The sequence below is a fragment of the Oncorhynchus kisutch genome, linkage group LG13 (assembly GCF_002021735.2).
Source record: "Oncorhynchus kisutch isolate 150728-3 linkage group LG13, Okis_V2, whole genome shotgun sequence".
In the NCBI taxonomy this organism is placed as follows: Eukaryota; Metazoa; Chordata; class Actinopteri; order Salmoniformes; family Salmonidae; genus Oncorhynchus; species Oncorhynchus kisutch.
Window position 1 is genome coordinate 315,427 of NC_034186.2, and position 144,179 is coordinate 459,605.

Sequence of the window (144,179 nt, forward strand, 5' to 3'; positions counted from 1 at the left end):
ATATTATGACAGACCAGCTAGATCTACTGTCTCTATTATATTATGACAGACCAGCTAGATCTACTGTCTCTATTATATTATGACAGACCAGCTAGATCTACTGTCTCTATTATATTATGACAGACCAGCTAGATCTACTGTCTCTATTATATTATGACAGACCAGCTAGATCTACTGTCTCTATTATATTATGACAGACCAGCTAGATCTACTGTCTCTATTATATTATGACAGACCAGCTAGATCTACTGTCTCTATTATATTATGACAGACCAGCTAGATCTACTGTCTCTATTATATTATGACAGACCAGCTAGATCTACTGTCTCTATTATATTATGACAGACCAGCTAGATCTACTGTCTCTATTATATTATGACAGACCAGCTAGATCTACTGTCTCTATTATATTATGACAGACCAGCTAGATCTACTGTCTCTATTATATTATGACAGACCAGCTAGATCTACTGTCTCTATTATATTATGACAGACCAGCTAGATCTACTGTCTCTATTATATTATGACAGACCAGCTAGATCTACTGTCTCTATTATATTATGACAGACCAGCTAGATCTACTGTCTCTATTATATTATGACAGACCAGCTAGATCTACTGTCTCTATTATATTATGACAGACCAGCTAGATCTACTGTCTCTATTATATTATGACAGACCAGCTAGATCTACTGTCTCTATTATATTATGACAGACCAGCTAGATCTACTGTCTCTATTATATTATGACAGACCAGCTAGATCTACTGTCTCTATTATATTATGACAGACCAGCTAGATCTACTGTCTCTATTATATTATGACAGACCAGCTAGATCTACTGTCTCTATTATATTATGACAGACCAGCTAGATCTACTGTCTCTATTATATTATGACAGACCAGCTAGATCTACTGTCTCTATTATATTATGACAGACCAGCTAGATCTACTGTCTCTATTATATTATGACAGACCAGCTAGATCTACTGTCTCTATTATATTATGACAGACCAGCTAGATCTACTGTCTCTATTATATTATGACAGACCAGCTAGATCTACTGTCTCTATTATATTATGACAGACCAGCTAGATCTACTGTCTCTATTATATTATGACAGACCAGCTAGATCTACTGTCTCTATTATATTATGACAGACCAGCTAGATCTACTGTCTCTATTATATTATGACAGACCAGCTAGATCTACTGTCTCTATTATATTATGACAGACCAGCTAGATCTACTGTCTCTATTATATTATGACAGACCAGCTAGATCTACTGTCTCTATTATATTATGACAGACCAGCTAGATCTACTGTCTCTATTATATTATGACAGACCAGCTAGATCTACTGTCTCTATTATATTATGACAGACCAGCTAGATCTACTGTCTCTATTATATTATGACAGACCAGCTAGATCTACTGTCTCTATTATATTATGACAGACCAGCTAGATCTACTGTCTCTATTATATTATGACAGACCAGCTAGATCTACTGTCTCTATTATATTATGACAGACCAGCTAGATCTACTGTCTCTATTATATTATGACAGACCAGCTAGATCTACTGTCTCTATTATATTATGACAGACCAGCTAGATCTACTGTCTCTATTATATTATGACAGACCAGCTAGATCTACTGTCTCTATTATATTATGACAGACCAGCTAGATCTACTGTCTCTATTATATTATGACAGACCAGCTAGATCTACTGTCTCTATTATATTATGACAGACCAGCTAGATCTACTGTCTCTATTATATTATGACAGACCAGCTAGATCTACTGTCTCTATTATATTATGACAGACCAGCTAGATCTACTGTCTCTATTATATTATGACAGACCAGCTAGATCTACTGTCTCTATTATATTATGACAGACCAGCTAGATCTACTGTCTCTATTATATTATGACAGACCAGCTAGATCTACTGTCTCTATTATATTATGACAGACCAGCTAGATCTACTGTCTCTATTATATTATGACAGACCAGCTAGATCTACTGTCTCTATTATATTATGACAGACCAGCTAGATCTACTGTCTCTATTATATTATGACAGACCAGCTAGATCTACTGTCTCTATTATATTATGACAGACCAGCTAGATCTACTGTCTCTATTATATTATGACAGACCAGCTAGATCTACTGTCTCTATTATATTATGACAGACCAGCTAGATCTACTGTCTCTATTATATTATGACAGACCAGCTAGATCTACTGTCTCTATTATATTATGACAGACCAGCTAGATCTACTGTCTCTATTATATTATGACAGACCAGCTAGATCTACTGTCTCTATTATATTATGACAGACCAGCTAGATCTACTGTCTCTATTATATTATGACAGACCAGCTAGATCTACTGTCTCTATTATATTATGACAGACCAGCTAGATCTACTGTCTCTATTATATTATGACAGACCAGCTAGATCTACTGTCTCTATTATATTATGACAGACCAGCTAGATCTACTGTCTCTATTATATTATGACAGACCAGCTAGATCTACTGTCTCTATTATATTATGACAGACCAGCTAGATCTACTGTCTCTATTATATTATGACAGACCAGCTAGATCTACTGTCTCTATTATATTATGACAGACCAGCTAGATCTACTGTCTCTATTATATTATGACAGACCAGCTAGATCTACTGTCTCTATTATATTATGACAGACCAGCTAGATCTACTGTCTCTATTATATTATGACAGACCAGCTAGATCTACTGTCTCTATTATATTATGACAGACCAGCTAGATCTACTGTCTCTATTATATTATGACAGACCAGCTAGATCTACTGTCTCTATTATATTATGACAGACCAGCTAGATCTACTGTCTCTATTATATTATGACAGACCAGCTAGATCTACTGTCTCTATTATATTATGACAGACCAGCTAGATCTACTGTCTCTATTATATTATGACAGACCAGCTAGATCTACTGTCTCTATTATATTATGACAGACCAGCTAGATCTACTGTCTCTATTATATTATGACAGACCAGCTAGATCTACTGTCTCTATTATATTATGACAGACCAGCTAGATCTACTGTCTCTATTATATTATGACAGACCAGCTAGATCTACTGTCTCTATTATATTATGACAGACCAGCTAGATCTACTGTCTCTATTATATTATGACAGACCAGCTAGATCTACTGTCTCTATTATATTATGACAGACCAGCTAGATCTACTGTCTCTATTATATTATGACAGACCAGCTAGATCTACTGTCTCTATTATATTATGACAGACCAGCTAGATCTACTGTCTCTATTATATTATGACAGACCAGCTAGATCTACTGTCTCTATTATATTATGACAGACCAGCTAGATCTACTGTCTCTATTATATTATGACAGACCAGCTAGATCTACTGTCTCTATTATATTATGACAGACCAGCTAGATCTACTGTCTCTATTATATTATGACAGACCAGCTAGATCTACTGTCTCTATTATATTATGACAGACCAGCTAGATCTACTGTCTCTATTATATTATGACAGACCAGCTAGATCTACTGTCTCTATTATATTATGACAGACCAGCTAGATCTACTGTCTCTATTATATTATGACAGACCAGCTAGATCTACTGTCTCTATTATATTATGACAGACCAGCTAGATCTACTGTCTCTATTATATTATGACAGACCAGCTAGATCTACTGTCTCTATTATATTATGACAGACCAGCTAGATCTACTGTCTCTATTATATTATGACAGACCAGCTAGATCTACTGTCTCTATTATATTATGACAGACCAGCTAGATCTACTGTCTCTATTATATTATGACAGACCAGCTAGATCTACTGTCTCTATTATATTATGACAGACCAGCTAGATCTACTGTCTCTATTATATTATGACAGACCAGCTAGATCTACTGTCTCTATTATATTATGACAGACCAGCTAGATCTACTGTCTCTATTATATTATGACAGACCAGCTAGATCTACTGTCTCTATTATATTATGACAGACCAGCTAGATCTACTGTCTCTATTATATTATGACAGACCAGCTAGATCTACTGTCTCTATTATATTATGACAGACCAGCTAGATCTACTGTCTCTATTATATTATGACAGACCAGCTAGATCTACTGTCTCTATTATATTATGACAGACCAGCTAGATCTACTGTCTCTATTATATTATGACAGACCAGCTAGATCTACTGTCTCTATTATATTATGACAGACCAGCTAGATCTACTGTCTCTATTATATTATGACAGACCAGCTAGATCTACTGTCTCTATTATATTATGACAGACCAGCTAGATCTACTGTCTCTATTATATTATGACAGACCAGCTAGATCTACTGTCTCTATTATATTATGACAGACCAGCTAGATCTACTGTCTCTATTATATTATGACAGACCAGCTAGATCTACTGTCTCTATTATATTATGACAGACCAGCTAGATCTACTGTCTCTATTATATTATGACAGACCAGCTAGATCTACTGTCTCTATTATATTATGACAGACCAGCTAGATCTACTGTCTCTATTATATTATGACAGACCAGCTAGATCTACTGTCTCTATTATATTATGACAGACCAGCTAGATCTACTGTCTCTATTATATTATGACAGACCAGCTAGATCTACTGTCTCTATTATATTATGACAGACCAGCTAGATCTACTGTCTCTATTATATTATGACAGACCAGCTAGATCTACTGTCTCTATTATATTATGACAGACCAGCTAGATCTACTGTCTCTATTATATTATGACAGACCAGCTAGATCTACTGTCTCTATTATATTATGACAGACCAGCTAGATCTACTGTCTCTATTATATTATGACAGACCAGCTAGATCTACTGTCTCTATTATATTATGACAGACCAGCTAGATCTACTGTCTCTATTATATTATGACAGACCAGCTAGATCTACTGTCTCTATTATATTATGACAGACCAGCTAGATCTACTGTCTCTATTATATTATGACAGACCAGCTAGATCTACTGTCTCTATTATATTATGACAGACCAGCTAGATCTACTGTCTCTATTATATTATGACAGACCAGCTAGATCTACTGTCTCTATTATATTATGACAGACCAGCTAGATCTACTGTCTCTATTATATTATGACAGACCAGCTAGATCTACTGTCTCTATTATATTATGACAGACCAGCTAGATCTACTGTCTCTATTATATTATGACAGACCAGCTAGATCTACTGTCTCTATTATATTATGACAGACCAGCTAGATCTACTGTCTCTATTATATTATGACAGACCAGCTAGATCTACTGTCTCTATTATATTATGACAGACCAGCTAGATCTACTGTCTCTATTATATTATGACAGACCAGCTAGATCTACTGTCTCTATTATATTATGACAGACCAGCTAGATCTACTGTCTCTATTATATTATGACAGACCAGCTAGATCTACTGTCTCTATTATATTATGACAGACCAGCTAGATCTACTGTCTCTATTATATTATGACAGACCAGCTAGATCTACTGTCTCTATTATATTATGACAGACCAGCTAGATCTACTGTCTCTATTATATTATGACAGACCAGCTAGATCTACTGTCTCTATTATATTATGACAGACCAGCTAGATCTACTGTCTCTATTATATTATGACAGACCAGCTAGATCTACTGTCTCTATTATATTATGACAGACCAGCTAGATCTACTGTCTCTATTATATTATGACAGACCAGCTAGATCTACTGTCTCTATTATATTATGACAGACCAGCTAGATCTACTGTCTCTATTATATTATGACAGACCAGCTAGATCTACTGTCTCTATTATATTATGACAGACCAGCTAGATCTACTGTCTCTATTATATTATGACAGACCAGCTAGATCTACTGTCTCTATTATATTATGACAGACCAGCTAGATCTACTGTCTCTATTATATTATGACAGACCAGCTAGATCTACTGTCTCTATTATATTATGACAGACCAGCTAGATCTACTGTCTCTATTATATTATGACAGACCAGCTAGATCTACTGTCTCTATTATATTATGACAGACCAGCTAGATCTACTGTCTCTATTATATTATGACAGACCAGCTAGATCTACTGTCTCTATTATATTATGACAGACCAGCTAGATCTACTGTCTCTATTATATTATGACAGACCAGCTAGATCTACTGTCTCTATTATATTATGACAGACCAGCTAGATCTACTGTCTCTATTATATTATGACAGACCAGCTAGATCTACTGTCTCTATTATATTATGACAGACCAGCTAGATCTACTGTCTCTATTATATTATGACAGACCAGCTAGATCTACTGTCTCTATTATATTATGACAGACCAGCTAGATCTACTGTCTCTATTATATTATGACAGACCAGCTAGATCTACTGTCTCTATTATATTATGACAGACCAGCTAGATCTACTGTCTCTATTATATTATGACAGACCAGCTAGATCTACTGTCTCTATTATATTATGACAGACCAGCTAGATCTACTGTCTCTATTATATTATGACAGACCAGCTAGATCTACTGTCTCTATTATATTATGACAGACCAGCTAGATCTACTGTCTCTATTATATTATGACAGACCAGCTAGATCTACTGTCTCTATTATATTATGACAGACCAGCTAGATCTACTGTCTCTATTATATTATGACAGACCAGCTAGATCTACTGTCTCTATTATATTATGACAGACCAGCTAGATCTACTGTCTCTATTATATTATGACAGACCAGCTAGATCTACTGTCTCTATTATATTATGACAGACCAGCTAGATCTACTGTCTCTATTATATTATGACAGACCAGCTAGATCTACTGTCTCTATTATATTATGACAGACCAGCTAGATCTACTGTCTCTATTATATTATGACAGACCAGCTAGATCTACTGTCTCTATTATAATATGACAGACCAGCTAGATCTACTGTCTCTATTATATTATGACAGACCAGCTAGATCTACTGTCTCTATTATATTATGACAGACCAGCTAGATCTACTGTCTCTATTATATTATGACAGACCAGCTAGATCTACTGTCTCTATTATATTATGACAGACCAGCTGATCTACTGTCTCTATTATAATATGACAGACCAGCTAGATCTACTGTCTCTATAATCATTTATGACAGACCAGCTAGATCTACTGTCTCTATTATATTATAACAGATCAGCTAGATCTACTGTTTATATTATAATATGACCAGACCAGCTAGATCTACGTACTGTCTCTATATAATATGACAGACCAGCTAGATCTACTGTCTCTATTATATTACTAACAGATCAGCTAGATCTACTGTTCCTATTACTATATGACAGACCAGCTAGATCTACTGTCTCTATATTTATAACAGATCAGCTATATCTACTGTCTCTATTATAATATGACAGACCAGCTAGATCTACTGTCTCTCTATTGTATTATGAAGACCAGCTAGATCTACTGTTTCTATTATATTATGACAGACCAGCTAGATCTACTGTCTCTATTATAGTCTGACAGACCAGACTAGATTCTACTGTCTCTATAATTAATATGACACAGACCAGCTTACTGATCTCGCTGTCTCTATATATTATGACAGACCAGCCTATATCTACTGTCCTTCTATTTAATATTTGACAGACCAGCTAGATTCTACTGTCTCTATTATATTATGACAGACCAGGCTGTATCTTACTGTCTCTATTATATTATGACCAACCAGCTCGATCTACTGTCTCTATAATAATTATGACAGACCAGGCTAGATCTACTGTCTCTATTATATTATGACAGACCAGCTAGATCTACTGTCTCTATTATAATATGACAGACCAGCTAGATCTACTGTCTCTATTATATTATGACAGACCAGCTAGATCTACTGTCTCTATTATATTATGACAGACCAGCTAGATCTACTGTCTCTATTATATTATGACAGACCAGCTAGATCTACTGTCTCTATTATAATATGACAGACCAGCTAGATCTACTGTCTCTATTATATTATGACAGACCAGCTAGATCTACTGTCTCTATTATATTATGACAGACCAGCTAGATCTACTGTCTCTATTATATTATGACAGACCAGCTAGATCTACTGTCTCTATTATATTATGACAGACCAGCTAGATCTACTGTCTCTATTATATTATGACAGACCAGCTAGATCTACTGTCTCTATTATATTATGACAGACCAGCTAGATCTACTGTCTCTATTATAATATGACAGACCAGCTAGATCTACTGTCTCTATTATATTATGACAGACCAGCTAGATCTACTGTCTCTATTATATTATGACAGACCAGCTAGATCTACTGTCTCTATTATATTATGACAGACCAGCTAGATCTACTGTCTCTATTATATTATGACAGACCAGCTAGATCTACTGTCTCTATTATATTATGACAGACCAGCTAGATCTACTGTCTCTATTATAATATGACAGACCAGCTAGATCTACTGTCTCTATTATATTATGACAGACCAGCTAGATCTACTGTCTCTATTATATTATGACAGACCAGCTACATCTACTGTCTCTATTGTATTATGACAGACAGCCCAGCTAGATCTTACCACTAGATCTACTGTCTATTGTATTATGACAGACCAGCTAGATCTACTGTCTCTATTGTATTATGACAGACCAGCTAGATCTACTGTCTCTATTATATTATGAGAGACCAGCTAGATCTACTGTCTCTATTGTATTATGACAGACCAGCTAGATCTACTGTCTCTATTATATTATGACAGACTAGCTCGATCTACTATCTCTATTGTATTATGACAGACCAGCTAGATCTACTGTCTCTATTATATTATGACAGACCTGCTAGATCTACTGTCTCTATTGTAATTTGACAGACCATCTAGATCTAGATCTGTCTCATCGGAGAGTGAACTTGGTATAAACGGTCTAGTTTAATAAAATGCTGAAAAAACTCAGGACCAAAATTATAGACAAATAATAAATAAGGGTACAAAACCCGTCGCTCACCAAACACAACTTGCACTAACATACAACAAATAATCACCGACAAAGACATGAAGGGAAACAGAGGGTTAAATACACAACATGGGATTGAAACCAGGTGTGTCAGTGTTAGTTACTCACCTGGTCTGATCAGCTACTTATTTAGTTCTGGTTGTGCCTTTATGAGTTATTGTTCGTTTTGACTCCACTAAGCCTTTTCCCAGCTCGTTTGTGAGAACCAGTTCTTGCCTTCAGTCCTAGTTCTGATTCACCTGCCTGCTTGCCTACCTGTGTATGACCATTGCCTCCCTGTGACCACGATTCCTGCCTGTGAAATAAACACATGCCACGCTCTGCATGTGAATCTACACATTTTTCTCCCTGAGTTTTCATTAATATTACTTATAGCTAGGATGTGGGGATTGAGCTCAGGCCGATTCCGGTGTGAGTTATTTGGCCCAAATGTATTACTTGGAGCTCTGACCGATTGGGGCTAATCTCTGGCCAATTGGGGCTAATCTCTGGCCGATTGGGCCTAATCTCTGGCCGATTGGGGCTAATCTCTGGCCGATTGGGGTTAATCTATGGCCGATTGGGGCTAATCTCTGGCAGATGATTACATGGACTGCTGATGATTACATGAATTTATTTTTCCATATTTTCTCATTGTTTCTGATAAAAAAATACAATTAACATTTAAATGAAATCCTGTTTAAGTAGTATTTTTATATTTTGATACTTTGTGCGACTGATTAAAAACTTTGTGGATGGAGCCTCCCGAGTGGCGCAGCAGTCTAAGACACTGCACCACAGCTACAGATGCTAGATCGATACCCGTGCCAGCAACGACTGGGAGACCCATGAGGAGACGCACAATTGGCCCAGCGTCGTCTGAGTTAAGGGAGGGTTTGGCCGGTCGGGATGTCCTTGTCCCATCGCGCTGTAGCGACTCCTGTGGCGGGCCAGGCAAATGCACGCTGACACAGTCACCAGGTGTACGGTGTTTCCTTCGATATAACACTTATTTTTTGGTGGACGGGTATAATTTGTATGCATAAAATGTATAATAGTAAAATGACTAAATCTGGTAATTTTGTATACATTTATTTAAATTTGCATCTGCCGCTTCTGGGGAGATTCTGGTAAGATGCCGGCAAAGTCGGTTGAATTCCGGTAGATGGAAACGGCCCGATGATTTGGGCTGATTTTGGGCAGTCATTCATTTCGATTCCAGGCCGAGTCCGATTCTGGGCCGATTGAATCAGTCCCGGCCCCCCAGAAGAGGACCGCTTCTGAGCCGATTCCTCATTACTAGCTGGAAGGTTAGTCAAGTTAGTTTGTACATGTAGGTTGGGGTAGAGTGACAATGCATAGATAATAAACAGAGAGTAGTAGTGTAAAAACAAAGGGGGGTCAATGTAAATAGACCAGATGGGCATTTGATTAATTTTTCAGCAGTCTTATAGCTTGGGGGTAGAAGCTGTTAAGGCTTTTGGACCTAGACTTGGCGATCCAGTACTGCTTTCCATGCGGTAGCAGAGAGAACAGTCTATGACTTGGGTGACTGGAGTCGTTGACCATTTTTTGGACCTTCCTCTGACACCGCCTAGAGTATATAGTACCAGTCATAAGTTTGGGCACACTTACTCATTCAAGGGTTGTTCTTTATTTTTAGTATTTACTACATTGTAGAATAATAGTGAAGACTTAAACTATGTAATAACACATATGGAATCATGTAGTAACAAAACAAAGTGTTAAACAAATCAAAATATATTTTATATTCTTCAAAGTAGCCACCCGTTGACAGCTTTGCACACTCTTGGAATTCTCTCAACCAGCTTCATGAGGATTGCTTTTCCAACAGTCTTGAAGGAGTTTCCACATATTCTGAGCACTTGTTGGCTGCTTTTCCTTCACTCTGCGGTCCAACTCATCCCAAACCATCTCATTGGGTTGAGGTCGGGTGATTGTGGAGGCCAGGTCATCTGCTGCAGCACTCCATCACTCTCCTTAGTCAAATAGCTCTTACACAGCCTGGAGGTGTGTTTTGGGTCATTGTCCTGTTGAAAAACAAATGATAGTTCCACTAAGCGCAAACCAGATGGGATGGCATATCGCTGCAGAATGCTGTGGTAGCCTGCTGGTTAAGTGTGCCTTGAATTCTAAATAAATCACAGACAATGTTACCAGCAAAACACCCCCACATCATCGCACCTCCCCCTCCATGCTTCATGGTGGGATCCACACATGCAGAGATCATCCGTTCACCTACTCTGCGTCTCACAAAGACACGACAGTTGGAACAAAGAATTTCAAATTTGGACTCCAGACCAAAGGACAGATTTCCACCGGTTTGATGTCCATTGCTCATGTTTCTTGGCCCAAGCAAGTCTCTTCTTATTATTGGTGTCCTTTAGTGGTTTCTTTGCAACCATGAAAACTGATTCACGCAGTCTCCTCTGAACAGTTGATGTTGAGATGTGTCTGTTACTTGAACTCTGTGAAGCATTTTTTGGGGCTGCAATCTGAGGTGCGGTTAACTCTAATAAACTTATCCTCTACCGCTGGGTCTTTCTTTCCTGTGGCTGTAGTCATGAGAGCCAGTTTCATCACGGCACTTGACGGTTTTTGCAACTGCACTTTCACTTTCACTTTCAAATTCTCCGAATTGACTGATCTTCATGTGTTAAAGTAATGATGGACTGTCATTTCTCTTTGCTTATTTGAGCTGTTCTTGCCATAATATGGACTTTTACCAAACAGGGTTATCTTCTATATACCACCCCTACCTTGTCACAACACAACTGATTGGCTCAAACGCATTAAGAAGGAAAGAAATTCCACAACTTAACTTTTAAGAAGGCACACTGTTCATTGAAATTAATTCCAGGTGACTACCTCTTGGTCACTACATGATTCCATATGTATTATTTCATAGTTTTGATGTCTTCACTGGGATTCTACAATGTAGAAATTTGAAAAAATAAAGAAAAACCCTTGAATACCTAGGTGTGTCCAAACTTTTGACTGGTACTGTAGGTCCTGGATGGCAGGAAGCTTGGCCCCAGTGATGTACTGGGTCGTCCCCATACCCTCTGTAGCGCCTTTAGGTCGGATGCCGAGCAGCTGCCATACCAGGCGGTGATGCAACAGGTCAGGATCCTCTCGATTGTGCTGCTGTAGATTTTTTTGAGGATCTGGGGACCCATGGCCAATCTTTTCAGTCTCCTAGGGGAGAAAAGATATTGTCGTGCCCTCTTCACGACTGTCTTGGTGTGTTTGGACCATGATAGTTCGTTGGTGATGTGGACACCAAGGAACTTGAAACTCTCGACCCACTCCACTACAGCCCTGTCGATGTTAATGGGGGCCTGTTTGGCCCTCCTTTTCCCTGTAGTTCCACGATCAACTCCTTTGTTTTGCCCATGTTGAGGGAGAGGTTGTTGTCCTGGCACCACACTACCAGGTTTCTGACCTCCTCCCTATAGGCTGTCTCGTCGTTGTCGGTGATTAGGCCTCCCACTGTTGCGTCAAAATGTAGTGATGGTGTTGGAGTCATGCCTGGCCAGTTAGACGTGGGTGAACAGGGAGTACAGGAGAGGACTAAGCACGCAGCCCTGAGGGGCCCCGGTGTTGAGGATCAGCGTGGCAGATGTGTTGTTTCCTACCCTTACCACCTGGGGGCGGCTCATCAAGAAGTCCAGGATCCAGTTGCAGAGGGAGGTGTTTAATCCCAGGGTCCTTAGCTTAGTGAATGGATTTGTGGGCACTATGGTGTTGAACGCTGAGCTGTAGTCAATGAACAGCATTCTCACATAGGTGTTCCTTTTGTCCAGGTGGGAAAGGGCAGTGTGGAGTGCGATTGAGATTGCGTCATCTGTGGATCTGTTGGGGCAGTATGTGAATTGGACTGGGTCCAGGGTTTCCGGGATGATGGTGTTGATGTGAGCCATGACCAGCCTTTCTGCTACGGGGTGGTAGTAATTTAGGCAGGTTACCTTCACATTCTTGGTACAGGTACTATGGTGGTCTGCTTGAAACATGTGGGTATTACAGACTCGGTCATGGAGATGTTGAAAATATCAGTGAAGACACTTGCCAGTTGGTCCGCGCATGCGCAGTGTACACGTCCTGGTAATATGTCTGGTCCCACGGCCTTATGAATGTGGACCTGTTTAAAGGTCTTGCTCACATCGGCCACGGAGAACGTGATCATACAGTTGTCCGGAACAGCTGGTGCTCTCATGCATGCTTCAGTGTTGCTTGCCTCGAAGCGAGCACAAAAGGCATTTAGCTCTTCTGGTAGGCTCACGTCACTAGGCAACACGTGGCTGGGTTTCCCTTTCTAGTCCATAATAGTTTGCAAGCCCTGCCACATCCAGCGAGCGTCGGAGCCGGTGTCGATCTATTAGATCAAAGATTAGCTCAGATTATAATAAATGCTCAACATTTTTACCTCACTCCCTCGGCCAGTCTCCTCTCCTTGGGTCTTGATGACAAGACCATCATCCTGATAACAGGGCCTGGCTTCACACCCTAGGAATACCAAGGGGCACTTAGATCATCAAATTCACATCTCTCATTTATATGACTCATATTAGCCTTCAATAGCCATCCGCACAGCCTTACCATTGTTCTTGACTTGTGCCACCTCTTTTCACTCTCAGTGCAGCTATGGATGAGGGAACCGCACCAATCCCAAGTTGAGAGGTGCTGTCTGGTAGAGCAGTGTTTTAAAAATTAGATTGAAAAACAGATAAAAATACACCTTATGGAACAGCGGGGACTGTGAAGCAACACAAACACAGGCACAGACACATGCATACACACACACGCGATAACATACGCACTATACACACACATACACATGGATTTAGTACTGTGGATATGTGGTAGTGGTGGAGTAGGGGCCTGAGGGCACACAGTGTGTTGTGAAATCTGTGAATGTATTGTAATGTTTTAAAAATTGTATAAACTACCTTAATTTTGCTGGGCAGCAGCTGTTGGACATCCATAATAAATACAAATACAAACTATGGATGGGGGAGCCGCACCAATCCCAAGTTGAGAGGTGCTGTCTGGTAGAGCAGTGCAACTGTGTGGTTGTGGCACAATGTAGTCCCAGCAACACAGGAGCAGCAGCAGAGGGCCAGGATGACAGGGAGTGAGTTCTTTAACACAATGTGTGTAGATAATGAAAGGATAAATCAACAATTCTCAGCAATAACAGTGATGTTCAAATGTAGGTAAGTCAACAAACCAAACTCAGAGAAAAAAATCCTCACACTACTTTATGGGGAGCCTATCCTAAATTCACACCTTAAGTGGATTATTTAGTACAGTTTAACAGTGTATATGCTGACTACACTATCTATCTAGCAAATCAATTTCCAAGTAGCCACGCCAATTCATTATTTTTAATTTTTTTAATGTATTTTACCTTTATTTATACAGGGTTTTTCTCATTGAGATAACATCTCTTTTCCAAGAGAGACCTGGTCCAATAGCAGCAGGGGGAACAACGTTTCAGACACTAACACAACATTAAACAAAACTATAAACACACATACAGTACAACAATTACATATTACATTAAAAACACAAACATCTTGACTAGAAACAGCTGGCCTAAAAACAATTACACTCTTCTATGATATATACATCGATCAAGTGTTCAAAGTCCACCAATGAAACTAGATCATCACATTTTAAAATGTTCAGGAGAGAATTCCAGGACCACGGAGCTAAGTAACTAAAACTATTTCTACCATGACCTGTTCTAATTTTTGGTACTGTTAGAATGGGACCGTAATTTATATTTATTTACTGACCTGACTAAAATAATAACAGAGATAAAATGGCATTTTACCCAATATGGCCTTATAAATCAGTGTATACCAGTGTTTAAGCCAACGCAAGGTCAATGACGACCAGCCAACATCGCTGTAGAGATCACAATGATGTGTTAGACGTTTCTGATTTGAAATGAACCTGAGGGCTGCATGATACACTGAATCAAGTGCTCTCAGGGTAGTGCCTGAGGCCTGCATATATATAACATCACTAAAATCTAAAACCGACAGTAATGTACATCGTACCAGCTCCTTCCTGGCCTCAAAAGAAAAACAAGCCTTATGCCGGTAATAAAATCCTATTCTCAGCTTGAGCTTCCTTATCAAGTTCTCTACATGCACAGTGAAGCTCAGCTTATCATCAACCCACACACCCAAATATTTGTACACTTTAACTTGCTCTATAGTATGTCCAGCCAATGTAGCAATGACATGATTTGCAATATGCCTGGCATTTGTTTTACCTGAATTTAGAATCAGCTTTAAATCAATCATACAGATTCTGTTGTGTGATGTTAAATGCTCTTTGGGCATTTTCAAAAGCTAAAGATAAACTACTACCACTTGAGTAAAGAACAGTATCATCTGCATAAAAATGAACATCCGCTGTTTCAATAAGATCCCCAATGTTGTTGATGTACAAAATGAACAACAGTGTGCCTAAAATAGAACCTTGCGGAACACCTGAGCACACCTCTATGGACTCAGATTTACAACCATCCACCATTACACATTGTGTACGATTTGATAGGTAATTTATTAACCAATCTAGAGCATGACCAGTAATTCCACAACATTTTAACCTTTGCACTAACACAGCATGGTCCACGGTGTCTAAAGCCTTCGACAAATCAATAAAAACAGACACACAGTGTAACTTCTTATCAAGAGCACAGTGGATGTCATTTAAAACCTTCAATGTTGCTGAAACAGTGCTGTGGCCAGACCTAAAACCTGATTGCATTCCATTTAAGATGTTGTTTTCTTGGAAGTAGGTCTTTAGCTGCCTACTAACTAAGGACTCCAGTACCTTTGACAGTACAGACAATGTTGATATGGGTCGATAGTTGTCAAGTAGCGAAGGATCTCCACCTTTCAGGAGAGGCTGTACAAAAGCAGATTTCCATAACTTGGGGATTTCCTTAACATCAAGCGTAAGGTTAAAAATACATGTTCAGGGGGAGCAATGATGTCCATGTGGAATGTGTTGCAGGGGAGGCTCAGGCTGGGATGTGTTGCAGGGGAGGCTCAGGCTGGAATGTGTTGCAAGGGAGGCTCAGGCTGGGATGTGTTGCAGGGGAGGCTCAGGCTGGGATGTGTTACAGGGGAGGCTCAGGCTGGAATGTGTTGCAGGGAGAGCTGCTTTGGGTTTTTATATTCCACATATGTGGAATGTACTGCAGGGGAGGCTCAGGTTTGAATGTGTTGCAGGGGAGGCTCAGGCTGGAATGTGTTGCAGGGGAGGCTCAGGCTGGAATGTGTTGCAGGGGAGGCTCAGGCTGGAATGTGTTGCAGGGGAGGCTCAGGCTGGAATGTGTTGCAGGGGAGGCTCAGGCTGGGATGTGTTGCAGGGGAGGCTCAGGCTGGAATGTGTTGCAGGGGAGGCTCAGGCTGGGATGTGTTGCAGGGGAGGCTCAGGCTGGAATGTGTTGCAGGGGAGGCTTGAATGCCTGTTCCGTTTAGGGAATTTAGTATTTTATATTGATGTATGTGTTTGTATTGTGCAGGGCTCATTTGAAAAAGAGACTTGAGCTGTGTTTGAATGGAGCGGATACAAATTCATTGCTTTAACTAATTATGATAAATGTTGAGAAAATGTTGAGCAATGTAATAAAGTAATGACTTTTCAAATAAATTACCTTGCACGTTATGTTGGCTGACAATTTGTTAGCTAAGCTTTCCTTATGAACCACATAGCGTATCATTACAGCAATATGTACTGGTATGTTAGCTAGCTAACGTTAGTTGGCTACTTATACATCAAACTTGCCAGTATATTAACTATAGGCTAACTAACTACCCAAGGTTTATTGACTTGATTATTCCTGTCATTCTTAGCTTAGGTAAATGGTATAGGCGTTGTGCGTACTCAATGGACAATCAAGTGCTTTCGTAAATTTGCTCTAGCTATCTACTCCGAGTTACCAGAGCACAGAATAACTGATGAATTTACAAGCGCTCAACACCAGTTGAATATGGCTGGTGTCAGCAAACATTGCAAAAAAGCGTATTTAAATTGTGCCAACAGCACAGTTACAGTCACCACCGCTCTTGATAACATTAAAACTGCCTAACCAGCTCTGCTAGGGCGAGTAAAATGGTCAGAGTGGTCTCATTTGTGTCTGGAAGTAGCTAGCAAGTTAGCCAACATTATCTTGGGTCCTTGACTGCCGTTGTAAGGTCAGAACGCTCAAATCAACCCTACTCCTGTCCAGTGTCTGAATTTACTAATGGACAATCTGACAACACTTTGAACGAGCGCATTCTGGCACTCCAGATTGAATTTAAGAACACACCTGAAGTTGTAAAATGTATAACTACTGATTTGTTTTGCTAACTACCTAGCAAGAGGATGCATAACAACAGTATCAACTTCCGGTAGACAGGCGAAGAGCTATATGCTCAAATGGAACAATACCATTTGTTTCCAGTATGCTAAAATGAACTAGTAGTATATAGTATGTAGTATACAGTATGTTAGTATGGGTATTGGAACACAGCTCTAGACCTATAGGCTAATAGTATACAGTGTGTTAGTATGGGTATTGGAACACAGCTCTAGTCTCTAGACCTATAGACTAATAGTATATAGTATACAGTATGTAGTATACAGTGTGTTAGTATGGGTATTGGAACACAGTTCTAGACCTATAGACTAATAGTATATAGTATATAGTATGTAGTATACAGTATACAGTATGTAGTATACAGTATGTTAGTATGGGTATTAGAACACAGCTCTAGACCTATAGACAAATAGTATATAGTATGTAGTATACAGTGTGTTAGTATGGGTATTGGAACACAGCTCTAGACCTATAGACTAATAGTATATAGTATATAGTATGTAGTATACAGTATACAGTATGTAGTATACAGTATGTTAGTATGGGTATTAGAACACAGCTCTAGACCTATAGACAAATAGTATATAGTATGTAGTATACAGTATACAGTATGTAGTATACAGTGTGTTAGTATGGGTATTGGAACACAGCTCTAGACCTATAGACTAATAGTATATAGTATGTAGTATGCAGTATGCAGTATGTTAGTATGGGTATTAGAACACAGCTCTAGTCTCTAGACCTATAGACTAATAGTATATAGTATACAGTATGTTAGTATGGGTATTGGAACACAGCTCTAGACCTATAGACTAATAGTATATAGTATGTAGTATGTAGTATACAGTATACAGTATGTAGTATACAGTGTGTTAGTATGGGTATTGGAACACAGCTCTAGACCTATAGACAAATAGTATATAGTATGTAGTATACAGTGTGTTAGTATGGGTATTGGAACACAGCTCTAGACCTATAGACTAATAGTATATAGTATATAGTATGTAGTATACAGTATACAGTATGTAGTATACAGTATGTTAGTATGGGTATTAGAACACAGCTCTAGACCTATAGACAAATAGTATATAGTATGTAGTATACAGTGTGTTAGTATGGGTATTGGAACACAGCTCTAGACCTATAGACTAATAGTATATAGTATATAGTATGTAGTATACAGTATACAGTATGTAGTATACAGTATGTTAGTATGGGTATTAGAACACAGCTCTAGACCTATAGACAAATAGTATATAGTATGTAGTATACAGTGTGTTAGTATGGGTATTGGAACACAGCTCTAGACCTATAGACTAATAGTATATAGTATATAGTATGTAGTATACAGTATACAGTATGTAGTATACAGTATGTTAGTATGGGTATTAGAACACAGCTCTAGACCTATAGACAAATAGTATATAGTATGTAGTATACAGTATACAGTATGTAGTATACAGTGTGTTAGTATGGGTATTGGAACACAGCTCTAGACCTATAGACTAATAGTATATAGTATGTAGTATGCAGTATGCAGTATGTTAGTATGGGTATTAGAACACAGCTCTAGTCTCTAGACCTATAGACTAATAGTATATAGTATACAGTATGTTAGTATGGGTATTGGAACACAGCTCTAGACCTATAGACTAATAGTATATAGTATGTAGTATGTAGTATACAGTATACAGTATGTAGTATACAGTGTGTTAGTATGGGTATTGGAACACAGCTCTAGACCTATAGACTAATAGTATATAGTATACAGTATGTTAGTATGGGTATTGGAACACAGCTCTAGACCTATAGACTAATAGTATATGGTATATAGTATGTAGTATATAGTATACAGTATGTTAGTATGGGTATTGGAACACAGCTCTAGTCTCTAGACCTATAGACTAATAGTATATAGTATACAGTATGTTAGTATGGGTATTGGAACACAGCTCTAGACCTATAGACTAATAGTATATAGTATATAGTATACAGTATGTAGTATACAGTATGTTAGTATGGGTATTGGAACACAGCTCTAGTCTCTAGACCTATAGACTAATAGTATATAGTATATAGTATGTAGTATACAGTATGTTAGTATGGGTATTGGAACACAGCTCTAGACCTATAGACTAATAGTATATAGTATACAGTATGTTAGTATGGGTATTGGAACACAGCTCTAGTCTCTAGACCTATAGACTAATAGTATATAGTATACAGTATGTTAGTATGGGTATTGGAACACAGCTCTAGTCTCTAGACCTATAGACTAATAGTATATAGTATACAGTATGTTAGTATGGGTATTGGAACACAGCTCTAGTCTCTAGACCTATAGACTAATAGTATATAGTATATAGTATGTAGTATACAGTATGTTAGTATGGGTATTCGAACGCAGCTTTGGTCTCAATATGACACCTTGTTAAAATAAAGGTTAATAACATTAACAGTTTATGTGAGTGTTAAATAATGACCATCTTTATCAGTGGTAAAGCACAGGTGGTAAAGCACAGCCAATACAGACATACTGTATCTCTCATAGTCAAGGTGGGTCTGTTGATATGAATTTGTTGCAGCCTCCATTACATACAACGTACACTAGATGGGGCCCTTGCACTGCATGTCATTTTGCAGTGGTGTTTTTGTTGTTATTGTCCTGTGTAGTCCGGAAGTACAGAGTACCCCGCCCCGGTTGCAGTTGCAAGGCGCCCGCCAGTATCCCAAGATTCCGCTGTTTCTGCAATGACCTCGCCGATAACGGAGTCGGTAGTGTAAGCAGTGTTGTGTGCTCTCCTTGCATGGTGGATGATGGCCGCTTCAAAGCCCGTTGAGCCGCAATCCGGGAGCAGTCTCCCTCGCTGGCAGCTGGCCCTCCTGATCGGAACCCCCATAGTGCTGGGTGTAGGAGCTGTTTACCTGTGGAACCGCAGCAAGACGAAGGACTCACCAGGGAAACGGAATGGGGAACGGACAACTCCAGAAGGCAGCGCGAGCCCCGTCCAGGGCCAAGACGGCGCAGCTAACCGAACCAGTCGCGAGCTGCAGGACATGGTATGAATCTCAGGCTCTCCTAGATATAACTCTGCTTTACTTCAGTTTTCCTGCCCAGCCTGGTACTAGCTATAACACTAAATCCGTGTTCCTTGAGCAGAATTTGTTCAGTACCGAAATACATTCAAGGACAGACTGTCAATGAATCCCACCTACATGTAGCAGATGGCCGCTAACTAGCTAGGTAGCTAGTTAGAATGGTAAAAAAGCACGTTAACTAACGTTAACTAGGCGCCTAAATAACCATTTCAATGAAGGAAACTAATGTAGTTACACTAAGTCATATTTAGCGTGGTATGAGCAAAACATGTTGCTAACTAACTAGCTAGTTGAACTGAGAGCCAAGCACATGTTTTACTAATTCTATAGAGCCATCAAGAAGGATTCATACCCCTTGACTTTTTAAATTTAACCTTAACCGGGAGGCAAGTCGGTTATGAACAAATTCGTATTTACAATGACGGCCTAGGAACAGTGGGTTAACTGTCTGTTCAGGGGCAGAACGACAGATTTTTACCTTGTCAGCTCGGGGATTTGATCTAGCAACCTCCCGGTCCAACTCTAACCACTAGGCTACCTGCCTCCCGGTCCAACTCTAACCACTAGGCTACCTGCCTCCCGGTCCAACTCTCTAACCACTGGGCTACCTGCCACCCGGTCCAACTCTCTAACCACTGGGCTACCTGCCACCCGGTCCAACTCTCTGACCACTAGCCTACCTGCCTCCCGGTCCAACTCTAACCACTAGGCTACCTGCCTCCCGGTCCAACTCTCTAACCACTGGGCTACCTGCCTCCCGGTCCAACTCTAACCACTAGGCTACCTGCCTCCCGGTCCAACTCTCTAACCACTGGGCTACCTGCCTCCCGGTCCAACTCTCTGACCACTAGCCTACCTGCCTCCAGGTCCAACTCTCTAAACACTAGGCTACCTGCCTCCCGGGCCAACTCTAACCACTAGGCTACCTGCCTCCCAGTCCAACTCTCTAACCACTGGGCTACCTGCCTCCCGGTCCAACTCTAACCACTAGGCTACCTGCCTCCCGGTCCAACTCTCTAACCACTGGGCTACCTGCCTCCCGGTCCAACTCTCTAACCACTGGGCTACCTGCCTCCCGGTCCAACTCTAACCACTAGGCTACCTGCCTCCCGGTCCAACTCTCTAACCACTGGGCTACCTGCCTCCCGGTCCAACTCTCTGACCACTAGCCTACCTGCCTCCCGGTCCAACTCTCTAAACACTGGGCTACCTGCCTCCCGGTCCAACTCTCTGACCACTAGGCTACCTGTCTCCCGGTCCAACTCTCTAAACACTAGGCTACCTGCCTCCCGGTCCAACTCTAACCACTAGTCTACCTGCCTCCCGGTCCAACTCTCTAACCACTGGGCTACCTGCCTCCCGGTCCAACTCTCTAACCACTAGGCTACTTGCCTCCCGGTCCAACTCTCTAACCACTGGGCTACCTGCCTCCCGGTCCAACTCTCTGACCACTAGCCTACCTGCCTCCCGGTCCAACTCTCTAAACACTAGGCTACCTGCCTCCCGGTCCAACTCTAACCACTAGGCTACCTGCCTCCCGGTCCAACTCTCTAACCACTGGGCTACCTGCCTCCCGGTCCAACTCTCTGACCACTAGGCTACCTGCCTCCCGGTCCAACTCTCTAAACACTAGGCTACCTGCCTCCCGGTCCTACTCTAACCACTAGGCTACCTGCCTCCCGGTCCAACTCTCTAACCACTAGGCTACCTGCCTCCCGGTCCAACTCTCTAACCACTAGGCTACCTGCCTCCCGGTCCTACTCTCTAACCACTAGGCTACCTGCCTCCCGGTCCAACTCTCTAAACACTGGGCTACCTGCCTCCCGGTCCAACTCTCTAAACACTGGGCTACCTGCCTCCCGGTCCAACTCTCTGACCACTAGGCTACCTGCCTCCCGGTCCAACTCTCTGACCACTAGGCTACCTGCCTCCCGGTCCAACTCTCTAACCACTAGGCTACCTGCCTCCCGGTCCAACTCTCTAACCACTAGGCTACCTGCCTCCCGGTCCAACTCTCTAACCACAAGGCTACCTGCCTCCCGGTCCAACTCTCTAACCACAAGGCTACCTGCCTCCCGGTCCAACTCTCTAACCACTAGGCTACCTGCCTCCCGGTCCAACACTCTAACCACTAGGCTACCTGCCGCCCCAAAATAGATCTTGTCCAGTACGGGTATCAAACCCGCAACCTTTGCGATGCTCTGATCAACTGAAGCTAACCAGACTTAAAAAAAAAAAAAAATATTTAACCAGGTAGGCCAGTTGAGAACACCTTTATTTAACCAGGTAGGCCAGTTGAGAACACCTTTATTTAACCAGGTAGGCCAGTTGAGAACAAGTTCTCATTTACAACTTCAAAAAGTGTATTACTTTGCCAAGTCTTTTACAGTATTACTTTAGTGCCTTGTTGCAAACAAGGTTTTAGAGTATTAGTATTCTGTACATGCTTTGTTCTTTTCACTCTGTCAATTAGTTTAGTATTGTGGAATAACTACAATGTTGTTGATCCATCCTCAGTTCTCTCCTATCACAGCCATTAAACTCTGTAACTGTTTTAAAGTCACCATTGGCCTCATGGTGAAATCCCTGAGCAGTTTCCTTCTTCTCCGGCAACTGAGTTAGGAAGGACGCCTGTATCTTTGTAGTGACTGGGTGTATTGATACACCATCCAAAGTGTAATTAATAACTTCACCATGATCAAAGGGATATTCAAGGTGTGCTTTTTTAAACATTTTACCCATCGAGGCTTTGGAAAACATCCCTGGTCTTTGGTTGAATCTGTTTTGAAATTCAGTGCTGGACTGAGGGACCTTACAGATGTAGTCATTCAAAATCATGTTAAACAACTTATTTAGCGGTTGAATACTTATTGACTCAAGTCATATACATCTTTCATTTATTTATTCATTTGTAACAATTTCAATAAACATAATTCCACTTTGCCATTATGGCCAGTGACCAAAACAATCTCAATTGTATCCCTTTTATAAATTCAGGCTGTGTAACAACAAAATGTGGAAAAAGGGGTGTGAATATTTTCTGACGGTATTGAGTCACCTTGCTTTTCCTTTCATTTACTCGTTAGCTAACAAGTCACCAAACACTACGGATGGTCAGAACTCCTGCTCATTGGTTGGTCTCTGTGATTGCCCTTGTTACCATAGTTGGTAAGGGGGGACAGATCTGAATTGGTTCAGACAGGGAAGGGCTTGCCAGTCGAACAAAAAGTCTGATCCTGAATCTGCATTTAAAGGTAGCTACATAGTTCTGACATCTTGTTGTGTTACTTGCTTGTACACATTCACACAACCCAATCAATGTGACAAGTCCACAGTCAGTGTTGTATAGAAACGTTCCACTGCACTGCCTCATTCCATTCTGAGTTCATTTGTAACCTGCTAGCTACACCCAACATGAGTCCACAGTTCAAAGTCTCTCCTCTGAATGAATTCACCCACAGAAATGACCTGTCTGTGATGAGCCTAACGCTATGCAGGTGAGCTGCCAATGAGTAAGGCACACAATCAGATTAATATAGCAGTTTGAATAAAGCATTTCCAATAATCCTGTTTACATGGACTGAAATCAGGCTACCTGTTTACATGGACTGAAATCAGGCTACCTGTTTACATGGACTGAAATCAGGCTACCTGTTTACATGGACTGAAATCAGGCTACCTGTTTACATGGACTGAAATCAGGCTACCTGTTTACATGGACTGAAATCAGGCTACCTGTTTACATGGACTGAAATCAGGCTACCTGTTTACATGGACTGAAATCAGGCTACCTGTTTACATGGACTGAAATCAGGCTACCTGTTTACATGGACTGAAATCAGGCTACCTGTTTACATGGACTGAAATCAGGCTACCTGTTTACATGGACTGAAATCAGGCTACCTGTTTACATGGACTGAAATCAGGCTACCTGTTTACATGGACTGAAATCAGGCTACCTGTTTACATGGACTGAAATCAGGCTACCTGTTTACATGGACTGAAATCAGGCTACCTGTTTACATGGACTGAAATCAGGCTACCTGTTTATATGGACTGAAATCAGGCTACCTGTTTACATGGACTGAAATCAGGCTACCTGTTTACATGGACTGAAATCAGGCTACCTGTTTACATGGACTGAAATCAGGCTACCTGTTTACATGGACTGAAATCAGGCTACCTGTTTACATGGACTGAAATCAGGCTACCTGTTTACATGGACTGAAATCAGGCTACCTGTTTACATGGACTGAAATCAGGCTACCTGTTTACATGGACTGAAATCAGGCTACCTGTTTACATGGACTGAAATCAGGCTACCTGTTTATATGGACTGAAATCAGGCTACCTGTTTACATGGACTGAAATCAGGCTACCTGTTTACATGGACTGAAATCAGGCTACCTGTTTACATGGACTGAAATCAGGCTACCTGTTTACATGGACTGAAATCAGGCTACCTGTTTACATGGACTGAAATCAGGCTACCTGTTTACATGGACTGAAATCAGGCTACCTGTTTACATGGACTGAAATCAGGCTACCTGTTTACATGGACTGAAATCAGGCTACCTGTTTACATGGACTGAAATCAGGCTACCTGTTGGGACTTCAATCAAAATAAACGTTCTGATACAGCGACCATGTTCTTTTTGGGAAGCGTATTTGATTTGATAAAATGTGTATGTTTACTAAAATGCATACTCCCCTCACTCGCCCTAAAGAGGGAGGCCCACTCGCCCTAAAGAGGGAGGCCCACTCGCCCTAAAGAGGGAGGCCCACTTGCCCTAAAGAGGGAGGCCCACTTGCCCTAAAGAGGGAGGCCCACTCGCCCTAAAGAGGGAGGCCCACTCGCCCTAAAGAGGGAGGCCCACTCGCCCTAAAGAGGGAGGCCCACTCGCACTAAAGAGGGAGGCCCACTCGCCCTAAAGAGGGAGGCCCACTCGCCCTAAAGAGGGAGGCCCACTCGCCCTAAAGAGGGAGGCCCACTCGCCCTAAAGAGGGAGGCCCACTCGCCCTAAAGAGGGAGGCCCACTCGCCCTAAAGAGGGAGGCCCACTCGCCCTAAAGAGGGAGGCCCACTCGCCCTAAAGAGGGAGGCCCACTCGCCCTAAAGAGGGAGGCCCACTCGCCCTAAAGAGGGAGGCCCACTCGGCTGGTGTTGGCACGTGCGCGGATCAAACACACCACTGGAACGCCCATTAAGGTGTTTACTTGTCCGAATCATTCAAAACATTGCTCAGAAAACCAGGTGTTTTAATCAGCGTATGTTTACTTGTATTATTAACTTATGCTGATTTTAAGACAAGGTGTTTAAATTACTACTGCCATAATGTTTCATATTCAATTATTAGTGTGCATGTAAACTTACTCAATGTCAGGGCTGCAGGTTTGCAGGGGCCTCCGTTTACACAAGTCAGCACCATGAATCCCACTCCTCCCTAGTGTCTTTAGGCTTATTTTCAAGCCAACAAGAACCACTCAGCCTGTCTGTCTAGCCCCTCCCTTTCTTGGACATGGTCGATTACACCATCTGAGTGGGATCCCTTCTCACTCCCTGGAGTAGGGGGACAGTGTGGCTGGATGGATGGAGTAGGGGGACAGTCAGGCTGGATGGATGGTTAGGGATGGAGTAGGGGGACAGTTTGGATGGATGGTTAGGATGGAGTAGGGGGACAGTCAGGCTGGATGGATGGTTAGGATGGAGTAGGGGGACAGTCAGGCTGGATGGATGGTTAGGATGGAGTAGGGGGACAGTCAGGCTGGATGGATGGTTAGGATGGAGTAGGGGGACAGTCAGGCTGGATGGAGTAGGGGGACAGTCTGGCTGGATGGATGGTTAGGATGGAGTAGGGGGACAGTCTGGCTGGATGGATGGTTAGGATGGAGTAGGGGGACAGTCTGGCTGGATGGATGTGTCATGATGTTGGCCTGGGGGGTAGGTTTATGACAGTCATAAATACCTCTTTCCCCCTTTTTCCTTTCTCTACCCAACTGGGGTTACATTTGCAAAACCCTTGGTTAACATAGAGATTCTGGGAACATGGTGGGACTGTGTCCCTCAGTCTTCCCGCTCTTTCACTCAAACCCAGCCCTTTTCCTTTGTGTAACAAGCTGTCATATCTGTTCCGCCCGCTAGGGAAGTTTTCCTTTATGACATCATTTGTAATCAAGTTATGATTTAATTATGTGTATGTGTAATTCTGTGTGATTAGTTAGGTATTTAGTAAATAAATAATTAAACCCAATTTTGTATTGCTGATTCAAATTGTTAGCCAGGGTTCGTGCAGATAACCAAGAATTTACAACTTTCAGATGAGACTGAATTAAGATGACGATTGATATTGACTGCTATTGATGTAAAATATTACTAGGTCTTTAAGAGTTTATTCGGGAGATAACAGCTCTATAAATATTCCTTCGTGGTGCCCGACTCTCTAGTTAATTACATTTACATGATTAGCTCAATCAGGTGATATTAATTACGGATAAATAATTTTATAGAATAGCATGTCATATCACTTAATCCGGCATAGCCAAAGACACAACATAATTGGAGCCCCCTGATAGGAATCTAAAATAGAATGACGCTTTCATTTTGATTCAGCCTGTATAAAATTGAATGGCAGATTACATAATATACCACGTTTATCGTACAAATGTTTTGGAGTGGTAGACGAGCATTATTGTGTGTGCTGAAGATTCCCCTCCGTGTTGTTCTCTGACATAGTCAGTGGGTAATGTAAGCAAATACATTTCTGTAGTAGGGCCGAGAAAGATAATTATAGAAATCTGAGAAATAGAGCGTTTGGCCAAACGTGTTTCAGACGCGGGTAGGCTCGGTAATTATTAATTTCTCGAGCGAGGACAAAGAGCCAGCCGATCGGGAGATGTAAGCTTGACCAGCGATATATATCTCTGTCTCTCTCGTGAGTAGACCAAGGCGCATTTCGTTGTTGCCGCGTTTTCCGGTTAAAACATTGTCAAAAAAACGCCAAAAAGGGTTTGAACATAATACGTTCTAAGTAAAACCTTTCCGTTGCCATGGGAATCCTATGTGCTGCATTTTCAGGCACAAAGGAGGGTTTAGCTTGCATGCTAAAGCTAACAAGGGAATCCTATGTGCTGCATTTACAGGCACAAAGGAGGGTTTAGCTTGCATGCTAAAGCTAACAAGGGAATCCTATGTGCTGCATTTTCAGGCACAAAGGAGGGTTTAGCTTGCATGCTAAAGCTAACAAGGGAATCCTATGTGCTGCATTTACAGGCACAAAGGAGGGTTTAGCTTGCATGCTTAAGCTAACAAGGGAATCCTATGTGCTGCATTTTCAGGCACAAAGGAGGGTTTAGCTTGCATGCTAAAGCTAACAAGGGAATCCTATGTGCTGCATTTTCAGGCACAAAGGAGGGTTTAGCTTGCATGCTAAAGCTAACAAGGGAATCCTATGTGCTGCATTTTCAGGCACAAAGGAGGGTTTAGCTTGCATGCTAAAGCTAACAAGGAATCCAATGTGCTGCATTTCCAGGCACAAAGGAGGGTTTAGCTTGCATGCTAAAGCTAACAAGGGAATCCTATGTGCTGCATTTTCAGGCACAAAGGAGGGTTTAGCTTGCATGCTAAAGCTAACAAGGGAATCCTATGTGCTGCATTTTCAGGCACAAAGGAGGGTTTAGCTTGCATGCTAAAGCTAACAAGGAATCCTATGTGCTGCATTTTCAGGCACAAAGGAGGGTTTAGCTTGCATGCTAAAGCTAACAAGGGAATCCTATGTGCTGCATTTTCAGGCACAAAGGAGGGTTTAGCTTGCATGCTAAAGCTAACAAGGAATCCTATGTGCTGCATTTCCAGGCACAAAGGAGGGTTTAGCTTGCATGCTAAAGCTAACAAGGGAAAATACCATTTGGCATTCTTGTGCTACTTTGAAACTCCTCCGCCTTGCGGAACGGAAGTTCCGCCCCAGGTCGTTCCTTTTGATTTCAGCGTGTGAAATCATTGACCGCTGACTGGTGCCTACTATATTCGTTCATGAAGAATTATTCAGGTCACACTCAAGTCATTACTTATGATATCCAGACGGATATCAATGTCTTATCCAATTGAACGAATAAGTGTAAATCTGGCAATTTACATTCTGAAATAGATATTTTAAATAATATCCAAATTGATGAGTTTTCTAAATAAGACATTGTAAACTTTTTCCAAACTAACCTAGATGAAGCAACTTCTCAGGTTAATTCAAGTTTCATTCCCAAATAGCCTATACAGGTCTGATTTATCATTAAATTGATCAATCAGTAAAATGTGTTTTTTTGCAAAACCATTCAGTACTGACAGAAGCCCCGCCCCAGCGGGAATCCCATGTGGCTTCGGCCTTAGGGAGAAGTGCACCACAGTGTTGAATGTTCCCAACATTTGATCTACTGTTTACACTTATGATATCCAATCAATGGAGATTGTATGGATTATCGTCTCAGTCAATTTAATAAGTTAAATTGCTGAACATAACTTAATGTTCTTCCAATCAAATGAGACACTTTTAAACTTCTCATATTAACCTGGATGAAGAAACTTCTCATATTAACCTGGATGAAGCAACTTCTCATATTAACCTGGATGAAGAAACTTCTCATATTAACCTGGATGAAGAAACTTCTCATATTAACCTGGATGAAGAAACTTCTCATATTAACCTGGATGAAGAAACTTCTCATATTAACCTGGATGAAGAAACTTCTCATATTAACCTAGATGAAGAAACTTCTCATATTAACCTGGATGAAGAAACTTCTCATATTAACCTAGATGAAGAAACTTCTCATATTAACCTGGATGAAGAAACTTCTCATATTAACCTAGATGAAGAAACTTCTCATATTAACCTAGATGAAGAAACTTCTCATATTAACCTGGATGAAGAAACTTCTCATATTAACCTGGATGAAGAAACTTCTCATATTAACCTGGATGAAGAAACTTCTCATATTAACCTGGATGAAGAAACTTCTCATATTAACCTGGATGAAGAAACTTCTCATATTAACCTGGATGAAGAAACTTCTCATATTAACCTGGATGAAGAAACTTCTCATATTAACCTGGATGAAGAAACTTCTCATATTAACCTAGATGAAGAAACTTCTCATATTAACCTGGATGAAGAAACTTCTCATATTAACCTGGATGAAGAAACTTCTCATATTAACCTGGATGAAGAAACTTCTCATATTAACCTGGATGAAGAAACTTCTCATATTAACCTGGATGAAGAAACTTCTCATATTAACCTGGATGAAGAAACTTCTCATATTAACCTGGATGAAGAAACTTCTCATATTAACCTGGATGAAGAAACTTCTCATATTAACCTGGATGAAGAAACTTCTCATATTAACCTGGATGAAGAAACTTCTCATATTAACCTGGATGAAGAAACTTCTCATATTAACCTGGATGAAGAAACTTCTCATATTAACCTGGATGAAGAAACTTCTCATATTAACCTGGATGAAGAAACTTCTCATATTAACCTAGATGAAGAAACTTCTCATATTAACCTAGATGAAGAAACTTCTCATATTAACCTGGATGAAGAAACTTCTCATATTAACCTGGATGAAGAAACTTCTCATATTAACCTAGATGAAGAAACTTCTCATATTAACCTGGATGAAGAAACTTCTCATATTAACCTGGATGAAGAAACTTCTCATATTAACCTAGATGAAGAAACTTCTCATATTAACCTGGATGAAGAAACTTCTCATATTAACCTGGATGAAGAAACTTCTCATATTAACCTGGATGAAGAAACTTCTCATATTAACCTGGATGAAGAAACTTCTCATATTAACCTAGATGAAGAAACTTCTCATATTAACCTGGATGAAGAAACTTCTCATATTAACCTGGATGAAGAAACTTCTCATATTAACCTGGATGAAGAAACTTCTCATATTAACCTGGATGAAGAAACTTCTCATATTAACCTAGATGAAGAAACTTCTCATATTAACCTAGATGAAGAAACTTCTCATATTAACCTGGATGAAGAAACTTCTCATATTAACCTGGATGAAGAAACCTCTCATATTAACCTGGATGAAGAAACTTCTCATATTAACCTGGATGAAGAAACTTCTCATATTAACCTGGATGAAGAAACCTCTCATATTAACCTAGATGAAGAAACTTCTCATATTAACCTGGATGAAGAAACTTCTCATATTAACCTAGATGAAGAAACTTCTCATATTAACCTAGATGAAGAAACTTCTCATATTAACCTGGATGAAGAAACCTCTCATATTAACCTGGATGAAGAAACTTCTCATATTAACCTAGATGAAGAAACTTCTCATATTAACCTGGATGAAGAAACTTCTCATATTAACCTAGATGAAGAAACTTCTCATATTAACCTAGATGAAGAAACTTCTCATATTAACCTGGATGAAGAAACCTCTCATATTAACCTGGATGAAGAAACTTCTCATATTAACCTAGATGAAGAAACTTCTCATATTAACCTGGATGAAGAAACTTCTCATATTAACCTGGATGAAGAAACTTCTCATATTAACCTGGATGAAGAAACTTCTCATATTAACCTGGATGAAGAAACTTCTCATATTAACCTAGATGAAGAAACTTCTCATATTAACCTAGATGAAGAAACTTCTCATATTAACCTAGATGAAGAAACTTCTCATATTAACCTAGATGAAGAAACTTCTCATATTAACCTAGATGAAGAAACTTCTCATATTAACCTAGATGAAGAAACTTCTCATATTAACCTAGATGAAGAAACTTCTCATATTAACCTGGATGAAGAAACTTCTCATATTAACCTGGATGAAGAAACTTCTCATATTAACCTGGATGAAGAAACTTCTCATATTAACCTGGATGAAGAAACTTCTCATATTAACCTAGATGAAGAAACTTCTCATATTAACCTAGATGAAGAAACTTCTCATATTAACCTAGATGAAGAAACTTCTCATATTAACCTAGATGAAGAAACTTCTCATATTAACCTGGATGAAGAAACTTCTCATATTAACCTAGATGAAGAAACTTCTCATATTAACCTAGATGAAGAAACTTCTCATATTAACCTGGATGAAGAAACTTCTCATATTAACCTAGATGAAGAAACTTCTCATATTAACCTAGATGAAGAAACTTCTCATATTAACCTAGATGAAGAAACTTCTCATATTAACCTAGATGAAGAAACTTCTCATATTAACCTGGATGAAGAAACTTCTCATATTAACCTAGATGAAGAAACTTCTCATATTAACCTAGATGAAGAAACTTCTCATATTAACCTAGATGAAGAAACTTCTCATATTAACCTGGATGAAGAAACTTCTCATATTAACCTGAGATGAAGAAACTTCTCATATTAACCTGGATGAAGAAACTTCTCATATTAACCTAGATGAAGAAACTTCTCATATTAACCTAGATGAGAAACTTCTCATATTAACCTGGATGAAGAAACTTCTCATATTAACCTGGATGAAGAAACTTCTCATATTAACCTGGATGAAGAAACTTCTCATATTAACCTGGATGAAGAAACTTCTCATATTAACCTGGATGAAGAAACTTCTCATATTAACCTGGATGAAGAAACTTCTCATATTAACCTGGATGAAGAAACTTCTCATATTAACCTGGATGAAGAAACTTCTCATATTAACCTAGATGAAGAAACTTCTCATATTAACCTGGATGAAGAAACTTCTCATATTAACCTAGATGAAGAAACTTCTCATATTAACCTGGATGAAGAAACTTCTCATATTAACCTAGATGAAGAAACTTCTCATATTAACCTAGATGAAGAAACTTCTCATATTAACCTGGATGAAGAAACTTCTCATATTAACCTGGATGAAGAAACTTCTCATATTAACCTGGATGAAGAAACTTCTCATATTAACCTGGATGAAGAAACTTCTCATATTAACCTGGATGAAGAAACTTCTCATATTAACCTGGATGAAGAAACTTCTCATATTAACCTGGATGAAGAAACTTCTCATATTAACCTGGATGAAGAAACTTCTCATATTAACCTAGATGAAGAAACTTCTCATATTAACCTGGATGAAGAAACTTCTCATATTAACCTGGATGAAGAAACTTCTCATATTAACCTGGATGAAGAAACTTCTCATATTAACCTGGATGAAGAAACTTCTCATATTAACCTGGATGAAGAAACTTCTCATATTAACCTGGATGAAGAAACTTCTCATATTAACCTGGATGAAGAAACTTCTCATATTAACCTGGATGAAGAAACTTCTCATATTAACCTGGATGAAGAAACTTCTCATATTAACCTGGATGAAGAAACTTCTCATATTAACCTGGATGAAGAAACTTCTCATATTAACCTGGATGAAGAAACTTCTCATATTAACCTGGATGAAGAAACTTCTCATATTAACCTGGATGAAGAAACTTCTCATATTAACCTAGATGAAGAAACTTCTCATATTAACCTAGATGAAGAAACTTCTCATATTAACCTGGATGAAGAAACTTCTCATATTAACCTGGATGAAGAAACTTCTCATATTAACCTAGATGAAGAAACTTCTCATATTAACCTGGATGAAGAAACTTCTCATATTAACCTGGATGAAGAACTTCTCATATTAACCTAGATGAAGAAACTTCTCATATTAACCTGGATGAAGAAACTTCTCATATTAACCTGGATGAAGAAACTTCTCATATTAACCTGGATGAAGAAACTTCTCATATTAACCTGGATGAAGAAACTTCTCATATTAACCTAGATGAAGAAACTTCTCATATTAACCTGGATGAAGAAACTTCTCATATTAACCTGGATGAAGAAACTTCTCATATTAACCTGGATGAAGAAACTTCTCATATTAACCTGGATGAAGAAACTTCTCATATTAACCTAGATGAAGAAACTTCTCATATTAACCTAGATGAAGAAACTTCTCATATTAACCTGGATGAAGAAACTTCTCATATTAACCTGGATGAAGAAACCTCTCATATTAACCTGGATGAAGAAACTTCTCATATTAACCTGGATGAAGAAACTTCTCATATTAACCTGGATGAAGAAACCTCTCATATTAACCTAGATGAAGAAACTTCTCATATTAACCTGGATGAAGAAACTTCTCATATTAACCTAGATGAAGAAACTTCTCATATTAACCTAGATGAAGAAACTTCTCATATTAACCTGGATGAAGAAACCTCTCATATTAACCTGGATGAAGAAACTTCTCATATTAACCTAGATGAAGAAACTTCTCATATTAACCTGGATGAAGAAACTTCTCATATTAACCTAGATGAAGAAACTTCTCATATTAACCTAGATGAAGAAACTTCTCATATTAACCTGGATGAAGAAACCTCTCATATTAACCTGGATGAAGAAACTTCTCATATTAACCTAGATGAAGAAACTTCTCATATTAACCTGGATGAAGAAACTTCTCATATTAACCTGGATGAAGAAACTTCTCATATTAACCTGGATGAAGAAACTTCTCATATTAACCTGGATGAAGAAACTTCTCATATTAACCTAGATGAAGAAACTTCTCATATTAACCTAGATGAAGAAACTTCTCATATTAACCTAGATGAAGAAACTTCTCATATTAACCTAGATGAAGAAACTTCTCATATTAACCTAGATGAAGAAACTTCTCATATTAACCTAGATGAAGAAACTTCTCATATTAACCTAGATGAAGAAACTTCTCATATTAACCTGGATGAAGAAACTTCTCATATTAACCTGGATGAAGAAACTTCTCATATTAACCTGGATGAAGAAACTTCTCATATTAACCTGGATGAAGAAACTTCTCATATTAACCTAGATGAAGAAACTTCTCATATTAACCTAGATGAAGAAACTTCTCATATTAACCTAGATGAAGAAACTTCTCATATTAACCTAGATGAAGAAACTTCTCATATTAACCTGGATGAAGAAACTTCTCATATTAACCTAGATGAAGAAACTTCTCATATTAACCTAGATGAAGAAACTTCTCATATTAACCTGGATGAAGAAACTTCTCATATTAACCTAGATGAAGAAACTTCTCATATTAACCTAGATGAAGAAACTTCTCATATTAACCTAGATGAAGAAACTTCTCATATTAACCTAGATGAAGAAACTTCTCATATTAACCTGGATGAAGAAACTTCTCATATTAACCTAGATGAAGAAACTTCTCATATTAACCTAGATGAAGAAACTTCTCATATTAACCTAGATGAAGAAACTTCTCATATTAACCTAGATGAAGAAACTTCTCATATTAACCTAGATGAAGAAACCTCTCATATTAACCTGGATGAAGAAACTTCTCATATTAACCTGGATGAAGAAACTTCTCATATTAACCTAGATGAAGAAACTTCTCATATTAACCTAGATGAAGAAACTTCTCATATTAACCTAGATGAAGAAACTTCTCATATTAACCTAGATGAAGCAACTTCTCATATTAACCTGGATGAAGAAACTTCTCATATTAACCTGGATGAAGAAACTTCTCATATTAACCTGGATGAAGAAACTTCTCATATTAACCTAGATGAAGAAACTTCTCATATTAACCTAGATGAAGCAACTTCTCATATTAACCTAGATGAAGAAACTTCTCATATTAACCTAGATGAAGAAACTTCTCATATTAACCTAGATGAAGCAACTTCTCATATTAACCTGGATGAAGAAACTTCTCATATTAACCTGGATGAAGAAACTTCTCATATTAACCTAGATGAAGAAACTTCTCATATTAACCTAGATGAAGAAACTTCTCATATTAACCTGGATGAAGAAACTTCTCATATTAACCTGGATGAAGAAACTTCTCATATTAACCTAGATGAAGAAACTTCTCATATTAACCTAGATGAAGAAACTTCTCGTATTAACCTGGATGAAGAAACTTCTCATATTAACCTAGATGAAGAAACTTCTCATATTAACCTAGATGAAGAAACTTCTCATATTAACCTAGATGAAGAAACTTCTCATATTAACCTAGATGAAGAAACTTCTCATATTAACCTAGATGAAGAAACTTCTCATATTAACCTAGATGAAGAAACTTCTCATATTAACCTGGATGAAGAAACTTCTCAGGTTAATTCAAGTTTAATACCCAGATAGCCTACCCAGGTAGGATTAATCATTGGAATTGATTAATGAATTAAATGTGCTTTTGCAAATTCATTCACGTCCAACTTCCACATTACTGGTACAGTACTAATAGTTCGTCAACATCTATAAATAGATTAAACGTGTCTTTGCAGCTTCCAATGAATTCCAAACCCAAACTTTGAAACAAAATAGGAACATTTTTCCTCTAAATGTTTCTAATAATGTGCAAGCTATCAAAGGTGGTCACCACTCCTCCGCTAATTAGTGAACCTCCACCCATAAAAGGGTTGATCTCTGACCACAGCAGTGATACCAACCCTAATTATGCCATTAGCGAAAAAACAGCCGAAATTGCGAACGCTCTCCAAAATCAACCATCAAACACAGGCTTTGTGACGGTTCTCCCCACTTTTGCACTGATGTATCGCCATAAAAATGTGGCATCGGCTACTTCTCTACAATTCTCACCACAGTTGATCACTACCCAACTGACAGTTCCATTCCCCCCAAGATAAAGGATTGGTTCAAACAGGTTAAGGACCCTCTTTGTTTTCGTTAGGCACACACATGCATTCCTCTCTTTCCCCCTCCAACCTAGTTGGAGCTGTGTTTATTATTTTTAATTACTTCTTGTTCACCCTTGACCCAGGGTGCCACTAACTCTGTCTCCTTCCCTTCCATCCTGTAGAGTCCTCTGGACTGGGCCCAGGGTGCTACTAACTCTCCCTTCCATCCTGTAGAGTCCTCTGGACCGGGCCCAGGGTTCCACGAACTCTCCCTTCCATCCTGTAGAGTCCTCTGGACCGGGCCCAGGGTTCCACGAACTCTCCCTTCCATCCTGTAGAGTCCTCTGGACCGGGCCCAGGGTGCCACTAACTCTCCCTTCCATCCTGCAGAGTCCTCTGGACCGGGCCCAGGGTTCCACTAACTCTCCCTTCCATCCTGTAGAGTCCTCTGGACCGGGCCCAGGGTGCCACTAACTCTGTCTCCCTCCCTTCCATCCTGTAGAGTCCTCTGGACCGGGCCCAGGGTGCCACTAACTCTTTCTCCCTCCCTTCCATCCTGTAGAGTCCTCTGGACCGGGCCCAGGGTGCCACTAACTCTTTCTCCCTCCCTTCCATCCTGTAGAGTCCTCTGGACCGGGCCCAGGGTGCTAAGAACAAGGGTAACAAGTACTTCAAAGCTGGGAAGTATGAGCAGGCCATCCAGTGTTACACAGAGGCCATCGGTCTGTGTCCTAGAGACAACCAGACAGACCTGTCCACCTTCTACCAGAACAGAGCTGCTGCCTACGAACAGCAGGTTAGTGACAACTATCACCATGGAAACCATTCATTATGTTGCTCTGTATGTGTTCATGTGGGTTTATAGCAGTGGAGGCTGGTGAGGGGAGGACAGCTCATAATACTAGCTGGAATGGAATGCTGTTTCATCAATTCCATACCAGCCATTACAATGAGCCCATCTTCTGATTGAAGGTGTCATCAGACATCACTGGTTTACACTGGACAACTAGTGTGTCCTCGTGTTAACATTAACAACATTGGTTGTCACCTCTAGGTGAAGTGGACAGAGGTGGTGCAGGACTGTACCCAGGGTTTGGGTTTTATGCGGTGCTGTATCCAGGGTTTGGGTTTCATGCGGTGCTGTACCCAGGGTTTGGGTTTCATGCGGTGCTGTATCCAGGGTTTGGGTTTCATGCGGTGCTGTATCCAGGGTTTGGGTTTCATGCGGTGCTGTACCCAGGGTTTGGGTTTCATGCGGTGCTGTACCCAGGGTTTGGGTTTCATGCGGTGCTGTACCCAGGGTTTGGGTTTTATGCGGTGCTGTATCCAGGGTTTGGGTTTCATGCGGTGCTGTATCCAGGGTTTGGGTTTCATGCGGTGCTGTATCCAGGGTTTGGGTTTCATGCGGTGCTGTACCCAGGGTTTGGGTTTCATGCGGTGCTGTATCCAGGGTTTGGGTTTCATGCGGTGCTGTATCCAGGGTTTGGGTTTCATGCGGTGCTGTATCCAGGGTTTGGGTTTCATGCGGTGCTGTACCCAGGGTTTGGGTTTCATGCGGTGCTGTACCCAGGGTTTGGGTTTTATGCGGTGCTGTATCCAGGGTTTGGGTTTCATGCGGTGCTGTACCCAGGGTTTGGGTTTTATGCGGTGCTGTACCCAGGGTTTGGGTTTCATGCGGTGCTGTACCCAGGGTTTGGGTTTCATGCGGTGCTGTACCCAGGGTTTGGGTTTTATGCGGTGCTGTACCCAGGGTTTGGGTTTTATGCGGTGCTGTATCCAGGGTTTGGGTTTTATGCGGTGCTGTATCCAGGGTTTGGGTTTCATGCGGTGCTGTATCCAGGGTTTGGGTTTCATGCGGTGCTGTATCCAGGGTTTGGGTTTCATGCGGTGCTGTATCCAGGGTTTGGGTTTCATGCGGTGCTGTACCCAGGGTTTGGGTTTCATGCGGTGCTGTACCCAGGGTTTGGGTTTTATGCGGTGCTGTATCCAGGGTTTGGGTTTCATGCGGTGCTGTACCCAGGGTTTGGGTTTCATGCGGTGCTGTGTTGTTGACATAAACTGTCTGTGTTTGTAGATGATGTGGACAGAGGTGGTGCAGGACTGTACCCAGGCTGTAGAGATGAACCCACGCTACATCAAGGCCCTGTTCAGGAGGGCCAAGGCACTGGAGAGACTGGACAACAAGAAGGAGTGCCTGGAAGGTACACACACACACACACACACTGGATAACAAGAAGGAGTGCCTGGAAGGAACACACACACACACACTGGATAACAAGAACTACATGGAAGGTAGACACACACACACACACTGGATAACAAGAACTACATGGAAGGTAGACACACACTGGACAACAAGATCTACATGGTAGACACACACACACTAGACAACAATAACTACATGGTAGAAACACACACTGGACAACAATAACTACATTGACTACGTAGATGACAAGGGAACCCCCATATATTCCCCTGTTCCTGTAGATGACAAGGGAACCCCCATATATTCCCCCCCCTGTTCCTGTAGATGACAAGGGAACCCCCATATATTCCCCCCCCCTGTTCCTGTAGATGACAAGGGAACCCCCATATATTCCCCTGTTCCTGTAGATGACAAGGGAACCCCCATATATTCCCCCCCTGTTCCTGTAGATGACAAGGGAACCCCCATATATTCCCCTGTTCCTGTAGATGACAAGGGAACCCCCATATATTTCCCCCCCCCCTGTTCCTGTAGATGACAAGGGAACCCCCATATATTTCCCCCCTGTTCCTGTAGATAACAAGGGAACCCCCATATATTCCCCCCCCCCTCCTCCTGTTCCTGTAGATGACAAGGGAACCCCCATATATCCCCCCCTTCTCCTGTTCCTGTAGATAACAAGGGAACCCCCATATATAATCCCCCCCCTGTTCCTGTAGATGACAAGGGAACCCCCATATATCCCCCCCCCCCTTGTTCCTGTAGATAACAAGGGAACCCACATATATCCCCCCTTCTCCTGTTCCTGTAGATAACAAGGGAACCCCCATATATTCCCCCCCTCCTCCTGTTCCTGTAGATAACAAGGGAACCCCCATATATCCCCCCCTTCTCCTGTTCCTGTAGATAACAAGGGAACCCCCATATATAATCCCCCCCCCTGTTCCTGTAGATGACAAGGGAACCCCCATATATCCCCCCCCCTTGTTCCTGTAGATAACAAGGGAACCCACATATATCCCCCCTTCTCCTGTTCCTGTAGATAACAAGGGAACCCCCATATATTCCCCCCCTCCTCCTGTTCCTGTAGATAACAAGGGAACCCCCATATATTCCGCCCTCCTGTTCCTGTAGATAACAAGGGAACCCCCATATATCCCCCCTCCTGTTCCTGTAGATAACAAGGGAACCCCCATATATTCCCCCCAACCTCCTCCTGTTCCTGTAGATAACAAGGGAACCCCCATATATCCCCCCCTCCTGTTCCTGTAGATAACAAGGGAACCCCCATATATCCCCCCCCCCCCCCCCCTCCTGTTCCTGTAGATGTGACGGCGGTGTGTATCCTGGAGGCCTTCCAGAACCAGCAGAGTATGCTGCTAGCAGACAAAGTCCTCAAACTGCTGGGGAAGGAGAAGGCCAAAGACAAATACAAGGTGAGAGGATGTCCCAGCTCTCCTGTTGTTCCTTACTGAACTTAGATGCTGTTTGATTACAACTAAACTCAGCAAAAAAAAAGAAAAGTCCTCTCACTGTCAACTGCGTTTATTTTCAGCAAACTTAACATGTGTAAATATTTGTATGAACATAAGATTCAACAACTGAGACATAAACTGAACAAGTTCCACAGACATGTGACTAACAGAAATGGAATAATGTGTCCCTGAACAAAGGGGGGGGGGTCAAAATCAAAAGTAACAGTCAGTATCTGGTGTGGCCACCAGCTGCATTAAATATTGCAGTGCATCTCCTCCTGCACCATATTTGCTAGTTCTTTCTGTGAGATGTTACCCCACTCTTCCACCAAGGTACCTGCAAGTTGCTGGACATTTCTGCGGGGAATGACCCTAGCCCTCAACCTCCGATCCAACAGGTCCTAGACGTGCTCAATGGGATTGAGATCCGGGGTCAACGCTAGCCATGGCAGAACACTGACATTCCTGTCTTGCAGGAAATGACGCACAGAACGAGCAGTATGGCTGGTGGCGTTGTCATGCTGGAGGGTCATGTCAGGATGAGCCTGCAGGAAGGGTACCACATGAGGGAGGAGGATGTCTTCCCTGTAACGCACAGCGTTGAGATTGCCTGCAATGACAACAAGCTCAGTCCGATGATGCTGTGACACACCGCCCCAGACCATGAAGGACCCTCCACCTCCAAATTGATCCCACTCCACAGAGTACAGGCCTCGGTGTAACGCTCATTCCTTTAACGATAAATGCAAATCCGACCATCACCCCTGGTGAGACAACTGCGACTCGTCAGTAAAGAGCACTTTTTGCCAGTCCTGTCTGGTCCAGCGACGGTGGGTTTGTGCCCATAGGCAACGTTGTTGCCGGTGATGTCTGGTGAGAACCTGCCTTACAACAGTCCAGCCTCTCTCAGCCTATTGCGGAGAGTCTGAGCACTGATGGAGGGATTGTGTGTTCCTGGTGTAACTCGGGCAGTTGTTGCTGTACTGTACCTGTCCCGCTGGTGTGATATTCGGATGTACCGATCCTGTGCAGGTGTTGTTACACGTGGTCTGCCACTGCGAGGACAATCAGCTGTCCGTCCTGTCTGCCTGTAGCGCTGTCTTAGGCGTCTCACAGTACGGACATTGGCCACATCTGCAGTCCTCATGCCTCCTTGCAGCATGCCTAAGGCACATTCACGCAGATGAGCAGGGACCCTGGACATCTTTCTTTTGGTGTTTTTCAGACAGAAGAAAGGCCTCTTTACTGTACTAAGTTTTCATAACTGTGACCTTAATTGCCTACCGTCTGTAAACTGTGTCTTAACGACCGTTCCACAGGTGCTTGTTCATTATTTGTTTATGGTTCATTGAACAACCCTTTACAATGAAGGTCTGTGAAGTTTTGGGGATTTTTACAAATTAGGGGTCCTAAAATGGTCCTGGAAGGGTCCTGAAATGGTCCTGAAATGGTCCTGGAAGGGTCCTGGAAGGGTCCTGGAAGGGTCCTGAAATGGTCCTGGAAGGGTCCTGGAAGGGTCCTGGAAGGGTCCTGAAATGGTCCTGGAAGGGTCCTGGAAGGGTCCTGGAAGGGTCCTGAAATGGTCCTGGAAGGGTCCTGGAAGGGTCCTGGAAGGGTCCTGAAAGGGTCCTGGAAGGGTCCTGGAAGGGTCCTGAAATGGTCCTGGAAGGGTCCTGGAAGGGTCCTGGAAGGGTCCTGGAAGGGTCCTGGAAGGGTCCTGGAAGGGTCCTGAAATGGTCCTGGAAGGGTCCTGGAAGGGTCCTGGAAGGGTCCTGGAAGGGTCCTGGAAGGGTCCTGGAAGGGTCCTGAAATGGTCCTGGAAGGGTCCTGGAAGGGTCCTGGAATGGTCCTGGAAGGGTCCTGGAAGGGTCCTGGAAGGGTCCTGAAATGGTCCTGGAAGGGTCCTGGAAGGGTCCTGGAAGGGTCCTGGAAGGGTCCTGGAAAGGGACGTTTCTTTTTTTTGCAGAGTTTAATTGAATTTTGGTGCATTATCACTGGCAGGCTTAGTGTTTGGTATGGTGCATTATCACTGGTGGGCTTAGTGTTTGGTATGGTGCATTATCACTGTCAGGCTTAGTGTTTGGTATGGTGCATTATCACTGGTGGGCTTAGTGTTTGGTATGGTGCATTATCACTGTCAGGCTTAGTGTTTGGTATGGTGCATTATCACTGTCAGGCTTAGTGTTTGGTATGGTGCATTATCACTGTCAGGCTTAGTGTTTGGTATGGTGCATTATCACTGGCAGGCTTAGTGTTTGGTATGGTGCATTATCACTGTCAGGCTTAGTGTTTGGTATGGTGCATTATCACTGGCAGGCTTAGTGTTTGGTATGGTGCATTATCACTGTCAGGCTTAGTGTTTGGTATGGTGCATTATCACTGTCAGGCTTAGTGTTTGGTATGGTGCATTATCACTGTCAGGCTTAGTGTTTGGTATGGTGCATTATCACTGTCAGGCTTAGTGTTTGGTATGGTGCATTATCACTGTCAGGCTTAGTGTTTGGTATGGTGCATTATCACTGGCAGGCTTAGTGTTTGGTATGGTGCATTATCACTGTCAGGCTTAGTGTTTGGTATGGTGCATTATCACTGGCAGGCGTAGTGTTTGGTATGGTGCATTATCACTGGCAGGCTTAGTGTTTGGTATGGTGCATTATCACTGGCAGGCTTAGTGTTTGGTATGGTGCATTATCACTGGCAGGCTTAGTGTTTGGTATGGTGCATTATCACTGTCAGGCTTAGTGTTTGGTATGGTGCATTATCACTGTCAGGCTTAGTGTTTGGTATGGTGCATTATCACTGTCAGGCTTAGTGTTTGGTATGGTGCATTATCACTGTCAGGCTTAGTGTTTGGTATGGTGCATTATCACTGTCAGGCTTAGTGTTTGGTATGGTGCATTATCACTGTCAGGCTTAGTGTTTGGTATGGTGCATTATCACTGTCAGGCTTAGTGTTTGGTATGGTGCATTATCACTGTCAGGCTTAGTGTTTGGTATGGTGCATTATCACTGTCAGGCTTAGTGTTTGGTATGGTGCATTATCACTGTCAGGCTTAGTGTTTGGTATGGTGCATTATCACTGTCAGGCTTAGTGTTTGGTATGGTGCATTATCGCTGTCAGGCTTAGTGTTTGGTATGGTGCATTATCACTGTCAGGCTTAGTGTTTGGTATGGTGCATTATCACTGTCAGGCTTAGTGTTTGGTATGGTGCATTATCACTGTCAGGCTTAGTGTTTGGTATGGTGCATTATCACTGTCAGGCTTAGTGTTTGGTATGGTGCATTATCACTGGCAGGCTTAGTGTTTGGTATGGTGCATTATCACTGGCAGGCTTAGTGTTTGGTATGGTGCATTATCACTGTCAGGCTTAGTGTTTGGTATGGTGCATTATCACTGTCAGGCTTAGTGTTTGGTATGGTGCATTATCACTGGCAGGCTTAGTGTTTGGTATGGTGCATTATCACTGGCAGGCTTAGTGTTTGGTATGGTGCATTATCACTGTCAGGCTTGGTGTTTGGTATGGTGCATTATCACTGTCAGGCTTAGTGTTTGGTATGGTGCATTATCACTGTCAGGCTTAGTGTTTGGTATGGTGCATTATCACTGTCAGGCTTAGTGTTTGGTATGGTGCATTATCACTGTCAGGCTTAGTGTTTGGTATGGTGCATTATCACTGTCAGGCTTAGTGTTTGGTATGGTGCATTATCACTGTCAGGCTTAGTGTTTGGTATGGTGCATTATCGCTGTCAGGCTTAGTGTTTGGTATGGTGCATTATCACTGTCAGGCTTAGTGTTTGGTATGGTGCATTATCACTGTCAGGCTTAGTGTTTGGTGTGGTGCATTATCACTGTCAGGTTTGGTGTGGTGCATTATCACTGTCAGGCTTAGTGTTTGGTGTGGTGCATTATCACTGTCAGGTTTGGTGTGGTGCATTATCACTGTCAGGCTTAGTGTTTGGTGTGGTGCATTATCACTGGCAGGCTTAGTGTTTGGTGTGGTGCATTATCACTGGCAGGCTTATTGTTTGGTGTGGTGCATTATCACTGGCAGGCTTAGTGTTTGGTGTGGTGCATTATCACTGGCAGGCTTAGTGTTTGGTATGGTGCATTATCACTGTCAGGCTTAGTGTTTGGTATGGTGCATTATCACTGTCAGGCTTAGTGTTTGGTATGGTGCATTATCACTGTCGGGCTTAGTGTTTGGTATGGTGCATTATCACTGGCAGGCTTAGTGTTTGGTATGGTGCATTATCACTGGCAGGCTTAGTGTTTGGTATGGTGCATTATCACTGGCAGGCGTAGTGTTTGGTATGGTGCATTATCACTGGCAGGCTTAGTGTTTGGTATGGTGCATTATCACTGGCAGGCTTAGTGTCTGGTATGGTGCATTATCACTGTCAGGCTTGGTGTTTGGTATGGTGCATTATCACTGGCAGGCTTAGTGTTTGGTATGGTGCATTATCACTGGCAGGCTTAGTGTTTGGTATGGTGCATTATCACTGGCAGGCTTAGTGTTTGGTATGGTGCATTATCACTGGCAGGCTTAGTGTTTGGTATGGTGCATTATCACTGGCAGGCTTAGTGTTTGGTATGGTGTATTTTTCTTATTTTTTTATTTCACCTTTATTTAACCAGGTAGGCCAGTTGAGAACAAGTTCTCATTTGCAACTGCGACCTGGCCAAGATAAAGCATAGCAGTGTGAACAGACAACACAGAGTTACACATGGAGTAAACAATTAACAAGTCAATAACACAGTAGAGAAAAAAAAGAGAGTCTATATACATTGTGTGCAAAAGGCATGAGGAGGTAGGCGAATGATTACAATTTTGCAGATTAACACTGGAGTGATAAATGATCAGATGGTCATGTACAGGTAGAGATATTGGTGTGCAAAAGAGCAGAAAAGTAAATAAATAAAAACAGTATGGGGATGAGGTAGGTAAAAATGGGTGGGCTATTTACCGATAGACTATGTACAGCTGCAGCGATCGGTTAGCTGCTCAGATAGCAGATGTTTGAAGTTGGTGATCAGTGAGATACACCTGCTGGAGCGCGTGCTACGGATGGGTGTTGCCATCGTGACCAGTGAACTGAGATAAGGCGGAGCTTTACCTAGCATGGACTTGTAGATGACCTGGAGCCAGTGGGTCTGGCGACGAATATGTAGCGAGGGCCAGCCGACTAGAGCATACAAGTCGCAGTGGTGGGTGGTATAAGGTGCTTTAGTGACAAAACGGATGGCACTGTGATAAACTGCATCCAGTTTGCTGAGTAGAGTGTTGGAAGCAATTTTGTAGATGACATCTCCGAAGTCGAGGATCGGTAGGATAGTCAGTTTTACTAGGGTAAGGCTTTGTTGCGGAATAGAAAGCCGACTCTTGATTAGATTTTCGATTGGAGATGTTTGATATGAGTCTGGAAGGAGAGTTTACAGTCTAGCCAGACACCTAGGTACTTATAGATGTCCACATATTCAAGGTCGGAACCATCCAGGGTGGTGATGCTGGTCAGGCGTGCGGGTGCAGGCAGCGAACAGTTGAAAAGCATGCATTTGGTTTTACTAGCGTTTGGAGGCCACGGAAGTGAGTGTTGTATGGCATTGAAGCTTGTTTGGAGGTTAGATAGCACAGTGTCCAAGGACGGGCCGGAAGTATATAGAATGGTGGCGTCTGCGTAGAGGTGGATCAGGGAATCGCCCGCAGCAAGAGCAACATCATTGATATATACAGAGAAAAGGGTCGGACCGAGGATTGAACCCTGTGGCACCCCCATAGAGACTGCCAGAGGACCGGACAGCATGCCCTCCGATTTGACACACTGAACTCTGTCTGCAAAGTAATTGGTGAACCAGGCAAGGCAGTCATCCGAAAAACCGAGGCTACTGAGTCTGCCGATAAGAATATGGTGATTGACAGAGTCGAAAGCCTTGGCAAGGTCGATGAAGACGGCTGCACATTACTGTCTTTTATCGATGGCGGTTATGATATCGTTTAGTACCTTGAGCGTGGCTGAGGTGCACCCGTGACCAGCTCGGAAACCAGATTGCACAGCGGAGAAGGTACGGTGGGATTCGGGATGGTCAGTGACCTGTTTGTTGAGTTGGCTTTCGAAGACCTTAGATAGGCAGGGCAGGATGGATATAGGTCTGTAACAGTTTCGGTCCAGGGTGTCTCCCCCTTTGAAGAGGGGGATGACTGCAGCAGCTTTCCAATCCTTGGGGATCTCAGACGATATGAAAGAGAGGTTGAACAGGCTGGTAATAGGGGTTGCGACAATGGCGGCGGATAGTTTTAGAAATAGAGGGTCCAGATTGTCTAGCCCAGCTGATTTGTACGGGTCCAGGTTTTGCAGCTCTTTCAGAACATCTGCTATCTGGATTTGGGTAAAGGAGAACCTGGAGAGGTTTGGGCGAGTAGCTGCGGGGGGGGCGGAGCTATTGGCCGAGGTTGGAGTAGCCAGGCGGAAGGCATGGCCAGCTGTTGAGAAATGCTTGTTGAAGTTTTCGATAATCATGGATTTATCGGTGGTGACCGTGTTACCTAGCCTCAGTGCAGTGGGCAGCTGGGAGGAGGTGCTCTTGTTCTCCATGGACTTCAGTGTCCCATAACTTTTTGGAGTTGGAGCTACAGGATGCAAACTTCTGCCTGAAGAAGCTGGCCTTAGCTTTCCTGACTGACTGCGTGTATTGGTTCCTGACTTCCCTGAACAGTTGCATATCGCGGGGACTATTCGATGCTATTGCAGTCCGCCACAGGATATTTTTGTGCTGGTCGAGGGCAGTCAGGTCTGGAGTGAACCAAGGGCTATATATATAACACCGCAGAGTGGGGGTAGGAAAGAGGTGGAACATGGATAACACCGCAGAGTGGGGGTAGGAAAGAAGTGGAACGTGGATAACACCGCAGAGTGGGGGTAGGAAAGAGGTGGAACGTGGATAACAAAGCAGAGTGGGGGTAGGAAAGAGGTGGAACGTGGATAACAAAGCAGAGTGGGGGTAGGAAAGAGGTGGAACGTGGATAACACCGCAGAGTGGGGGTAGGAAAGAGGTGGAACGTGGATAACACCGCAGAGTGGGGGTAGGAAAGAGGTGGAACGCAGATAACAAAGCAGAGTGGGGGTAGGAAAGAGGTGGAACGTGGATAACACCGCAGAGTGGGGGTAGGAAATAGGTGGAACGTGGATAACGAAGCAGAGTGGGGGTAGGAAAGAGGTGGAACGTGGATAACGAAGCAGAGTGGGGGTAGGAAAGAGGTGGAACGCAGATAACAAAGCAGAGTGGGGGTAGGAAAGAGGTGGAACGTGGATAACAAAGCAGAGTGGGGGTAGGAAAGAGGTGGAACGTGGATAACGAAGCAGAGTGGGGGTAGGAAAGAGGTGGAACGCAGATAACAAAGCAGAGTGGGGGTAGGAAAGAGGTGGAACGTGGATAACGAAGCAGAGTGGGGGTAGGAAAGAGGTGGAACGTGGATAACGAAGCAGAGTGGGGGTAGGAAAGAGGTGGAACGTGGATAACGAAGCAGAGTGGGGGTAGGAATGTTGTGGAACGTGGATAATGAAGCAGAGTGGGGGTAGGAAAGTTGTGGAACGTGGATAACAAAGCAGAGTGGGGGTAGGAAATAGGTGGAACGTGGATAACGAAGCAGAGTGGGGGTAGGAAATAGGTGGAACGTGGATAACGAAGCAGAGTGGGGGTAGGAAAGAGGTGGAACGTGGATAACACCGCAGAGTGGGGGTAGGAAAGAGGTGGAACGTGGATAACGAAGCAGAGTGGGGGTAGGAAAGTTGTGGAACGTGGATAATGAAGCAGAGTGGGGGTAGGAAAGAGGTGGAACGTGGATAACACCGCAGAGTGGGGGTAGGAAAGAGGTGGAACGTGGATAACACCGCAGAGTGGGGGTAGGAAAGAGGTGGAACGTGGATAACACCGCAGAGTGGGGGTAGGAAAGAGGTGGAACGTGGATAACAAAGCAGAGTGGGGGTAGGAAAGAGGTGGAACGTGGATAACACCGCAGAGTGGGGGTAGGAAAGTTGTGGAACGTGGATAATGAAGCATGGGCTTGGGCTCTGTTTCTAAATATCACTTTTTTATATGACAGCGGCTCCATACGTTCCCGTGACACAAGTTGTGTGGAAAGAATATTTGATGTATTTTATTCTGTTATGTTCCATTATATTCTTACTATACAATATATGGATGTTGACTGTGATCGGGTTGGTGTGTCGTGTCTGTTTCATGAACAAGGTAACTAACTATTGATTTCATTTGGATGGCGTAGCGATGGCTGCACAGACCCGTAACATCGGCCCAATTCAACTAAAAATATTCTGTTCTGGTCTTTTGAAAATACATCTAAAAAAATATCATTCTTGCCTCAATGAATTAATAATGGATTCATTTTTGATGGTGTATTTTCTCAATGGATTTATTAAAATAAGACAGCCAACCACATCCACACACCACTACTACCACTCATCCCCGGCATGCGCACCGGATGGCAAAAAGGTGGGCCTGTTTGTAAGGGGGTCATATAAACAATGGCCTATATATATATATTTTATTTATTTATTTATTTAATCTTTATATATATATTTATATATTTTTATTTTTTTATTTTAAGCAAAATACCGTAAATACTTTGAAAGCAGTACAAGTCTCTCCCTCTATTTCCATCTCTCTCTCCAGAACCGTGACCCCCTGATGCCTTCTCCTCAGTTCATCAAGTCCTACTTCAGCTCCTTCACCGATGACATAATCAGCCAGCCGCTCCAGAAGGGCGAGAAGAAGGACGAGGACAAGGACAACGAGGGCGAGGCCGCAGAGGTCACAGAAAGGTCAGAAGTCACTGTGTGACGTCACTTTCCGTATGTTGGCTCTGGATGAAAAGGCCTGCCTAACTACTAGTCCCTCCCCTCAGGCCTTCTTGTCCAATGTGTTTTGAGAAGGTGAGGACCGAGGATTGATAGGAATTGAGGAAAGATACATTTTGAAAGATCCTAATATGTCAACCCTGTCCTTAACCTCTAACCTCTGTCCTGTCCATAGTTCTGTTTACCTGAAGGCCAAGCAGTACATTAACCCTGTCCTTAACCTCTAACCTCTGTCCTGTCCATAGTTCTGGTTATCTGAAGGCCAAGCAGTACATGGAGGAGGAGAACTATGATAAGATCATCAGTGAGTGCACTAAGGAGGTGGAGTCTGGGGGCCGGTATACTGCTGAGGCCTTGTTGCTACGGGCAACCTTTTACCTCCTGATTGGCAACGCCACCGGCGCCCAGCCCGACCTGGACCGGGTCATCAACATGGAGGACGCCAACATCAAGGTAGGGTTTTTCAGGTTTAACTGACTCACAGTTCATAGAAGGAAATCAGTCAAATGAAATACATTCATTAGGTCCTAATCTATGGAGGTCACATGACTGGGAATACATTCATTAGGTCCTATTCTATGGAGGTCACATGACTGGGAATACATTCATTAGGTCCTAATCTATGGAGGTCACATGACTGGGAATACATTCATTAGGTCCTAATCTATGGAGGTCACATGACTGGGAATACATTCATTAGGTCCTATTCTATGGAGGTCACATGACTGGGAATACATTCATTAGGTCCTAATCTATGGAGGTCACATGACTGGGAATACATTCATTAGGTCCTAATCTATGGAGGTCACATGACTGGGAATACATTCATTAGGTCCTATTCTATGGAGGTCACATGACTGGGAATACATTCATTAGGTCCTAATCTATGGAGGTCACATGACTGGGAATACATTCATTAGGTCCTAATCTATGGAGGTCACATGACTGGGAATACATTCATTAGGTCCTAATCTATGGAGGTCACATGACTGGGAATACATTCATTAGGTCCTATTCTATGGAGGTCACATGACTGGGAATCCAGATAAAAACAAAGGTGGGGGGGGGGATCAGAAAACCAGTCAGTATCTGACCAGCATTCACATCATGCAGCATTCACAGCTCCTTCACATAGAGTTGATCAGGCTGTTGATTGTGACCTGTGGAATGTTGTCCCACTCCTCTTCAATGGCTGTACGAAGTTGCTGGATATTGGCGACAACTGGAACACGCTGTCGTACACGTTATGCAGGGTAACACCTTAAACACAAAAACAAATTTGTTGGAGCATGTTAACGCTTTTCCATACAGATTGCAACGCACCTGTGAGTTTGAGGCTCAAACTAAAATCTAAGATTGTTACGAACGAAAAGCCCAATCCGAACTTTTGATGTGACCAAGTTTTTGTTTTGTTGGCCGTTCTGGGCTCACTGTTGCAAGCTGTAGTGAGCTGTAGTGAACTGTAGTGAGCTGTAGTGAACTGTTGCAAGCTGTAGTGAGCTGTAGTGAGCTGTAGTGAACTGTAGTGAGCTGTAGTGAACTGTAGTGAACTGTTGCAAGCTGTAGTGAGCTGTAGTGAGCTGTAGTGAGCTGTAGTGAACTGTAGTGAACTGTTGCAAGCTGTAGTGAACTGTAGTGAGCTGTAGTGAACTGTAGTGAACTGTTGCAAGCTGTAGTGAAAAAATAATTGGTGATCTGGATTACATTATCGCCACACCGGAGCGCAGGAAGAAAACGGCTGTGTCATGTCAACATGTTGAAACCGTACTTCACCCACTACGATCGGGGTGGCGAAGTCGGTGGAAACTGGTAGTGACTTTCTGCCTGTGGCCACTACTGTCACCGTTGACTATAGTCTTCCTCGAGAGCACGAGGAAGGTCCAATACACCCTGTGTTTGTCCTGTCTCTGTCCTGGTACTGCAGCTCAGGGCCAATGCTCTGACTGAAACCCTGTGTTTGTCCTGTCTCTGTCCTGGTACTGCAGCTCAGGGCCAATGCTCTGACTGAAACCCTGTGTTTGTCCTGTCTCTGTCCTGGTACTGCAGCTCAGGGCCAATGCTCTGACAGAAACCCTGTGCTTGTCCTGTCTCTGTCCTGGTACTGCAGCTCAGGGCCAATGCTCTGACTGAAACCCTGTGTTTGTCCTGTCTCTGTCCTGGTACTGCAGCTCAGGGCCAATGCTCTGACTGAAACCCTGTGTTTGTCCTGTCTCTGTCCTGGTACTGCAGCTCAGGGCCAATGCTCTGACTGAAACCCTGTGTTTGTCCTGTCTCTGTCCTGGTACTGCAGCTCAGGGCCAATGCTCTGACTGAAACCCTGTGTTTGTCCTGTCTCTGTCCTGGTACTGCAGCTCAGGGCCAATGCTCTGACTGAAACCCTGTGTTTGTCCTGTCTCTGTCCTGGTACTGCAGCTCAGGGCCAATGCTCTGACTGAAACCCTGTGTTTGTCCTGTCTCTGTCCTGGTACTGCAGCTCAGGGCCAATGCTCTGACTGAAACCCTGTGTTTGTCCTGTCTCTGTCCTGGTACTGCAGCTCAGGGCCAATGCTCTGACTGAAACCCTGTGTTTGTCCTGTCTGTCCTGGTACTGCAGCTCAGGGCCAATGCTCTGACTGAAACCCTGTGTTTGTCCTGTCTCTGTCCTGGTACTGCAGCTCAGGGCCAATGCTCTGACTGAAACCCTGTGTTTGTCCTGTCTCTGTCCTGGTACTGCAGCTCAGGGCCAATGCTCTGACTGAAACCCTGTGTTTGTCCTGTCTCTGTCCTGGTACTGCAGCTCAGGGCCAATGCTCTGACTGAAACCCTGTGTTTGTCCTGTCTCTGTCCTGGTACTGCAGCTCAGGGCCAATGCTCTGACTGAAACCCTGTGTTTGTCCTGTCTCTGTCCTGGTACTGCAGCTCAGGGCCAATGCTCTGACTGAAACCCTGTGTTTGTCCTGTCTCTGTCCTGGTACTGCAGCTCAGGGCCAATGCTCTGACTGAAACCCTGTGTTTGTCCTGTCTCTGTCCTGGTACTGCAGCTCAGGGCCAATGCTCTGACTGAAACCCTGTGTTTGTCCTGTCTCTGTCCTGGTACTGCAGCTCAGGGCCAATGCTCTGACTGAAACCCTGTGTTTGTCCTGTCTCTGTCCTGGTACTGCAGCTCAGGGCCAATGCTCTGACTGAAACCCTGTGTTTGTCCTGTCTGTCCTGGTACTGCAGCTCAGGGCCAATGCTCTGACTGAAACCCTGTGTTTGTCCTGTCTCTGTCCTGGTACTGCAGCTCAGGGCCAATGCTCTGACTGAAACCCTGTGTTTGTCCTGTCTCTGTCCTGGTACTGCAGCTCAGGGCCAATGCTCTGACTGAAACCCTGTGTTTGTCCTGTCTCTGTCCTGGTACTGCAGCTCAGGGCCAATGCTCTGACTGAAACCCTGTGTTTGTCCTGTCTCTGTCCTGGTACTGCAGCTCAGGGCCAATGCTCTGACTGAAACCCTGTGTTTGTCCTGTCTCTGTCCTGGTACTGCAGCTCAGGGCCAATGCTCTGACTGAAACCCTGTGTTTGTCCTGTCTCTGTCCTGGGACTGCAGCTCAGGGCCAATGCTCTGACTGAAACCCTGTGTTTGTCCTGTCTCTGTCCTGGTACTGCAGCTCAGGGCCAATGCTCTGACTGAAACCCTGTGTTTGTCCTGTCTCTGTCCTGGTACTGCAGCTCAGGGCCAATGCTCTGACTGAAACCCTGTGTTTGTCCTGTCTCTGTCCTGGTACTGCAGCTCAGGGCCAATGCTCTGACTGAAACCCTGTGTTTGTCCTGTCTCTGTCCTGGTACTGCAGCTCAGGGCCAATGCTCTGACTGAAACCCTGTGTTTGTCCTGTCTCTGTCCTGGTACTGCAGCTCAGGGCCAATGCTCTGACTGAAACCCTGTGTTTGTCCTGTCTCTGTCCTGGTACTGCAGCTCAGGGCCAATGCTCTGACTGAAACCCTGTGTTTGTCCTGTCTCTGTCCTGGTACTGCAGCTCAGGGCCAATGCTCTGACTGAAACCCTGTGTTTGTCCTGTCTCTGTCCTGGTACTGCAGCTCGGGGCCAATGCTCTGACTGAAACCCTGTGTTTGTCCTGTCTCTGTCCTGGTACTGCAGCTCAGGGCCAATGCTCTGATCAAGCGTGGCAGTATGTACATGCAGCAGCAGCAGCCTATGATGTCAACACAGGACTTCAACATGGCCGCTGAGATCGACACGCGCAACGCAGACGTCTACCACCACCGGGGACAGGTAGGGCTGTCTCTATCACTATGCCTTATGGCCCAAATGTCACCCTATTTAATTCCCTACCCATAGGGCTCTGGTCAAAAGTAGTGCACTACCCATAGGGCTCTGGTCAAAAGTAGTTCACTACCCATAGGGCTCTGGTCAAAAGTAGTGCACTACCCATAGGGCTCTGGTCAAAAGTAGTGCACTACCCATAGGGCTCTGGTCAAAAGTAGTGCACTACCCATAGGGCTCTGGTCAAAAGTAGTTCACTACCCATAGGGCTCTGGTCAAAAGTAGTTCACTACCCATAGGGCTCTGGTCAAAAGTAGTTCACTACCCATAGGGCTCTGGTCAAAAGTAGTTCACTACCCATAGGGCTCTGGTCAAAAGTAGTGCACTACCCATAGGGCTCTGGTCAAAAGTAGTGCACTAAATGGAGAAAAAGGTTCCATTTGTGACTATATCTATGTTGCAATCATAAAGTGACATGAAGTCATGTCAGGCTTGTTGCCATTGGTTGACCCTAACACATAAAGTTACATGAAGTCATGTCAGGCTTGTTGCCATTGGTTGACCCTAACACATAAAGTTACATGAAGTCATGTCAGGCTTGTTGCCATTGGTTGACCCTAACACATAAAGTTACATGAAGTCATGTCAGGCTTGTTGCCATTGGTTGACCCTAACACATAAAGTTACATGAAGTCATGTCAGGCTTGTTGCCATTGGTTGACCCTAACACATAAAGTGACATGAAGTCATGTCAGGCTTGTTGCCATTGGTTGACCCTAACACATAAAGTGACATGAAGTCATGTCAGGCTTGTTGCCATTGGTTGACCCTAACACATAAAGTGACATGAAGTCATGTCAGGCTTGTTGCCATTGGTTGACCCTAACACATAAAGTTACATGAAGTCATGTCAGGCTTGTTGCCATTGGTTGACCCTAACACATAAAGTTACATGAAGTCATGTCAGGCTTGTTGCCATTGGTTGACCCTAACACATAAAGTGACATGAAGTCATGTCAGGCTTGTTGCCATTGGTTGACCCTAACACATAAAGTGACATGAAGTCATGTCAGGCTTGTTGCCATTGGTTGACCCTAACACATAAAGTTACATGAAGTCATGTCAGGCTTGTTGCCATTGGTTGACCCTAACACATAAAGTGACATGAAGTCATGTCAGGCTTGTTGCCATTGGTTGACCCTAACACATAAAGTGACATGAAGTCATGTCAGGCTTGTTGCCATTGGTTGACCCTAACACATAAAGTGACATGAAGTCATGTCAGGCTTGTTGCCATTGGTTGACCCTAACACATAAAGTTACATGAAGTCATGTCAGGCTTGTTGCCATTGGTTGACCCTAACACATAAAGTTACATGAAGTCATGTCAGGCTTGTTGCCATTGGTTGACCCTAACACATAAAGTGACATGAAGTCATGTCAGGCTTGTTGCCATTGGTTGACCCTAACACATAAAGTGACATGAAGTCATGTCAGGCTTGTTGCCATTGGTTGACCCTAACACATAAAGTGACATGAAGTCATGTCAGGCTTGTTGCCATTGGTTGACCCTAACACATAAAGTTACATGAAGTCATGTCAGGCTTGTTGCCATTGGTTGACCCTAACACATAAAGTTACATGAAGTCATGTCAGGCTTGTTGCCATTGGTTGACCCTAACACATAAAGTTACATGAAGTCATGTCAGGCTTGTTGCCATTAGTTGACCCTAACACATAAAGTGACATGAAGTCATGTCAGGCTTGTTGCCATTGGTTGACCCTAACACATAAAGTGACATGAAGTCATGTCAGGCTTGTTGCCATTGGTTGACCCTAACACATAAAGTGACATGAAGTCATGTCAGGCTTGTTGCCATTGGTTGACCCTAACACATAAAGTGACATGAAGTCATGTCAGGCTTGTTGCCATTGGTTGACCCTAACACATAAAGTTACATGAAGTCATGTCAGGCTTGTTGCCATTGGTTGACCCTAACACATAAAGTTACATGAAGTCATGTCAGGCTTGTTGCCATTGGTTGACCCTAACACACAGACGTGTTTCCCCTTCAGTTGAAGATCCTTCTGGACCAGGTGGAGGAGGCCGTCGGAGACTTTGATGAGTGCATCCTGCTCAGACCTGACTCTGCTCTGGCACAGGCTCAGAAATGTTTCGCCCTGGTGAGTGATCACCAGACCACCACTGTACAGTACACACTACACAGTGTTAGGACAGTACACTCTACAGTGTTAGGACAGTACACTCTACAGTGTTAGGACAGTGTTAGGACAGTACACTCTACACAGTGTTAGGACAGTGTTGGGACAGTACACTCTACACAGTGTTAGGACAGTACACTCTACACAGTGTTAGGACAGTACACTCTACAGTTTTAGGACAGTACACTCTACAGTGTTAGGACAGTACACTCTACAGTGTTAGGACAGTACACTCTACAGTGTTAGGACAGTACACTCTACAGTGTTAGGACAGTGTTAGGACAGTACACTCTACACAGTGTTAGGACAGTGTTGGGACAGTACTCTCTACCCAGTGTTAGGACAGTGTTAGGACAGTACACTCTACACAGTGTTAGGACAGTGTTAGGACAGTACACTCTACACAGTGTTAGGACAGTACACTCTACACAGTGTTAGGACAGTGTTAGGACAGTACACTCTACACAGTGTTAGGACAGTGTTGGGACAGTACACTCTACACAGTGTTAGGACAGTGTTGGGACAGTACACTCTACACAGTGTTAGGACAGTACACTCTACACAGTGTTAGGACAGTGTTAGGACAGTACACTCTACACAGTGTTAGGACAGTGTTAGGACAGTACACTCTACACAGTGTTAGGACAGTGTTAGGACAGTACACTCTACACAGTGTTAGGACAGTGTTAGGACAGTACACTCTACACAGTGTTAGGACAGTGTTGGGACAGTACACTCTACACAGTGTTAGGACAGTGTTGGGACAGTACACTCTACACAGTGTTAGGACAGTACACTCTACACAGTGTTAGGACAGTGTTAGGACAGTACACTCTACACAGTGTTAGGACAGTGTTAGGACAGTACACTCTACACAGTGTTAGGACAGTGTTAGGACAGTACACTCTACACAGTGTTAGGACAGTGTTAGGACAGTACACTCTACACAGTGTTAGGACAGTGTTGGGACAGTACACTCTACACAGTGTTAGGACAGTGTTGGGACAGTACACTCTACACAGTGTTAGGACAGTACACTCTACACAGTGTTAGGACAGTGTTGGGACAGTACACTCTACACAGTGTTAGGACAGTGTTAGGACAGTACACTCTACACAGTGTTAGGACAGTGTTGGGACAGTACACTCTACACAGTGTTAGGACAGTGTTGGGACAGTACACTCTACACAGTGTTAGGACAGTACACTCTACACAGTGTTGGGACAGTGTTGGGACAGTACCCTCTACACAGTGTTAGGACAGTGTTGGGACAGTACCCTCTACACAGTGTTAGGACAGTGTTGGGACAGTACCCTCTACACAGTGTTAGGACAGTGTTGGGACAGTACCCTCTACACAGTGTTAGGACAGTGTTGGGACAGTACACTCTACACAGTGTTAGGACAGTGTTGGGACAGTACACTCTACACAGTGTTAGGACAGTACACTCTGCACAGTGTTAGGACAGTGTTGGGACAGTACACTCTACACAGTGTTAGGACCGTGTTAGGACAGTGCACACTACACAGTGTTGGGACAGTACACTCTACACAGTGTTAGGACAGTGTTGGGACAGTACACTCTACACAGTGTTAGGACAGTGTTGGGACAGTACACTCTACACAGTGTTAGGACAGTGTTGGGACAGTACACTCTACACAGTGTTAGGACAGTGTTAGGACAGTACACTCTACACAGTGTTAGGACAGTACACTCTACACAGTGTTAGGACAGTACACTCTACACAGTGTTAGGACAGTACACTCTACACAGTGTTAGGACAGTACACTCTATACAGTGTTAGGACAGTACACTCTACACAGTGTTAGGACAGTGTTAGGACAGTACACTCTACACAGTGTTAGGACAGTGTTAGGACAGTACACTCTACACAGTGTTAGGACAGTGTTAGGACAGTACACTCTACACAGTGTTAGGACAGTACACTCTACACAGTGTTGGGACAGTACACTCTACACAGTGTTGGGACAGTACACTCTACACAGTGTTGGGACAGTACACTCTACACAGTGTTGGGACAGTACACTCTACACAGTGTTGGGACAGTACACTCTACACAGTGTTAGGACAGTGTTAGGACAGTACACTCTACACAGTGTTAGGACAGTGTTAGGACAGTACACTCTACACAGTGTTAGGACAGTGTTAGGACAGTACACTCTATACAGTGTTAGGACAGTACACTCTACACAGTGTTGGGACAGTACACTCTACACAGTGTTGGGACAGTACACTCTACACAGTGTTGGGACAGTACACTCTACACAGTGTTGGGACAGTACACTCTACACAGTGTTGGGACAGTACACTCTACACAGTGTTAGGACAGTACACTCTACACAGTGTTAGGACAGTGTTAGGACAGTACACTCTACACAGTGTTGGGACAGTACACTCTACACAGTGTTAGGACAGTGTTAGGACAGTACACTCTACCACAGTGTTAGGACAGTGTTGGGACAGTACACTCTACACAGTGTTAGGACAGTGTTGGGACAGTACACTCTACACAGTGTTAGGACAGTGTTAGGACAGTACACTCTACACAGTGTTAGGACAGTGTTAGGACAGTACGCTCTACACAGTGTTAGGACAGTGTTAGGACAGTACACTCTATACAGTGTTAGGACAGTGTTAGGACAGTACACTCTACACAGTGTTAGGACAGTGTTAGGACAGTACACTCTACACAGTGTTAGGACAGTGTTAGGACAGTACACTCTACACAGTGTTAGGACAGTACACTCTACACAGTGTTAGGACAGTACACTCTACACAGTGTTGGGACAGTACACTCTACACAGTGTTAGGACAGTGTAGGGACAGTACACTCTACACAGTGTTAGGCAGTATGGAGTATAGCTCTCAAAGCGTGGTGCAGTATGGAGTATAGCTCTCAAAGCGTGGTGCAGTATGGAGTATAGCTCTCAAAGCGTGGTGCAGTATGGAGTATAGCTATAAGGTTGGTGCAGTATGGAGTATAGCTCTCTAAGTTAGGTGCAGTATGGCATATAGCTCTCTAAGTTAGGTGCAGTATGGCATATAGCTCTCTAAGGTTGGTGCAGTATGGCGTATACTAAAGGTGTGTTGATTATAGTTTAACCAGCTAGTCTGTGAGTCTCTTGTGCTAATTTCCCTCCAGTACAGACAGGCGTACACTGGCAACAGCCAGTCCCAGGTGCAGACGGCCATGGACGGCTTTGAGGACGTCATCAGGAGGTTCCCTAAGTGTGCCGAGGGGTACGCTCTGTACGCTCAGGTAAACGTCTCGCACACATGCTGCAAGTCTCGCCTGTCTGGCACACTATCGTAACATCACGTCTCACTTGCAGTACATTGTGTCTGGTTGTCTCAAAACTAACTTGAGTATGTGAATCACCCTGAACCGTTTCTCCTGTGACTCGTGTTGTTCAGGCGTTGACTGACCAGCAGCAGTTTGGCAAGGCAGATCAGATGTACAACAAGTGTATTGACCTGGAGCCTGACAACGCTACAACATACGTCCACAAGGGGTGAGTGCAGCCATGCTGCTGCTCCAGTTTCAACTTCCACCTGACTGTGCTGCTGCTCTAGTTTCAACTGTTCTGCCTTATTATTATTCGACCATGCTGGTCATTTATGAACATTGAACATCTTGACCATGTTCTGTTATAATCTCCACCCGGCACAGCCAGAAGAGGACTGGCCACCCCACATAGCCTGGTTCCTCTCTAGGTTTCTTCCTAGGTATTGGCCTTTCTAGGGAGTTTTTCCTAGCCACCGTGCTTCTACACCTGCATTGCTTGCTGTTTGGGGTTTTAGGCTGGGTTTCTGTACAGCACTTTGGGATATCAGCTGATGTACGAAGGGCTATATAAATAAATTTGATTTGATTTGATTACAACATACATCTACAAGGGGTGAGTTAGTCTGACAACACTACGACATACGTCCACAAGGGGTGAGTTAGTCTGACAACGCTACGACATACGTCCACAAGGGGTGAGCTAGTCTGACAACACTACAACATACGTCCACAGGGGGTGAGTTAGTCTGACAACACTACGACATACGTCCACAAGGGGTGAGTTAGTCTGACAACACTACAACATACGTCCACAAGGGGTGAGTTAGTCTGACAACACTACGACATACGTCCACAAGGGGTGAGTTAGTCTGACAACACTACAACATACATCTACAAGGGGTGAGTTAGTCTGACAACACTACGACATACGTCCACAAGGGGTGAGTTAGTCTGACAACACTATAACATACGTCCACAAGGGGTGAGTTAGTCTGACAACACTACAACATACGTCCACAAGGGGTGAGTTAGTCTGACAACACTACAACATACATCTACAAGGGGTGAGTTAGTCTGACAACACTACGACATACGTCCACAAGGGGTGAGTTAGTCTGACAACACTACAACATACATCTACAAGGGGTGAGTTAGTCTGACAACACTACAACATACATCTACAAGGGGTGAGTTAGTCTGACAACACTACGACATACGTCCACAAGGGGTGAGTTAGTCTGACAACACTACGACATACGTCCACAAGGGGTGAGTTAGTCTGACAACGCTACGACATACGTCCACAAGGGGTGAGTTAGTCTGACAACACTACGACATACGTCCACAAGGGGTGACAACACTACAACATACGTCCACAAGGGGTGAGTTAGTCTGACAACGCTACAACATACGGCCACAAGGGGTGACAACACTACAACATACGTCCACAAGGGGTGAGTTAGTCTGACAACACTACAACATACATCCACAAGGGGTGAGTTAGTCAGACAACACTACACCAGACGTTCTGTGTGTGCCCAGCCAGTTGCCAATGCCTGTCGGTGTATTCAGGTTGTTGCAGCTCCAGTGGAAGCAGGACTTGGACCTCGGCCTGGACCTCATCAGCAAGGCCATCGAGATTGACAACAAATGTGACTTTGCCTACGAAACCATGGGAACTATCGAAGTTCAAAGGTTAGCTGAATACTTTTAAAATATTGGCCAGTAATAAACACTTAACACACTTTGGAGTTTGGTTTAAAAGGCATGAAATAACTGATGTTAAGGTTTATATGCTGATACACATTAAATGTGATGTCATACAATATACACTGGGTGGACAAAAAAAAAATTATAATAATAATTCAGACTGACCAGGTGAAAGCTATGATCCCTTATTGATGTCTCTTGTTAAATCCACTTCAATCAGTGTAGATGAAGGGAAGGAGACAGGTTAAAGAGTGATTTTTAAGCCTTGAGACATGGATTGTGTATGTGTGTCATTCAGATGGTGAATGGCCAAAGCATAAGTGCCTTGAAATGGGGTATTTTAGTAGGTGCCAGGCGCACCGGTTTGTGTCAAGAACTGCAACGCTGCTGGGGTTTTCACGCTCAACAGTTTCCTGTGTGTTGCAACAATGGTCCACCACCCAAAGGACATCCAGCCAACTTGACACAACTGTGGGAAGCATTGGAGTCAACATGTTCCCAGCATCTCTGTGGAACGTTTTCACCTTGTAGAGTCCATGGCCCTGATGAATGGAGGCTGTTCTGAGGGCAGAGGGGGATGCAAATAATTTAGAAAGGTGTTCTTAATGTTTTGTCCACAGTGTATAAAACACGTTAAAATAATAATTTATTAACATCCCTCTCTCCCTCCCAGGGGCAACCTGGACAAGGCAATAGACATGTTCAACAAGGCCATCAACCTGGCCAAGTCCGAGATGGAGATGGCCCACCTCTACTCACTGTGTGACGCAGCATACGCCCAGACTGAGGTAGCCAGGAAGTATGGGCTGAAGCCACCCACACTGTAACTACCCTGTCACATGACCCAAGACCCTCCCACTCTTCACTGCTGAACCTGATTGTATTATAACTGCAGATGTTTCAGTCATTTGGTTTTGTAGACATGCTGGATAAATAAAAAATAGAAACTTGATCTGTGACCAAATATCAGCATTTCCCAAACTCTGTCCGGGGGGGGCAGGCAGAGTTTGGGAAACGCTGCACTACATGATCATGTTTACGTCACGTTGAATCGAGCTGTAACAAAGGAGAGGCTTTACTGTTCACAACCAAGGCCAGAACCCAAACATCTGGTAATTAATGGTCTTAACCCACACACCCCTCTTCCTCAAGGCCCTTAGTTTGACCCACACACCCCTCTGTTTCTTGGTACTTAGTTTAACCCAGATCACCAACCCTTATGATCCTTCCTGTACCTCACTGTCTGGTCTGTTATCAAAAATATGTGAATGGCCATGTGAAACCAGGTATCTACCCAGAAATAATTCAACCGTCTAAAATCAAAAGAGAGATTATTTCAATAGACTTCTCATTCTCATTGACTAATCCATATTCGGAAGTATTTAAGATGATTAACGTTGTATGTTGCCTGCACACTGAGAACGGAATAGAGTTCCAATGGACTGTTCATTTGTTTGTTTCTGTTCTCTACCACGTTTCTGTCCAGACACATCCATATCCTCAAGATGATGTAACATTATTGAATGGCAAATTAAATGAAGGATTAAAATGTTAGTCAAATGTGTGTGTATAATGATGGATGTCTGTGTTTGGTGTAATGCTGGAGTTGACGATGTGTGGGATAAGGGTCCTAAAGTAGTGTGGGATAAGTGTCCTGAAGTAGTGTGGGATATGGGTGGAGTTGGGGTCCTAAAGTAGTGTGGGATAAGGGTCCTAAAGTAGTGTGGAATAAGGGTCCTAAAGTAGTGTGGGATAAGGGTGGAGTTGGGGTCCTAAAGTAGTGTGGGATAAGGGTCCTAAAGTAGTGTGGGATAAGGGTCCTAAAGTAGTGTGGAATAAGGGTCCTAAAGTAGTGTGGGATAAGGGTGGAGTTGGGGTCCTAAAGTAGTGTGGGATAATAAGGGTGGAGTTGGGGTCCTAAAGTAGTGTTTAAGTTGAGGGGCTTGCCTGTTTTTTCTATATTCCGTACAGCATGTGATATTTCTCTAAGTAAATGTTGATGCTGAAGTCATCTGGCCATGTTGGAAATGCTGACGTGAACATTTAGACCTGAAATGATTCATGGCCTGATTCAGAATCATTCTCAATGTTTAGCTTTTATTAAATGTTGATGCTGAAGTCATCTGGCCATGTTGGAAATGCTGACGTGAACATTTAGACCTGAAATGATTCATGGCCTGATTCAGAATCATTCTCAATGTTTAGCTTTTATTAAATGTTGATGCTGAAGTCATCTGGCCATGTTGGAAATGCTGACGTGAACATTTAGACCTGAAATGATTCATGGCCTGATTCAGAATCATTCTCAATGTTTAGCTTTTATTAAATGTTGATGCTGAAGTCATCTGGCCATGTTGGAAATGCTGACGTGAACATTTAGACCTGAAATGATTCATGGCCTGATTCAGAATCATTCTCAATGTTTAGCTTTTATTAAATGTTGATGCTGAAGTCATCTGGCCATGTTGGAAATGCTGACGTGAACATTTAGACCTGAAATGATTCATGGCCTGATTCAGAATCATTCTCAATGTTTAGCTTTTATTAAATGTTGATGCTGAAGTCATCTGGCCATGTTGGAAATGCTGACGTGAACATTTAGACCTGAAATGATTCATGGCCTGATTCAGAATCATTCTCAATGTTTAGCTTTTATTTTTATGTGGTTGTTTCCCCAACTTGTAGATTCAGAAAATGTCAGAAGGGACAATTATTTTAAATATGTTTTCATGCTGTCGTATATTGCAGAGGGCAGGTATGCCATCATATGTAGTGGATCTGTGGATGTTTGAGGCAGTGCTACAGAATAAAACATGTGACTATGTTGGGAAACAACACTGACATTCTTCCCACACAGAGATGTATCATGACCAAAGTCAGAGAGAGGACATGGAAAATAAAGATGGAACTGACACGTTATTTGAATCCTTGGTAACATATCATTCTTATATAGTTGTTTATTTTCCTTTTCCCCTTTTTGAATAAAGGGTGAATTAAAATCTACAGAAACAATGTGAATATATACACTGGGTGTATAAAACATTAAGAACACCTGCTCTTTCCATGACAGACTGACCAGGTGAATCCAGGTGAAAGCTATGATCCCTTATTGATGTCACTTGTTAAATCCACTTCAATCAGTGTAGATGAAGGGGAGGAGACGGGTTAAAAAATGATTTTTAAACCTTGAGAGGGTTGAAATATGGGTTACCTTAACCCTAACCATCTCCCTTACTTTAACCGTTGAAATGTTCAACTTCAATGGGTTGACATCAGAGTTAGGATGACACAAGGATCCCGTTGAGACTTTTACCTGAGAACACGCCCCTTTTGGGTTTAAAATGAAAAGCATTACTGATTTTCACTAACTGTTCATGGGTACTTACTGTGTATTAATAAAATAATAGAATTGATTGTAAACGCTAAACAAACATGTACATGTCAGGGCGCCAGCTACATTCAAACTAAGTACATGAACTCCCGGCACCGACAGAGATGGCCGCCTCGCTTCGCGTTCCTAGGAAACTGCAGTTTTTTGTTGTGTTCTAACAAATTCTTAGGTTATATTACTGCAATGGTTGGAAATAGAAGCACAAGCATTTTTCTACACTCACATTAACATCTGCTAACCATGTGTATGTGACAAATAAAATGTGATTTCATTTGAGAAGGGGGTAGCTGCCCTAACCCGTTCAGATGCTAACTATCCGTCTGCATAAAAGGATTACAGACCTGTCGCTCTGACCTCTCTTAATTAAATCTCTTGAAAAGATCAAGGCATACATCAACACTACCAATCACCTTGTTGACCCCCTCCAATCTGCATACCTCATCAACACCACCAGTCACCTTGTTGACCCCCTCCACTCTGCATACATCATCAACACCACCAGTCACCTTGTTGACCTCCTCCAATCTGCATACATCATCAACACCACCAGTCACCTTGTTGACCCCCTCCAATCTGCATACCGGTCAGAGAGAGAGACAGATAATGCCATCCTTTTGCTCTTACATCTGGTGTACATGCATTTGTAGGGCAGTAAAACCCACGTGTGTATCATGTTTGCAGATTTCTCCTCTGCATCTAACACAATCAATCCATTGGTCCTCGTGGACAGACTGAGGAGACACGGATCACCAACTTCCTAAATGATAGGCCTCAGTAGTTAGGAGTTGGCAACACACTCTCTGAGGTGGGCACTGCTTCAGTTGGAACCCCACAGGGCAGTGTTCTTTAACCAGTACAATACATACTGTCTACAGACAGCTGCTGGAGCCGGTTCCCAGGGAATATATTTAATATTAGATGGGATGACTCACACCAGACAGTAAAATCATTCAGAGCTGGTCCGTGCTCCACCTGATCAAATATGCTGACCATACTGCTTTGGTCAGTCTTCTCGAAGGGGATGAGATGGAGCACGGCCCGGCTCTGAATGATTTTACTGGAGTCATCCCATCTAATATTAAATACATCAAAAACAAAGGACATGGTGTTTGACTTTGGAAGGAACACTACCGTGCACACACCATCACTTACAAAAGGTGAGCCCATTGACATAGTGGAGGAGTACAAATACCTTTGGCTAGTTATCGACAAGCAGCTGTCCTTGTACTGACGCTATTTTTAAGAAAGGCTGTATTTCCTATGGAAACTGCACTTCGTTTTAATGTTGATCTAACCATCATGGTTCTCTTGTATAAATCATTCACAGAGAGCATTCTGTCCTACTGCTTGACCTGCTGGTTTGGGAACATCAAGGTTACACAGAAAAATAGGTTGGGCAAGATGGTCAGGACTTGGGGCAGCAACAGCAAGAACTGTCATCTCTCTACCTGGGCAGAGCCCTCCATCCCTCTACCTGGGCAGAGCCCTCCATCTCTACCTGGGCAGAGCCCTCCATCCCTCTACCTGGGCAGAGCCCTCCATCTCTACCTGGGCAGAGCCCTCCATCCCTCTACCTGGGCAGAGCCCTCCATCTCTCTACCTGGGCAGAGCCCTCCATCCCTCTACCTGGGCAGAGCCCTCCATCTCTCTACCTGGGCAGAGCCCTCCATCTCTCTACCTGGGCAGAGCCCTCCATCTCTCTACCTGGGCAGAGCCCTCCATCTCTCTACCTGGGCAGAGCCCTCCATCCCTCTACCTGGGCAGAGCCCTCCATCTCTCTACCTGGGCAGAGCCCTCCATCTCTCTACCTGGGCAGAGCCCTCCATCCCTCTACCTGGGCAGAGCCCTCCATCTCTCTACCTGGGCAGAGCCCTCCAGGTGGCTAATAGAATAGCGGTTGACTCTTCCCATCCACTCCACCCTGAATTCCAACTTCTTCCCTCTGGACACAGGTACAGACTACCTAAGGCTAAAAAAAATAGGGCCAAGTTCTCTTTTATTCCGAATGCAATTCTGCGACTTAACAAATGTAATAATTGCACTTAGCACTTACACTATGAAATTGCACTTAGCACTTACACTATGAAATTGCACTTAGCACTTACACTATGAAATTGCACTTACCCTGCCCATTTCTTTGTAAATATCGTTTGCTATTTATTTTACATTTCTAGATATTTGTTTTATGCCTGCTGCAAGATGAATTGCCTCTGAGGATATTAAAGTTTTCTGAATCCTTTATTCATAAAGGTTCTAGAGAGGAGTCTGGTATCCTGAGAGATGTTCTAGAGAGGAGTCTGGTATCCTGAGAGATGTTCTAGAGAGGAGTCTGGTATCCTGAGAGATGTTCTAGAGAGGAGTCTGGTATCCTGAGAGATGTTCTAGAGAGGAGTCTGGTATCCTGAGAGATGTTCTAGAGAGAGTCTGGTATCCTGAGAGATGTTCTAGAGAGGAGTCTGGTATCCTGAGAGATGTTCTAGAGAGGAGTCTGGTATCCTGAGAGATGTTCTAGAGAGGAGTCTGGTATCCTGAGAGATGTTCTAGAGAGGAGTCTGGTATCCTGAGAGATGTTCTAGAGAGGAGTCTGGTATCCTGAGAGATGTTCTAGAGAGGAGTCTGGTATCCTGAGAGATGTTCTAGAGAGGAGTCTGGTATCCTGAGAGATGTTCTAGAGAGGAGTCTGGTATCCTGAGAGATGTTCTAGAGAGGAGTCTGGTATCCTGAGACATGTTGAGGATACTAGTGATGTTCTAGAGAGGAGTCTGGTATCCTGAGAGATGTTCTAGAGAGGAGTCTGGTATCCTGAGAGATGTTGAGGATACTAGTGATGTTCTAGAGAGGAGTCTGGTATCCTGAGACATGTTCTAGAGAGGAGTCTGGTATCCTGAGAGATGTTGAGGATACTAGTGATGTTCTAAAGAGGAGTCTGGTATCCTGAGAGATGTTGAGGATACTAGTGATGTTCTAGAGAGGAGTGTGGTATCCTGAGAGATGTTCTAGAGAGGAGTCTGGTATCCTGAGAGATGTTGAGGATACTAGTGATGTTCTAGAGAGGAATCTGGTATCCTGAGAGATGTTGAGGATGCTAGTGATGTTCTAGAGAGGAGTGTGGTATCCTGAGAGATGTTCTAGAGAGGAGTCTGGTGTCCTGAGAGATGTTGAGGATACTAGTGATGTTCTAGAGAGGAGTCTGGTATCCTGAGAGATGTTGAGGATACTAGTGATGTTCTAGAGAGGAGTCTGGTATCCTGAGAGATGTTGAGAATACTAGTGATGTTCTAGAGAGGAGTCTGGTATCCTGAGAGATGTTGAGGATACTAGTGAAGTTCTAGAGAGGAGTCTGGTATCCTGAGACATGTTCTAGAGAGGAGTCTGGTATCATGAGAGATGTTGAGGATACTAGTGATGTTCTAGAGAGGAGTATGGTATCCTGAGAGATGTTGAGGATACTAGTGATGTTCTAGAGAGGAGTCTGGTATCCTGAGAGATGTTGAGGATACTAGTGATGTTATAGAGAGGAGTCTGGTATCCTGAGAGATGTTGAGGATACTAGTGAAGTTCTAGAGAGGAGTCTGGTATCCTGAGAGATGTTGAGGATACTAGTGAAGTTCTAGAGAGGAGTCTGGTATGCTGAGAGATGTTGAGGATACTAGTGAAGTTCTAGAGAGGAGTCTGGTATCCTGAGAGATGTTGAGGATACTAGTGATGTTCTAGAGAGGAATCTGGTATCCTGAGAGATGTTGAGGATACTAGTGAAGTTCTAGAGAGGAGTCTGGTATCCTGAGACATGTTCTAGAGAGGAGTCTGGTATCATGAGAGATGTTGAGGATACTAGTGATGTTCTAGAGAGGAATCTGGTATCCTGAGAGATGTTGAGGATACTAGTGATGTTCTAGAGAGGAATCTGGTATCCTGAGAGATGTTGAGGATGCTAGTGATGTTCTAGAGAGGAGTGTGGTATCCTGAGAGATGTTCTAGAGAGGAGTCTGGTGTCCTGAGAGATGTTGAGGATACTAGTGATGTTCTAGAGAGGAGTCTGGTATCCTGAGAGATGTTGAGGATACTAGTGATGTTCTAGAGAGGAGTCTGGTATCCTGAGAGATGTTGAGGATACTAGTGAAGTTCTAGAGAGGAGTCTGGTATCCTGAGAGATGTTGAGGATACTAGTGAAGTTCTAGAGAGGAGTCTGGTATGCTGAGAGATGTTGAGGATACTAGTGAAGTTCTAGAGAGGAGTCTGGTATCCTGAGAGATGTTGAGGATACTAGTGATGTTCTAGAGAGGAGTCTGGTATCCTGAGAGATGTTGAGGATACTAGTGATGTTCTAGAGAGGAGTCTGGTATCCTGAGAGATGTTGAGGATACTAGTGAAGTTCTAGAGAGGAGTCTGGTATCCTGAGAGATGTTGAGGATACTAGTGATGTTCTAGAGAGGAGTCTGGTATCCTGAGAGATGTTGAGGATACTAGTGAAGTTCTAGAGAGGGGCGCTGACAGTCCGGACTGTACCCTCAGGGGGTGGGCTGTGGCATTGTTCAGCCAATGAGCAGGAGCTCAGGAAACACTCCTCTAGAGTGACATAGGAAGTGGGTCTCATCTCCCTCTGTGCTCCTGCCCTAACCCTACCAGTGTTTTTTCACCAGTACTACCCTACCTGCTGTCCTGGGGAACATTTACTTGACTCCTCTTAGCAGGGGGGTCGACTTGGGACAGCTCAAAGGAGAAGTTTCCCTTCTGTTGCACATCGGCAGACAACTGTTTTTTCTGTACAACCAGTTCCATGTTTCTACGGTCCCCTTTCCCCACACTGACCCAGAAGAGGCTGGTGGGAGGAGCTATAGGAGGACGGGCTCATTGTAATGGCTGGAATGAAATGGAACGGAATTCAAACATGGTTTCCATATGTTTGATATGTTCCATTTCAGCCATTACAATGAGCCCGTCCTCCTATAGCTCCTCCCACCAGCCTCCACTGTCCCACCGCCATTTAATGGAAACATTCAGTGAGGTCAGGTCTGCTGCTCCATCATATATTCAGGGGAGCTGGGTGGGTGCTTCTGAAATACACTCTTAGAACAAAGGGTTCCAAAATAGTTATTCATTTGTACCCATAGGAGAACCCTTTTTGGGTCCAGGTAGAACCCTTTTTTTGGTTGCAGGTAGAACTATTTTGGGTTCCATGAAGAACCCTCTGTGAAAAGGAAACAATTCTCATGCTATAGTGGATAAATGGTAGTACCAGATGCTGCGTATCTTGTTCAGCCAATCAGGTCGCACAAGTGTGTTGTGTACCCTTGATCTGAACGCTGTACCCAATGTCAGGAAGTAGCATTAGTCACCATAGCATGGTGGTGGAGAATGGCGTTTCGTAAAGAAAGTACGCATATTTTCCCAGTTTTTTTTTCTTCTGCCATTAAATCGAGTTAAGGAGGAAATCGAAACTGTTGCAGCCTGAATGGAGAAGGTTGTATGTATGAACCGGTCCACTGGGTTTAGGAGTGCTAATCCGGCTCCATTCATTGCCTTTGGACGGTAAGAAAAGATGACTGAATATCGCCATCTGCCAGCCTTTAGGCGATGTGCACTGGGTCTTTACCAGTGCACATCGCTGCGTATCTTGTTCAGCCAATCAGGTCGCACAAGTGTGTTGTGTACCCCAACGCCAAATAAAATAAAATTGTATTGGTCACATACACCTACTTAGCAGACGTTATTGCGGGTGTAGCAAAATGCTTGTAAATGAACTAACTGTCAGGCAGTGATCATGTTCCAACTTGTCTGACTTTCATCTTGTAAATGTATTTGTGCAACTTTGTTCAAATGAACGACACTAGCTAGATTTCCATCCATTTGGCGACAGATTTTCATGTGACTATTCAAAAATTCTCATTAAGTGGTTTACCCACCAAACATACTTGTTGCAGATAAAAACCCGTGTGTAATGACGAGGGTGCACACAGAACCTCAATATTTATTGGAAAGGAGCATCAAGATCAACGTGCACGTTCACCACCTTGAAGTTCGTCACTAGTTTCATTTGTAGCCTAATAAACGGCATAGTTCCCTGAGTTGTAGTGAGAAGACCGTTTTTTGAGCTGAAATAAAAGATCCCAGAAATATACACAAAAAGCTTTTTTTCCACTAATTTATTTACGTCCCTGTTAGTGAGCATTTCTCCATTGCCAGGATCATCCATCCACCTGACAGGTGTAGCATATCAAGAAGCTGATTAAACAGCATGATCATCACACAGGTACACCTTGTGCTGGTGACAATAAATAAAATATGTAGATTTGTTGCAAAACACAATGCCACAGATGTCTCAAGGGTTAAGGGAGTGTGCAATTGGCATGCTGACAGCAGTAGTAAAGACCCAGTACACAACTTTAATACAGGACTAGTAAAGGACTAGTAAAGACCCAGTACACTACTTTAACACAGGACTAGTAAAGGACTAGTAAAGACCCAGTACACTACTTTAACACAGGACTAGTAAAGGACTAGTAAAGACCCAGTACACTACTTTAACACAGGACTAGTAAAGGACTAGTAAAGACCCAGTACACTACTTTAATACAGGACTAGTAAAGGACTAGTAAAGACCCAGTACACTACTTTAATACAGGACTAGTAAAGACCCAGTACACTACTTTAACACAGGACTAGTAAAGGACTAGTAAATACCCAGTACACTACTTTAATACAGGACTAGTAAAGGTCCAGTACACTACTTTAATACAGGACTAGTAAAGGACTAGTAAAGACCCAGTACACTACTTTAATACAGGACTAGTAAAGACCCAGTACACTACTTTAACACAGGACTAGTAAAGACCCAGTACACTACTTTAATACAGGACTAGTAAAGACCCAGTACACTACTTTAATACAGGACTAGTAAAGACCCAGTACACTACTTTAATACAGGACTAGTAAAGACCCAGTACACTACTTTAATACAGGACTAGTAAAGACCCAGTACACTACTTTAATACAGGACTAGTAAAGGACTAGTAAAGACCCAGTACACTACTTTAACACAGGACTAGTAAAGGACTAGTAAAGACCCAGTACACTACTTTAACACAGGACTAGTAAAGACCCAGTACACTACTTTAACACAGGACTAGTAAAGACCCAGTACACTACTTTAACACAGGACTAGTAAAGGACTAGTAAAGACCCAGTACACTACGTTAACACAGGACTAGTAAAGGACTAGTAAAGACCCAGTACACTACTTAATTACAGGACTAGTAACACAGGACTAGTAAAGACCCAGTACACTACTTTAACACAGGACTAGTAAAGACCCAGTACACTACTTTAATACAGGACTAGTAAAGACCCAGTACACTACTTTAACACAGGACTAGTAAAGGACTAGTAAAGACCCAGTACACTACATTAACACAGGACTAGTAAAGGACTAGTAAAGACCCAGTACACTACTTTAATACAGGACTAGTAAAGACCCAGTACACTACTTTAACACAGGACTAGTAAAGGACTAGTAAATACCCAGTACACTACTTTAATACAGGACTAGTAAAGGTCCAGTACACTACTTTAATACAGGACTAGTAAAGACCCAGTACACTACTTTAACACAGGACTAGTAAAGGACTAGTAAAGACCCAGTACACTACTTTAACACAGGACTAGTAAAGGACTAGTAAAGACCCAGTACACTACTTTAATACAGGACTAGTAAAGGACTAGTAAAGACCCAGTACACTACTTTAATACAGGACTAGTAAAGACCCAGTACACTACTTTAACACAGGACTAGTAAAGGACTAGTAAATACCCAGTACACTACTTTAATACAGGACTAGTAAAGGTCCAGTACACTACTTTAATACAGGACTAGTAAAGGACTAGTAAAGACCCAGTACACTACTTTAATACAGGACTAGTAAAGACCCAGTACACTACTTTAACACAGGACTAGTAAAGACCCAGTACACTACTTTAATACAGGACTAGTAAAGACCCAGTACACTACTTTAATACAGGACTAGTAAAGACCCAGTACACTACTTTAATACAGGACTAGTAAAGACCCAGTACACTACTTTAATACAGGACTAGTAAAGACCCAGTACACTACTTTAATACAGGACTAGTAAAGGACTAGTAAAGACCCAGTACACTACTTTAACACAGGACTAGTAAAGGACTAGTAAAGACCCAGTACACTACTTTAACACAGGACTAGTAAAGACCCAGTACACTACTTTAACACAGGACTAGTAAAGACCCAGTACACTACTTTAACACAGGACTAGTAAAGGACTAGTAAAGACCCAGTACACTACGTTAACACAGGACTAGTAAAGGACTAGTAAAGACCCAGTACACTACTTAATTACAGGACTAGTAACACAGGACTAGTAAAGACCCAGTACACTACTTTAACACAGGACTAGTAAAGACCCAGTACACTACTTTAATACAGGACTAGTAAAGACCCAGTACACTACTTTAACACAGGACTAGTAAAGGACTAGTAAAGACCCAGTACACTACGTTAACACAGGACTAGTAAAGGACTAGTAAAGACCCAGTACACTACTTTAATACAGGACTAGTAAAGACCCAGTACACTACTTTAACACAGGACTAGTAAAGACCCAGTACACTACTTTAATACAGGACTAGTAAAGGTCCAGTACACTACTTTAATACAGGACTAGTAAAGGACTAGTAATGACCCAGTACACTACTTTAACACAGGACTAGTAAAGACCCAGTACACTACTTTAATACAGGACTAGTAAAGACCCAGTACACTACTTTAACACAGGACTAGTAAAGGACTAGTAAAGACCCAGTACACTACTTTAATACAGGACTAGTAAAGACCCAGTACACTACTTTAATACAGGACTAGTAAAGACCCAGTACACTACTTTAATACAGGACTAGTAAAGACCCAGTACACTACTTTAACACAGGACTAGTAAAGGACTAGTAAAGACCCAGTACACTACGTTAACACAGGACTAGTAAAGACCCAGTACACTACTTTATTACAGGACTAGTAAAGACCCAGTACACTACTTTAACACAGGACTAGTAAAGACCCAGTACACTACTTTAATACAGGACTAGTAAAGGACTAGTAAAGACCCAGTACACTACTTTAACACAGGACTAGTAAAGGACTAGTAAAGACCCAGTACACTACTTTAACACAGGACTAGTAAAGACCCAGTACACTACTTTAATACAGGACTAGTAAAGGACTAGTAAAGACCCAGTACACTACTTTAACACAGGACTAGTAAAGGACTAGTAAAGACCCAGTACACTACTTTAATACAGGACTAGTAAAGGACTAGTAAAGACCCAGTACACTACTTTAATACAGGACTAGTAAAGGACTAGTAAAGACCCAGTACACTACTTTAATACAGGACTAGTAAAGACCCAGTACACTACTTTAACACAGGACTAGTAAAGGACTAGTAAAGACCCAGTACACTACTTTAATACAGGACTAGTAAAGACCCAGTACACTACTTTAATACAGGACTAGTAAAGACCCAGTACACTACTTTAATACAGGACTAGTAAAGACCCAGTACACTACTTTAACACAGGACTAGTAAAGACCCAGTACACTACTTTAATACAGGACTAGTAAAGACCCAGTACACTACTTTAACACAGGACTAGTAAAGGACTAGTAAAGACCCAGTACACTACTTTAACACAGGACTAGTAAAGGACTAGTAAAGACCCAGTACACTACATTAACACAGGACTAGTAAAGGACTAGTAAAGACCCAGTACACTACTTTAATACAGGACTAGTAAAGACCCAGTACACTACTTTAACACAGGACTAGTAAAGGACTAGTAAAGACCCAGTACACTACTTTAATACAGGACTAGTAAAGACCCAGTACACTACTTTAACACAGGACTAGTAAAGGACTAGTAAAGACCCAGTACACTACGTTAACACAGGACTAGTAAAGGACTAGTAAAGACCCAGTACACTACTTTAATACAGAACTAGTAAAGACCCAGTACACTACTTTAACACAGGACTAGTAAAGGACTAGTAAAGACCCAGTACACTACTTTAATACAGGACTAGTAAAGACCCAGTACACTACTTTAACACAGGACTAGTAAAGGACTAGTAAAGACCCAGTACACTACATTAATACAGGACTAGTAAAGACCCAGTACACTACTTTAACACAGGACTAGTAAAGACCCAGTACACTACTTTAATACAGGACTAGTAAAGACCCAGTACACTACTTTAACACAGGACTAGTAAAGGACTAGTAAAGACCCAGTACACTACTTTAACACAGGACTAGTAAAGACCCAGTACACTACTTTAATACAGGACTAGTAAAGACCCAGTACACTACATTAACACAGGACTAGTAAAGGACTAGTAAAGACCCAGTACACTACTTTAATACAGGACTAGTAAAGACCCAGTACACTACTTTAACACAGGACTAGTAAAGACCCAGTACACTACTTTAACACAGGACTAGTAAAGGACTAGTAAAGACCCAGTACACTACTTTAATACAGGACTAGTAAAGACCCAGTACACTACTTTAACACAGGACTAGTAAAGGACTAGTAATGACCCAGTACACTACTTTAATACAGGACTAGTAAAGACCCAGTACACTACTTTAACACAGGACTAGTAAAGGACTAGTAAAGACCCCGTACACTACTTTAACACAGGACTAGTAAAGGACTAGTAAAGACCCAGTACACTACTTTAATACAGGACTAGTAAAGACCCAGTACACTACTTTACTGAAGACATTTATCATTAAATATGAATATCTGATTTTACAGTGGGTGCTGCAGCACTGTCAGCACCCCTACTTCCTACGGCTATGATCTCATCTGTCATGATCCTTTTTAATAGAGGATGACTTTACTCACATACAAACTGTGGATGGAAACATGGTTTATGTGACAATCTGGAGTGGCCTACATAGGAATGAAATAATCATGGAAGCTTCTTATATTAGAACGACTGCTTTTTATCATTTTACCAGGAAGCTGTGTCAGGAAGCACTTCAGTCGGTGTGATGCAAATAACATGGCTAACACCCTGGTTTTAATTTCTGTGGTTGGCTGAGGTATTGCGCCTTCTCTGCCACACTTTGTCCACCAGGAGATGCTGTCTGCTTTCAGAAACATAAATAAAGCATGTGATACCGGAAATGTCTAGTCGACATGTGCAGCTTCAAAACAACACCAGCACATTATTTTAGACCTTTTCCATAAGTCGCTTCTGTCATCAGAATTGATTGCATTTTCAGCACTGATTCAATATTGCGAAAAGGTTTTGTAGCTAATTTCCTAGAACTGTAGTAATAATGCGTTGTTTTGGTCTCACTCACTTCCCAGTGACATTGTTAGTGGCAACGTTAGCTGGCTAACGGTAGCTAGCTAGTTCGCTACATAGCTAGGCTACTAGCTAACGTTAGGAAACCGTTATCATGTCAACCATAAAGTATTGTATGTTAGGTAACAATGTAGTTACACGTTTATTCCCCAAAAGGACCTATTCATGGTGTGTACAGTTGAAGCATCAGCAGTTTTACTGCGCAGAGAACTGGCTTAAGTTACCAACAAGTTATACATGCCATAAGAGATCACATCATGTCAATCAATCATCATATCAGTATATCTCACAATATGGGCTTCAACGTCACAGAGCTACAACAGTGTCATGGCAGACATCTATCCCCTTACAACACAGACGCTTTTCACTGTCAACATACCAGCTGAAAATTAGGGATGACGACCATACCCCAGGACATGAAAGCCTGGGCAGGGAGGAGGACGATTATATAGATGACAGTGAGATAGATGAGCTGTTTCAGCACCAGATCCCTATGGTCGGAGAGGGAGACCACCGCATCTTCATCGTCCATCCTGATGTGAAATGGGGAAGCAGGAAGCAGTACCTTACCACAGGTTAGTGGAAACTCAGGAGCTGGCCATTATACCATGTAAGGCAGTTATGTCATTAGGGTGGGTATAATTTGTAGAATGTTCCAACAGGAATCTGTTTCAAAAACTTCGTAAAGTACAAGGTTGCCAACAAACAACGCATACAGAGTGGCATGATCAATTCAACTAGTTGACGAATAGGCATCAACTCACCACGTAGCTTATTCTTAATGTTTGTCCATCGGCTACCAGAGTGAGGACAGACAATTCCGGAATAAACGTGGTTTGTGAAAAACTTAATGAAATAGCCCACTCCCTACCCGGTATCTTATTCTGCCGCTATACAACTTTGTATACGTTGTTTGTTGACAACCTTGTTATTTACAAAGTTTTTGGAACAGATCCCTGTTGGAATGTTCCACAAATTATACCCACCCATGTCATAATGAGCTCCAAATGACACCCTGTTTCCCGGGGTCCTCCTATGGACCTTAGTCAAAAATAGAACATTGTACAGGGTGTAGGAGGCCATTTGGGATGAAGCAGTTCTGTCATGTGTCTCTTTCACAGCCAATCTGATGATGGCGGAGGCAGTGGGTTTGGTCAACACTCTACACAACTGGAGTGTTATCGACAAGATCATCCTCTCCACCAAGACACCAGAGAAAAAGATGATCTTTGGCAAAGGCAACTTCCAGACGCTCACAGGTCTGCCTGTTTTAACCCCATAACTTACCCTCGCCCTAACCCTGTTTCATGAAGTCTGTTCTCTCTCCCTGACACGATTTGACAGGCAATGTTTGGTGATATGTAATGTGAGTCACTATTTAGCATTACTGTATTGAGTCCAGAATCCTATTGTGATTTTTTTTTCTCAGAGAGAATCAAAAGAACTCCGGGAGTAACTGCTGTGTTTGTCAACGTGGAGCGTCTGTCCCCTGCCTCAGAGGTGAGAGTGGGAGACGAGAGCTTTACCCATGCACTACAGTGTAGATTGAGTCTTTATTGTCCCATAGACCTGTCACAATATGGCATATGGCTGCATAGACTTGACTCTGATAGTATGTTTTCCTTTCAGAAAGAGTTTGAGGAGGCGTGGGGGGTGAAGGTGTTTGACAGATACTCTGTGGTTCTCCATATCTTCCGCTGTAATGCCAGAACCAAGGAGGCCAAGCTACAGGTCTCCCTGGCTGAGATTCCACTGCTCAGGTAGCGTCCTAGTATTTTACCTATATATCACCCAAGTATTCATACTAATGTAATACAATGTATAAAGTCAGAAAGGTAGAGGCGAAGCGAGAGGGATTACTGAGCCCAAAATCTGTCTTATCCAGCAGGTAGTGTTTTCGCACACCAAATCTAGGAGATTTCAATGAATGGCTTATTTGCTACGAGTGGCTTATTTGATCGAATAGAAGTTCTGTAATGATTAGGTTGTTACGAGTGTACTGATATAAGTAGGACACAAAACATCCTGGTAGGGTTGTCCCCGAAAGAAGAAGAAAAAAATATTGGTTGACCGAAAGTCGTCTATTCTTTCGACCAATCGATTGCTCAACATTTTTAACCATGTATTTTACCATATATAGACACAGCCAATTTGTTTTAATATGATCAACGATGTGCATTGAGTTTGTCTGATGATTTAAGCTTACTGTTTGATGCCTCGAGGGCGCCAGAGTTCGAGATACCCAGAAGAATAAAACCTTAACCTGACCCAACTATTCCTGACCCAACTATGTGATTTTCTGGATTTTTGTTTTAGATTCTGTCTCTCACAGTTGAAGTGTACCTATGATAAAAAGGACAGACCTATCTTCTGAAAAAAACTCTTAAAGACCTAGTAATATTGTACATCAATAGCAGTCAATTTTAATCGTCACCTTATTTCAGTCTCATCTGAAAGTTGTAAATTCTTGGTTATCTTCACGAACACTGGCTAACAAGTTGAATCAGCAATACAAAATTGGGTTGAATTATTTATTTACTAAATACCTAACTAATCACACAGAATTACATATACAAAGAATGAATCATAACTTGATTACAAATTATGTCATAAAGGAAAACGTCCCTGGCGGACGGAACAGATATGACTACGCAAAGAAAGTGGGTTGGGTTTGAGTGAAAGAGCGGGAAGACTGAAAAACAAAGGGAGAAGCGATGTCTCTATCGGGCCGTAGGCAACTACTCTATCGTAAATACAGAATCTTATGCATTCTAAATTACCGCCTATTTGGGAAAGGAAAATATATTTACTCTGAGCCACTTCAAGGTGGCATAGCAGTTCAGACGTCTTTTGTCCTCGTCTTGTCGTGTCCTGTATATATATATTTACAACTTTTTTCACGTACATTCTATTTTTATTTTCCATCAACTCATCTTCAAAACACTCTCCTGCAACCCGCCTCACCAATTTATATTTATAAAAAAGTATTATTTACCTCAAATCTGTAATCCTCCAAGAAGTTAGCCAGAAACTCCAAGAAGCTAGCCTGAAACTAGCCAGAAGCTAGCCAGAAGCTAATCCAGAAGCTAATCAGAAGCTAGTTCAGAAGCTAGTTAGCTCCTTTACTGGCAAATCGTTAGTATTCAGCTAACCACGGTTTGTGGTCATCAGCTATCCTTTAGCTCGAAAATCTATCGCCAGTTCTGTACGGCGCAGCTCGGAACGGAACATACCGGACCAATTTTTCTCTCCATGTCCCTGGATTTCGACTGCTCTCTGGACATTCATACCCGGATCTCACAGCTAGCTAGCTGCTATCCGTGTGACTATCGGCCTTCGTCGATTCCGGAGCAAACATCAATTATTCCGGAGCTACCCGAAGGAGATCCGGCTGGCTCCTCCGTCGCGACGTTACCTGAACGCCCATCTGCGGCCTGCTAACCATTAGCTGTCTTACCGGCTGCTATCTGAATAGACAATCGGACTATTTATTTATTTTTATTATTATTATGTTTTCTTCTTGGGCCTCTATAACTATATCTATTGTTTTTATTTTTGTTGTTGTTGTGTGATTTGGATTAATCCCCTCTACCACACGGAACCCCACTAATCTACTGACGGAACGCAAGAGGTGGCTAACAACAGACCTCCATCCTATGCTAGCTTGCTACCGATGGCCTGGCTAGCTGTCTAAATCACCAACCAACCTCTCCACTCACTGGACCCTTTTGATCACTCGACTAAGCATGCCTCTCCTTAATGTCAATATGTCTTGTCCATTGCTGTTCTGGTTAGTGTTTATTGGCTTATTTCACTGTAGAGCCTCTAGTCCTGCTCACTATACCTTATCCAACCTATTAGTTCCACCACCCACACATGCAATGACATCTCCTGGTTTCAATGATGTTTCTAGAGACAATATCTCTCTCTTCATCACTCAATACCTAGGATTACCTCCACTGTATTCACATCCTACCATACATTTGTCTGTACATTATACCTTGATACTATTTTATCGCCCCCAGAAACCTCCTTTTACTCTATGTTCCAGACGTTCTAGACGAGCAATTCTCATAGCTTTTAGCCGTAGCCTTATTCTACTCCTCCTATGTTCCTCTGGCGATGTAGAGGTGAATCCAGGCCCTGCAGTGCCTAGCTCCACTCCTATTCCCCAGGCGCTCTCTTTTGATGACTTCTGTAACCGTAATAGCCTTGGTCTCATGCATGTTAACATTAGAAGCCTCCTCCCTAAGTTTGTTCTATTCACTGCTTTAGCACACTCTGCCAACCCGGATGTTCTAGCTGTGTCTGAATCCTGGCTTAGGAAGACCACCAAAAATTCAGAAATTTTAATTCCAAACTACAACATTTTCAGACAAGATAGAACTGCCAAAGGGGGCGGTGTTGCAATCTACTGCAAAGATAGCCTGCAGAGTTCTGTCCTACTATCCAGGTCTGTACCCAAACAATTTGAACTTCTACTTTTAAAAATCCACCTCTCTAAAAACAAGTCTCTCACTGTTGCCGCCTGCTATAGACCACCCTCTGCCCCCAGCTGTGCTCTGGACACCATATGTGAACTGATTGCCCCCCATCTATCTTCAGAGTTCGTGCTGCTAGGCGACCTAAACTGGAACATGCTTAACACCCCAGCCATCCTACAATCTAAACTTGATGCCCTCAATCTCACACAAATGATCAATGAACCTACCAGGTACCTCCCCAAAGCCTTAAACACGGGCACCCTCATAGATATCATCCTAACCAACTTCCCCTCTAAATACACCTCTGCTGTCTTCAACCAAGATCTCAGCGATCACTGCCTCATTGCCTGCATCCGTAATGGGTCAGCGGTCAAACGACCTCCACTCATCACTGTAAAACGCTCCCTGAAACACTTCTGCGAGCAGGCCTTTCTAATCGACCTGGCCGGGGTATCCTGGAAGGATATTGATCTCATCCCGTCAGTAGAGGATGCCTGGATAATTTTTTTAAATGCCTTCCTAACCATCTTAAATAAACATGCCCCATTCAAGAAATTTAGAACCAGGAACAGATATAGCCCTTCGTTCTCCCCAGACCTGACTGCCCTTAACCAACACAAAAACATCCCATGGCGTTCTGCATTAGCATCGAACAGCCCCCGTGATATGCAGCTGTTCAGGGAAGTTAGAAACCATTATACACAGGCAGTTAGAAAAGCCAAGGCTAGCTTTTTCAAGCAGAAATTTGCTTCCTGCAACACTAACTCAAAAAAGTTCTGGGACACTGTAAAGTCCATGGAGAATAAGAACACCTCCTCCCAGCTGCCCACTGCACTGAAGATAGGAAACACTGTCACCACTGATAAATCCACCATAATTGAGAATTTCAATAAGCATTTTTCTACAGCTGGCCATGCTTTCCACCTGGCTACTCCTACCCCGGACAACAGCACTGCACCCCCAACAGCAACTCGCCCAAGCCTTCCCCATTTCTCCTTCTCCCAAATCCATTCAGCTGATGTTCTGAAAGAGCTACAAAATCTGGACCCCTACAAATCAGCCGGGCTAGACAATTTGGACCCTTTCTTTCTAAAATGATCTGCCAAAATTGTTGCCACCCCTATTACTAGCCTGTTCAACCTCTCTTTCGTGTCGTCTGAGATTCCCAAAGATTGGAAAGCAGCTGCGGTCATCCCCCTCTTCAAAGGGGGGGACACTCTTGACCCAAACTGCTACAGACCTATATCTATTCTACCGTGCCTTTCTAAGGTCTTCGAAAGCCAAGTCAACAAACAGATTACCGACCATTTCGAATCTCACCATACCTTCTCTGCTATGCAATCTGGTTTCAGAGCTGGTCATGGGTGCACCTCAGCCACGCTCAAGGTCCTAAACGATATCTTAACCGCCATCGATAAGAAACATTACTGTGCAGCCGTATTCATTGATCTGGCCAAGGCTTTCGACTCTGTCAATCACCACATCCTCATCGGCAGACTCGACAGCCTTGGTTTCTCAAATGATTGCCTCGCCTGGTTCACCAACTACTTCTCTGATAGAGTTCAGTGTGTCAAATCGGAGGGTCTGCTGTCCGGACCTCTGGCAGTCTCTATGGGGGTGCCACAGGGTTCAATTCTTGGACCGACTCTCTTCTCTGTATACATCAATGAGGTCGCTCTTGCTGCTGGTGAGTCCCTGATCCACCGCTACGCAGACGACACCATTCTGTATACTTCCGGCCCTTCTTTGGACACTGTGTTAACAACCCTCCAGGCAAGCTTCAATGCCATACAACTCTCCTTCCGTGGCCTCCAATTGCTCTTAAATACAAGTAAAACTAAATGCATGCTCTTCAACCGATCGCTACCTGCACCTACCCGCCTGTCCAACATCACTACTCTGGATGGCTCTGACTTAGAATACGTGGACAACTACAAATAATTAGGTGTCTGGTTAGACTGTAAACTCTCCTTCCAGACCCATATCAAACATCTCCAATCCAAAGTTAAATCTAGAATTGGCTTCCTATTTCGCAACAAAGCATCCTTCACTCATGCTGCCAAACATACCCTTGTAAAACTGACCATCCTACCAATCCTCGACTTTGGCGATGTCATTTACAAAATAGCCTCCAATACCCTACTCAACAAATTGGATGCAGTCTATCACAGTGCAATCCGTTTTATCACCAAAGCCCCATATACTACCCACCATTGCGACCTGTACGCTCTCGTTGGCTGGCCCTCGCTTCATACTCGTCGCCAAACCCACTGGCTCCATGTCATCTACAAGACCCTGCTAGGTAAAGTCCCCCCTTATCTCAGCTCGCTGGTCACCATAGCATCTCCCACCTGTAGCACACGCTCCAGCAGGTATATCTCTCTAGTCACCCCCAAAACCAATTCTTTCTTTGGCCGCCTCTCCTTCCAGTTCTCTGCTGCCAATGACTGGAACGAACTACAAAAATCTCTGAAACTGGAAACACTTATCTCCCTCACTAGCTTTAAGCACCAACTGTCAGAGCAGCTCACAGATTACTGCACCTGTACATAGCCCAACTATAATTTAGCCCAAACAACTAACCCAACTGTATTTCCCAACTGTATTTAATTAATTAATTTATTTTGCTCCTTTGCACCCCATTATTTTTATTTCTACTTTGCACATTCTTCCATTGCAAAACTACCATTCCAGTGTTTTACTTGCTATATTGTATTTACTTTGCCACCATGGCCTTTTTTGCCTTTACCTCCCTTCTCACCTCATTTGCTCACATTGTATATAGACTTGTTTATACTGTATTATTGACTGTATGTTTGTTTTATTCCATGTGTAACTCTGTGTCGTTGTATCTGTCGAACTGCTTTGCTTTATCTTGGCCAGGTCGCAATTGTAAATGAGAACTTGTTCTCAACTTGCCTACCTGGTTAAATAAAGGTAAAATAAATAAATAAAATAAAAAAATAGGTTGGTGGTAGATGGAAGTGTTGCCCAACAGAGTCCTTTGTCCTTTGAAGAGTGTCTTTGAACGGGAACGGAATACGTTGTCGTCCACTTCTCAGTTCCTATGCTTCCTGGCTGATGTTTTGGTCACTTCTCAGTTCCTATGCTTCCTGGCTGATGTTTTGGTCACTTCTCAGTTCCTATGCTTCCTGGCTGATGTTTTGGTCACTTCTCAGTTCCTATGCTTCCTGGCTGATGTTTTGGTCACTTCTCAGTTCCTATGCTTCCTGGCTGATGTTTTGGTCACTTCTCAGTTCCTATGCTTCCTGGCTGATGTTTTGGTCACTTCTCAGTTCCTATGCTTCCTGGCTGATGTTTTGGTCACTTCTCAGTTCCTATGCTTCCTGGCTGATGTTTTGGTCACTTCTCAGTTCCTATGCTTCCTGGCTGATGTTTTGGTCACTTTTGAATGCTGGCGGTGCTTTCAAATCAAATCAAATTTATTTATATAGCCCTTCGTACATCAGCTGATATCTCAAAGTGCTGTACAAAAACCCAGCCTAAAACCCCAAACAGCAAGCAATGCAGGTGTAGAAGCACGGTGGCTAGGAAAAACTCCCTAGAAAGGCCAATACCTAGGAAGAAACCTAGAGAGGAACCAGGCTATGTGGGGTGGCCAGTCCTCTTCTGGCTGTGCCGGGTGGAGATTATAACAGAACATGGCCAAGATGTTCAAATGTTCATAAATGACCAGCATGGTCGAATAATAATAAGGCAGAACAGTTGAAACTGGAGCAGCAGCACAGTCAGGTGGAAGTTGAAACTGGAGCAGCAGCATGGCCAGGTGGACTGGGGACAGCAAGGAGTCATCATGTCAGGTAGTCCTGGGGCATGGTCCTAGGGCTCAGGTCAGTTGAAACTGGAACAGCAGCATGGCCAGGTGGACTGGGGACAGCAAGGAGTCATCATGTCAGGTAGTCCTGGGGCATGGTCCTAGGGCTCAGGTCCTCCGAGAGAGAGAAAGAAAGAGAGAAGGAGAGAATTAGAGAACGCACACTTAGATTCACACAGGACACCGAATAGGACAGGAGAAGTACTCCAGATATAACAAACTGACCCCAGCCCCCCGACACATAAACTACTGCAGCATAAATACTGGAGGCTGAGACAGGAGGGGTCAGGAGACACTGTGGCCCCATCCGAGGACACCCCCGGACAGGGCCAAACAGGAAGGATATAACCCCACCCACTTTGCCAAAGCACAGCCCCCACACCACTAGAGGGATATCTTCAACCACCAACTTACCATCCTGAGACAAGGCTGAGTATAGCCCACAAAGATCTCCGCCACGGCACAACCCAAGGGGGGGGGGGGGCGCCAACCCAGACAGGATGACCACAACAGTGAATCAACCCACTCAGGAGGGGGTGCGCCAGTGACTCAGCCCCTGTAATAGGGTTAGAGGCAGAGAATCCCAGTGGAAAGAGGGGAACCGGCCAGGCAGAGACAGCAAGGGCGGTTCGTTGCTCCAGAGCCTTTCCGTTCACCTTCCCACTCCTGGGCCAGACTACACTCAATCATATGACCCACTGAAGAGATGAGTCTTCAGTAAAGACTTAAAGGTTGAGACCGAGTTTGCGTCTCTGACATGGGTAGGCAGACCGTTCTATAAAAATGGAGCTCTATAGGAGAAAGCCCTGCCTCCAGCTGTTTGCTTAGAAATTCTAGGGACAATTAGGAGGCCTGCGTCTTGTGACCGTAGCGTACGTGTAGGTATGTACGGCAGGACCAAATCAGAGAGATAGGTAGGAGCAAGCCCATGTAATGCTTTGTAGGTTAGCAGTAAAACCTTGAAATCAGCCCTTGCTTTGACAGGAAGCCAGTGTAGAGAGGCTAGCACTGGAGTAATATGATAATTTTTTTTGGTTCTAGTCAGGATTCTAGCAGCCGTATTTAGCACTAACTGAAGTTTATTTAGTGCTTTATCCGGGTAGCCGGAAAATAGAGCATTGCAGTAGTCTAACCTAGAAGTAACAAAAGCATGGATACATTTTTCTGCATCATTTTTGGACAGAAAGTTTCTGATGTTTGCAATGTTACGTAGATGGAAAAAAGCTGTCCTCGAAATGGTCTTGATATGTTCTTCAAAAGAGAGATCAGGGTCCAGAGTAACGCCGAGGTCCTTCACAGTTTTATTTGAGACGACTGTACAACCATTAAGATTAATTGTCAGATTCAACAGAAGATCTCTTTGTTTCACTCTAGTGGTAGCATGAGACGGAGTCTACAACCCACACAAGTGGCTCAGGTAGTGCAGCTCATCCAGGATGGCACATCAATGCGAGCTGTGGCAAGAAGGTTTGCTATGTCTGTTAGCGTAGTGTCCAGAGCATGGAGGCGCTACCAGGAGACAGGCCAGTACATCAGGAGACGTGGAGGAGGCCGTAGGAGGGCAACAACCCAGCAGCAGGACCGCTACCTCCGCCTTTGTGCAAGGAGGAGCACAAAGGCCAGAGCCCTGCAAAATGACCTCCAGCAGGCCACAAATATGCATGTGTCTGCTTAAACGGTCAGAAACAGACTCCATGAGCGTGGCATGAGGGCCCGACGTCCACAGGTGGGGGTTGTGCTTCCAGCCCAACACCGTGCTGGACTTTTGGCAGAGAACACCAAGATTGGCAAATTCGTCACTGGCGCCCTGTGCTCTTCACAGATGAAAGCAGGTTCACACTGAGCACATGTGACAGACTTGACAGAGTCTGGAGACGCCGTGGAGAACGTTCTGCTGCCTGCAACATCCTCCAGCATGACCGGTTGGCGGTGGGTCAGTCATGGTGTGGGGTGGCATTTCTTTGGGGAGCTGCACAGCCCTCCATGTGCTCGCCAGAGGTAGCCTGACTGCCATTAGGTACCGAGATGAGATCCTCAGACCCCTTGTGAGACCATATGCTGGTGCGGTTAGCCCTGGATTCCTCCTAATGCAAGACAATGCTAATCCTCATGTGGCTGGAGTGTGTCAGCAGTTTCTGCAAGAGGAAGGCATTGATGCTATGGACGGGCCCGCCCGTTCCCCAGACCTGAATCCAATTGAGCACATCTGGGACATCATGTCTCGCTCCATCCACCAACGCCACGTTGCACCACAGACTGTCCAGGAGTTGGCGGATGCTTTAATCCAGGTCTGGGAGGAGATCCCTCAGGAGACCATCCGCCACCTCATCAGGAGCATGCCCAGGCGTTGTAGGGAGGTCATACAGGCACGTGGAGGCCACACACACTACTGAGCCTCATTTTGACTTGTTTGGATCAGCCTGTAGTGTGGTTTTCCACTTTAATTTTGAGTGTGACTCCAAACCAGACCTCCATGGGTTGATAGATTTGATTTCCATTGATAATTTTTGTGATTTTGTTGTCAGCACATTCAACTATGTAAAGAAAAAAGTATTTAATAAGAATATTTCATTCATTCAGATCTAGGATGTGTTATTTTAGTGTTCACTTTATTTTTTTGAGCAGTGCATTACTACCACATTCCTTACAGCTTGAAACTCAGAGGAAGATTGGAGAAATTATAAAAGATAAATATATTTCATCTAAACAACCGTATGGTCTACAGCGAGAAAGTTCTACCCATTGTTTAAAAGACATAAGGACCCAGGTTTATGGGTGGTTCCCTTCCAGATACCCCCTGGCTGTCCCATTGTTTAAAAGACATGTAATGTGGCAGAGTATATTGACCCCTTTCTCAACCCCTTATCTCAGAAGCATCCCAGTTATGTAAAGGATACAGCTTATTTTCCCCTTACCTAACCTTATGCCTAACCTCAACCCTAACCTTAAATTAAGACCAAAAAGCAAATGTTTATTAATGTGAATTTGGACTTTGTAGCTGTGGTAACTAGTGAAACCCGTTGTGCCTGTTCACACACATAGCATGGTTTTTCCTGATCTGAGCCTCCTCCCGACTGCCTTCCAATACATTTATTTTCATTGTTAAGGCGGCTGTTAGAGTATCTGGTAAATATAATGGATAATATGTGGTAAAGTAGATTTTTCCAGTATGTGATCCACAGCACCAACTAGTGTAATTTTAATGCACCTCCATTGAAACTGATTCTGTTTTGAACACTGAAATACTATTGAACATGGTGTTTTCCAACATGTACACAATGTGTTCTTCTGACAGATCCCGTTTGAGAAATGAAGTGGCCAACTTGGACCAGCAGGGTGGGGGCTCCAGATACATTATGGGTTCAGGTAAGCCTACAGTAATATGGCTGCTCCTGGAAACCTGTGGATGTCTCTGCTTCCTCACAAATCAAATCAAATTTTATTTGTCACATACACATGGTTAGCAGATGTTAATGCGAGTGTAGCGAAATGCTTGTGCTTCTAGTTCCGTAATAAGTGCTTCTAGTTCCGTGCAGTAATAAGCAACTAACAATTCCAAAACTACTACCTTATACACACAAGTGTAAAGGGATAAAGAATATGTACATAAAGATATATGAATGAGTGATGGTACAGAGCGGCATAGGCAAGATGCAGTAGAGGGTATCGAGTACAGTATATACATATGAGATGAGTATGTAAACAAAGTGGCATAGTTTAAAGTGGCTAGTGATACATGTATTACATAAAGATGCAGTAGATGATATAGAGTACAGTATATACGTATACATATGAGATAAATAATGTAGGGTATGTAAACATTATGTTAAGTAGCAAGTGGCTAGTGATATATAACTTACTGTAAGTTAGTCTGTATAAGAGCACCAGTTAAATTTCTTTGTCTAGGTGACTAACCCCTCCCTCCCTGTCTCTAGGTGACTAACCCCTTCCTCTCTGTCTCTAGGTGACTAACCCCTCCCTCTCTGTCTCTAGGTGACTAACCCCTCCCTGTCTCTACGTGACTAACCCCTCCCTCCCTGTCTCTAGGTTACTAACCCCTCCCTCCCTGTCTCTAGGTGAGACGCTGATGGAGGTACAGCAGAGAGTTTTGCAGGAGAGAGAGCTGAAGATCTGCTCTGCTCTGCAACATCTGAGGAGGAAGAGACACCTGCTCCGCTCCCAACGCAAAAACAGAGACTTCCCCATCATCTCTGTTATGGGCTATACCAACTGTGGTGAGAGGCAGGGTTATGGACTATACCAACTGTGGTGAGAGACAGGAGTTATGGGCATTAACAACTGTGGTGAGAGATGGGGTTATGGGCTATACCAACTGTGGTGAGAGACGGGATTGTGGGCACAGGAGGTTGGTGGCACCTTCATTAGGGAGAACTGGCTCGTGGTAATGGCTGGAGCGGAATCAATGGAATGGTATCAAATATTTATTATGGATCCCCATTAGTTCCTGTCAAGGCAGCAGCTACTCTTCCTGGGGTTTATTAGGGATCCCCATTAGTTCCTGTCAAGGCAGCAGCTACTCTTCCTGGGGTTAATTATGGATCCCCATTAGTTCCTGTCAAGGCAGCAGCTACTCTTCCTGGGGTTAATTATGGATCCCCATTAGTTCCTGTCAAGGCAGCAGCTACTCTTCCTGGGGTTTATTATGGATCCCCATTAGTTCCTGCCAAGGCAGCAGCTACTCTTCCTGGGGTTTATTAGGGATCCCCATTAGTTCCTGTCAAGGCAGCAGCTACTCTTCCTGGGGTTTATTATGGATCCCCATTAGTTCCTGTCAAGGCAGCAGCTACTCTTCCTGGGGTCCAGCAACATTAAGGAAGTTATAAACCATTTTAAAAACATTGTAATACATTTCACAACAGATTTCACAATACATTAAGTGTGTTCCCTCAGACCACTACTCTACAATACATTAAGTGTGTTCCCTCAGACCACTACTCTACAATACATTAAGTGTGTTCCCTCAGACCACTACTCTACAATACATTAAGTGTGTTCCCCCAGACCACTACTCTACAATACATTAAGTCTGTTCCCTCAGACCACTACTCTACAATACATTAAGTGTGTTCCCCCAGACCACTACTCTACAATACATTAAGTGTGTTCCCTCAGACCACTACTCTACAATACATTAAGTGTGTTCCCTCAGACCACTACTCTACAATACATTAAGTGTGTTCCCTCAGACCACTACTCTACAATACATTAAGTGTGTTCCCCCAGACCACTACTCTACAATACATTAAGTGTGTTCCCTCAGACCACTACTCTACAATACATTAAGTGTGTTCCCTCAGACCACTACTCTACAATACATTAAGTGTGTTCCCCCAGACCACTACTCTACAATACATTAAGTGTGTTCCCCCAGACCACTACTCTACAATACATTAAGTGTGTTCCCCCAGACCACTACTCTACAATACATTAAGTGTGTTCCCTCAGACCACTACTCTACAATACATTAAGTGTGTTCCCTCAGACCACTACTCTACAATACATTAAGTGTGTTCCCTCAGACCACTACTCTACAATACATTAAGTGTGTTCCCTCAGACCACTACTCTACAATACATTAAGTGTGTTCCCTCAGACCACTACTCTACAATACATTAAGTGTGTTCCCTCAGACCACTACTCTACAATACATTAAGTGTGTTCCCTCAGACCACTACTCTACAATACATTAAGTGTGTTCCCTCAGACCACTACTCTACAATACATTAAGTGTGTTCCCTCAGACCACTACTCTACAATACATTAAGTGTGTTCCCTCAGACCACTACTCTACAATACATTAAGTGTGTTCCCTCAGACCACTACTCTACAATACATTAAGTGTGTTCCCTCAGACCACTACTCTACAATACATTAAGTGTGTTCCCTCAGACCACTACTCTACAATACATTAAGTGTGTTCCCTCAGACCACTACTCTACAATACATTAAGTGTGTTCCCTCAGACCACTACTCTACAATACATTAAGTGTGTTCCCTCAGACCACTACTCTACAATACATTAAGTGTGTTCCCTCAGACCACTACTCTACAATACATTAAGTGTGTTCCCTCAGACCACTACTCTACAATACATTAAGTGTGTTCCCTCAGACCACTACTCTACAATACATTAAGTGTGTTCCCTCAGACCACTACTCTACAATACATTAAGTGTGTTCCCTCAGACCACTACTCTACAATACATTAAGTGTGTTCCCTCAGACCACTACTCTACAATACATTAAGTGTGTTCCCTCAGACCACTACTCTACAATACATTAAGTGTGTTCCCTCAGACCACTACTCTACAATACATTAAGTGTGTTCCCTCAGACCACTACTCTACAATACATTAAGTGTGTTCCCTCAGACCACTACTCTACAATACATTAAGTGTGTTCCCTCAGACCACTACTCTACAATACATTAAGTGTGTTCCCTCAGACCACTACTCTACAATACATTAAGTGTGTTCCCTCAGACCACTACTCTACAATACATTAAGTGTGTTCCCTCAGACCACTACTCTACAATACATTAAGTGTGTTCCCTCAGACCACTACTCTACAATACATTAAGTGTGTTCCCTCAGACCACTACTCTACAATACATTAAGTGTGTTCCCTCAGACCACTACTCTACAATACATTAAGTGTGTTCCCTCAGACCACTACTCTACAATACATTAAGTGTGTTCCCTCAGACCACTACTCTACAATACATTAAGTGTGTTCCCTCAGACCACTACTCTACAATACATTAAGTGTGTTCCCTCAGACCACTACTCTACAATACATTAAGTGTGTTCCCTCAGACCACTACTCTACAATACATTAAGTGTGTTCCCTCAGACCACTACTCTACAATACATTAAGTGTGTTCCCTCAGACCACTACTCTACAATACATTAAGTGTGTTCCCTCAGACCACTACTCAACAATACATTAAGTGTGTTCCCTCAGACCACTACTCTACAATACATTAAGTGTGTTCCCTCAGACCACTACTCTACAATACATTAAGTGTGTTCCCCCAGACCACTACTCTACAATACATTAAGTGTGTTCCCTCAGACCACTACTCTACAATACATTAAGTGTGTTCCCTCAGACCACTACTCTACAATACATTAAGTGTGTTCCCTCAGACCACTACTCTACAATACATTAAGTGTGTTCCCTCAGACCACTACTCTACAATACATTAAGTGTGTTCCCTCAGACCACTACTCTACAATACATTAAGTGTGCTGATATGATACAATACATTAAGTGTGTTCCCTCAGACCACTACTCTACTACCACATATCTACAATACAATACTGTTATCGTTTGTGTGTAGGTTACATGTGTATGCATGTGTCTGTGCCAACGTTTGTGTTGCTTCACAGTCCCTGCTGTTCCATAAGGTGTATTTGTATATATTTTTTAATCTGATTCTCCTGCTGCATCAGTTACCTGATGTGGAATAGAGTTCCATGTAGTCATGGCTCTATGTAGTACTGTGGAATAGAGTTCCATGTAGTCATGGCTCTATGTAGTGCTGTGGAATAGAGTTCCATGTAGTCATGGCTCTATGTAGTACTGTGGAATAGAGTTCCATGTAGTCATGGCTCTATGTAGTACTGTGGAATAGAGTTCCATGTAGTCATGGCCCTATGTAGTACTGTAGAATAGAGTTGCATGTACTGTGCTCCTCCCGTAGTCTGTTCTGGATGTGGGACTGTGTAGTCATGGCTCTATGTAGTACTGTGCTCCTCCCGTAGTCTGTTCTGGACTTGGGGACTGTGTAGTCATGGCTCTACGTAGTCATGGCTCTATGTAGTACTGTGCTCCTCCCATAGTATGTTCTGGATTTGGGGACTGTGTAGTCATGGCTCTACGTAGTACTGTGCTCCTCCCAGTCTGTTCTGGACTTGGGGACTGTGTAGTCATGGCTCTATGTAGTACTGTGCTCCTCCCATAGTCTGTTCTGGTTTTGGGGACTGTGTAGTCATGCCTCCATGTAGTCATGGCTCTACGTAGTACTGTGCTCCTCCCATAGTCTGTTCTGGATGTGGGGACTGTGTAGTCATGGCTCTACCTAGTACTGTGCTCCTCCCGTAGTCTGTTTCCAGGTGTTTGATGCCATTCCATTTGCTCCGTTCCGGACATTATTATGAGCCGTTTTTGATTTTGTGTTTACCCACCTGTTGTTGCTAAATATGATATATAATGTAAATGGCTTCATTCACTGAACGGTGATCAGCATTTACCCACTTATTTAATATCTAATTAAAATATTGTCTCTTCTGCCTGTTCATTACTGTTAAACTCCTATCTCTCCTCCAGGTAAGACGACTCTGATCAAGGCGTTGACTGGTGACGCTGCGCTGCAGCCTAGAGATCAGCTGTTTGCCACGCTGGACGTCACGGTGCACGCCGGCACGCTGCCTAGTCACATGACTGTGCTTTACGTGGACACCATCGGCTTCCTGTCCCAGCTTCCCCACCGGCTCATAGACTCCTTCTCCGCCACGCTGGATGATGTCACTCACTCTGTATGTTACAACGGTTTTCATTTCAAAATGTTTACAATTCATCCCAAAGGTGTTCCATAGTGTTACATTTTCCCTTCACTGGAACTAAGGGGCCTAACCATAACCATGAAAAACAGCCCCAGACCATTATTCCTCCTCCACTATGGGGCAGGTAGTGTTCTCCTGGCATCCGCCAAACCCTGATTAATTAACCGGACTGCCAGATGGTGAAGTGATTCATCACTCCAGAGAAGGTGTTTCCGCTGCTCCAGAGTCCAATGGCAGCGAGCTTATCACCACTCCAGCTGACGCTTGGTATTGCACATGGTGATCTTAGGCTTGTGTGCGGCTGCTAGGCCATAGAAACCCATTTCATGAAGCTCCTGACGAAAGGTTCTTGTGCTTACGTTGCTTCCAGAGGCAGATTGGAACTCGGTCGTGTTGCAACCGAGGACAGACTATTATTACGCTCTACGCACTTCAGGACTCGCCGGTCCAGTTCTGTGAGCTTGTGTGGCCACCACTTTGTGGTTGAGCCGTTGTTGCTCCTAGACGTTTCTACTTCACATTAACACCACTTGCAGTTGCCTGGGCAGCTCTAGCAGGGCAGAAATGTGATTAACTGACTTGTTGGAAAGATGGCATCCTGTGACGATGCCACGTTGAAAGTCACTGAGCTTTTCAGTAAGGTCATTCTACTGCCAATGTTTGTCTATGGAGATCGCATGGCTGTGTGCTCGATTTTACACACCAGTCAGCAACAGGCGTGGCTGAAATAGCAGAATCCACTCATTTGAAGGGGTGTCCACATACTGCTGTATAGATAGTGTTCTTTCTCCTCGTTCTGTCCCCAGGACCTGATAGTCCATGTGAGAGACATCAGCCACCCAGAGACTGTGAACCAGAAGGAGAATGTGTTGAATGTCCTGAGGAACCTTCAGATCCCAGACAGACTGCTGAGCTCCATCGTAGAAGTCCATAATAAGATAGATCTGGTGGACAGGTGAGGAGAATAACATTCACATACAGTCTTGTACAGCTAACCTTGTCAGTCCCATTCAAAATCCTATTTTCCCTGAACATAACCCGTGTGACCCTAATACTAACCTTAACCTGAAAGTCTAACCTTAAACCCAACCCTAGCTCCTAACCCTAAAACTAACCCTAGCTCCTAACCCTAAAACTAACCCTAGCTCCTAACCCTAGCGCCTAACCCTAGCTCCTAACCCTAGATCCTAACCCTAAAACTAACCTTAGGTCCTAACCCTAAACCTAACCCTAGCTCCTAACCCCAACCCTAGCTCCTAAAACTAACCCTAGCTCCTAACCCTTAAACTAACCCTAGCTCCTAACCCTAGCTCCTAACCCTAAACCCAACCCTAGCTCCTAACCCTAAACCCAACCCTAGCTCCTAACCCTAGCTCCTAACCCAATACCCAACCCTAGCTCCTAACCCTAAACCCAACCCTAGCTCCTAACCCTAGCTCCTAACCCAAAACCCAACCCTAGCTCCTAACCCTAAACCCAACCCTAGCTCCTAACCCTAGCTCCTAACCCTAAACCCAACCCTAGCTCCTAACCCTAGCTCCTAACCCTAAACCCAACCCTAGCTCCTAACCCTAGCTCCTAACCCTAAACCCAACCCTAGCTCCTAACCCTAGCTCCTAACCCTAAACCCAACCCTAGCTCCTAACCCTAGCTCCTAACCCTAAACCCAACCCTAGCTCCTAACCCTAGTTCCTAACCCTGAACTTAATTCTAATTCTAACCTTGACCCTAAACCCCACTATTCTTGTGGGGACTTTTGGTCCACAAGTAGTTAGAACAGTTAGAACAACACACTCAAACACTTCGGTGAGATGCAAAATAAAGTCTGTTGAGGGGAGGAACTAAAGCCTGTTGAGGGGAGGAACTAAAGCCTGTTGAGGGGAGGAACTAAAGTCTGTTGAGGGGAGGAACTAAAGTCTGTTGAGGGGAGGAACTAAAGCCTGTTGAGGGGAGGAACTAAAGCCTGTTGAGGGGAGGAACTAAATCCTGTTGAGGGGAGGAACTAAAGCCTGTTGAGGGGATGGAACTAAAGTCTGTTGAGGGGAGGAACTAAAGCCTGTTGAGGGGAGGAACTAAATCCTGTTGAGGGGAGGAACTAAAGCCTGTTGAGGGGAGGAACTAAAGTCTGTTGAGGGGAGGAACTAAAGTCTGTTGAGGGGAGGAACTAAAGTCTGTTGAGGGGATGAACTAAAGCCTGTTGAGGGGAGGAACTAAAGCCTGTTGAGGGGAGGAACTAAAGTCTGTTGAGGGGAGGAACTAAAGTCTGTTGAGGGGAGGAACTAAAGTCTGTTGAGGGGAGGAACTAAAGTCTGTTGAGGGGGGGAACTAAAGTCTGTTGAGGGGAGGAACTAAAGTCTGTTGAGGGGAGGAACTAAAGTCTGTTGAGGGGAGGAACTAAAGCCTGTTGAGGGGAGGAACTAAAGTCTGTTGAGGGGAGGAACTAAAGTCTGTTGAGGGGAGGAACTAAAGCCTGTTGAGGGGAGGAACTAAAGTCTGTTGAGGGGAGGAACTAAAGTCTGTTGAGGGGAGGAACTAAAGCCTGTTGAGGGGAGGAACTAAAGTCTGTTGAGGGGAGGAACTAAAGTCTGTTGAGGGGAGGAACTAAAGCCTGTTGAGGGAAGGAACTAAAGTCTGTTGAGGGGAGGAACTAAAGTCTGTTGAGGGGATGGAACTAAAGCCTGTTGAGGGGAGGAACTAAAGCCTGTTGAGGGGAGGAACTAAAGTCTGTTGAGGGGAGGAACTAAAGTCTGTTGAGGGGAGGAACTAAAGTCTGTTGAGGGGAGGAACTAAAGTCTGTTGAGGGGAGGAACTAAAGCCTGTTGAGGGGAGGAACTAAAGCCTGTTGAGGGGAGGAACTAAAGCCTGTTGAGGGGAGGAACTAAAGTCTGTTGAGGGGAGGAACTAAAGTCTGTTGAGGGGAGGAACTAAAGTCTGTTGAGGGGAGGAACTAAAGTCTGTTGAGGGGAGGAACTAAAGTCTGTTGAGGGGAGGAACTAAAGTGTTGAGGGGAGGAACTAAAGCCTGTTGAGGGGAGGAACTAAAGTCTGTTGAGGGGAGGAACTAAAGTCTGTTGAGGGGAGGAACTAAAGCCTGTTGAGGGGAGGAACTAAAGTCTGTTGAGGGGAGGAACTAAAGTCTGTTGAGGGGAGGAACTAAAGCCTGTTGAGGGGAGGAACTAAAGTCTGTTGAGGGGAGGAACTAAAGTCTGTTGAGGGGAGGAACTAAAGCCTGTTGAGGGAAGGAACTAAAGTCTGTTGAGGGGAGGAACTAAAGTCTGTTGAGGGGATGGAACTAAAGCCTGTTGAGGGGAGGAACTAAAGCCTGTTGAGGGGAGGAACTAAAGTCTGTTGAGGGGAGGAACTAAAGTCTGTTGAGGGGAGGAACTAAAGTCTGTTGAGGGGAGGAACTAAAGTCTGTTGAGGGGAGGAACTAAAGCCTGTTGAGGGGAGGAACTAAAGCCTGTTGAGGGGAGGAACTAAAGCCTGTTGAGGGGAGGAACTAAAGTCTGTTGAGGGGAGGAACTAAAGTCTGTTGAGGGGAGGAACTAAAGTCTGTTGAGGGGAGGAACTAAAGTCTGTTGAGGGGAGGAACTAAAGTCTGTTGAGGGGAGGAACTAAAGTGTTGAGGGGAGGAACTAAAGCCTGTTGAGGGGAGGAACTAAAGTCTGTTGAGGGGAGGAACTAAAGTCTGTTGAGGGGAGGAACTAAAGTCTGTTGAGGGGAGGAACTAAAGCCTGTTGAGGGGAGGAACTAAAGCCTGTTGAGGGGAGGAACTAAAGTCTGTTGAGGGGAGGAACTAAAGTCTGTTGAGGGGAGGAACTAAAGTCTGTTGAGGGGAGGAACTAAAGTCTGTTGAGGGGAGGAACTAAAGTCTGTTGAGGGGAGGAACTAAAGTCTGTTGAGGGGAGGAACTAAAGTCTGTTGAGGGGAGGAACTAAAGTCTGTTGAGGGGAGGAACTAAAGTCTGTTGAGGGGAGGAACTAAAGCCTGTTGAGGGGAGGAACTAAAGCCTGTTGAGGGGAGGAACTAAAGCCTGTTGAGGGGAGGAACTAAAGTCTGTTGAGGGGAGGAACTAAAGTCTGTTGAGGGGAGGAACTAAAGTCTGTTGAGGGGAGGAACTAAAGTCTGTTGAGGGGAGGAACTAAAGTCTTTTGAGGGGAGGAACTAAAGTCTGTTGAGGGGAGGAACTAAAGTCTGTTGAGGGGATGGAACTAAAGTCTGTTGAGGGGAGGAACTAAAGTCTGTTGTGGGGAGGAACTAAAGCCTGTTGAGGGGAGAAACTAAAGTCTGCCAGATGTATATGTGACTATGCTGTTTATCCATATATAAGTTCTTATCATTCATTACATGGATATGTTGTCCTCCTCAGCTATGAGCCCTCTGAGCCCAACAGCCTGCCTATCTCTGCTCTGAGAGGACAGGGTCTGGAGGAGCTGAAGATAGTCGTAGAAGAAGCTATAATGAGATCTACAGGGAAACAGGTCCTGACTCTCCCTGTGGACCTCAGCAGCTCCCAGTTAAGGTAAGGTTAAAAGTATTGGAATCAAGCCACATACTGTGAGTGACTGCTACAGTATAGTAGCAGTCACTTTGAACAACCTTATTCATATGACATTACATGTCCACTTCTTCTGATTTTTCTTCTTCTTCTTCAGTATATACAGTAAGTACGGTGTATTCAGAAAGTATTCAGACCCCTTGACTTTTTCCACATTGTTACATTACAGCCTTATTCTATCATGGATTTTTTTTAAAGTAAAATTGTCAGCAATCCACACACAGTGCCCCATAGCCCCATAATGATGAAGTGAAAACAGATTGTTACATTTGTTTGCAAATATATTCAAAACGTAAAACAGAAATACCTTATTTACATAAGTAGAGACAGGATGTGTCGAGGCACAGATCTGGGGAAGGGTACCAAAACATTCTGCAGCATTGAAGATCCAAAAGACCACAGGGGCCTCCATCATTCTTAAATGGAAGAAGTTTGGAACCACCAAGACTCTTCCTAGAGCTGACCGTACCGGCCAAACGGAGCAATCAGGGGAGAAGGGCCTTGGTCAGGGAGGTGATAGAGTTCCTCTGTGGAGATGGGAGAACCTTCCAGAAGGACAGCCATCTCTGCAGCACTCCACCAATCAGGCCTTTATGGTAGAGTGGCCAGTTGGAAGCCACTCCTCAGTAAAATGCACATGACAGCCCACTTGGAGTTTGCCATAAGGCTCCAAAAGACACTCAGTCCATGAGAAACAGGGGATGGGGGGGGCTTTGGATCACTACTGGCTGTAAGCGAACGGGTGATGAGCGTTTGGAGCAAGGCTCAGCCATTCAATCACATAACAACAGAATGCAGCGCAGCACGCGACTGAAGAAACACGAGACAATCAATTTGGTAGTTCCAGTATCAACGCGCTCTGGAAAGAGCGGGAGAGAGGAAAGGCAGTTTGCCAGTTACAGCAGCGCGTCCCCTGAACGGTAACGAAGAGGTAGATGAGAAGCTTGACCACAGAGACCTGGGGTTGAGAATGTGACGAAGCCTACTTCATGAGCTGGTACTGAAAAACAACTGGCATTTGGAAAGTTTGAGGTGAGGAAGAAAGTGGTGGACAAGTATTGTTAGCATTGTTAAGTATCTTGCTAGCTGGATCGAATTCTCTGTTAGCTAGCCAGAAAAATGTTGCGCAACATTAGCCAATTTAACTGATCAAATAATTATGAAATTATGAAATTATTATACAGGCTGTCATGGTAACAAGCATTCTATTATAAAGGCTGTCGTGGTAACAAGTGTTCTATTATAAAGGCTGTCACGGTAACAAGCGTTCTATTATAAAGGCTGTCATGGTAACAAGCTTTCTATTATAAAGGCTGTCATGGTAACACGCGTTCTATTATAAAGGCTGTCATGGTAACAAGCATTCTATTATAAAGGCTGTCATGGTAACAAGCGTTCTATTATAAAGTCTGTCATGGTAACAAGCGTTCTATTATAAAGGCTGTCGTGGTAACAAGCGTTCTATTATAAAGGCTGTCATGGTAACAAGCGTTCTATTATAAAGGCTGTCATGGTAACAAGCGTTCTATTATAAAGGCTGTCATGGTAACAAGCGTTCTATTATAAAGGCTGTCATGGTAACAAGCGTTCTATTATAAAGGCTGTCATGGTAACAAGCGTTCTATTATAAAGGCTGTCATGGTAACAAGCGTTCTATTATAAAGGCTGTCATGGTAACAAGCGTTCTATTATAAAGGCTGTCATGGTAACAAGCGTTCTATTATAAAGGCTGTCATGGTAACAAGCGTTCTATTATAAAGGCTGTCATGGTAACAAGCGTTCTATTATAAAGGCTGTCATGGTAACAAGCGTTCTATTATAAAGGCTGTCATGGTAACAAGCGTTCTATTATAAAGGCTGTCATGGTAACAAGCGTTCTATTATAAAGGCTGTCATGGTAACAAGCGTTCTATTATAAAGGCTGTCATGGTAACAAGCGTTCTATTATAAAGGCTGTCATGGTAACAAGCGTTCTATTATAAAGGCTGTCATGGTAACAAGCGTTCTATTATAAAGGCTGTCATGGTAACAAGCGTTCTATTATAAAGGCTGTCATGGTAACAAGCGTTCTATTATAAAGGCTGTCATGGTAACAAGCGTTCTATTATAAAGGCTGTCATGGTAACAAGCGTTCTATTATAAAGGCTGTCATGGTAACAAGCATTCTATTATAAAGGCTGTCGTGGTAACAAGTGTTCTATTATAAAGGCTGTCATGGTAACAAGCGTTCTATTATAAAGGCTGTCATGGTAACAAGCGTTCTATTATAAAGGCTGTTGTTTAATTAGTTCAAACCTGGCATGAGAGCTCATGTGAGTCCAGTTCAGGTATTGCATGGTCTGGCCAGCTATGGGTGGTAGCTAGTCCAGTTCAGGTATTGCATGGTCTGGCCAGCTATGGGTGGTAGCTAGTCCAGTTCAGGTATTGCATGGTCTGGCCAGCTATGGGTGGTAGCTAGTCCAGTTCAGGTATTGCATGGTCTGGCCAGCTATGGGTGGTAGCTAGTCCAGTTCAGGTATTGCATGGTCTGGCCAGCTATGGGTGGTAGCTAGTCCAGTTCAGGTATTGCATGGTCTGGCCAGCTATGGGTGGTAGCTAGTCCAGTTCAGGTATTGCATGGTCTGGCCAGCTATGGGTGGTAGCTAGTCCAGTTCAGGTATTGCATGGTCTGGCCAGCTATGGGTGGTAGCTAGTCTAGTTCAGGTATTGCATGGTCTGGCCAGCTATGGGTGGTAGCTAGTCCAGTTCAGGTATTGCATGGTCTGGCCAGCTATGGGTGGTGCTAGTCCAGTTCAGGTATTGCATGGTCTGGCCAGCTATGGGTGGTAGCTAGTCCAGTTCGGGTATTGCATGGTCTGGCCAGCTATGGGTGGTAGCTAGTCTAGTTCAGGTATTGCATGGTCTGGCCAGCTATGGGTGGTAGCTAGTCTAGTTCAGGTATTGCATGGTCTGGCCAGCTATGGGTGGTAGCTAGTCTAGTTCAGGTATTGCATGGTCTGGCCAGCTATGGGTGGTAGCTAGTCCAGTTCGGGTATTGCATGGTCTGGCCAGCTATGGGTGGTAGCTAGTCCAGTTCGGGTATTGCATGGTCTGGCCAGCTATGGGTGGTAGCTAGTCTAGTTCGGGTATTGCATGGTCTGGCCAGCTATGGGTGGTAGCTAGTCCAGTTCGGGTATTGCATGGTCTGGCCAGCTATGGGTGGTAGCTAGTCCAGTTCGGGTATTGCATGGTCTGGCCAGCTATGGGTGGTAGCTAGTCTAGTTCAGGTATTGCATGGTCTGGCCAGCTATGGGTGGTAGCTAGTCCAGTTCAGGTATTGCATGGTCTGGCCAGCTATGGGTGGTGCTAGTCCAGTTCAGGTATTGCATGGTCTGGCCAGCTATGGGTGGTAGCTAGTCCAGTTCGGGTATTGCATGGTCTGGCCAGCTATGGGTGGTAGCTAGTCCAGTTCAGGTATTGCATGGTCTGGCCAGCTATGGGTGGTAGCTAGTCCAGTTCAGGTATTGCATGGTCTGGCCAGCTATGGGTGGTAGCTAGTCTAGTTCAGGTATTGCATGGTCTGGCCAGCTATGGGTGGTAGCTAGTCCAGTTCAGGTATTGCATGGTCTGGCCAGCTATGGGTGGTAGCAAAATAGGTACAGATGAGAACAATGCACTCTGTTGAATGGCCTCCTGTTGAATGGCCTCCTGTTGAATGGCCTCCTGACACATGGCAGTGCAGTTCCATGTCTCTGTCATTATTAACTGCCAGAGGAGAGGGCTCATGGTGAAGTGTGCCTATCGAAGATAGTTCTGGGAGATTCAGGATGGCTTTGACGTTGAGGAGGTGCAATTCTTATCATATGTGAAGGCCCAGTAAGTTGATGGCATTTCTTGTCAATGAGTGTTGTGTTGGTTGATTGTTATGAACACCTGCCTTATGAGCTTGTTATCATATGTGGTTGCATTCTCCCCATACACCATAATATTACCAAGTTGACATGTACGGCAACTCCAGGGCATATGTGTAGTCAGAGCATGGGTGGACCGACTGGCAAGTGTTTTCACTGACATCTTCAACCTCTCCCTGACCGAGTCTGTAATAACCTACATGTTTCAAGCAGACCACCATAGTCCCTGTGCCCAAGGAAACCTGCTGCTGCCTTCCACCGCTCAGTCAGACTGCTCTATCAAATCATAGACTTAATTATAATATAATAAACACACAGAAATATGAGCCTTAGGTTATATTCTTTCCTTTCATTAGAGCCTCTCAGTTGTAGAGCTAGGGGGAGGGTGTCAGGGTTGTCTATAGAGCCTCCCAGTTGTAGAGCTAGGGAGAAGGTGTCAGGGTTGTCTATAGAGCCTCCCAGTTGTAGAGCTAGGGGGAGGGTGTCAGGGTTGTATATAGAGCCTCCCAGTTGTAGAGCTAGGGAGAGGGTGTCAGGGTTGTCTATAGAGCCTCCCAGTTGTAGAGCTAGGGAGAAGGTGTCAGGGTTGTCTATAGAGCCTCCCAGTTGTAGAGCTAGGGAGAGGGTGTCAGGGTTGTCTATAGAGCCTCCCAGTTGTAGAGCTAGGGAGAGGGTGTCAGGGTTGTCTATAGAGCCTCCCAGTTGTAGAGCTAGTGAGAGGGTGTCAGGGTTGTCTATAGAGCCTCCCAGTTGTAGAGCTAGGGAGAGGGTGTCAGGGTTGTCTATAGAGCCTCCCAGTTGTAGAGCTAGGGGGAGGGTGTCAGGGTTGTCTATAGAGCCTCCCAGTTGTAGAGCTAGGGGGAGGGTGTCAGGGTTGTCTATAGAGCCTCCCAGTTGTAGAGCTAGGGAGAAGGTGTCAGGGTTGTCTATAGAGCCTCCCAGTTGTAGAGCTAGGGAGAGGGTGTCAGGGTTGTCTATAGAGCCTCCCAGTTGTAGAGCTAGGGAGAGGGTGTCAGGGTTGTCTATAGAGCCTCCCAGTTGTAGAGCTAGGGAGAGGGTGTCAGGGTTGTCAATAGAGCCTCCCAGTTGTAGAGCTAGGGAGAGGGTGTCAGGGTTGTCTATAGAGCCTCCCAGTTGTAGAGCTAGGGAGAGGGTGTCAGGGTTGTCTATAGAGCCTCCCAGTTGTAGAGCTAGGGAGAGGGTGTCAGGGTTGTCTATAGAGCCTCCCAGTTGTAGAGCTAGGGAGAGGGTGTCAGGGTTGTCTATAGAGCCTCCCAGTTGTAGAGCTAGGGGGAGGGTGTCAGGGTTGTCTATAGAGCCTCCCAGTTGTAGAGCTAGGGAGAAGGTGTCAGGGTTGTCTATAGAGCCTCCCAGTTGTAGAGCTAGGGAGAGGGTGTCAGGGTTGTCTATAGAGCCTCCCAGTTGTAGAGCTAGGGAGAGGGTGTCAGGGTTGTCTATAGAGCCTCCCAGTTGTAGAGCTAGGGAGAAGGTGTCAGGGTTGTCTATAGAGCCTCCCAGTTGTAGAGCTAGGGAGAGGGTGTCAGGGTTGTCTATAGAGCCTCCCAGTTGTAGAGCTAGGGAGAGGGTGTCAGGGTTGTCTATAGAGCCTCCCAGTTGTAGAGCTAGGGAGAGGGTGTCAGGGTTGTCTATAGAGCCTCCCAGTTGTAGAGCTAGGGAGAGGGTGTCAGGGTTGTCTATAGAGCCTCCCAGTTGTAGAGCTAGGGAGAGGGTGTCAGGGTTGTCTATAGAGCCTCCCAGTTGTAGAGCTAGGGAGAGGGTGTCAGGGTTGTCTATAGAGCCTCCCAGTTGTAGAGCTAGGGAGAGGGTGTCAGGGTTGTCTATAGAGCCTCCCAGTTGTAGAGCTAGGGAGAAGGTGTCAGGGTTGTCTATAGAGCCTCCCAGTTGTAGAGCTAGGGAGAGGGTGTCAGGGTTGTCTATAGAGCCTCCCAGTTGTAGAGCTAGGGAGAGGGTGTCAGGGTTGTCTATAGAGCCTCCCAGTTGTAGAGCTAGGGAGAGGGTGTCAGGGTTGTCTATAGAGCCTCCCAGTTGTAGAGCTAGGGAGAGGGTGTCAGGCTTGTCTATAGAGCCTCCCAGTTGTAGAGCTAGGGAGAGGGTGTCAGGGTTGTCTATAGAGCCTCCCAGTTGTAGAGCTAGGGAGAAGGTGTCAGGGTTGTCTATAGAGCCTCCCAGTTGTAGAGCTAGGGAGAGGGTGTCAGGCTTGTCTATAGAGCCTCCCAGTTGTAGAGCTAGGGAGAGGGTGTCAGGGTTGTCTATAGAGCCTCCCAGTTGTAGAGCTAGGGAGAGGGTGTCAGGGTTGTCTATAGAGCCTCCCAGTTGTAGAGCTAGGGAGAGGGTGTCAGGCTTGTCTATAGAGCCTCCCAGTTGTAGAGCTAGGGAGAAGGTGTCAGGGTTGTCTATAGAGCCTCCCAGTTGTAGAGCTAGGGAGAGGGTGTCAGGGTTGTCTATAGAGCCTCCCAGTTGTAGAGCTAGGGAGAGGGTGTCAGGGTTGTCTATAGAGCCTCCCAGTTGTAGAGCTAGGGAGAGGGTGTCAGGCTTGTCTATAGAGCCTCCCAGTTGTAGAGCTAGGGAGAGGGTGTCAGGGTTGTCTATAGAGCCTCCCAGTTGTAGAGCTAGGGAGAGGGTGTCAGGCTTGTCTATAGAGCCTCCCAGTTGTAGAGCTAGGGAGAAGGTGTCAGGGTTGTCTATAGAGCCTCCCAGTTGTAGAGCTAGGGAGAAGGTGTCAGGGTTGTCTATAGAGCCTCCCAGTTGTAGAGCTAGGGAGAAGGTGTCAGGGTTGTCTATAGAGCCTCCCAGTTGTAGAGCTAGGGAGAGGGTGTCAGGGTTGTCTATAGAGCCTCCCAGTTGTAGAGCTAGGGGGAGGGTGTCAGGGTTGTCTATAGAGCCTCCCAGTTGTAGAGCTAGGGAGAGGGTGTCAGGGTTGTCTATAGAGCCTCCCAGTTGTAGAGCTAGGGAGAGGGTGTCAGGCTTGTCTATAGAGCCTCCCAGTTGTAGAGCTAGGGAGAGGGTGTCAGGGTTGTCTATAGAGCCTCCCAGTTGTAGAGCTAGGGAGAGGGTGTCAGGGTTGTCTATAGAGCCTCCCAGTTGTAGAGCTAGGGAGAGGGTGTCATATTAGAGTGCCCAGTTTCTCATTGATCCTGGAAGAGGCTGGTGACTTGCTATAGTTGGAGTTGCCATGCGAAGCAGTGCTGCTGTTTCTTTTCCCAAAGGTGTCTGAGTGGTGGGCACACTGGACGCTTAACATAGCTGAAGTACACACAAATAGTACATACATACAGTACAGGTACACACATCTGCTACTACTCTATGTTTATCATATATGCATAGTCACTTTAACTATACATTCATGTACATACTACCTCAATTGGGCCGACCAACCAGTGCCCCCGCACATTGGCTAACCGGGCTATCTGCATTGTGTCCCACCACCCGCCAACCCCTCATTTACGCTACTGCTACTCTCTGTTTATCATATAGGCATAGTCACTTTAACCACATCTACATGTACATACTACCTCAATCAGCCTGACTAACTGGTGTCTGTATGTAGCCTCGCTACTGTATATAGCCTCTCTACTGTATATAACCTCACTACTGTATATAGCCTCACTACTGTATATAGCCTCTCTACTGTATATAGCCTCACTACTGTATATAGCCTCTCTACTGTATATAGCCTCTCTACTGTATATAACCTCTCTACTGTATTTAGCCTCTCTACTGTATATAGCCTCTCTACTGTATATAACCTCACTACTGTAAATAACCTCTCTAATGTATATAGCCTCACTACTGTATATAGCCTCACTACTGTATATAGCCTCTCTACTGTATATAGCCTCACTACTGTATATAGCCTCACTACTGTATATAGCCTCACTACTGTATATAGCCTCACTACTGTATATAGCCTCTCTACTGTATATAGCCTCACTACTGTATATAGCCTCTCTACTGTATATAGCCTCACTACTGTATATAGCCTCTCTACTGTATATAGCCTCTCTACTGTATATAACCTCTCTACTGTATATAGCCTCTCTACTGTATATAGCCTCACTACTGTATATAGCCTCTCTACTGTATATAGCCTCACTACTGTATATAGCCTCACTACTGTATATAGCCTCTCTACTGTATATAACCTCTCTACTGTATATAGCCTCTCTACTGTATATAGCCTCTCTACTGTATATAACCTCTCTACTGTATTTAGCCTCTCTACTGTATATAGCCTCTCTACTGTATATAGCCTCACTACTGTATATAACCTCTCTACTGTATTTAGCCTCTCTACTGTATATAACCTCACTACTGTATATAACCTCTCTACTGTATTTAGCCTCTCTACTGTATATAACCTCACTACTGTATATAACCTCTCTACTGTATATAGCCTCTCTACTGTATATAGCCTGTCTTTTTACTGTTGTTTTATTTCTTTAGTTAACTATTGTTCACCTAACACCTTGTTTGTACTATTGGTTTGAGCCTGTAAGTCTACACCTGTTGTATTCGGCGCACGTGACAAATCAACTTTGATTTGATTTACAACATGTACAGTGTATTCGGAAAGCATTCAGACCCCTTCACTCATTCATATATCCTTATGTACATATTCTTTATCCCCTTACACTTGTGTGTATAAGACAGTAGTTTTGGAATTGTTAGTTAGATTACTTGTTGGTTATTACTGCATTGACGGAACTAGAAGCACAAGCATTTCGCTACACTCGCATTAACATCTGCTAACCATGTGTATGTGACAAATAAAATTTGATTTGATTTGATTTGTGAGGAAGCAGAGACATCCACAGGTTTCCAGGAGCAGCCATATTACTGTAGGCTTACCTGAACCCATAATGTATCTGGAGCCACATTTTGTTACGTTACAGCCTTATTCTAAAATGGATTAAATAAATAAAAAATCCTCAATCTACACACACTGCCCCATAATCACAAAGAGAAAACTGGTTTTTATTTAAAAAAATATTAAAAAACAGATTCCTTATTTACACAAGTATTCAGACCCTTTGTTTTGAGACTCGAAATTGATCTCAGGTGCATCCTGTTTCCATTGATCATCCTTGAGATGTTTCTACAACTTGATTGGAGTCCACCTGTGGTAAATTAAATTGGTTGGACATAATTTGGAAAGGCACACATCTGTCTATATAATGTCCCACAGTTGACAATGCATGTCAGAGGAAAAACCAAGCCATGAGGTCGAAGGAATTGTCCGTAGAGCGCCGAGACAGGATTGTGTCGAGGCACCGATCTGGGGAAGGGTACCAAAACATTTCTGCAGCATTGAAGGTCCCCAAGAACACCGTTGCCTCCATCAATCTTAAATGGAAGAAGTTTAGAACCACCAAGAGTCTTTCTCGAACAATCGGGGGAGAAGGGAGGTGACAAAGAACCCGATGGTCACTCTGACAGAGCTCCAGAGTTTCTCTGTGGAGATGGGAGAACCTTCCAGAAGGACAACCATCTCTGCAGCACTCGACCAATCAGGCCTTTATGGTAGAGTGGCCAGACAGAAGCCTCTCCTCAGTAAAAGGCACATAGCTGTGCTGCGACGCTCCCCATCGAACCTGACAGAGCTTGAGAGGATCTGCAGAGAAGAATAGGAGAACCTCCCCAAATACAGGTGAGCCAAGCTTGTAGCGTCATACCCAAGAAAACTAAAGGCTGTAAACTCTTCCAATGGTGCTTCAACAAAGTACTAAGTAAATAGTCTGACTACTTATGTAAATATGATATTTAACTTTGTATAATTTTATTACATTTGCAAAAAATTCTAATAACCAGTTTTTGCTTTGTCATTATGGGGTATTGTGTGTCATTTGATGAGGGGGAAAAAATGATTTAATTAATTTTAGAATAAGGCTGTAACTTAACAAAATGTTGAAATGGGGAAGGGGTCTGAATACTTTCCAAATGCACTGTATGACTGGGTTCAAATTTGTCTCCAGCTATTGTAAGGTCAAATATATCTAAAACAAGTGTCATTTATATTTACAATCCCCTTCTCCAAACGGATTACTCATTTACCTAGCTCTTATCAATAGCTCTTATCAATAGCTCTTATGAAGTTGTAAATAACGGTGCATGGAGAATGGTGTCTCATTTAATGCGGCATATCTGGAGGTGTGTCTACAGATACACTGTATTAATGGAGGTGTGTCTACAGTGTATCAGTAGACACACCTCCATTAATACAGTGTATCTGTAGACACACCTCCATTAATACAGTGTATCTGTAGACACACCTCCTCCACACCTCCATTAATACAGTGTATCTGTAGACACACCTCCTCCACACCTCCATTAATACAGTGTATCTGTAGACACACCTCCATTAATACAGTGTATCTGTAGACACACCTCCATTAATACAGTGTATCAGTAGACACCTCCATTAATACAGTGTATCTGTAGACACACCTCCTCCACACCTCCATTAATACAGTGTATCTGTAGACACACCTCCTCCACAACTCCATTAATACAGTGTATCTGTAGACACACCTCCTCCACACATCCATTAATACAGTGTATCTGTAGACACACCTCCTCCATTAATACAGTGTATATGTAGACACACCTCCATTAATACAGTGTATCTATAGACACACCTCCATTAATACAGTGTATCTGTAGACACACCTCCATTAATACAGTGTATCTGTAGACACACCTCCATTAATACAGTGTATCTGTAGACACACCTCCATTAATACAGTGTATCAGTAGACACACCTCCATTAATACAGTGTATCTGTAGACACACCTCCATTAATACAGTGTATCTGTAGACACACCTCCTCCACACCTCCATTAATACAGTGTATCTGTAGACACACCTCCTCCACACCTCCATTAATACAGTGTATCTGTAGATACACCTCCATTAATACAGTGTATCTGTAGACACACCTCCATTAATACAGTGTATCTGTAGACACACCTCCTCCACACCTCCATTAATACAGTGTATCTGTAGACACACCTCCTCCTCCACACCTCCATTAATACAGTGTATCTGTAGACACACCTCCATTAATACAGTGTATCTGTAGACACACCTCCATTAATACAGTGTATCTGTAGACACACCTCCTCCACCCCTCCATTAATACAGTGTATCTGTAGACACACCTCCATTAATACAGTGTATTTGTAGACACACCTCCTCCACACCTCCATTAATACAGTGTATCTGTAGACACACCTCCACCTCCACACCTTCATTAATACAGTGTCACTGTAGACACGCCTCCACCACACGTAATTTATTTGATCTCCACCCCCAAATAATTAGCAGGTGAATAGCGGTTGAGTAGTGGGTGAATAGCAGGTGAATAGCGGGTGAATAGCAGGTGAGTAGTGGGTGAATAGCAGGTGAGTAGTGGGTGAATAGCAGGTGAATAGCGGGTGAGTAGTGGGTGAATAGCAGGTGAATAGCGGGTGAGTAGTGGGTGAATAGCAGGTGAGTAGTGGGTGAATAGCAGGTGAATAGCGGTTGAGTAGTGGGTGAATAGCAGGTGAATAGCGGTTGAGTAGTGGGTGAATAGCAGGTGAATAGCGGTTGAGTAGTGGGTGAATAGCAGTTGAGTAGTGGGTGAATAGCAGGTGAATAGCGGGTGAGTAGTGGGTGAATAGCAGGTGAATAGCGGTTGAGTAGTGGGTGAATAGCAGGTGAATAGCGGGTGAATAGCAGGTGAATAGCGGTTGAGTAGTGGGTGAATAGCAGGTGAATAGCGGTTGAGTAGTGGGTGAATAGCAGGTGAATAGCGGTTGAGTAGTGGGTGAATAGCAGGTGAATAGCGGGTGAGTAGTGGGTGAATAGCAGGTGAATAGCGGTTGAGTAGTGGGTGAATAGCAGGTGAATAGCGGTTGAGTAGTGGGTGAATAGCGGTTGAGTAGTGGGTGAATAGCAGGTGAATAGTGGGTGAATAGCAGGTGAATAGTGGGTGAATAGCAGGTGAATAGCGGTTGAGTAGTGGGTGAATAGCAGGTGAGTAGTGGGTGAATAGTGGGTGAATAGCAGGTGAATAGCGGTTGAGTAGTGGGTGAATAGCAGGTGAATAGCGGGTGAGTAGTGGGTGAATAGCAGGTGAATAGCGGGTGAATAGCAGGTGAATAGCGGGTGAGTAGTGGGTGAATAGCGGGTGAGTAGTGGGTGAATAGCGGTTGAGTAGTGGGTGAATAGCGGTGAATAGCGGTTGAGTAGTGGGTGAATAGCAGGTGAATAGCGGTTGAGTAGTGGGTGAATAGCGGTTGAGTAGTGGGTGAATAGCAGGTGAATAGCGGTTGAGTAGTGGGTGAATAGCGGTTGAGTAGTGGGTGAGTAGTGGGTGAATAGCGGGTGAATAGCAGGTGAGTAGTGGGTGAATAGCAGGTGAGTAGTGGGTGAATAGCAGGTGAATAGCAGGTGAGTAGTGGGTGAATAGCAGGTGAGTAGTGGGTGAGTAGCGGGTGAATAGCAGGTGAATAGCGGGTGAGTAGTGGGTGAATAGCAGGTGAGTAGTGGGTGAGTAGCGGGTGAATAGCGGTTGAGTAGTGGGTGAATAGCGGTTGAGTAGTGGGTGAGTAGTGGGTGAATAGCGGGTGAGTAGTGGGTGAATAGCGGGTGAGTAGTGGGTGAGTAGTGGGTGAGTAGCGGTTGAGTAGTGGGTGAATAGCAGGTGAGTAGTGTGTGAATAGCAGGTGAATAGCGGTTGAGTAGTGGGTGAATAGCAGGTGAGTAGTGGGTGAATAGCAGGTGAATAGCGGTTGAGTAGTGGGTGAATAGCGGGTGAGTAGCAGTTGAGTAGTGGGTGAATAGCAGGTGAATAGCGGTTGAGTAGTGGGTGAATAGCGGGTGAGTAGCGGTTGAATAGTGGTTGAGTAGTGGGTGAATAGCGGTTGAGTAGTGGGTGAATGGCAGGTGAATAGCGGTTGAGTAGTGGGTGAATAGCGGTTGAGTAGTGGGTGAATAGCAGGCGAATAGCGGTTGAGTAGTGGGTGAATAGCGGTTGAGTAGTGGGTGAATAGCAGGTGAATAGTGGGTGAGTAGTGGGTGAATAGTGGGTGAATAGCAGGTGAGTAGTGGGTGAGTAGCGGGTGAGTAGTGGGTGAGTAGTGGGTGAATAGCAGGTGAGTAGTGGGTGAATAGCAGGTGAATAGCAGGTGAGTAGTGGGTGAGTAGTGGGTGAGTAGTGGGTGAATAGCAGGTGAATAGCAGGTGAATAGCGGTTGAGTAGTGGGTGAATAGCAGGTGAATAGCGGTTGAGTAGTGGGTGAATAGCAGGTGAATAGCGGTTGAGTAGTGGGTGAATAGCAGGTGAATAGCAGGTGAATAGCGGGTGAATAGTGGGTGAGTAGTGGGTGAGTAGTGGGTGAATAGCGGGTGAATAGCGGGTGAATAGCAGGTGAATAGTGGGTGAATAGCGGTTGAGTAGTGGGTGAATAGCAGGTGAATAGCGGGTGAATAGCAGGTGAATAGTGGGTGAATAGCGGTTGAGTAGTGGGTGAATAGCAGGTGAATAGCGGTTGAGTAGTGGGTGAATAGCAGGTGAATAGTGGGTGAATAGCGGTTGAGTAGTGGGTGAATAGCAGGTGAATAGCGGTTGAGTAGTGGGTGAATAGCAGGTGAATAGCGGTTGAGTAGTGGGTGAATAGCGGGTGAGTAGTGGGTGAATAGCGGGTGAATAGTAGGTGAATAGCAGGTGAGTAGTGGGTGAGTAGTGGGTGAATAGCGGTTGAATAGTGGGTGAGTAGTGGGTGAATAGCAGGTGAGTAGTGGGTGAGTAGTGGGTGAATAGTGGGTGAGTAGTGGGTGAGTAGTGGTGAATAGTGGGTGAGTAGTGGGTGAATAGCAGGTGAGTAGTGGGTGAATAGCAGGTGAGTAGTGGGTGAATAGCAGGTGAATAGTGGGTGAATAGCGGGTGAATAGCAGGTGAATAGTGGGTGAGTAGTGGGTGAATAGTGGGTGAGTAGTGGGTGAATAGCGGGTGAGTAGTGGGTGAATAGCGGGTGAGTAGTGGGTGAATAGCAGGTGAGTAGTGGGTGAATAGCAGGTGAGTAGTGGGTGAATAGTGGGTGAATAGCAGGTGAATAGTGGGTGAATAGCAGGTGAATAGCGGGTGAATAGCAGGTGAATAGCAGGTGAATAGCGGGTGAATAGCGGGTGAATAGTGGGTGAATAGTGGGTGAATAGTGGGTGAATAGCAGGTGAATAGTGGGTGAATAGTGGGTGAATAGCAGGTGAATAGTGGGTGAATAGCAGGTGAATAGTGGGTGAATAGCGGGCGAATAGTGGGTGAATAGTGGGTGAATAGCGGGTGAATAGTGGGTGAATCGTGGGTGAATAGTGGGTGAATAGCGGGTGAGTAGTGGGTGAATAGTGGGTGAGTAGTGGGTGAATAGCGGGTGAGTAGTGGGTGAATAGCGGGTGAGTAGTGGGTGAATAGCAGGTGAGTAGTGGGTGAATAGCAGGTGAATAGTGGGTGAATAGTGGGTGAATAGCAGGTGAATAGTGGGCGAATAGCGGGTGAATAGTGGGTGAATAGCAGGTGAATAGTGGGTGAATAGCGGGTGAGTAGTGGGTGAATAGCGGGTGAGTAGTGGGTGAGTAGTGGGTGAATAGCAGGTGAGTAGTGGGTGAATAGTGGGTGAATAGCAGGTGAATAGCGGGTGAATAGCAGGTGAATAGCGGGTGAATAGCAGGTGAATAGCAGGTGAATAGCAGGTGAATAGCGGGTGAATAGTGGGTGAATAGCAGGTGAATAGTGGGTGAATAGTGGGTGAATAGCAGGTGAATAGTGGGCGAATAGTGGGTGAATAGCAGGTGAATAGTGGGTGAATAGCAGGTGAATAGTGGGTGAATAGCGGGTGAATAGTGGGTGAATAGCAGGTGAGTAGTGGGTGAATTACATGCTGTTCTCGTGCTTTAGTTCAACTTCAGAATAATCAGAGAGAAAAGTGCATATAAAGGAAATGACGTTCCATTTACGCGTAACTCAGGTCGGAATGAGGGCCTTTTAGAATAGGTTTTACAATGGTATTGATCATGTTTAAGGTTTGATTTACCCCCATTCTATATCTCTAACCATTCATCTCCCAACGAGCCAGGACTCAGCATGCCTGAGATCCTCTGGCAGGCCACTGTTGACCATTCATCTCCCTACGTGCCAGGACACAGCATGCCTGAGATCCTCTGGCAGGCCACTGTTGACCATTCATCTCCCTACGAGCCAGGACACAGCCTGCCTGAGATCCTCTGGCAGGCCACTGTTGACCATTCATCTCCCTACGAGCCAGGACACAGCCTGCCTGAGATCCTCTGGCAGGCCACTGTTGACCATTCATCTCCCTACGAGCCAGGACACAGCCTGCCTGAGATCCTCTGGCAGGCCACTGTTGACCATTCATCTCCCTACGAGCCAGAACACAGCCTGCCTGAGATCCTCTGGCAGGCCACTGTTGACCATTCCAAAGTCTAGATTTTAAAGTCTGATTTTAAATTAGCTATCTGTTTCATTCTCCTTCCTCATGTCTGTTTCTTTGTTAGTACTTTTATTTTATGATGTGAATCACTTTGTTAACTTCTTCTTCGTGTGTTTCCAGCTGGCTGTACAAGGAGGCAACCGTTCAGGAAGTGGACGTTAACCCAGATGAAGGTTCCGCTGTCGTCAAGGTGATCATCAGTGCTGCTGCGTACGGACGCTACAGGAAGATGTTCTTAGGTAGTTAGAAACACTGCAGGTCTAAACCCTGGATGATTGACAGGAGGCTTTATTGAAGCCACCGCGCAGCCATAGAAATGCATTTATTATATTACAGACACCTTAATGCAGACTTCAAAAGTGTTTTATGTTAGCTTAACAGACAAATAAAAACATTTTCCTTCATGAAGTATTGTAACTGTCCCCACTATAACAACAACAAATACTTGTATAATGGCTACGGTGTCTCAAAATGGACAAACGGTACTACCAGTATAGCCAATTATTTTTCTTGTTTTTCAAGCAAGGGTCTTTTAAGGGAGTATGGTGCACACTTGTTCGGTTCAGTTAGGCGAGTTTGGCCGAACTGAACCATGCTGAAGCCTTTACCAATAATCACTGTTACCGAGAGTTCCTGTTATAACATCCTTTTATTAGGGAACACACAAAAAGCTGTTTCATCAGAAAAACCAAACTACTCTTGTTGTATGAATGATAAAATGCATTTTAATGTAAATATGTTAACAGGAAAGTGACATGGTATGACAGTATATTGATTCATTATTAACTGTCTATCATGTTTCGCATCTCACCTGGATCTGCTTGTTTCAGTGGAGAAACAATGCATGTGTAACATGTGATCTCTTAAATTGAATATATCATCACTGTAAAAAAGTAGAATATTCCTGTACATATTTTAATATCCATTGCATAGAAAAAGGAAAAAGGATGTATGAATAAGAGGTAGCCTATTTAGTGGTTCCTTTGGGATGACTTTTAGTGGGCTTAATGACCCTCTAAAACATAATATTGACCTGTACTGTAAGATTCATGTAACAGTTTCTGTCGAAAAACCGGTAGCATTGAAAGGGGAATACGGAGCGTAAGTATGAGGTACAGGGGCTTCAGGGAGAATTCATACCCCTCGCCTTATTCCACATGTTGTTGCAGCCTGAATAAAACAGTTCATTGTTTTTACCCATCTATACACAATACCCCATAATGACAAACTGAAAACATGTTGTTGGTTTTACCCATCTACACACAATACCCCATAATGACAAACTGAAAACATGTTGTTGGTTTTACCCATCTATACACAATACCCCATAATGACAAACTGAAAACATGTTGTTGGTTTTACCCATCTACACACAATACCCCATAATGACAAACTGAAAACATGTTGTTGGTTTTACCCATCTATACACAATACCCCATAATGACAAACTGAAAACATGTTGTTGGTTTTACCCATCTACACACAGTACCCCATAATGACAAACTGAAACATGTTGGTTTTACCCATCTATACACAATACCCCATAATGACAAACTGAAAACATGTTGTTGGTTTTACCCATCTACACACAATACCCCATAATGACAAACTGAAAACATGTTGTTGGTTTTACCCATCTACACACAATACCCCATAATGACAAACTGAAAACATGTTGTTGGTTTTACCCATCTACACACAGTACCCCATAATGACAAACTGAAAACATGTTGTTGGTTTTACCCATCTACACACAATACCCCATAATGACAAACTGAAAACATGTTGTTGGTTTTACCCATCTATACACAATACCCCATAATGACAAACTGAAAACATGTTGTTGGTTTTACCCATCTACACACAATACCCCATAATGACAAACTGAAAACATGTTGTTGGTTTTACCCATCTACACACAGTACCCCATAATGACAAACTGAAAACATGTTGTTGGTTTTACCCATCTACACACAGTACCCCATAATGACAAACTGAAAACATGTTGTTGGTTTTACCCATCTACACACAATACCCCATAATGACAAACTGAAAACATGTTGGTTTTACCCATCTATACACAATACCCCATAATGACAAACTGAAAACATGTTGTTGGTTTTACCCATCTACACACAATACCTCATAATGACAAACTGAAAACATGTTGGTTTTACCCATCTATACACAATACCCCATAATGACAAACTGAAAACATGTTGTTTTTACCCATCTACACACAATACCCCATAATGACAAACTGAAAACATGTTGTTGGTTTTACCCATCTACACACAATACCCCATAATGACAAACTGAAAACATGTTGTTTTTACCCATCTACACACAATACCCCATAATGACAAACTGAAAACATGTTGTTTTTACCCATCTACACACAATACCCCATAATGACAAACTGAAAACATGTTGTTTTTACCCATCTACACACAATACCCCATAATGACAAACTGAAAACATGTTGTTTTTACCCATCTACACACAATACCCCATAATGACAAACTGAAACATGTTGTTGTTTTTACCCATCTACACACAATACCCCATAATGACAAACTGAAAACATGTTGTTGGTTTTACCCATCTACACACAATACCCCATAATGACAAACTGAAACATGTTGTTGGTTTTACCCATCTACACACAATACCCCATAATGACAAACTGAAAACATGTTGTTGGTTTTACCCATCTACACACAATACCCCATAATGACAAACTGAAAACATGTTGTTGGTTTTACCCATCTATACACAATACCCCATAATGACAAACTGAAAACATGTTGTTGGTTTTACCCATCTACACACAATACCCCATAATGACACACTGAAAACATGTTGTTGGTTTTACCCATCTATACACAATACCCCATAATGACAAACTGAAAACATGTTGTTGGTTTTACCCATCTACACACAGTACCCCATAATGACAAACTGAAACATGTTGGTTTTACCCATCTATACACAATACCCCATAATGACAAACTGAAAACATGTTGTTGGTTTTACCCATCTACACACAATACCCCATAATGACAAACTGAAAACATGTTGTTGGTTTTACCCATCTACACACAATACCCCATAATGACAAACTGAAAACATGTTGTTGGTTTTACCCATCTACACACAGTACCCCATAATGACAAACTGAAAACATGTTGTTGGTTTTACCCATCTACACACAATACCCCATAATGACAAACTGAAAACATGTTGTTGGTTTTACCCATCTATACACAATACCCCATAATGACAAACTGAAAACATGTTGTTGGTTTTACCCATCTACACACAATACCCCATAATGACAAACTGAAAACATGTTGTTGGTTTTACCCATCTACACACAATACCCCATAATGACAAACTGAAAACATGTTGTTGGTTTTACCCATCTACACACAGTACCCCATAATGACAAACTGAAAACATGTTGTTGGTTTTACCCATCTACACACAGTACCCCATAATGACAAACTGAAAACATGTTGTTGGTTTTACCCATCTACACACAATACCCCATAATGACAAACTGAAAACATGTTGTTGGTTTTACCCATCTATACACAATACCTCATAATGACAAACTGAAAACATGTTGTTGGTTTTACCCATCTATACACAATACCCCATAATGACAAACTGAAAACATGTTGTTGGTTTTACCCATCTACACACAATACCCCATAATGACAAACTGAAAACATGTTGTTGGTTTTACCCATCTACACACAATACCCCATAATGACAAACTGAAAACATGTTGTTTTTACCCATCTATACACAATACCCCATAATGACAAACTGAAACATGTTGTTGTTTTTACCCATCTATACACAATACCCCATAATGACAAACTGAAAACATGTTGTTGGTTTTACCCATCTACACACAATACCCCATAATGACAAACTGAAAACATGTTGTTGGTTTTACCCATCTATACACAATACCCCATAATGACAAACTGAAAACATGTTGTTGGTTTTACCCATCTATACACAATACCCCATAATGACAAACTGAAAACATGTTGTTGGTTTTACCCATCTACACACAATACCCCATAATGACAAACTGAAACATGTTGTTGGTTTTACCCATCTACACACAATACCCCATAATGACAAACTGAAAACATGTTGTTGGTTTTACCCATCTATACACAATACCCCATAATGACAAACTGAAAACATGTTGTTGGTTTTACCCATCTACACACAATACCTCATAATGACAAACTGAAAACATGTTGGTTTTACCCATCTACACACAATACCCCATAATGACAAACTGAAACATGTTGTTGGTTTTACCCATCTACACACAATACCCCATAATGACAAACTGAAAACATGTTGTTTTTACCCATCTACACACAATACCCCATAATGACAAACTGAAAACATGTTGTTTTTACCCATCTACACACAATACCCCATAATGACAAACTGAAACATGTTGTTGGTTTTACCCATCTACACACAATACCCCATAATGACAAACTGAAAACATGTTGTTGGTTTTACCCATCTACACACAATACCCCATAATGACAAACTGAAACATGTTGTTGGTTTTACCCATCTACACACAATACCCCATAATGACAAACTGAAAACATGTTGTTGGTTTTACCCATCTACACACAATACCCCATAATGACAAACTGAAACATGTTGTTGGTTTTACCCATCTACACACAATACCCCATAATGACAAACTGAAACATGTTGTTTTTACCCATCTACACACAATACCCCATAATGACAAACTGAAACATGTTGTTGGTTTTACCCATCTACACACAATACCCCATAATGACAAACTGAAAACATGTTGTTGGTTTTACCCATCTACACACAATACCCCATAATGACAAACTGAAACATGTTGTTGGTTTTACCCATCTACACACAATACCCCATAATGACAAACTGAAAACATGTTGTTGGTTTTACCCATCTACACACAGTACCCCATAATGACAAACTGAAAACATGTTGTTGGTTTTACCCATCTACACACAATACCCCATAATGACAAACTGAAACATGTTGTTGGTTTTACCCATCTACACACAATACCCCATAATGACAAACTGAAAACATGTTGTTGGTTTTACCCATCTATACACAATACCTCATAATGACAAACTGAAAACATGTTGTTTTTACCCATCTATACACAATACCCCATAATGACAAACTGAAAACATGTTGTTTTGCAAATGTATTGAAAATGAAATACAGAAATATCTCATTTAGAGATGTTTTCACACCCCTCTGACAATACATGTTAGAATCACCTTTGGCAGCGATTACAGCTGGGAGTCTTTGGGTAAGTCTCTATAAGAGCTTTGCATACCTGGGTTGTACAATATTTGCACATTATTTTATTTTTTTACTCTTCAAGCTCTGTCAAGTTGGTTGTTGATCATGGCTAGACAGACATTTCAGTCTTGCCGTAGATTTTCCAGCTGATTTAAGTCCAAACTGTAACTGGGCCACTCAGGAACATGCAATGTTGTCTTGGTAATCAACTCCAGTCTATATTTGGCCCTGTGTTTTAGGTTATTCTGATGAAATGTGAATTCATCTCCCAGTGTCTGTTGGAAAGCAGACTGAACCAGGTTTTCCTCTAGGATTTTGCCTGTGCTTAGCTCTATTCCCATCTATGTTCATCTATTGAACATCTTGACCATGTTCTGTTATAATCTCCACCCGGCACAGCCAGAAGAGGACTGGCCACCCCACATAGCCTGGTTCCTCTCTAGGTTTCTTCCTAGGTATTGGCCTTTCTAGGGAGTTTTTCCTAGCCACCGTGCTTCTCCACCTGCATTGCTTGCTGTTTGGGGTTTTAGGCTGGGTTTCTGTACAGCACTTTGAGATATCAGCTGATGTACGAAGGGCTATATAAATAAATTTGATTTGATTTGATTTGATATTCCCGTTTCTTTTCATCATAAAAAAACTCCCTAGTCCTTGCCGATGGTAAGCATACCGATAACATGATGCAGCCACCACCATGCTTGACAATATGAAGAGTCGTACTCAGTGATGTGTTGGATTGGCCCAAAATATAACACCTTGTAGTCAGGACATAAAGATCATTTCTTTGCCAATTTTTTTTGCAGTTTTACTTTAGTGCCTTATTTCAAACAGGATGCATGTTTTGGAATATAGTTTATTCTGTAAAGGTGTTAAGGGAATTTTTATCAATGACTAATTATGTATACATTTCAATCAGGACTGACTAATCAGAATACTAATTATGTTACTGTATATGTACTAATCAGAATACTATTATGTTACTGTATATGTACTAATCAGAATACTATTATGTTACTGTATATGTACTAATCAGAATACTATTATGTTACTGTATATGTACTAATCAGAATACTATTATGTTACTGTATATGTACTAATCAGAATACTATTATGTTACTGTATATGTACTAATCAGAATACTATTATGTTACTGTATATGTACTAATCAGAATACTATTATGTTACTGTATATGTACTAATCAGAATACTATTATGTTACTGTATATGTACTAATCAGAATACTATTATGTTACTGTATATGTACTAATCAGAATACTATTATGTTACTGTATATGTACTAATCAGAATACTATTATGTTACTGTATATGTACTAATCAGAATACTATTATGTTACTGTATATGTACTAATCAGAATACTATCATGTTACTGTATATGTATGAATTTTCTTTCTTAATCTTAGTACTGAATATAATGTGTGTGAATGAATCAAGGATTAGAACAATGACGGTCTGTTCCTTGGTAGGAATGAATTAGCTAAATCTTCAGACTGGCTAGAATGCTTATCTACACCGGAAAACCTTGGCTCAACCGTAAATTATATTAAATTGGTAGGGAGACGGATGTGGGAAGGCTTGAGATACAGCCTTTGTACTGGAACGGAGATGGCACTGGTTGGTGCTGAAACTAATGACGTCATTTTCAGTTTATAACCTGTGGTAAACTGTATCGTGTTCAGTACTCTCGTGAATAAACTCTGCTGATTGACTTTAAGACTGGGCTCTGTCCATTATTATAGAATAAGGGTCTTACAAATCCTTATGAATTGACAGAGTGTTTCATTTTAATTGGGTATTAAAACATAGAGCAATTTAATTCCTTTAACAAAAGGTTTCTTTCTGTTCACTCTGTCATTTAGGTTAGTATTGTGGAGTAACTACAATGTTGTTGATCCATCCTCAGTGTTCTATCACAGCCACTAAACTCTGTAACTGTTTTAAAGTCACCATTGACTGTTTTAAAGACCCTGAACGGTTTCCTTCTTCAACAGCAACTGAGTTAGGAAGGATGCCTGTATCTTTGTAGTGACTGGGTGTATTGATACACCATCCAAAGTGTAACAAATAACTTCAACCTGATCAAAATGATATTCAATGTCTGCTTTTTTTTTAACCATCTACCAATAGGTGCTTTTCTTTGCAAGGCATTGTAAAACCGCCCTGATCTTTGTGGTTGAATCTGTGTGAAATTCACTGCTCGACTGAGGGACCTTACAGATAATTGTATCTGTGGGGTACAGAGATGAGGTAGTCATTCAGAAATCATGTTAAACTATTATTGCACACAGAGTGAGTCCATGACACTAATTATGTGACTTGTTAAGCACATTTTACTCCTCTGACATAACAAAAGGGGTGAATACCTATAGACTTAAGACATTTCAGCTTTTCATTTTTAATTAATTTCTAAAAACATAATACCACATTATGTCAAAGTGGAATTAAGTGTAGGCCAGTGACACAAAATCTCAATTTAATCCATTTTAAATTCAGGCTGTAACAAAATGTGTAAAAAGTCAAGGGGTGTGAATGGAATGACTTTCTATGGTCTGTATGATTCCCAGTGAAACTAAATAATGACTGGTTGTCCTCGGTCGTAACTTTGCTGATGTAGCAGTTTTCTGTTCTCTTTGAATTACTTATTTTTGATGGAATTACTCCCTAAACCAGGTATTTTATCTCTCATCTGTAGGTCGGTCAGTCCTCCTCTCCTTTAAGACTCCTCTCATCCATCCTCTCCTCTAAGCCTCCTCTCATCCATCCTCTCCTCTGAGACTCCTCTCATCCATCCTCTTCAACAGTTTTCTATTGAGGTTGATGACCAGAGGACAGAAGGGGACAGGTCCTATAAAGTCTCCTGCTATGATGTTGAGGTTGTTAGAGTGTGGTCCAGGGACCTGTTCCTCCAGCCACGGCCTCAGCTCCTTCCAGTTAGCCAGAGTTAGGGTCTGCAGGGACTGACGGGGGTGCAGCGCGATGTAGGAGCGGTCAGCCGTCAGGTTCAGACCAGACACAAAGAAACCATCTGAACAAAACAAAACATGGATTAAAGTTTAAGGGCTCTATTCAATCCGTATCACGGAAGTTCAGAATTACAGCGTGATTGAAATGTAAAGATTAATGTTGTGTTAGTGGAGAACACACCAGCGACACAGATTGAGCCCTACAGGACATCTCTGAACACACTGACTTCACATCAAATGGATTTTATAAAGCCCTTTTTACAGAGGCAGTTCACAACAGTATCACTAGACATTGTCATGGTCCTCTTGATATGTTGCTATCTGAAGAGTAATAACATACAGTGTCATGTGAAAGTCTACACACCCCTTGCACAGTCGTAAGGCCTAGATTGAATCAGATCGAGCATTAACCAACGGTAGCAGACACCTTGATCACGAAGCCACACTGTCCTACTCTCCTTAGAAGTTCAAAAGGAGGAAGTGTACGCTATATAGAAATAATTAGGCTCAAATGTAAAAATTATTATTTAAATAAGGATTTCTAGAATCCTAATCGAGGTGTAGATTACATCTTACATTCCAGTGTTCTAACTTGTCAACAAGGCTACATGGAATTTCTCTCCACGAAACTCTGTGCAGCCAATGGCAATGTCCGCTTTAGGTATAATCAAATCGTATGTCACACACGCCTTACAACAATGCAGTTTTAAGAAAAAAGGGGGGAAAAAAGGAATTGGCTTTTGGGGTGACCAGTGAGATATACCTGCTGGAGCGCGTGCTACGAGTGGGTGCTGCTATGGTGACCAGTGAGATATACCTGCTGGAGCTAGTGCTACGAGTGGGTGCTGCTATGGTGACCAGTGAGATATACCTGCTGGAGCGCGTGCTACGAGTGGGTGCTGCTATGGTGACCAGTGAGATATACCTGCTGGAGCACGTGCTACGAGTGGGTGCTGCTATGGTGACCAGTGAGATATACCTGCTGGAGCGCGTGCTACGAGTGGGTGCTGCTATGGTGACCAGTGAGATATACCTGCTGGAGCTAGTGCTACGAGTGGGTGCTGCTATGGTGACCAGTGAGATATACCTGCTGGAGCACGTGCTACGAGTGGGTGCTGCTATGGTGACCAGTGAGATATACCTGCTGGAGCGCGTGCTACGAGTGGGTGCTGCTATGGTGACCAGTGAGATATACCTGCTGGAGCTAGTGCTACGAGTGGGTGCTGCTATGGTGACCAGTGAGATATACCTGCTGGAGCGCGTTCTACGAGTGGGTGCTGCTATGGTGACCAGTGAGATATACCTGCTGGAGCACGTGCTACGAGTGGGTGCTGCTATGGTGACCAGTGAGATATACCTGCTGGAGCGCGTGCTACGAGTGGGTGCTGCTATGGTGACCAGTGAGATATACCTGCTGGAGCTAGTGCTACGAGTGGGTGCTGCTATGGTGACCAGTGAGATATACCTGCTGGAGCGCGTGCTACGAGTGGGTGCTGCTATGGTGACCAGTGAGATATACCTGCTGGAGCACGTGCTACGAGTGGGTGCTGCTATGGTGACCAGTGAGATATACCTGCTGGAGCGCGTGCTACGAGTGGGTGCTGCTATGGTGACCAGTGAGATATACCTGCTGGAGCACGTGCTACGAGTGGGTGCTGCTATGGTGACCAGTGAGATATACCTGCTGGAGCGCGTGCTACGAGTGGGTGCTGCTATGGTGACCAGTGAGATATACCTGCTGGAGCGCGTGCTACGAGTGGGTGCTGCTATGGTGACCAGTGAGATATACCTGCTGGAGCTAGTGCTACGAGTGGGTGCTGCTATGGTGACCAGTGAGATATACCTGCTGGAGCGCGTTCTACGAGTGGGTGCTGCTATGGTGACCAGTGAGATATACCTGCTGGAGCGCGTGCTACGAGTGGGTGCTGCTATGGTGACCAGTGAGATATACCTGCTGGAGCGCGTGCTACGAGTGGGTGCTGCTATGGTGACCAGTGAGATATACCTGCTGGAGCGCGTGCTACGAGTGGGTGCTGCTATGGTGACCAGTGAGATATACCTGCTGGAGCGCGTGCTACGAGTGGATGCTGCTATGGTGACCAGTGAGATATACCTGCTGGAGCGCGTGCTACGAGTGGGTGCTGCTATGGTGACCAGTGAGCCGAGATAAGGCGGGGCTTTACCTAGCAGAGACTTGTAGATAACCTGTAGCCAGTGGGTTTGGCAACGAGTATGAAGCGAGGGCCAACCAACGAGAGCGTACGGGTCGCAGTATAGACTGGGTGTTACGGTACAGAGTCAATGTGGAGGCTCTATACAGGGGGTACTGGTACAGCTTGCCGTGTGGTAGCAGAGAGAACAGTCTTTGACTAGGGTGGCTGGAGTCTGACCATTTCTAGGGCCTTCCTCTGACACCACCTGGTATAGAGGTCCTGGATGGCAGTAATCTTAGCCCCAGTAATGTACTGGGCCGTACGCACTACCCTCTGTAGTGCCTTGCGGTCAGATGCCAAGCAGTTGCCGTACCAGGCAGTGATGCAACCGGTCAGGATGCTCTCGATGGTGCAGCTGTAGAACTTTTTGAGGATCTGAGGACCCAGTACTCAGTCTCCTGAGGGGGGACAGGTGTTGTCGTGCCCGCTTCACGACTGTCATGTTGTGCTTGGACCATGTTAGTTTGTTGGTGATGTGGACACCAAGGAACTTGAAACGCTCAACCTGCTCCACTAGAAGAGAAGACTAATTGATCAGATATTAAAATATCCGAAAGTTATATTAGGAAAATTATAACTTTGATCTGAATATTTTCCTTGGTGCCCCGACTTCCTAGTTAATTACATTTACACGATTAAGTTAGTTTAATCACGTAATAATAATTACAGAGAATTTATTTGATAAAAATAAGTCTTCAGTTGAATGATGCCAAAGACACGACATACAGATGCTCCAGTCATATATTGTGCTCCTTCTCTGGTTCAGGCTGTTGAAGAGCTCCAGACTGCTTTTCAGTCACTGCAGGCCTCCCTTTATGGTCTCAAACTGGTCTTGAATGTAGAAAAAATAAATATGACCTTTACCAGAGCTCACGCTCAGACAGAGAAGGTTTGCACTGTCACATCTGGTGGCTTATCCATTGAAAACGTGTCATCCTACAAATATCGAGGTATATGGTTGGATGCGAAGTTGTCCTTTAAAAGTTTACATGGATAATCTTATGAAGTTTGAATTGAAATTAGGGTTATATTTTCGTATAAGGCTTGTTTCCCGCTTATGGCTAGAAAGTAGCTTGTTCAGGCCACTTTTCTCTCTGTAATTGATTGTTGTTGTTGTATATGCATGCAACCTCCTCTGTCTGACAGAGACTGGACTCTGTTTATCATGCAGCCTCCTCTGTCTTACAGAGACTGGACTCTGTTTATCATGCAACCTCCTCTGTCTGACAGAGACTGGACTCTGTTTATCATGCAACCTCCTCTGTCTAACAGAGACTGGACTCTGTTTATCATGCAACCTCCTCTGTCTGACAGAGACTGGACTCTGTTTATCATGCAGCCTCCTCTGTCTTACAGAGACTGGACTCTGTTTATCATGCAGCCTCCTCTGTCTTACAGAGACTGGACTCTGTTTATCATGCAGCCTCCTCTGTCTTACAGAGACTGGACTCTGTTTATCATGCAGCCTCCTCTGTCTTACAGAGACTGGACTCTGTTTATCATGCAACCTCCTCTGTCTGACAGAGACTGGACTCTGTTTATCATGCAGCCTCCTCTGTCTTACAGAGACTGGACTCTGTTTATCATGCAGCCTCCTCTGTCTTACAGAGACTGGACTCTGTTTATCATGCAGCCTCCTCTGTCTTACAGAGACTGGACTCTGTTTATCATGCAGCCTCCTCTGTCTTACAGAGACTGGACTCTGTTTATCATGCAGCCTCCTCTGTCTTACAGAGACTGGACTCTGTTTATCATGCAGCCTCCTCTGTCTTACAGAGACTGGACTCTGTTTATCATGCAGCCTCCTCTGTCTGACAGAGACTGGACTCTGTTTATCATGCAGCCTCCTCTGTCTGACAGAGACTGGACTCTTTTTATCATGCAGCCTCCTCTGTCTAACAGAGACTGGACTCTGTTTATCATGCAGCCTCTGTCTGACAGAGACTGAACTCTGTTTATCATGCAGCCTCCTCTGTCTGACAGAGACTGGACTCTGTTTATCATGCAGCCTCTGTCTGACAGAGACTGAACTCTGTTTATCATGCAGCCTCCTCTGTCTGACAGAGACTGGACTCTGTTTATCATGCAGCCTCCTCTGTCTTACAGAGACTGGACTCTGTTTATCATGCAGCCTCCTCTGTCTTACAGAGACTGGACTCTGTTTATCATGCAGCCTCCTCTGTCTTACAGAGACTGGACTCTGTTTATCATGCAGCCTCCTCTGTCTTACAGAGACTGGACTCTGTTTATCATGCAGCCTCCTCTGTCTTACAGAGACTGGACTCTGTTTATCATGCAGCCTCCTCTGTCTTACAGAGACTGGACTCTGTTTATCATGCAGCCTCCTCTGTCTTACAGAGACTGGACTCTGTTTATCATGCAGCCTCCTCTGTCTGACAGAGACTGGACTCTGTTTATCATGCAGCCTCCTCTGTCTGACAGAGACTGGACTCTTTTTATCATGCAGCCTCCTCTGTCTAACAGAGACTGGACTCTGTTTATCATGCAGCCTCTGTCTGACAGAGACTGAACTATGTTTATCATGCAGCCTCCTCTGTCTGACAGAGACTGGACTCTGTTTATCATGCAGCCTCTGTCTGACAGAGACTGAACTCTGTTTATCATGCAGCCTCCTCTGTCTGACAGAGACTGGACTCTGTTTATCATGCAGCCTCCTCTGTCTTACAGAGACTGGACTCTGTTTATCATGCAGCCTCCTCTGTCTTACAGAGACTGGACTCTGTTTATCATGCAGCCTCCTCTGTCTTACAGAGACTGGACTCTGTTTATCATGCAGCCTCCTCTGTCTGACAGAGACTGGACTCTGTTTATCATGCAGCCTCCTCTGTCTGACAGAGACTGGACTCTTTTTATCATGCAGCCTCTGTCTGACAGAGACTGAACTCTGTTTATCATGCAGCCTCCTCTGTCTGACAGAGACTGGACTCTGTTTATCATGCAGCCTCCTCTGTCTGACAGAGACTGGACTCTTTTTATCATGCAGCCTCCTCTGTCTTACAGAGACTGGACTCTGTTTATCATGCAGCCTCTGTCTGACAGAGACTGAACTCTGTTTATCATGCAGCCTCCTCTGTCTGACAGAGACTGGACTCTGTTTATCATGCAGCCTCCTCTGTCTTGCAGAGACTGGACTCTGTTTATCATGCAGCCTCCTCTGTCTTACAGAGACTGGACTCTGTTTATCATGCAGCCTCCTCTGTCTGACAGAGACTGGACTCTGTTTATCATGCAGCCTCCTCTGTCTTGCAGATACTGGACTCTGTTTATCATGCAGCCTCCTCTGTCTTACAGAGACTGGACTCTGTTTATCATGCAGCCTCCTCTGTCTTACAGAGACTGGACTCTGTTTATCATGCAGCCTCTGTTTATCATGCAGCCTCCTCTGTCTGACAGAGACTGGACTCTGTTTATCATGCAGCCTCCTCTGTCTTGCAGAGACTGGACTCTGTTTATCATGCAGCCTCCTCTGTCTTACAGAGACTGGACTCTGTTTATCATGCAGCCTCCTCTGTCTTACAGAGACTGGACTCTGTTTATCATGCAGCCTCCTCTGTCTTACAGAGACTGGACTCTGTTTATCATGCAGCCTCCTCTGTCTTACAGAGACTGGACTCTGTTTATCATGCAGCCTCCTCTGTCTGACAGAGACTGGACTCTGTTTATCATGCAGCCTCCTCTGTCTTACAGAGACTGGACTCTTTTTATCATGCAGCCTCTGTCTGACAGAGACTGAACTCTGTTTATCATGCAGCCTCCTCTGTCTGACAGAGACTGGACTCTGTTTATCATGCAGCCTCCTCTGTCTGACAGAGACTGGACTCTTTTTATCATGCAGCCTCCTCTGTCTTACAGAGACTGGACTCTGTTTATCATGCAGCCTCTGTCTGACAGAGACTGAACTCTGTTTATCATGCAGCCTCCTCTGTCTGACAGAGACTGGACTCTGTTTATCATGCAGCCTCCTCTGTCTTGCAGAGACTGGACTCTGTTTATCATGCAGCCTCCTCTGTCTTACAGAGACTGGACTCTGTTTATCATGCAGCCTCCTCTGTCTGACAGAGACTGGACTCTGTTTATCATGCAGCCTCCTCTGTCTTGCAGATACTGGACTCTGTTTATCATGCAGCCTCCTCTGTCTTACAGAGACTGGACTCTGTTTATCATGCAGCCTCCTCTGTCTTACAGAGACTGGACTCTGTTTATCATGCAGCCTCTGTTTATCATGCAGCCTCCTCTGTCTGACAGAGACTGGACTCTGTTTATCATGCAGCCTCCTCTGTCTTGCAGAGACTGGACTCTGTTTATCATGCAGCCTCCTCTGTCTTACAGAGACTGGACTCTGTTTATCATGCAGCCTCCTCTGTCTTACAGAGACTGGACTCTGTTTATCATGCAGCCTCCTCTGTCTTACAGAGACTGGACTCTGTTTATCATGCAGCCTCCTCTGTCTTACAGAGACTGGACTCTGTTTATCATGCAGCCTCCTCTGTCTGACAGAGACTGGACTCTGTTTATCATGCAGCCTCCTCTGTCTGACAGAGACTGGACTCTTTATCATGCAGCCTCCTCTGTCTAACAGAGACTGGACTCTGTTTATCATGCAGCCTCTGTCTGACAGAGACTGAACTCTGTTTATCATGCAGCCTCCTCTGTCTTACAGAGACTGGACTCTGTTTATCATGCAGCCTCCTCTGTCTGACAGAGACTGGACTCTGTTCATCATGCATCCGTGCACATTATTACAAATGCCAAGTCACTCACCCACCATTGCACATTGTACCAAATGGTAGATTGGATCTCACTTTATATGCGCAGAAAGCTACATGTGTCTACAAAGCTCTTTTGGGTAAACTCCCTCTTTACCTCTGTAGTCTGGTCTCCTTCACCACCAGCAGTTACCCCGTCTGCTAGGTGGTTACTACTTAAAGTCCCCAGGACATTCACAGTATTAGGCAAGACTGCCTTCTTGTCTTGTGCACCAGAGGCATGGAATAGTCTACAATCCATGTTTCATCTGGATGTGTTAGTGCCACTGAAAGAATGTAAAATAGAGACTCTGTTACAGAGGAGTGTAAATGCTTTTTTTTAGGCCGTATCCTGTTGTATGTTTTAATTATGTAATGTATTGTTTGTGGTTGCCTTCTTGGCCAGGTCTCCCTTGAAAAAGAGACTCTGGGTTTCAATGGGCTTTTCTTGGTTAAAAAGAAAGGTTAAATATATTATTTTTTTTTAACTGGTTACACCTCAACTGTTGTCTCAACTGTTGTCAACACCACTACATCACTGGTCATTCCTCAGCTGTTTTTACCACTACATCACTGGTCATTCCTCAACTGTTTTTACCACTACATCACTGGTCATTCCTCAACTGTTTTTATCACTACATCACTGGTCATTCCTCAACTGTTTTTACCACTACATCACTGGTCATACCTCAGCTGTTTTACCATTACATCACGGGTCACACCTCAGCTGCAGAGGTAAAATCAAATGTTATTGGTCACATACACATGGCTAGCAGATGTAATTGGTCACATACACATGGCTAGCAGATGTAATTGGTCACATACACATGGCTAGCAGATGTTATTGGTCACATACACATGGCTAGCAGATGTTATTGGTCACATACACATGGCTAGCAGATGTTATTGGTCACATACACATGGCTAGCAGATGTAATTGGTCACATACACATGGCTAGCAGATGTAATTGGTCACATACACATGGCTAGCAGATGTGAGTTGTAGTGAAATGCTTCTAGATCTTACAGTGCAGCAGTATCTAACAAATTCACAACAAAACCTAATATCTAACAAATTCCACCATAAAACCTAATACACACAATCTAGTAAAGGAATGGGATGAGAAGTAAACACACATACTACACCGATATTAACTGGAGACATAATACGCTGAAAAAGGGTCCCTAGCGGAATGACAACATGGATGCTTGTTAAAGAAGAGATGGAGAGAGGGGGACAGAGACACTTAACATTGCCACATTCAGAAACTACTCTACCCTACATTAACCATATACATTGCACATGAACCACCGCCCGCTTTGAGCAAGAAATCATGCATGTATTTACGTGAAATGCCTGGTTTCGCCGGAGATCTCTCGGTGAACGGGGCAGCCTTAGAAAGGGATTTGGGCCTTTTCACGGCACGCTTGTAAGGTTCTGATTATCCAAAATAGTTCCAACAACTGTTGTCCTTCTTTGTTGTTGTCCGGTATCTGGTGACTTGTCGTGTAGTCCTGAACAGAACTACAGAGGCGATTTTTCTTCCATTTTCTGGTCCAATGTGTTTTTTTCGAAACCCATCATTTATACCTTTTGCTCAAAAGGGGTGGTTCCGGCAGGCTGACACGCTCCCTTACCTCACTCACGGCGGTGATTAGTCATTGTGCAAAGTTCTGGAAAACAATTCTCTTAAAACTTCTCAAATCACATCCCTCTCTTAACAAAAACAAAAAAATACCAACAAAAAGGACATTCGTGTTCTATAGATCGCCTCTGACCATTCCCCCCGTTCTACGTAACAAATGTTCCACTATTCGCTTTTGAGCGTGTTAAGAGTTTTAGCAGAAAAAAGGTCTGTTGAGACAAAGCACATTCCTTTGGTGAATCTGGATAGTACAGGCCTGGATCTTCTCCCCTGATTTACAACAGGATGTGGTTGTTAATCCCCACTAGTTCTTTCCTTCCCCCTCTACAGGTGAGAGGGGGTCTGATTGAAGTTATTCATTGCAAACCTGATCTGACCTATTTGGATTCTCGTGGACAGTCATGACACATGGTAGGTGTTTTTCTAACCTCAAAGTGTGATAACCAGTTCTAACATATGGGTTTGTGCTCTATGGAAGTGCCCGTACTCTATTTGCTATGCAAATGTCAGCTAAAGCATATCTGATTGAATACAGCCCTAAATGTAAAATAAAATCACACTGATCTACACAACCTAAAAAAATAAATGAAGATATGTTGTTTGCGTATGTCTTCCCACCCCAGAGCTAAGATTGATGGAAGCGTCTTTGTCAACCATTACAGATGCGAATCATTTTAAATAGGATTCTACCAATAACTCTTAGGGCAACATATTGTACATCCATTGTTTTTTTTCTCAGTAAATTTGGTCAGGAGTTATTAGTGGACAGCAATATTCAAATCATTCAGAAACACATCTTGAAAATCCATTCTGGTGTCTGTCATACATTTTTTTTTAGGTTTACAGAAGACTACGGCGGGTTTTCATTTAGGTTTTTACCTGGGCTTTGCTCCTTCTATATTTATTCTAATCGTGACAAACTCCCCAGTCCCTGTCAGTGAAAAGCATACCCATAACATGATGCTGCCGCCACAATAAATACCCATAACATGATGCTGCCGCCACAATAAATACCCATAACATGATGCTGCCGCCACAATAAATACCCATAACATGATGCTGCCGCCACAATAAATACCCATAACATGATGCTGCCGCCACAATAAATACCCATAACATGATGCTGCCGCCACAATAAATACCCATAACATGATGCTGCCGCCACAATAAATACCCATAACATGATACTGAAACCACAATAAATACCCATAACATGATGCTGCCGCCACAATAAATACCCATAACATGATGCTGCCGCCACAATAAATACCCATAACATGATGCTGCCGCCACAATAAATACCCATAACATGATGCTGCCACCACAATAAATACCCATAACATGATGCTGCCACCACAATAAATATCCCTAACATGATGCTGCCACCACAATAAATACCCATAACATGATGCTGCCACCACAATAAATACCCATAACATGATGCTGCCACCACAATAAATACCCATAACATGATGCTGCCACCACAATAAATACCCATAACATGATGCTGAAACCACAATAAATACCCATAACATGATGCTGCCACCACAATAAATACCCATAACATGATGCTGAAACCACAATAAATACCCATAACATGATGCTGAAACCACAATAAATACCCATAACATGATGCTGCCACCACAATAAATACCCATAACATGATGCTGAAACCACAATAAATACCCATAACATGATGCTGCCACCACAATAAATACCCATAACATGATGCTGCCACCACAATAAAAACCCATAACATGATGCTGAAACCACAATAAATACCCATAACATGATGCTGCCACCACAATAAATACCCATAACATGATGCTGAAACCACAATAAATACCCATAACATGATGCTGCCACCACAATAAATACCCATAACATGATGCTGAAACCACAATAAATACCCATAACATGATGCTGCCACCACAATAAATATCCATAACATGATGCTGCCACCACAATAAATATCCATAACATGATGCTGCCACCACAATAAATACCCATAACATGATGCTGCCACCACAATAAATACCCATAACATGATGCTGCCACCACAATAAATACCCATAACATGATGCTGAAACCACAATAAATACCCATAACATGATGCTGAAACCACAATAAATACCCATAGCATGATGCTGCCACCACAATAAATACCCATAACATGATGCTGAAACCACAATAAATACCCATAACATGATGCTGAAACCACAATAAATACCCATAACATGATGCTGAAACCACAATAAATACCCATAACATGATGCTGCCACCACAATAAATACCCATAACATGATGCTGAAACCACAAAACTTGAGTTGTGCAAAGTTGGTTGATTCTTATTCAAACCAGGTTCACAGCTGTAATGGCTGCTAAAGGCTCTTCCACTAAGTATTATCTCTTGGGGTGTGAAGACATACCCTAACCCTACACAATTAAGACATCTTCATTTTTGATTAATTTGGAAAACGTTCAAATTCGGAAATGTGGAGTAGGTTGTGTAGATCTGTAGGAAAAATATATAATTTAATCCCAAAAAAGTATTAAATTAGAAGACGGCAAAATGTGAAGACTGTGCAAGGGGTGTGTAGACTACGCACTGTAACATGTCTGAACCTCAAAGTCATTTATTACTTTTAGTCAAGGGCTTTTCACATACCTGGGCGTCCCATATCTTTCTGCCAGTCCAGATAGCTGACCACCCCGCTGGCCGTGTATTGGTTGGCCCACCAGTACGGTATACCTGGCCACAGAGCCTGGTGTCGTGCTGCTGACTGGTCATCATACGACAGCAGTACCTGGTAACCCAATGCCCACAGACCACGCAGGGTCACCACTGTCTCCTGGAGGGAAAGACAGAAGAACAAGTAGCCTCTGTTATCGGCTGTCCATATGGCACCCAATTCCCTGTATAGTGCACTACTTCAGCCCTGGGCAGAGAAAGGAAAGCATCCTAGGGATTTGTGTAGGTAGTATTGGGCAGCTGGTGATTTGTGTAGGTAGTATTGGGCAGCTGGTGATTTGTGTAGGTAGTATTGGGCAGCTGGTGATTTGTGTAGGTAGTATTGGGCAGCTGGTGATTTGTGTAGGTAGTATTGGGCAGCTGGTGTTTTGTGTAGGTAGTATTGGGCAGCTGGTGATTTGTGTAGGTAGTATTGGGCAGCTAGTGAAGCCTTCTCTCATGCTGAACATTAACTAAACATCTCATTTCATTTACTGAAGAAATACAGTATTTTCAGTCAAGCAATCCAATTCGATAGAAACCTACTGGTAATGCTTAGCAAAAATGTTGTAAATGTATCAGTCTTTCCAGCTATTGACATATTGATATGGACTACAGTTATAGAAATAACCAAGCTTACCTTGCGAGGACAGAGTTTAGACCCAAAGATTTTCTTCAGTGAGAAAATTAAATGTTCATGTAGTTTGTCGTTGAGTCCTTCAAAGTGACTGCATGCTAGGATAACAACCTCCCTGGAGTGAGACTCCAACCACGAGGCTACGGCCCTCAGAGTTTCCTGTACAGCCACCAGTCAGGAAATATTAAATATATGAGAAATGATACTCCCAATATTGCGTATTCTTTTTAGAGAGCTCTTCTTGGTCATTGTGCTCTCTCTCTCCTGTTTCTACTTGGTCTTTGGGGCTTAGGCTGGGTAACTATAAAGCTCTTTGTAACAATTGACGATGTAGTAAAAAAAATTCTAATGAATAGTTAGGCATAGTATTCCTTCTACTCACCACCACTGTCAGATGAGTGTATATTACATGTGTAAAATACAGTTCGTTGGACGGGTCGTACGGTTTGTGGGCGATTCGGAGGTCGAAGTATCGAATCCCCTCTGATAGCTGCTCCACAATACCTTTTTCCTGTTTGAAGGGCAAAAACAAACAAAACATTATTTAAATAAATAACTTTCCTGAATTCAGTTCTCGGTTTTATTTTTCTTTGTTTATGATTTGTTTCTGTTTTTTAACTCTCAATATTACAATTATTGATATAGAAACATTGAAAATTGGTTTTCAGAGTCCACGTCAATCCTTACAGTGCCTTCAGGAAAGTTTTCAGACCCCTTGACTTTTCCACATTTTGTTACATTACAGCCTTATTCTAAAATAGAATAATGACAAAGTGAAAAAGGTTAAGAAATGTAAGTAAATGTGTATTAAAAATTTAAAAAACATAAATACCTTATTTAGATAAGTATTCAGACTCTTTGCTATGAGACTCAATATTGAGCTCAGGTGCATCCTGTTTCCATTGATCATCCTTGAGATGTTTCTAAAACTTGGAGTCCATCTGTGGTAAATTCAACTGATTGGACATGATTTGGGAAGGCACACACCTGTCTATAAAAGGTCCCACAGTTGACAGTGCATGTCAGAGCAAAAACAAAGCCATGAGGTCGAAGGAATTGTCTGTAGAGCTCCGAGACAGGATTGTGTCGAGGCACATATCTGGGGAAGGGTACCAAAACACTTCTGCAGCATTGAAGGTCCCCAAGAACACAGCGGACTCCATCAATCTTAAATGGAAGTTTGGAACCACCAAGACTCTTCCTAGAGCTGGCTGCCTGGCCAAACTGAGCAATTGGGGGAGAAGGGCCTTGGTCAGGGAAGTGAAGTGACCAAGAACCCGATGGTCACGCTGACAGAACTCTAGAGTTTCTCTGTGGAGATGGGAGAACCTTCCAGAAGGACAACCATCTCTGCAGCACTCCACCAATCAGGCCTTAATGGTAGAGTGGCCAGACAGAAGCCGCCACTCAGTAAAAGGCACATGACAGCCCGCTTGGAGTTTACCAAAAGGCACCTAAAGACTCTGACCATGAGAAACAAGATTCTCTGGTCTAATAAAAACTTGTTGGCCTGAATACCAAGTGTCACGTACGGAGGAAACCTGGCAACATCCCTACATAGTGGTGTCAGCATCATGATGTGGGGATGTTTTTCAGCGGCAGGACTGGGAGATGCGTTAGCCCCCGCAAGGCTGCCGGCCCAGCATCCCTAGCCACAGAGCTGGGGTCTGAATACTTTCCGAATGCACTGAACATCACACCAGAAGACAATTATTTAGGTCTGGGGGAAAAAATATTTAATGTTTTTGTGTAATTCCCCTTTAATTGTGCATTTAGCAAGAGAGGAGAGTATGTCGGTCTAGCAATGTTTCTGCTGTTAAAGCTCAGACTGTCAAACGTTCGCCAGACGACAGTACTTAGCACCTGTGGGCAGTCAATCTCTTTTGTGTTCACACAGCAAAGACCTCGTCAGCCACACAGACTTGTTAAAAATACTCCAAACCAGAAGGTGGCAGTAGCATTGTTTGACAATATCTGTGTCTATTACTTATGGTCTAGATTCCCAGCTATCTGCACCAATGTTGTTATTTTGTTGATGCAAGCCTAGGGCTGTTGCATGACCGTATTACCGCCACACCGGCAGTCATGACCGTTTAGTCACTGTAATTAGGCTTTTCCAAGCTCTGATGCTACTGATGGTCATTAGTAACCTACCAAACTTGCTTACTGCCTGGTACTCAGCACTCTATTGTCCCTCTAATTACTCTGACATCAATGCAAATGTAATGGAAAATCTAATCAAACACTTCATGAGAGCCCATGAGCTCATGTTGCTCAACATTTCTATAGGCTATGCATAAGAAAACAGAGTGATGGCCTCTATTAAAAAGAGGAGGATCCTACCAGCTTTCTATAGGCTAGGCCTACTATATTTATTTCTCAACTTTCCTAATATGAAGCACATTGCTTATATTTACAACAGGAGTATAGCCAACCTGGAGGGCATGAAAATTAACCAGGGGAAAAGCGTCTTCCATTCGCTATTTAAGTGCATAGATGATATTTTTCCCGCTACCCATTTCAATACAGGTGCATGATAATGGTCCATTCTAAATCAAAACAAATTTCACACATATAATATTTAGTATATGTAAAGACAAGATTAAATCAAGAATAGTCTGATGATAACTTGTGAATGAAGCCCAGCATAGGAAATAATGTATTTTTTGACTTTTTCTAATCATAGAATCATACCTCATGTAGTCTAGCCCATAGTCCTATAAGGTTAGTATCACACCTCATGTAGCCCATAGTCCTATAAGGTTAGTATCACACCTCATGTAGCCCATAGTCCTATAAGGTTAGTATCACACCTCATGTAGCCCATAGTCCTATAAGGTTAGTATCACACCTCATGTAGCCCATAGTCCTATAAGGTTAGTATCACACCTCATATAGCCCATAGTCCTATAAGGTTAGTATCACACCTCATGTAGTCCATAGTCCTATAAGGTTAGGATCACACCTCATGTAGTCTAGCCCATAGTCCTATAAGGTTAGTATCACACCTCATGTAGTCTAGCCCATAGTCCTATAAGGTTAGTATCACACCTCATGTAGTCTAGTCCATAGTCCTATAAGGTTAGTATCACACCTCATGTAGTCTAGCCCATAGTCCTATAAGGTTAGGATCACACCTCATGTAGCCTAGCCCATAGTCCTATAAGGTTAGGATCACACCTCATGTAGTCTAGCCCATAGGCCTATAAGGTTAGGATCACACCTCATGTAGTCTAGCCCATAGGCCTATAAGGTTAGTATCACACCTCATGTAGTCTAGTCCATAGTCCTATAAGGTTAGTATCACACCTCATATAGCCTAGCCCATAGTCCTATAAGGTTAGTATCACACCTCATGTAGCCTAGCCCATAGTCCTATAAGGTTAGTATCACACCTCATGTAGTCTAGTCCATAGTCCTATAAGGTTAGTATCACACCTCATGTAGCCTAGCCCATAGTCCTATAAGGTTAGTATCACACCTCTTGTAGCCTAGCCCATAGTCCTATAAGGTTAGTATCACACCTCTTGTAGCCCATAGTCCTATAAGGTTAGTATCACACCTCATGTAGCCTAGCCCATAGTCCTATAAGGTTAGTATCATACCTCATGTAGCCTAGTCCATAGTCCTATAAGGTTAGTATCACACCTCATGTAGCCCATAGTCCTATAAGGTTAGTATCACACCTCATGTAGTCCATAGTCCTATAAGGTTAGTATCACACCTCATGTAGCCCATAGTCCTATAAGGTTAGTATCACACCTCATGTAGCTTAGCCCATAGTCCTATAAGGTTAGTATCACACCTCATGTAGCTTAGCCCATAGTCCTATAAGGTTAGTATCACACCTCATGTAGCCCATAGTCCTATAAGGTTAGTATCACACCTCATGTAGCCTAGTCCATAGTCCTATAAGGTTAGTATCACACCTCATGTAGCCCATAGTCCTATAAGGTTAGTATCACACCTCATGTAGCCTAGTCCATAGTCCTATAAGGTTAGTATCACACCTCATGTAGCCCATAGTCCTATAAGGTTAGTATCACACCTCATGTAGCCTAGTCCATAGTCCTATAAGGTTAGTATCACACCTCATGTAGCCCATAGTCCTATAAGGTTAGTATCACACCTCATGTAGCCTAGTCCATAGTCCTATAAGGTTAGTATCACACCTCATATAGCCCATAGTCCTATAAGGTTAGTATCACACCTCTTGTAGCCCATAGTCCTATAAGGTTAGTATCACACCTCTTGTAGCCCATAGTCCTATAAGGTTAGTATCACACCTCTTGTAGCCCATAGTCCTATAAGGTTAGTATCACACCTCATGTAGTCTAGCCCATAGGCCTATAAGGTTAGTATCACACCTCATGTAGCCCATAGGCCTATAAGGTTAGTATCACACCTCATGTAGCCCATAGGCCTATAAGGTTAGTATCACACCTCTTGTAGCCTAGCCCATAGGCCTATAAGGTTAGTATCACACCTCTTGTAGCCTAGCCCATAGGCCTATAAGGTTAGTATCACACCTCTTGTAGCCTAGCCCATAGGCCTATAAGGTTAGTATCACACCTCATGTAGCCTAGCCCATAGTCCTATAAGGTTAGTATCACACCTCATGTAGCCTAGCCCATAGTCCTATAAGGTTGGTATCACACCTCTTGTAGCCTAGCCCATAGTCCTATAAGGTTGGTATCACACCTCTTGTAGCCTAGCCCATAGTCCTATAAGGTTAGTATCACACCTCATGTAGTCTAGTCCATAGTCCTATAAGGTTAGTATCACACCTCATGTAGTCTAGTCCATAGTCCTATAAGGTTAGTATCACACCTCATATAGCCTAGCCCATAGTCCTATAAGGTTAGTATCACACCTCATGTAGCCTAGCCCATAGTCCTATAAGGTTAGTATCACACCTCATGTAGTCTAGTCCATAGTCCTATAAGGTTAGTATCACACCTCATGTAGCCTAGCCCATAGTCCTATAAGGTTAGTATCACACCTCTTGTAGCCTAGCCCATAGTCCTATAAGGTTAGTATCACACCTCATGTAGCCTAGCCCATAGTCCTATAAGGTTAGTATCACACCTCATGTAGCCTAGTCCATAGTCCTATAAGGTTAGTATCACACCTCATGTAGTCTAGTCCATAGTCCTATAAGGTTAGTATCACACCTCATGTAGCCTAGCCCATAGTCCTATAAGGTTAGTATCACACCTCATGTAGCCTAGCCCATAGTCCTATAAGGTTAGTATCACACCTCATGTAGCCTAGCCCATAGTCCTATAAGGTTAGTATCACACCTCATGTAGCCTAGCCCATAGGCCTATAAGGTTAGTATCACACCTCATGTAGCCTAGCCCATAGTCCTATAAGGTTAGTATCACACCTCATGTAGCCTAGCCCATAGTCCTATAAGGTTAGTATCACACCTCTTGTAGTCTAGCCCATAGTCCTATAAGGTTAGTATCACACCTCATGTAGTCTAGCCCATAGTCCTATAAGGTTAGTATCACACCTCATGTAGCCCATAGTCCTATAAGGTTAGTATCACACCTCATGTAGCCCATAGTCCTATAAGGTTAGTATCACACCTCATGTAGCCTAGCCCATAGTCCTATAAGGTTAGTATCACACCTCATGTAGCCCATAGGCCTATAAGGTTAGTATCACACCTCATGTAGCCTAGCCCATAGTCCTATAAGGTTAGTATCACACCTCATGTAGCCTAGCCCATAGTCCTATAAGGTTAGTATCACACCTCATGTAGCCTAGCCCATAGTCCTATAAGGTTAGTATCACACCTCATGTAGCCTAGCCCATAGTCCTATAAGGTTAGTATCACACCTCATGTAGTCTAGCCCATAGTCCTATAAGGTTAGTATCACACCTCATGTAGCCTAGCCCATAGTCCTATAAGGTTAGTATCACACCTCATGTAGTCTAGCCCATAGTCCTATAAGGTTAGTATCACACCTCATGTAGCCCATAGTCCTATAAGGTTAGTATCACACCTCATGTAGCCCATAGTCCTATAAGGTTAGTATCACACCTCATGTAGTCTAGCCCATAGTCCTATAAGGTTAGTATCACACCTCATGTAGTCTAGCCCATAGTCCTATAAGGTTAGTATCACACCTCATGTAGTCTAGCCCATAGTCCTATAAGGTTAGTATCACACCTCATGTAGCCCATAGTCCTATAAGGTTAGTATCACACCTCATGTAGTCTAGCCCATAGTCCTATAAGGTTAGTATCACACCTCATGTAGCCTAGTCCATAGTCCTATAAGGTTAGTATCACACCTCATGTAGCCCATAGTCCTATAAGGTTAGTATCACACCTCATGTAGCCCATAGTCCTATAAGGTTAGTATCACACCTCATGTAGCCCATAGTCCTATAAGGTTAGTATCACACCTCATGTAGTCTAGTCCATAGTCCTATAAGGTTAGTATCACACCTCATGTAGTCTAGCCCATAGTCCTATAAGGTTAGTATCACACCTCATGTAGTCTAGCCCATAGTCCTATAAGGTTAGTATCACACCTCATGTAGTCTAGTCCATAGTCCTATAAGGTTAGTATCACACCTCATGTAGCCTAGTCCATAGTCCTATAAGGTTAGTATCACACCTCATATAGCCCATAGTCCTATAAGGTTAGTATCACACCTCTTGTAGCCCATAGTCCTATAAGGTTAGTATCACACCTCTTGTAGCCCATAGTCCTATAAGGTTAGTATCACACCTCTTGTAGCCCATAGTCCTATAAGGTTAGTATCACACCTCTTGTAGCCCATAGTCCTATAAGGTTAGTATCACACCTCATGTAGTCTAGCCCATAGGCCTATAAGGTTAGTATCACACCTCATGTAGCCCATAGGCCTATAAGGTTAGTATCACACCTCATGTAGCCCATAGGCCTATAAGGTTAGTATCACACCTCTTGTAGCCTAGCCCATAGGCCTATAAGGTTAGTATCATACCTCTTGTAGCCTAGCCCATAGGCCTATAAGGTTAGTATCACACCTCATGTAGCCTAGCCCATAGTCCTATAAGGTTAGTATCACACCTCATGTAGCCTAGCCCATAGTCCTATAAGGTTGGTATCACACCTCTTGTAGCCTAGCCCATAGTCCTATAAGGTTGGTATCACACCTCTTGTAGCCTAGCCCATAGTCCTATAAGGTTAGTATCACACCTCATGTAGTCTAGTCCATAGTCCTATAAGGTTAGTATCACACCTCATGTAGTCTAGTCCATAGTCCTATAAGGTTAGTATCACACCTCATATAGCCTAGCCCATAGTCCTATAAGGTTAGTATCACACCTCATGTAGCCTAGCCCATAGTCCTATAAGGTTAGTATCACACCTCATGTAGTCTAGTCCATAGTCCTATAAGGTTAGTATCACACCTCATGTAGCCTAGCCCATAGTCCTATAAGGTTAGTATCACACCTCTTGTAGCCTAGCCCATAGTCCTATAAGGTTAGTATCACACCTCTTGTAGCCTAGCCCATAGTCCTATAAGGTTAGTATCACACCTCATGTAGCCTAGCCCATAGTCCTATAAGGTTAGTATCACACCTCATGTAGCCTAGCCCATAGTCCTATAAGGTTAGTATCACACCTCATGTAGCCCATAGGCCTATAAGGTTAGTATCACACCTCATGTAGTCCATAGTCCTATAAGGTTAGTATCACACCTCATGTAGCCCATAGTCCTATAAGGTTAGTATCACACCTCATGTAGCCTAGCCCATAGTCCTATAAGGTTAGTATCACACCTCATGTAGCCCATAGGCCTATAAGGTTAGTATCACACCTCATGTAGCCTAGCCCATAGTCCTATAAGGTTAGTATCACACCTCATGTAGCCTAGCCCATAGTCCTATAAGGTTAGTATCACACCTCATGTAGCCTAGCCCATAGTCCTATAAGGTTAGTATCACACCTCATGTAGTCTAGCCCATAGTCCTATAAGGTTAGTATCACACCTCATGTAGCCCATAGTCCTATAAGGTTAGTATCACACCTCATGTAGCCCATAGTCCTATAAGGTTAGTATCACACCTCATGTAGTCTAGCCCATAGTCCTATAAGGTTAGTATCACACCTCATGTAGTCTAGCCCATAGTCCTATAAGGTTAGTATCACACCTCATGTAGCCTAGCCCATAGTCCTATAAGGTTAGTATCACACCTCATGTAGCCTAGCCCATAGTCCTATAAGGTTAGTATCACACCTCATGTAGCCTAGCCCATAGTCCTATAAGGTTAGTATCACACCTCATGTAGCCTAGCCCATAGTCCTATAAGGTTAGTATCACACCTCATGTAGTCTAGTCCATAGTCCTATAAGGTTAGTATCACACCTCATGTAGTCTAGCCCATAGTCCTATAAGGTTAGTATCACACCTCATGTAGCCTAGTCCATAGTCCTATAAGGTTAGTATCACACCTCATGTAGCCCATAGTCCTATAAGGTTAGTATCACACCTCATGTAGCCCATAGTCCTATAAGGTTAGTATCACACCTCATGTAGCCCATAGTCCTATAAGGTTAGTATCACACCTCATGTAGCCTAGCCCATAGTCCTATAAGGTTAGTATCACACCTCATGTAGTCTAGTCCATAGTCCTATAAGGTTAGTATCACACCTCATGTAGCCCATAGTCCTATAAGGTTAGTATCACACCTCATGTAGCCTAGCCCATAGTCCTATAAGGTTAGTATCACACCTCATGTAGTCTAGCCCATAGTCCTATAAGGTTAGTATCACACCTCATGTAGTCTAGCCCATAGTCCTATAAGGTTAGTATCACACCTCATGTAGTCTAGTCCATAGTCCTATAAGGTTAGTATCACACCTCATGTAGCCCATAGTCCTATAAGGTTAGTATCACACCTCATGTAGCCTAGCCCATAGTCCTATAAGGTTAGTATCACACCTCATGTAGTCTAGCCCATAGTCCTATAAGGTTAGTATCACACCTCATGTAGCCCATAGTCCTATAAGGTTAGTATCACACCTCTTGTAGTCTAGCCCATAGTCCTATAAGGTTAGTATCACACCTCATGTAGTCTAGCCCATAGTCCTATAAGGTTAGTATCACACCTCATGTAGCCCATAGTCCTATAAGGTTAGTATCACACCTCTTGTAGCCCATAGTCCTATAAGGTTAGTATCACACCTCATGTAGCCCATAGTCCTATAAGGTTAGTATCACACCTCATGTAGCCCATAGTCCTATAAGGTTAGTATCACACCTCATGTAGCCCATAGTCCTATAAGGTTAGTATCACACCTCTTGTAGCCTAGCCCATAGTCCTATAAGGTTAGTATCACACCTCATGTAGCCCATAGGCCTATAAGGTTAGTATCACACCTCATGTAGCCCATAGTCCTATATGTTTTAATAAGGTTTGTATTACAACTAAAGTGGCCAAATAACTTTTTTAAATGAAGCACATGAATCCGCTTTCCAAGGGGTGTAGAGCCTAACTGGCAGACATACGCAGAGCGTGAGGTTCCAGTTTGGGGGAGATCATTGGCACCATAAAAATACACCTTTATAAGTAAAGCATTACATGCAGAATTGCATTCGTGGTCATTTTTGATAATGGTGTTTTCCGCTAATTGGTGCTAATAGCCTACTACCATGTGCGCATTGTTGCGCTTATAATGTGAAGAAGTAGCATAATAGTTCAACATTTTAAGCTAAATCTTCTGATCTGTTGCGTCAGCCACATTGCGTAAAACATGTTTTTTGATGGTAGTGGTTGTATTAATTTGGGATCTATCCCTCAACTGTCCTAGACTATGTTTGGATTATTTATTTCTCGCACAGAATGTCGACTTTTATACTATGGGGTATAGTAGATTGACATAGGCTAGTTCTTTTGCTGTACGTTAGGCCTACTCATCTTGTTGGCTGACGAAAAGTAATTGTGGACAGTTCTTCCAATATCTTCAATATGCACCTCGGAATTGGATAAAGACACGTGCAGTTGCATCCCCGATGTGTCCGTCTTCACTTGTAGCCTGTGAGAAAGACCCGATCACATGATGGAGCGCGCAGCACTCAGGGAGAAGGGCACAACGGCCACTGCCCGACAAACGGCATGGATTTTTTTAGGGCACATTACGACCACACAAAGGGGATGTCGCCTTGAAATTCTAGGCATTATCAAGTGCTTGTCTCATTGTGAATGAGAGACTGATGAAGTGTGAACAGCCGGCGCAGAAAACTAAGCAGAGCTCATGCCTTTCAAGTGACTTTTTTCAAATCATCATTAGAGTCTCATCATGCAGCCTTAGAATGTATTAAACATAAAAACGTTTATAGCCCAACATTTGTAGAACAACTAAAGTTACATTAACAACATTAATAACTCTACATGAAGCTTATAGGAGGACCTGTTCCTTTGTTAACCACTCAGAGTGGCAGCAGCTGCACACTCCCTCAAATCTTTTGGAGAAAAGATCCTTTTTATTCAGCTTTGTTCAGTTGAATTCTTCATACTATAAAATAAGATCAAATAATGCCAAGGAATTCTAAGCAAATCTTGTGTGTTAAACGAACTAGTGTTGCCCACAGCCATATGGCATATGTGTGTTAAACGAACTAGTGTTGCCCACAGCCATATGGCATATGTGTGCTAAATGAACTAGTGTTGCCCACAGCCATATGGCATATGTGTGTTAAACGAACTAGTGTTGCCCACAGCCATATGGCATATGTGTGCTAAACGAACTAGTGTTGCCCACAGCCATATGGCATATGTGTGCTAAACGAACTAGTGTTGCCCACAGCCATTTGGCATATGTGTGCTAAACGAACTAGTGTTGCCCACAGCCATTTGGCATATGTGTGCTAAACGAACTAGTGTTGCCCACAGCCATATGGCATATGTGTGCTAAACGAACTAGTGTTGCCCACAGCCATATGGCATATGTGTGCTAAACGAACTAGTGTTGCCCACAGCCATTTGGCATATGTGTGCTAAACGAACTAGTGTTGCCCACAGCCATTTGGCATATGTGTGCTAAACGAACTAGTGTTGCCCACAGCCATTTGGCATATGTGTGCTAAACGAACTAGTGTTGCCCACAGCCATTTGGCATATGTGTGCTAAACGAACTAGTGTTGCCCACAGCCATTTGGCATATGTGTGCTAAACGAACTAGTGTTGCCCACAGCCATTTGGCATATGTGTGCTAAACGAACTAGTGTTGCCCACAGCCATTTGGCATATGTGTGCTAAACGAACTAGTGTTGCCCACAGCCATTTGGCATATGTGTGCTAAACGAACTAGTGTTGCCCACAGCCATTTGGCATATGTGTGCTAAACGAACTAGTGTTGCCCACAGCCATTTGGCATATGTGTGCTAAACGAACTAGTGTTGCCCACAGCCATTTGGCATATGTGTGCTAAACGAACTAGTGTTGCCCACAGCCATTTGGCATATGTGTGCTAAACGAACTAGTGTTGCCCACAGCCATTTGGCATATGTGTGCTAAACGAACTAGTGTTGCCCACAGCCATTTGGCATATGTGTGCTAAACGAACTAGTGTTGCCCACAGCCATTTGGCATATGTGTGCTAAACGAACTAGTGTTGCCCACAGCCATTTGGCATATGTGTGCTAAACGAACTAGTGTTGCCCACAGCCATTTGGCATATGTGTGCTAAACGAACTAGTGTTGCCCACAGCCATTTGGCATATGTGTGCTAAACGAACTAGTGTTGCCCACAGCCATATGGCATATGTGTGCTAAACGAACTAGTGTTGCCCACAGCCATTTGGCATATGTGTGCTAAACGAAC

At 43.3% G+C, this 144,179-nt stretch overlaps 3 protein-coding genes across 3 annotated transcripts in view; 2 read left to right on the plus strand and 1 right to left on the minus strand.

The window, feature by feature from the left end:
* The first annotated feature begins 20,179 nt into the window (after positions 1–20,179).
* On the plus strand, positions 20,180–63,266 carry LOC109882873 (mitochondrial import receptor subunit TOM70). Its single transcript, XM_031838130.1, has 12 exons — positions 20,180–20,557; positions 36,936–37,109; positions 38,388–38,514; positions 39,846–39,955; positions 48,681–48,829; positions 49,111–49,318; positions 52,982–53,116; positions 55,184–55,291; positions 58,494–58,610; positions 58,766–58,863; positions 60,210–60,332; positions 61,021–63,266. The coding sequence occupies exons 1-12, from the start codon at positions 20,312–20,314 to the stop codon at positions 61,172–61,174; spliced, it is 1,749 nt and encodes a 582-aa protein (XP_031693990.1). The 5' UTR covers positions 20,180–20,311; the 3' UTR covers positions 61,175–63,266.
* An 11,672-nt stretch (positions 63,267–74,938) lies between these two features.
* Positions 74,939–113,198, plus strand: gtpbp6 (GTP binding protein 6 (putative)). Its single transcript, XM_020474970.2, has 10 exons — positions 74,939–75,717; positions 76,264–76,401; positions 76,572–76,642; positions 76,772–76,902; positions 86,757–86,827; positions 87,538–87,696; positions 91,813–92,021; positions 92,855–93,003; positions 96,417–96,569; positions 112,127–113,198. The coding sequence occupies exons 1-10, from the start codon at positions 75,237–75,239 to the stop codon at positions 112,251–112,253; spliced, it is 1,689 nt and encodes a 562-aa protein (XP_020330559.1). The 5' UTR covers positions 74,939–75,236; the 3' UTR covers positions 112,254–113,198.
* A 5,950-nt stretch (positions 113,199–119,148) lies between these two features.
* The window catches only part of plcxd1.2 (phospholipase C, X domain containing 1, tandem duplicate 2), a 34,164-nt gene continuing 9,133 nt past the window's right edge, over positions 119,149–144,179 (minus strand). The window contains exons 3-6 of the mRNA XM_031838131.1: positions 132,728–132,856; positions 132,349–132,504; positions 131,646–131,829; positions 119,149–120,414 (exon numbers count right to left, since the gene is read on the minus strand). Of these exons, the coding sequence (XP_031693991.1) occupies positions 120,143–120,414; positions 131,646–131,829; positions 132,349–132,504; positions 132,728–132,856 (741 nt within the window). The 3' untranslated portion in view covers positions 119,149–120,142. The remainder of the gene's footprint in view (positions 120,415–131,645; positions 131,830–132,348; positions 132,505–132,727; positions 132,857–144,179) is intronic.

Excerpts from the sequence above, each read along its gene's own strand:
- LOC109882873 (XM_031838130.1), top strand. The coding sequence starts at position 20,312 with ATGATGGCCGCTTCAAAGCCCGTTGAGCCGCAATCCGGGAGCAGTCTC. Across the intron at positions 39,956-48,680 it reads AGGCCAAAGACAAATACAAG|AACCGTGACCCCCTGATGCC; the intron begins GTGAGAGGATGT and ends CTCTCTCTCCAG. Across the intron at positions 60,333-61,020 it reads GGAACTATCGAAGTTCAAAG|GGGCAACCTGGACAAGGCAA; the intron begins GTTAGCTGAATA and ends TCTCCCTCCCAG.
- gtpbp6 (XM_020474970.2), top strand. The coding sequence starts at position 75,237 with ATGTCAACCATAAAGTATTGTATGTTAGGTAACAATGTAGTTACACGT. Across the intron at positions 76,402-76,571 it reads CAACTTCCAGACGCTCACAG|AGAGAATCAAAAGAACTCCG; the intron begins GTCTGCCTGTTT and ends TTTTTTTCTCAG. Across the intron at positions 76,643-76,771 it reads GTCTGTCCCCTGCCTCAGAG|AAAGAGTTTGAGGAGGCGTG; the intron begins GTGAGAGTGGGA and ends TTTTCCTTTCAG.